This window comes from Pelobates fuscus, chromosome 12 (genome assembly GCF_036172605.1).
Source record: "Pelobates fuscus isolate aPelFus1 chromosome 12, aPelFus1.pri, whole genome shotgun sequence".
Taxonomy (NCBI): domain Eukaryota; kingdom Metazoa; phylum Chordata; class Amphibia; order Anura; family Pelobatidae; genus Pelobates; species Pelobates fuscus.
The window spans coordinates 124,091,211-124,213,106 of NC_086328.1; the positions used below are offsets into that span (position 1 = coordinate 124,091,211).

The following is a 121,896-nucleotide window of genomic DNA, read 5'->3' on the forward strand; positions in this document are numbered from 1 at the left end:
TCGCACACTCTACAGCTGTGTGCATAGAACATTTTAATCATATTTAAGCAATCAAGTGCTTTTTGTCAGGTTTTTTTTTTCTTTGTTTGGAAGAGAGAGGGAGGTAGATTGAGAATTCAGTGTTTACATTTGCTCGGGAGGTAAAACCAGCCCTGGTGGTCACTCCCGGAGATTGACCCCCCCAGCTACTACACTGCATTTCCCATAATTCTCAGACATGGCTAGTGATACCGGAGAAACTGACGGAAGCCAAGCACAGAGAGATGGACACAGGTTTCTTCAGGAAGGAAGAGATTCTTTATTGGATCACCGATCGGGACTCAGAGGGACTAGCGTCTCCAAAATACCACAAGTTCTGAGCCCCGGACAATAGTGCAGGCTCCTTATATAGGCATATAACTCCTCCCATATTAAGCTCCACCCGCACATTCTCTTAACCAATCAACACAAATAAGAATTAACTTTCTGTTTGACCGCATGGCTTGTCCAGCACAATGGAGGAGGGGAATACTATATCCTGTATTCTTGCACATGCTCCGTACACTACTGATCGTATCTTGCCTCGTGCAACCAACTGATCGATACATCAGCATATGCACGTACACATGCCACTCTTGATATTTTACAATTACTTGAGGCATCACATAACCTTAGTTTTGCTTACACCGCAAGTTACCTTGAACCAGACCAGACTTATCTTATGATGTGAATCTTTTAACACTCATCTTCCTGCATTGGTTCTCCTTGATCTAGAGCCTTATACTTATATATCGCCATTATCTGTGCAGCAGCCTTCCTCTCTGCTATACTTCCTATCAGGCTTTGCACAGACCTAACTACTAAGGGTATAAGACACGGTAGGAGTAGACACAACAGTAAAATCAGTAGGACTCCACCTACCACTGCCTTAAGCCCTCCAAACCACTCATACCAGCTACCAAACCAACTACTTGGATTGTACCCTTTCCATACCTGAGTAGGCACATGCGCTAGTTTAACCATATGGCTAGTAAGCTCAGCTATTGCTTGCCCTTCGTCATCTATTTGAAGACAGCAATTGCTTAGGTTAAACTTCCCACATACACCTCCCTCTACTGCCAAAAGGTAATCCAAGGCTAATCTATTCTGGTATACTGCTGTCCTCATCCTGGTATTATGTTTCACTAGGAGATTGAGCGCTTGTGATGTTTCATTAGTGATAATCTCAACCACCGCCTGTAATCTTATAATGCGGTTGAGCATATAAATAGGGGTTCTATAACCAAAGGTACCATCCTCAGCCCACGTGGCTGGCCCATAATAATCTATGATACGCTGGGGAGGCCATTCATTATCTTCCCAGGTGCCTATCTCTAAGGGTCCCCTTTTCTTCCTATGATTCACATCATACACTTTAACACCTAAAGTCTCACCTGTTTCAATCGGTAACAAGAAGAAGGATGGTTTGAGCATACCCAACACACATGCCCCTTCCCAGTCCTGTGGCAACTCCGAATAGGCTTTCTTACCACAGATCCAGTACAAATTTGCTGGGGCTCTCCAGGTAGATGTGATGGATAAATCAAACCACACATCCTTTAAACTGGCATATCTAGCAAACGGGTTAGATGGTTCTGAGACATTTGAAGCCGACCACCAAGTTGTATTCTTTGTATCATCATCATAAGCTTTTTGCCCTAGACAAGTTAATTCTCCTACAGAAGTGTTATACATTATTCCTTTCCTTGCTATGCAAACATAACCTATGATGGAGGTCTTTAATCTCCACTCAGATTTACCTCTAACACTCATATGATAATCGGCTTGTGTAGATATTAGTTGGTCAACTGCCTCAGAACCGGACATTACCTCCTTTGCTTCCCAAGGCCATTGGTCTCCCATGTTAGTACCTCCACACACATAGCAGTTGGTAACATTAAGACTACCGGCAATACTTTCAGCTAGGTCAATGAACAGGTTTTTAGCGTTATGGGGGATCTTATTATCTATACTCATCTCTTCATAAAAGGAATGGTATACTTGATGAGTCTGGGAGGATACCGTATCAGTCTCTATTCCTATAAACAATAATGTCCCAGGATCTAAACCCGTCCCGTATATATGAAACCCAAATAAATTTCCATACTTATCTAGGAACTTGTCGGGGTTATTAATAAGTATATGGACTGGGTTGCATTCCATAGACTTACAATAAGGGCTAGTCGGCAACTTAGTCACTATCATGTCTTTATCTACTGTCTGTCCCCAAGTCGCCCACCCCACACAAGACCAATATGGGCAAAAGTTATAGTCTTTATTTGGGCATCTAGGACTTACATATTTATTTTTACTACTGGGACAAATATATTTATCATTAGACCCATACGTCCTCTCCCATCTAAGATCCCCACATACATTCCACGGTTTTCTACCACTTGATATCGCCTTACATGCATCAAATAGCAGAACACCCGAAGAATATACGGATTCTAACACCGTCTTATTAATTAGGGTCCCCTGAGGATCTCCATTCCTGAGAGTCAACCAAATTGTACGAGGTTGATACTCTGGACTGAAGCACTTAGGTTCTCCTACTCCTAAATGGCACACACTATAGTCTATATTTAGGTATCTACATCTTGATACCTCTCCTTTACATTCGTATTGTGAATGCCAAATTAGGGTTTGGGAAATATGGTTACCTGTTCTCGTAGTCTTAATGCATACCTCACAGCTAGGAGTGTCGGTACCTCTACCTTCCTGAATATAAAAACACATGTAAATAAACACAATCAAAAGCACATCTTTCGCCGTCATCCTCAGTCTTCGTCCGTGCGATGGAACCTCAGCTTCCAGGATGTGAGGGCTGCAGGGAATGGAGTTCTGCTCGTCTTCACAGGTGTCCCTTCGAGACTTTCCTGGCTTATACACTATGTGTTGGTAAGCGGACAGGCTTTATTATGGCCTTCTCACTCACACCTGTAACAATAAAATTTGTAATCCACAATAATTCCTCGTTACTCCGACTGAGTAGTGCGTTTCAACCGGATCTTGCAGGGATTCTCTGGATCTGCTGTAACTTGCCAGGAATCGACTGCTGCTGGCTTAACCCTGGAGTGATGTATCCACGGAGTTACTTCGGCTACTTTTATCGCTGTAGGGGTAGACAAAAGAACAACATAAGGACCTCTCCACTTGGGCCCTAACGGTACATTATTCCACTCTTTAATCCACACTTGGTCTCCTGGATGATAACTATGAACAGGGGGATAAATATTCACAGGTAATCTATCTTGTACCCATTTCTGTACCTCCTCCATAGTCTTACCCAACTCTACAACCTGCTGCCGGGTAATTCCTTCTCCCAACTGACTCAAATCCCCCCTTAAGTTACCAAGTACGGGAGGTGGTCGCCCATACATAATTTCAAAAGGAGAGAGGCCCATCCTTCTGGTAGGGGTACTGCGGATTCGCAATAGAGCTATGGGTAAGAGAACGTTCCACTTAAGTTGGGTTTCCTGACACATTTTAGCCAACTGGTTCTTTATAGTTCTATTCATTCTCTCTACCTTACCAGAACTCTGGGGTCTATATGCAGTATGAAGCCTCCACTTTATACCAAGCATATGAGTCAGTTGTTGTAGGCACTGGTGAACAAAAGCTGGACCATTGTCCGATCCTATAGAACAGGGTAGTCCATATCGGGGTATTATTTCTCGTAGCAGGAATCTTACAACTTCTCCTGCTTTCTCTGTACGAGTAGGACATGCTTCTACCCAGCCTGAATAGGTGCACACAATTACCAGCAGGTAACGATGTCCACCCGATTTAGGCATTACTGTAAAGTCTATTTGTAGATCGGACATGGGGAGTCCCCCCATAAACTGGACTCCTGGTGGCTTTACTGGTCCTTGTCTTGCATTATTCTTAGCACACGTTACACATCTGCGTACAATGGCCTGAGTCAAGTTGGACAATCTTGGTATGTAGAAATGTTTCCTGAGAGATTCTTCAGTACTGTCTCTCCCAGAATGTGTCCCGTTGTGATAATTTTGGACAATTTCTACCGCTAGTGATGCTGGTATGACTATTCTTCCATCTTCTAGCTGATACCACTTGTTCTCCAAATACTTTCCCGGTTCAGTCTTTAACCACTCCTCTTCTTGAGCTGTATAAACTGGAGTCCATTGGGACAGTGGAGTTGGTATAAGAGCAGCTATATGCCCCACATACTCCTGTCTTCCTGATTCAGCAGCACGCTTAGCTGCACTATCTGCCATCCGATTTCCCTTGGTTACATCACCATCTCCTCTCAGATGCGCTCGACAATGTATGATACCGACTTCTTTCGGCTCCCACACTGCTTCCAATAGTTGTAGGATTTCAGCTGCGTATTTGATTTCTTTGCCTTCTGAATTCAGTAGTCCTCTTTCTTTATACAAAGCTCCGTGGGCATGAGTGGTTAAGAACGCATACTTAGAGTCCGTATAGATATTCACTCTTAAACCTTCAGCCAATTGTAACGCTCGTGTTAGTGCTATTAATTCTGCCTTTTGTGCTGATGTTCCTTTCGCCAGTGGCCGAGCTTCTATCACCTTGTCTATTGTTGTTACTGCATATCCTGCATAGCGGATCCCTTCTTTCACATAACTACTGCCGTCGGTATAATATTGAACATCGGGGTTCTGGATGGGAAAATCACGAAGATCTGGTCTACTTGAGAATACTTCATCCATTACTTCCAAACAATCATGTTGACTTTCAGTAGGTTGCGGCAAAAGGGTAGCTGGATTTAAGGTGTTTACAGTCTCTAAATGCACTCTTGGGTTTTCACACAACATTGCTTGATACTTGGTCATACGGCTGTTACTAAACCAATGATTTCCTTTGTAATCCAACAACGTCTGTACTGCATGTGGGACTCGTACATAAAGTTCTTGACCCAGAGTGAGTTTATCGGCTTCAGCTACTAGCAGGGCGGCTGCAGCTACGGCTCTTAGACAAGGTGGAAGTCCGCTGGCCACTGCATCCAGTTGCTTAGACATGTAGGCAACGGGTCTTTGCCATGATCCCAAGTACTGTGTCAATACTCCCACAGCCATTCTTCTTTGCTCGTGTACATATAAGTAGAATGGTCGTGTGTGATCAGGTAGACCTAATGCTGGGGCACTCATCAAAGCCTTCTTCACATCTTCAAATGCCGTTTGCTGTTCTTGGGTCCATAAGAAGGGGTCGTGCTCTGTACCTTTGATGGCTGCGTACAGAGGTTTTGCCAGTATCGCATAGCCGGGAATCCATATCCTACAGAAGCCTGCTGCCCCCAAGAATTCTCGCACTTGTCTTCTATTCTTGGGTATTGGTATTTGGCAGACAGCTTCTTTTCTCTCTGGCCCCATAATTCTTTGACCTTCAGAGATATGGAATCCCAGATACTTGACAGTTGGCAAACACAACTGAGCCTTCTTTCTAGACACCTTGTATCCTGCCTTCCAGAGAATGTGTAGTAGATCGTGCGTTGCTTGCTGACAGATTTCTTTTGTAACTGCTGCTATCAACAAGTCATCTACATATTGTAACAAGACACACTCTCCTGGGATGGACTCGAAATCCAGTAGATCTTGACTTAGGGCTGAACCAAATAGGGTAGGTGAATTTTTAAACCCTTGGGGCAGTCTTGTCCAAGTCATTTGGCGTTTTGAGCCCGTTACAGCGTTCTCCCATTGGAAAGCGAAAATACATTGACTTTCTGTGGCAATTCGGAGGCAAAAGAAGGCATCTTTGAGATCTAAGACTGTGAAGTAAGTAGCCCCGCCCGGAATTAAAGCAAGCAGGTTATATGGATTGGGTACAACTGGATGTATACTAACAACCGCATCATTGACTGCTCTCAAGTCCTGCACAGGTCGATACTCATCTGTACCGGGCTTTTGAACAGGCAGCAATGGGGTGTTCCAGGGGGAAGTACAGAATTTTAGGATACCATACCGTATGAACTTATCCAGATAGGATTGGATGTTCTTCTTAGCCTTCTGTGGGATGTGGTATTGTCTTAGGCTCACTGGATAAACCCCAAGTTTCAGTTCAATTTTTATAGGTGGAATATTGCGGGCCAGTCCTGGTGGGTTGTTCTCTGCCCAAACTCCTGGTATGTTAAACAATGTCTCATCACTCCTAGGGTTTTGGCTAGTCAACACTGTATAAAGTCGCCACTCTTCTTCCTTTGGTACGGATAAAGTCATAATACCTGAAGGTCCATTAAACTTTAAGGATGTTGTTCCATTTGGTAGGAACGTAATCTGCGCTTGTAATTTTGATAGCATATCACGTCCCAGCAATTGGACTGGACATTCAGGCATATAAAGGAATTGGTGTTTTACTACGTGGCCTCCCAATGTACAGAGTCGACTTTTAAGAACCGGTTTTTCAGCACTTCTTCCAGTTGCTCCTATCACAGTAATAGTCCTTCCAGATGGAGGAGCAACTAGATTAGTCACCACTGAATGTTCAGCACCAGTGTCGATCATGAACGCACTCCTTTTTCCCCCTATTGATACATCGACCATAGGCTCCGCTCGACCAAGGGGGATGGAGCCCGGTCGGTATCAATAGTCCTCCATGACCGTGTCAGCCAATCCTACAAAGTCCCTACCTTCTCTATCGCGGGACCTTTGCGCTGCTGGAATATACCTGTCTTCCCTAACACTTCCTCTGTTCCCATTACTCCCTCTATAACCATTACTCCCTCCGGGGCCTCCTCTACCTCTCGCTCTGCCTCTAAAGTTTCCGTAGCCTGCCCTGGGTTGGTCTCTCTCGTACTGCTCTCTTTGCGGACATTCGTTCCTCCAATGCCCTTCTTCCTTGCAATACGCGCACTGATCCCTACTCAAAGGCTCCCTATTCCATCTATTATTGCCTCTATCTGGGCCCCGTTTATCTACGCCTGCGATCGCTACCGCTAGCATATCAGCCTTTTTACGCATCTTCCGCTCTTCCTCTTTCTTACTTTCTGTATCCCTGTTCATATAGACCTTATTTGCTACCTCCATTAGTTGGGTGATTGACATACCTGCAAACCCTTCTAACTTTTGTAGCTTGCGCTTAATATCTCCGTATGCTTGGCTGACAAAGGCGGAGTTAACCATTCGGGAATTGTCTGCGTCTTCCGGATTAAAGGGGGTATACAAGCGGTATGCCTCCAATAATCGGTCATAAAAGACACTGGGCGCTTCATCGCTTTTCTGGATCACCTCAACTGTCTTCGACATGTTAATGGCTTTCTTTCCTCCTGCTTTCATGCCAGCAATTATAGCGTCTCTATAGGCTCTGAGTTGAACCATATCAGCACCATTTACGTTCCAATCGGGATCAGTGTTGGGATAATGTGTTGCGGCCCATGCTGCTGGATTAGCTTGGTTCAAAACACGGGCTCTATCCTCTAGTGCTTTTATGGCTGCTTGATTTATTCTTGTCCTTTCCTCATTGTTAAATAAAGTAATTAGTAACTGCTGGCAATCAGCCCATGTCGGATTATGCGTCTGTACTATTGAGGTGAACAGATCAGTCATAGCTTGTGGTTTCTCAGTATACGAGGAATTATGGGTCTTCCAGTTTAAAAGATCGGTTGTGGTAAATGGGACATATACGAAGACTGGGTCAGCGTGTGCCATTTGACCTGCGGCATCGATATAAGCTGACCCGGGATTCAGACGAAGAGGCATCTGATAGTGCTTTAATTGTTGGGCACCAGTCAACTGTCGGGTTTGGATGGGGCTACGTAGAGAGGCGTCAGTCATGGGTTCCGGTCGGGGAGAGATAGGGTATGGGGATGTGGGAGGTTGGTTTTGGGAAAAGGTCGTAAATAAAACACTTCGGGTCGAGCTAGATGAAGCTTGACCGGAAGTCTGAAGTGGCGCCAAATCAGGATATTCGTTTCTAATGGGGGTGGGTTCTGGTTCCGGAAGGGGAGATTTAGTACGAGGGGGGGTGGATCCTGTACTGGAGGAGGAAGCGGAAGTGGATGGGGGTAATGAGGGGAGGGCTGCAGGACTTCCTGCGTTTGCGTCACTTCTTCTTAACGGAAAGTAAGGGGGCGGCAAAGGGATCTCGGACTCAGGGGGCGTGTCCAAAATGGGCCTAACACCAGTCCTAGTGGACGAACAAGTCCTAGCTACCATGAGGCGACACTGCTCCTCGTGGCATGTCTGGAGCCATTTTGGCGAGTCATTTACGGCCTGTCTCCAACAGTCAATATAAGGAAACTGGCCGTAAAGTTCAGGCCTACCTGATACAGCCACGTGTAAGCGCTGTACCAGAGTTAGATCCAAACTGCCACGTGGCGGCCATGCCGCAACCAAAGTAGGCCACTCCCTAGTGCACAAAGTAACCAAACGTACAGGAGACATTTTAACCCCAAAATCACAAGTTTTGAATCCCTTTTTAAAATTCTTCACCATACAACCTAAGGGATCCGGAATCGTTGACTGCGACGCACCCATACTTAACAATGGAACGTCGTCGACAACGAATACTATACACGCGTACTATTCAACAGTCACACCCGTTTCCTCTGGCAACAGCACCACGTGGTACGGTTACCAAGTGAAACGTACACAATAACAATAAACACTCAGGGAATTCCCGTACACACACAGCTGTTACACCAGTCACTATATAATCAATATTATGCCCTTTGGCGTAACTATACAGTCACCCACGCTATAATTCTCTATATACGAATTACCCGTCTATAACACACCCCAGTAACATCGTCTTTTACAAATAGCGGTTACAGTACGGTTAGCATAGGTCAAAGCACAGGTTAAGGTCACAATACAATTATTAGTGGTTATGGTGTTAAAACATGCAATTGACGACAATGATTAGTACTTATATACAATGTCAGTAAATATACAGGGTTATGGTACCGTGCACTATAATACAGCAACACACTATTAACACTCTCGCTAGACGGCTGAGCTCGCGCTATCTAACAAGATATACACTTTACTAAAACAATCGTTAACACATTTACAATTCCCAACTAAACTATTGGCCAGTACCTTGAATGGACTACCTAAAACTATATACACCCGTTTTGGTTAGCCACACTGCCCAATCACCACATATATAGCGAGCTAGAGAACCGAATTTACACAGGCGCCTCTTAGTCGCACTATCAAAAGTCTAGTGGGTTCCAAATTTACACGCCTTCCCACTTAGCCCAGATAGGATGAGAACTAGCGAACCGAATTTACACAGGCGCCGCTTAGTCTCCCGGTCCCTCCGACCTAGCGAACGTAATATACACCCTAGAACGCTAGTCTAGACAAGACACCGGTGTCCGGCTAGGGCTATTTACACCAGGACCCCGCCTGACTAACCAAATCAAACGGTCTGACTAAAGAGCGTTCGATCGAGCGGTGCTCCTTCGCTCCTTCCCTCCGACAGAGGGGGCAGATACACAGATTCAAAACCCCTTTGGGCCTACCGCACAATCGGTATACCCCTAGTGGGTCCTGCCGTCTAAAACAGCAGTTGTCTTACCTCCTCGTTCCTGAACCTGAGTTCACACTCATCGACGGGGACACCCCAGCACTTCTCACGTAGAGGCCGATGATCTCCTGGACAACAGACCAGTGGCGCCGAGACGAAGGGAGGTCCACGCAGAAGTTCAGGGGTGCAGCCGTAGAGAACGTGGGCAAAGATAGACCGTCTCACGCCTCTGCCTCTCAGCTACCGTTGAACGATGAGCTTCCCGGCCAATGCACCAAATGATACCGGAGAAACTGACGGAAGCCAAGCACAGAGAGATGGACACAGGTTTCTTCAGGAAGGAAGAGATTCTTTATTGGATCACCGATCGGGACTCAGAGGGACTAGCGTCTCCAAAATACCACAAGTTCTGAGCCCCGGACAATAGTGCAGGCTCCTTATATAGGCATATAACTCCTCCCATATTAAGCTCCACCCGCACATTCTCTTAACCAATCAACACAAATAAGAATTAACTTCCTGTTTGACCGCATGGCTTGTCCAGCACAATGGAGGAGGGGAATACTATATCCTGTATTCTTGCACATGCTCCGTACACTACTGATCGTATCTTGCCTCGTGCAACCAACTGATCGATACGTCAGCATATGCACGTACACATGCCACGTGGTAATCTCGGCCTACTAAATTTATTTTTACCGAGATTCCACCACACTAGTATTATGGGGAATGTAGTCCACCGACATGCCGTGATCTAGTCATTACCCAGTGTTTAACAGTTAGGTTGGGTAAGATGGATCACCCATTGCTCTGCTGGTGGAGGTCTTGGGAATTGTAAATACTAGGCCACCAACTGGCTGCCTTTATCAAGGGTACCTGTATCCATGTTCAAATGTGTCTGCTTATAAAGCCCTCTTACAGCTGATGGCCATCAGCATAAGATTGTTACCAGCACAGGAAGTGACATCACCACCTCAAGTGCTGGCACAATATCCTGGTAATAGCATAGCAATATCAAATAAAACTATTTAAATGTACTGGAAACATGTAAGGAGTAAAGAGAGACATGGGACCTAAACAGTAATAGCAGGTGTCAATATTCAAATAACCCACCTCTAAAGGCAATAAGTGTACTCACACTTTATCAAGCGACCAAAACCGCCATCTTGTTTGTTGGCAAAAAGTGGATATACTCCACAGTGATCCTAATTGCCGCCACACGCGACGATAATCTGCGCATGCGCCCTTTAACCCCTTAAGGACCAAACTTCTGGAATAAAAGGGAATTATGACATGTCACACACGTCATGTGTCCTTAAGGGGTTAATGAGCACTGCGCATGCATGCAGTAACCTCCCGTCCGCGCGTGTGCATAACGGCAAACTGCCGCGCATGCGCATAGTAACTTCCTATTTGCGCATGCGCAATACTAAGCAAACGAGCTGCAGTACCTCATCACTCTACAGGACCGCCCACACTTGTATATACTCGACAGTCATCATAGTTGCCACCACGCGCAACGATAATCTGCGCACGCGCCCTTTAATGAGCACTGCGCATGCGTGCAGTAACCTCCCGTTCGCGCATGTGCTAATCTGCACATGCGCCCTTTAATGAGCACTGCGCATGCGTGCAGTAACCTCCCGTTCGCGCACGCGCATAACGGCAAACTGCCGTGCATGCGCAAAGTAACATCCTATTTGCGCATGCGCAATACCAAGCCAACAAACTGCAATACCTCATCACTCTAGAGGACCGCCCACTCTCGTGGACGACAACTAACATGCAGATTGAAGCAATAAATGTAAATAATCCACATTACTCATACTCCATACATATCTGTACTCCACATACCACTACTTAAACCATATATTGCATATACACATACACAAAAAGAGAGGAGATTAGTAAAAGAGAAAAAAATATATATAAATAATCTAAAATCCACCTTATAAATAAAAGAAGATATGTGAGCCTATACTAAAAATAACTCCCACCTGTCTTATAAGACAAAACACAAAAGAAAAAACACCAGAAAGTGATGTGCAAAAAAAGTCTTTTTAATTTAGAATTCCACAAACACCCAATGTGTGATAATTAGATCACTGCAGATGCCAGATAGGCAATAATAATACTTAGCAGATCCCCATGCAATTGTAATAACAATACAATTATTATCCATTGAATATATTACTATAATCATTTACACAGTCATATAGGGATGAAAAAATCTTCCATATTGTATATAAAGCAATACAATCCAATTTGAACCACATATCGAAGAGGCTATTCATCATCAATTTGAAGATATAACCACATATTCAGAAATTACATCATAAATATATAATTCTATGAGTATGGTGACCATCATTAGAGAATCCTTTATCAATCTATACTACAGTAAGATAATCATTGTTGCATCAACTTCATCAATCTGTACATCATATATGCCCATGTCAACCACATAGGATTCACATGGGTAGATAACACCTACCCCACAGAAAAACACTAGTCATGGCAAAAAAGCTCTCATAGTCGTGGGTATCATTATTCCATATTATCCATATAAGTACACACCTGATCCTAAATAATGATCAATACATACATAATCATTAAATACAAAATTGTATATATATATGATGAATCATCATAATCATAGCTCAAGAACATCCGACGTATACGATGATGCATTCCAATTGATTAAGTGTTCTTCGATACTCTAATATCACAAACAGCATGGTCCAACTGGTGACTGCAGTATCAATCTATAAAAAATTAAAATCAAAATATAAAGATACAGACAAAACACAGGCAGAGAAAAACCTCATCAAGATTATAGAAATGGGGATAGATCCTTATCCTCATTCAGACCCTTAGGATATAAGGTCTGCAGCTCGTAAATCCAATATACCTCTCGTTGTTTAAGCCTGACCACTTGCGAAATACCTCCTGTACTGGGCTTAATTACCTCCAAAATCATATACCGCAGTTGAGAAACTGTATGCCCTTTCTCAGCAAAGTGTCTGGCCACCGGATATTGCATCTTATTCGTCCGTATTCCACTCTTATGTTCCCTAATGCTTGTGGTGAACGTGCGCGTGGTTTCACCCACATATGCCAATCCACACGGGCACTTGAGCATATATACCACAAATTGTGACTGGCAATTACAGAATTCCCGAATCGGGTATCTCCTACCCATCCTTGGATGTGAAAAATGGTCTCCCGTAATCACCCCATTGCAGTTAATACAGTGTCCACAGCGGTACATACCGGGTATCGCAGAGAGCCAGGTGTCAGCTGTATCCATCTTCCCTTGTAGATTAACGTTCTTCATCAAATGGTCCCTTAGGCTCTTGTGCCGCTTAAATGAAAACAAAGGTCTCTCATTAAAACAGGGAGAAGTTTAGGATCAGATTGCAAAATCTTCCAATGCTTATTAATGATATGTTTCACCTTGCCAAAATGAGTCGAGTATGTCATCACACATGGAATACATTTATTGGCAACCCTAGTTCTTTTCTGCAAGAGGGTATTCCTAGAGAGTAGTTTCGCCCTATCTCTGCATTCCGTTACCACATCCGTCTCGTATCCTCTAGCAGAGAATGCTTTTACCAATTGTTACACCCCATGCTATACACATATATAACACAGGGCTGGATATTATTACACCCCATGCTATACACACATATAACACAGGGCTGGATATTATTACACCCCATGCTATACACACATATATATATAACACAGGGCTGGATATTATTACACCCCATGCTATACACATATATAACACAGGGCTGGATATTATTACACCCCATGCTATACACATATATAACACAGGGCTGGATATTATTACACCCCATGCTATACACATATATAACACAGGGCTGGATATTATTACACCCCATGCTATACACATATATATAACACAGGGCTGGATATTATTACACCCCATGCTATACACATATATATAACACAGGGCTGGATATTATTACACCCCATGCTATACACATATATAACACAGGGCTGGATATTATTACACCCCATGCTATACACATATATAACACATGGCTGGATATTATTACACCCCATGCTATACACATATATATATAACACAGGGATGGATATTATTACACCCCATGCTATACACATATATATAACACAGGGCTGGATATTATTACACCCCATGCTATACACATATATATATAACACAGGGCTGGATATTATTACACCCCATGCTATACACATATATAACACAGGGCTGGATATTATTACACCCCATGCTATACACATATATATAACACAGGGCTGGATATTATTACACCCCATGCTATACACATATATATAACACAGGGCTGGATATTATTACACCCCATGCTATACACATATATAACACAGGGCTGGATATTATTACACCCCATGCTATACACATATATAACACAGGGCTGGATATTATTACACCCCATGCTATACACACATATAACACAGGGCTGGATATTATTACACCCCATGCTATACACACATATAACACAGGGCTGGATATTATTACACCCCATGCTATACATACATATATAACACAGGGCTGGATATTATTACACCCCATGCTATACATATTGTGATAAAGTGAAGGCAGAGAAGCCATTTAACCCCAGGGGGAGTATATGTAGTTTGTGTTTTGTACAACACAAAGCGTTGTTTAGTTATGGGCCCCTGGGGTGGAGTATTTGGAGAGAAGGGAGGGCCAATGCTCCACTCCACAGTTTAGTGGTTTTCATGGGAGACATAGATCCAGGCCAGGGTTTTTGGACTGTCTCCAACACACTGCCCAGCTGCAGGTAATCGGCTGCAGCAGTGGGAATAAACCACTCCCTGCTAGGCAGGTACAGGGGGATTGCTGTCTTCCTCTCAGGAAGCAGGTAGGAGAGAGGGTGTTCTCTCCAGTAAGAGAATCAAGGAGACCAGGCACTGGGAGTGCTGGCTTGGAGCACTAGGAGTGCTGGCTTGAGGCACTGGGAGTGCTGGCTTGGAGCACTAGGAGTGCGGAAGGAAGCAGTCAATGCTGGCTTGGAGCACTAGGAGTGCTGAGAGCAGACAAAGACACTAGGTTGGTGAAACCAATATTGTTTTGTTATAGTTTAACCCCTGATAGATAGGGAACCTGATATTAGTTAGTGCTCAGACGAGCTAGGTTTTTGTTTAAAGGGATTTATATTTTCATTTACTGCTGTCTCCTGTGTGGATTTACAATAAAGTTGCCTGGATTAAATAAAATCAAAGGACTGTGCATGTTTTTGCCCTAGAGGACCGTGCTATCTACAGACAAGGATCACAATATATATAACACAGGGCTGGATATTATTACACCCCATGCTATACACATATATAACACAGGGCTGGATATTATTACACCCCATGCTATACACATATATAACACAGGGCTGGATATTATTACACCCCATGCTATACACATATATAACACAGGGCTGGATATTATTACACCCCATGCTATACACACATATAACACAGGGCTGGATATTATTACACCCCATGCTATACACACATATAACACATGGCTGGATATTATTACACCCCATGCTATACACACATATAACACATGGCTGGATATTATTACACCCCATGCCATACACACATATAACACAGGGCTGGATATTATTACACCCCATGCTATACACATATATAACACAGGGCTGGATATTATTACACCCCATGCTATACACACATATGACACAGGGCTGGATATTATTACACCCCATGCTATACACACATATAACACAGGGCTGGATATTATTACACCCCATGCTATACACACATATGACACAGGGCTGGATATTATTACACCCCATGCTATACACATATATAACACAGGGCTGGATATTATTACACCCCATGCTATACACACACATATAACACATGGCTGGATATTATTACACCCCATGCTATACACATATATAACACAGGGCTGGATATTATTACACCCCATGCTATACACACACATATAACACATGGCTGGATATTATTACACCCCATGCTATACACATATATAACACATGGCTGGATATTATTACACCCCATGCTATACACATATATATATAACACAGGGCTGGATATTATTACACCCCATGCTATACACATATATATATAACACAGGGCTGGATATTATTACACCCCATGCTATACACACATATATATATATAACACAGGGCTGGATATTATTACACCCCATGCTATACACACATATAACACATGGCTGGATATTATTACACCCCATGCTATACACATATATATATATAACACAGGGCTGGATATTATTACACCCCATGCTATACACATATATATATATATAACACAGGGCTGGATATTATTACACCCCATGCTATACGCATATATATATAACACAGGGCTGGATATTATTACACTCCATGCTATACACACATATAACACATGTCTGGATATTATTACACCCCATGCTATACACACATATAACACAGGGCTGGATATTATTACACCCCATGCTATACACACATATAACACAGGGCTGGATATTATTACACCCCATGCTATACACACATATAACACAGGGCTGGATATTATTACACCCCATGCTATACACACACATATAACACAGGGCTGGATATTATTACACCCCATGCTATACACATATATAACACAGGGCTGCTGCTGTCATGACGTTGGATGTCTCCCTACACATGGACAGCATGTGAGCTCTGGAAGCCCCGCCCCCTGTCTGAATCTGCAGCCAGTCAGAGAGCAGTATTATCGGTGGGCGGAGCTGGAGAAGGCTCGGTCTCGTGTGTCAGCTGCAGGACAGGAAGAATCCGGAGTGTGAGCGCTGCCTGCACAGGGATATCCTCCCACTCCCAGCACTGCCAGCCCGGATACCCAGCACTGCCAGCCAGGATACCCAGCACTGCCCTCCTCCCACTGCCAGCCAGTACAGACCCCCAGCCTGGGTCTGCCCGCTCCCCCCGGGATGGAAGGTTCGGTCCACTCGGTTCTCTGGTTCCGTAAGGGGCTGCGGCTGCACGATAACCCGGCTCTGCAGGCTGCCCTGCGGGGGGCGCGCTCCGTGCGGTGTGTCTACATCCTGGACCCCTGGTTCGCAGCCTCCTCCTCCGGGGGGGTCAACCGCTGGAGGTGAGAGAGGGAGGGAGGGGGGTCATAGGGTAACTGTGCCAGGTAGGGAGGGGGGGGGGGGGGAGTTAGTGAGTAACTGTGCCAGGTGAGGGGGGGTCAGAGAGTAACTGTGCCAGGTGAGGGTGGGGTGGGGGGGGTCACTGAGTAACTGTGCCAGGTGAGGGGGGGTCAGAGAGTAACTGTGCCAGGTGAGGGTGGGGTGGGGGGGGTCACTGAGTAACTGTGCCAGGTGAGGGGGGGTCAGAGAGTAACTGTGCCAGGTGAGGGTGGGGTGGGGGGGTCACTGAGTAACTGTGCCAGGTGAGGGGGGGTCAGAGAGTAACTGTGCCAGGTGAGGGGGGGGGTCACTGAGTAACTGTGCCAGGTGAGGGGGGGGTCAGAGAGTAACTGTGCCAGGTGAGGGGGGGGTCAGAGAGTAACTGTGCTAGGTGAGGGGGGGGTCAGAGAGTAACTGTGCCAGGTGAGGGGGGGGGGTCAGAGAGTAACTGTGCCAGGTGAGGGGGGGGGTCAGAGAGTAACTGTGCCAGGTGAGGGGGGGTCACTGAGTAACTGTGCCAGGTGAGGGGGGGGGGGTGTCAGAGAGTAACTGTGCCAGGTGAGGGGGGGGGTCAGAGAGTAACTGTGCCAGGTGAGGGGGGGGGGGTCAGAGAGTAACTGTGCCAGGTGAGGGGGGGGGGTCAGAGAGTAACTGTGCCAGGTGAGGGGGGGTCAGAGAGTAACTGTGCCAGGTGAGGGGGGGTCAGAGAGTAACTGTGCCAGGTGAGGGGGGGGGTCAGAGAGTAACTTTGCCAGGTGAGGGGGGGGGGGTCAGAGAGTAACTTTGCCAGGTGAGGGGGGGTCAGAGAGTAACTGTGCCAGGTGAGGGGGGGGGGGGTCAGAGAGTAACTGTGCCAGGTGAGGGGGGGTCACTGAGTAACTGTGCCAGGTGAGGGGGGGTCAGAGAGTAACTGTGCCAGGTGAGGGGTGGGGGGTCAGAGAGTAACTGTGCCAGGTGAGGGGTGGGGGGTCAGAGAGTAACTGTGCCAGGTGAGAGGGGGGGGCAGAGAGTAACTGTGCCAGGTGAGAGGGGGGGGGCAGAGAGTAACTGCCAGGTGAGGGGGGTCAGAGAGTAACTGTGCCAGGTTAGGGGGGGGGGGGTCAGAGAGTAACTGTGCCAGGTGAGGGGGTCAGAGAGTAACTGTGCCAGGTGGGGGGGGTCCAGAGAGTAACTGTGCCAGGTGAGGGGGAGAGGGTCAATGAGTAACTGTGCCAGGTGAGGGGGGGTCAGAAATTAACCGTGCCAGTAGAGGGGTGGGGGGGGGGGCAGAGAGTGACTGTGCCAGGTGAAGGGGGGTCAGAGAGTTACTGTGCCATGGGAGGGGGGGGGGGTCAGAGAGTAACTGTGCCATGGGAGGGGGGGGGGTCAGAGAGTAACTGTGCCAGGTAAGGGGGGGGGTCAGAGAGTAACTGTGCCAGGTGAGGGGGGGTCAGAGAGTAACTGTGCCAGGTGAGGGGGGGTCAGAGAGTAACTGTGCCAGGTGAGGGGGGGTCAGAGAGTAACTGTGCCAGGTAAGGGGGGGAGAATCATAGAGTAACTGTGCCAGGTCAGGAGGTAAACAGGTGACATAGACCTGTTAGCTGGAGCAGTTGAGCCAGGTCGGTGGAGATAAGGGCAATTGTACCAGATAAGGGAGGGCTATATAGTCTTCATATGTGCGTGAGAAAGGGGCACATAGGTATCATGAAATAAAAATTGCATATTTGCCAGGTGATGGAAGGGTATATAGTAATCAAAGTAGCAGGGTTAGAAGGGCAAGTCAACGGAGAGGCATATGTGTTGTATAGTAAGATTTAGATAGGCCATATCAGGTGAGTAAGGAAAAAAATTGACAACATACGGTAGTTCTGTTTCAGGATTTATCTACATTTTAACTACAGTTTACTGTAGTGGTTATTGTGCCATGGCACCCCTCCAATATTAGTAACAGTTTTAAAAAGGGTTTTGATTACTTACATTGTGTGGAGGTGGGGGGGGGGGGGGGGAGAAAGGGGGGTTATCCTGGCACCATAACTACTACACCATGTGGTGGTTATGGTGCTTGGGTGTTCTTTGAAATGAGCTATTGGTTGGTCTCTAATATAGCATATATCCTATGTTCTTTTATATTAAACCACGCTGAAATTATCAATTTAAGCATCCCTCTTCATGTATCTGTCAAAAGCATGTGACATATACATACTACTGTCTGTGTGACGTGCAAGGGAGACAGTAAACAAATGGTTAACGATGATATGCTGGGGGGTATTCATGATATGCTGGGGGTATTCTCTGGATACCCGAGTGTCTAGCTGTCTCTAGATTGTATTTTCCATGGTTTACCATCACTGCAGAGAATAATGAATGTCTTTGAATGAATGCATGAGTTGGTCCTCTATAGCATACAGTGATGGATCAGAAATTTGAGCCTTGTGTATGCCAATATTTGGCAGCTATCGGTACAGTCAGGCTGCCGATACCTCCCTTGATTGCAAGCCTTTCTGCTAAATACCTTGTGTCTGTGGGGATCATAAAAAACAAAACAGGCCAAAAAATCCTGTTTTCAAATTTGTGCATATATGTAATACAGTGGCAGAAGTGAAGAGATTGTTTTGTAATATGATATAAAGCCTCTATCTCTTCTTCATCTGGCTGGCTGCTACAGTTAGCCTATGTCCTGTGCTTACACACATTGAGAGTTTGCCTGGGAGGTCGATAGCATGTATATATTCATAGATAGATAGTAGCTCTGTTAATTAATGGGGTTTATTTTTTTGTTTTTTAATTTTGTATTTGGTTGTCAGAATTTTGTCCACGCAGTCGTTTAACATTATGAGTTCATACATTTTCTAAAATGAGAATTAGTAAGAGAATTGTTAATTTTATGTTGCTCAAAAACAAGTTGGTTATACTAATTTTGGCTTGTTTTATACTTTAAAAACACTGCTCTGTCAGATTTTATGAATACAATCAAATAAAACAAAATTTATGGCATGCGAAGTAAATAAAAAATGTTAAAGTATTAAAAAAAAAATTGTAATTTTTTTTTTATTGTAGTTAAATGAAATCGTACCCCGATCTCTGCAGTGACTGTTACAGTGTTTAATGTATTGCAGACCATATTGCAAATTGTTGTATCTTTGATTTCTAGGAGTGTAGCGTCTTCTTGCACAGAACTCACCTTACATAAGCAGTATTAGCCTCAGACTTATTTTTGTTTAGTAAATTCTAGACGTGTCTGCCTCCCTTGCCAAGGCTTTAGGTTCTCCGTATCGACACTCCCTTCTCTGGGTCCTGTTTGGGAAGTTTTATGGAGGAGCTGTTAAGAGCGTAGAAGCATTTAACCCCTTAAGGACACATGACGTGTGACATGTCATGATTCCCTTTTATTCCAGAAGTTTGGTCCTTAACCCCTTAAGGACCAATCATCTGGAATAAAAGGGAATCATGACATGTCATGTGTCCTTAAGGGGTTAAATGGCGTCTTGTTACGTGATAGACTCCCATTTTGTTCTGTTGCTGCTAGTTTTATGTACGTTTCAGCATTGGTCAATTGTAAAGTAAACTGTGAGTCAGTGGTAGATGTGCTGCAGTCCAGCCCCTATTGATACTGAATGCTGTGCACCTCATTTAGTGGCCGCTGACTGTATGCCAAGCTACTTGCTTTTATTTGAGGTGGGCATGCTTGCTGAGATCATAGAAGTGTCCATTTCCAGCTCTCCTGGAGGAGTATGTTTTTAAGCCAATTGACTGCTTATAATGAATGGGGGTGTGTGAGTATAGGGCACTTCTGGCCACGTTCTCTGCACGCTGTAGTGGATAGGGCACTTCTGGCCACGTTCTCTGCACGCTGTAGTGGATAGGGCACTTCTGGCCACGTTTTCTGCACGCTGTAGTGGATAGGGCACTTCTGGCCACGTTCTCTGCACGCTGTAGTGGATAGGGTACTTCTGGCCACGCTTTCTGCACGCTGTAGTGGATAGGGCACTTCTGGCCACGTTTTCTGCACGCTGTAGTGGATAGGGCACTTCTGGCCATGTTTTCTGCACGCTGTAGTGGATAGGGTACTTCTGGCCACGCTTTCTGCACGCTGTAGTGGATAGGGCACTTCTGGCCACGTTTTCTGCACGCTGTAGTGGATAGGGTACTTCTGGCCACGCTTTCTGCACGCTGTAGTGGATAGGGCACTTCTGGCCACGTTTTATGCACGCTGTAGTGGATAGGGCACTTCTGGCCACGTTTTCTGCACGCTGTAGTGGATAGGGTACTTCTGGCCACGTTCTCTGCACGCTGTAGTGGATAGGGCACTTCTGGCCACGTTTTCTGCACGCTGTAGTGGATAGGGTACTTCTGGCCACGTTTTCTGCACGCTGTAGTGGATAGGGTACTTCTGGCCACGCTTTCTGCACTCTGTAGTGGATAGGGTACTTCTGGCCACGTTTTCTGCACGCTGTAGTGGATAGGGTACTTCTGGCCACGCTTTCTGCACGCTGTAGTGGATAGGGCACTTCTGGCCACGCTTTCTGCACGCTGTAGTGGATAGGGTACTTCTGGCCACGTTCTCTGCACGCTATAGTTGATAGGGTACTTCTGGCCACGTTCTCTGCACGCTGTAGTGGATAGGGTACTTCTGGCCACGTTTTATGCACGCTGTAGTGGATAGGGCACTTCTGGCCACGTTTTATGCACGCTGTAGTGGATAGGGTACTTCTGGCCACGTTTTATGCACGCTGTAGTGGATAGGGTACTTCTGGCCACGTTCTCTGCACGCTATAGGGGATAGGGTACTTCTGGCCACGTTCTCTGCACGCTGTAGTGGATAGGGTACTTCTGGCCACGTTTTATGCACGCTGTAGTGGATAGGGCACTTCTGGCCACGTTTTATGCACGCTGTAGTGGATAGGGTACTTCTGGCCACGTTTTATGCACGCTGTAGTGGATAGGGTACTTCTGGCCACGTTTTCTGCACGCTGTAGTGGATAGGGTACTTCTGGCCACGTTTTCTGCATGCTGTAGTGGATAGGGTACTTCTGGCCACGTTTTCTGCACGCTGTAGTGGATAGGGCACTTCTGGCCACGTTTTCTGCACGCTGTAGTGGATAGGGTACTTCTGGCCACATTTTCTGCACGCTGTAGTGGATAGGGTACTTCTGGCCACGTTTTCTGCACGCTGTAGTGGATAGGGTACTTCTGGCCACATTTTCTGCACGCTGTAGTAGATAGGGTACTTCTGGCCACGCTTTCTGCACGCTGTAGTGGATAGGGCACTTCTGGCCACGTTTTATGCACGCTGTAGTGGATAGGGTACTTCTGGCCACGTTTTATGCACGCTGTAGTGGATAGGGTACTTCTGGCCACGTTTTCTGCACGCTGTAGTGGATAGGGTACTTCTGGCCACGTTCTCTGCACGCTGTAGTGGATAGGGTACTTCTGGCCACGTTTTCTGCATGTTGTAGTGGATAGGGTACTTCTGGCCACGTTTTCTGCACGCTGTAGTGGATAGGGCACTTCTGGCCACGTTTTCTGCACGCTGTAGTGGATAGGGTACTTCTGGCCACATTTTCTGCACGCTGTAGTGGATAGGGTACTTCTGGCCACGCTTTCTGCACGCTGTAGTGGATAGGGCACTTCTGGCCACGTTTTCTGCACGCTGTAGTGGATAGGGTACTTCTGGCCACGTTCTCTGCATGCTGTAGTGGATAGGGTACTTCTGGCCACGCTTTCTGCACGCTGTAGTGGATAGGGTACTTCTGGCCACGCTTTCTGCACGCTGTAGTGGATAGGGCACTTCTGGCCACGTTCTCTGCACGCTGTAGTGGATAGGGTACTTCTGGCCACGTTTTCTGCACGCTGTAGTGGATAGGGTACTTCTGGCCACGTTCTCTGCACGCTGTAGTGGATAGGGTACTTCTGGCCACGTTTTCTGCACGCTGTAGTGGATAGGGTACTTCTGGCCACGTTTTCTGCACGCTGTAGTGGATAGGGTACTTCTGGCCACGTTTTCTGCACGCTGTAGTGGATAGGGTACTTCTGGCCACGTTTTCTGCACGCTGACGTGGTTACGATGCTTGGAGGGACCTTTTTAAAGCAGATATGTCACTTTTCAACTGATCAAGAAATGCTATTTTGTAGCTGTAGCCCATATTGTCCAACCTGGACGATGTTGGTTCACTAAGCTTGCTGTTCTAACCCGCAGGAAGTAATCTCAGCCAATCTATGAAGTCCAGGTTGGATAAAATTGACGTTGATATTACATAAGAGTTAATTCCACATTATCGATGCAATCAACACATGGGAGGTGTTTCCGCTCTGGAAAAACCCTCTCTTTTTATTTTTTGCATCAAACCTTTATACAATGATACCAAGAGGACTCTAGGCAGCACAAACACTTTACTGGTTACATTCTTTAGAACATTCCTTTTAATAAAGAAATTACTGCAAACTGAGACCCAGTGACTGAGTTTCTAGATGTGTGGATGTTATTGTAGAAATATGAATTATCAGACTACAAGTCCCATAGTTCTTTACGGGCCAAGTAATTAATGGAAACGTTGGAAGGGCCCAGGCTGAACATTTTGTTTCTGTTCTTATCACAAACACCCGCTGATTAATTTCTTGGTGATAATGCTCCATACTTTGTGCTTTAATCCTGTGTCCCGTGTCTGCAGCTCTCAGTACACAAAGATTTCAGTGTCAAATGCAAAGACACGTGTGAACGTGCACGTTGTTTGCTGCATCGTAGCCAGTTCTAACTTATGTAAGCTGCATAAACCCGAAATTACTTTTTGTGGGTGGGCCCAATCGGAGTTGTTGGCTCCTGTTGCTGTTGGGCACTCCCTATTATTTTATTTTAAATCGTCCACACTTGGAATCCATTGCTTTATGTAATAAGCTCCAACATCATGCAGCCTTGTCTCTAGAAACCAGCGGACTTTGATAGATATAGTTTGTAGCAACTCAATACTAATTGAAATATTGTAACAATGCAGTGGCCCAGCTTCTCCGAGTATTCTCTAATTTATCTTGAGATGTGAAAAAGTTGAAGATTGTTAACTCTTAACTTCCCACTGCCTCATCAAGTCTACAGGTTACCAGATCTACTATGACATATCTTGGACATGCATTGCATCTTAAAGGGACACTATAGTCACTAAAACAACTTTAGCTTAATGAAGCAGTGTATAGATCATGCTGCTGCAGTCTCAGTTCTCAATTCTCTGCCACTTAGGAGTTAAACCACTCTTGTTTAATGTTTATACAGGGGGGGAGGGAATATTTCATTTTCAATCAGCACAGTGTGTTTACTTTTAGAGGTTCTTATCTCCTGCTCTATGAATTATTATTATTATTATTATTATTATGGTATTTATATAGCGCCATCAAATTCCGCAGCACTTTACAATGGGTGGACAAACAGACAAGTTGGACACACAGGAACAGAGGGGTAGAGGGCCCTGCTCAATGAGCTTACATGCTAGAGGGAGTGAGGTAAAATGACACAAAAGGTAAGGATAGTATTAGACTAGTGACAGTTGCAGAAGAGGAATCAGTTGGGAGTTATTAACAGTTTAATTGATACGCTTTTATGAAGAAGTGGGTTTTTAACGATTTTTTGAAGGAGTGGAGACTGGATGAGCATCTAACGGAGGAGGGAAGCGAGTTCCACAGGAACGGTGCAGCCCTCGAGAGCATCAGAGGTGGGAGTACGGACAGAAGATAGAAGTCTTCAGCAGATCGTAAGGGCCTAGACGGGACATACTTGTGTATAAGGGAAGATGGATAGGTGGGAGCAGCATTATGTAGAGATTTGAAAGCAAGAACCAGAATTTTCAATTGAGCCATATATTTTATAGGAAGCCAATGTAGGGACAGACAGTAGGGTGAGGCATGGGAGGTGCGGGCGGACAGGAAGATGAGCCTCGCTTCCGCATTCATTATGGACTGTAACGGCGCAATTTGGGAACACGTAAAACCACTGAGAAGCGGATTGCAGTAGTCAAGGCGATAAAGGACAGTGGAATGGACCAACACCTTAATCGCATCTGGCGTTAAGTAGGGGCGGATAACACACAGGAGGCTCCTGCAGCCGATTCACAATTTTAAATTTATTTTTTTTTTTCTTATAAGATATAAATGATTCTAAGCAGGCTTTAGTTATATTATTCAGGATGTGTCATGTGTGCACTTAGGCTGTTTAGTTTTCATTGTTGTGATCCCCACCCTAGTACAGAAAGGGTTAAAACTATTCTGAAAACTTAACATTCCGCATATGGGCTGTTTCCTGTGGCACACTTTTTAAAGGGCCCTTTTCATCCACATTGTGAATTCTGTTGTGAAAGGCAGCAGGAAAAAATGGATGAGAAATATTTTCCTCTGCCGTGTAGTAAAACCTCACTCTGAATGTTTTCCCAGCTTTTGCTTTTCTAATGTGTCCTGAGTGAAACGGTACACTTTGCTACCAATTCAGCGGTCAGTGAGTGTTCTAATATCACATTGACATTTTTAAACCAGTCCAATTCATTAAAAAAGTCATTGAAATCAAACAAATTCAACAATATTGCTCAGTCTATGTAAATGTACTTAAAGGAACGCTGTAATGTTAGTAAAACAAACCTGTTTTCCTAATACCGTAGTGAGGGAATAATTAAGGTAGCCCCCCCCCCCCCCCCCCCCCTCAGAATGGAGTTAAAAAGTATTTAATTTCCCTTTCTTTCCATCGCCATGCTGGTCTTGTCGCTGCCGGCCCAGCTCTTTTGCCGGCCCATTGCAAAACGCTACACTGCATCAATCAGCATCTCCTTCTAAATGTGCATTGAATTAGTGCATCTCTATGGGGAGCGTTCAGCGTCTCCGTACAATGCGTGGACACACTAAACGTATGTCCTGCAAAGATTGCCAGACCCAACCCAACAAGTTCCTTTAGTGGCTGTCTGAGTGACTGCCACTAGAGGTGTTACTAGGCAGAAATGTAAACACTGCCTTTTCTCTGTAAAGGCAATGTTTACATTGCTGAGCCTTTAGGGACATGCTGTAGACACCAGAGCCACTACATTAAGTGCTAGTGGTTTTAGTGACTATAGTGTATCTTTAAAGGGCCACTTTGTCTCAGTGGAGTGATCTTTGGTTACGTGGCCCTTTACTTTTAACCCAGTAATGTTAAACATTGCAGATTTCTTTAGCACAGACCGCGAGTAGAACTCTTATCGCGTGACAAAAAAGCCACCCATAGGTAGGCATTGATTTAATTGGTTTGCATTCCTTAACGCAAGTGTTCCTTTAAGAATACTCTATGTATAAATAATACTCTTTGTATTTATAATCTTCTGATGGCAGCTTTATTTATACCCACAAAATAAACGGTTAATCATGTAAAACTCTTCCCAGCCTAGAACCTGTAACCCAGGGTTTAATACATATTACAGAAATTATTAAACCACTTAATTTTATTTTTATTATGAAACCGTGGAGATCGACATGCAATGCTAAACATTTTAATAACCGAGTTGAAAGGTTTTCAAAGGTTGCTATTTTGACCTAACTTTATCCCACTATTCACTCACTATAACATTTTATGGATTTATTCACTAAATAGTAAATGATGAAATGAAAACTGAATTGCAAAATTCAGGCTGAAACGGCCGATCTGTGACTACAGCTGAATTGGAATATTTTTCCAAACTGGTTACTTTTATTTTTGAATAGATTCGCAATAATAGAGTATGTATTAAATGTGTGCGTGTTGTGTATGTGTGATATAGGTGGTTACAATAATTGCCGTTTGTGTTTTGATGGGTCACAGCCAACCTTAATTTAACCATGTATCTTTCTTGTGCAGGTTCCTCTTGCAGTCACTGGAAGATCTGGACACCAGCTTAAGGAAACTGAACTCCCGGCTTTTCGTAGTAAGAGGACAACCTGCTGATGTTTTCCCGCGGCTCTTTAAGGTGAGTGTGTAATTGGATCAAGCCGTGCTGTGTAACTTTCCATATGGTGGCCTGACATTCAGATACTGGCTGGTGGTTGTGCTTTGATTACACCGTAAGGAATCCTAAAGCAGGTATGTAATGCAATGTGGATCCTTGCTCCACCTATTGACATATGCAGTTCCGGAGTTAAATATAATTTACAGTACACTTCCAGCATCTCTCTTGCAACCACATAACATAAAAAAAAAAGAAGAGTTGGCTGATCATTCATGTTCTGTGACCTATGTCGTCTCTTCAGCAACACATGAAAAGTGATGCCAGGCAGGTTATAGCATTTATATGCCACAGAGGAGAAATGCGTTGACTATCAGTGCGGTCTCATTTGTTTGTCATCTTCAATTGTTAGATTTACTGCCTGCAGCACATGAATCGACCATGGAACATTAACAAAACTGGCTCCTGTTTCAGGGGTTAAATTGGATGTAGACGCCCCAAACGGTGACATTTGACAGTGAAGTCTGTAATGGGGTAGGATTTTGAATTTTTGTTTTCTTATTTTTTGAGATTTACCAAAACAAATATCGGTCTTAAAACTCTGTTATGTCCAATGCTGAAGTATGGTAAACTGTCTATGATTGCATCAGTGTTCTGCTCTGCAATCGAGATGGCTAGCAAATTGGTTCTTAAAGTGCTACTCCGATCGTCATACCCACTACAATCCGCTGTAATGTAGTACCCTAGCGACATTCCCCAGTAATAAGACAAGCTGTTTTGCACCGGAGTTACACCTCTGCCAACAAAGGGTTAATCTTGGACTTCAGTGTTTTGAAGTGGTCCTGGTGCTTGGGTTAACCCTTTAAGTTGTTGTTGTTTTTTTTAATGTATTTTAAGGTGTCCAGATTTTAAATACATGGCATAATCTTGGCGATCCATTCTTCAGTTTTAAAATAACAAAAAGAAAATCACATTTTTTTTTACATTCTGGATAGTGAAATCCTCTATGTGTTATTTTTTTTTTTTTTTGCCTAAAAATAATGGAAGTAAGACCTTATATTTGCTTCCTTTTTATTTGCTAAAAAATGAAAATACATATTCCTTGACTGTTTTAATGAATATGAAGGCTTCTGTCCACCCTCCCCATTCTCTTATCCTCGTGAAATATTTTTAGTGCGCTTCAGTCTGTAGGGAGCACATTAGCCGGTTCCTGCTGTGCTTATTCTAACCAATATAACTCGAAGGTAAATATAGAAACCGCCAACGCGTGGTGAGAATTCTTCATCTTCGGAGATGTCTTGTCTTCTTTCGTTCAAAAGCGCTGGCAATAAAATTATTTAAGGGCTGAGATAAAATCTTGCCTGTGGACTGGAGACTTTTCTTCTAAGATGTTTCTATCTCTGAGGACACTAATAGGCTTGCCTTGCTGTATCTCATTATTAAGGGCCTAGGCCTTGTGACTGTGGAATTAGCAGGAAATAAACTTGCAGGCAGTATTTATAGGAACTGTATTTATTTTTTTATATTTGGGGGTACATAACTTCACTAAAAATAGAAGGATTAAAGTTCAGTTTACAGAGGAGGAGATAAAAACTTGTAAAGTAAGTTAACATCTGATTGAAAATGAAACAATTTTTTTTTTCCCATGCTGGCGGTGTCAGTCACAGGCAGCGGAGGTGTGGCTGCATAGGCAGAAACAAGTGATTTAAAGGGACATGTAGTTACCAGAATAACTACAGCTTAATGTAGTTGTTCTGGTGTCTGCCTGTCCCTGCAGGCTTTTAAATGTAGCAGTGTTTACATTGCTGCCTAGGAACACCTCTAGTGGCTGTCACTCAGACGACCACTAGAGATGCTTCCTGGGTCAGTGCTGCACAATGTGCAGCACTGATGTTCAGCGTGCACACTTTGCATGGAGATCGCAATGCATCTACATGAGGAGATGCTGATTGGTGCAGAGTGGTGTTTTTCCACGCATGCGCAACAGCCTCCCAATGCTTTTCTATGGAAAAGCATTGGAATGGCTTAGATCATCAAATTTGATGATCTCCGCAAAGGAGGCTGAGTGGGGGGCAAGGCCAGCTGCAAGTAGACCCATGCAGCTCTGGGGGAGGGGGGGGGGGAAATCACCCTCCTAATTGACACGGAGGCGATAATATGGTTTTATTGAAGAGTGGAATTCTGGGAAATGTATTTTGTATATATTTGTCTGTTCCTTTTTCAGAGTCTTGAGATTTATCAAGGCAAATAGACGTATTATTCTGGGGCAAAGTGCTAAATAAGGAGAAATCTGAATGGAATCCAACAGATCGATTTTTTTTTTTTGATTTTTTTTCCCCACTTTGCAGCCCAAATTTACCCTTGCTTTATCGTCATTACTCTCCATCATTCTCTCACATTAAAGGTGTCAAGGTTTCCGAAAAGGAAAAACCGCCACTTGTAAAAATAAATTGAATGAGTATTAGCTGAATGGTATCTTCCGCTTTGTTGTGAATTAGTTAAAATCGTGTGTAAATGTATACAAAGTGTTCCAATAGATCGTCAGTCCCTTCCTTCTCTACATCTTATTGTCCTGTCCTCTTTGTCATGTGTGATTAGAGGTCGTCGCTCCCTCATTGTGGCTGTGTGTGTGTGTGTGTGTGTGTGTGTGAGAGAGAAACGTGACTGTTTTCGTATCACGAGCCAGGGTAATCACTGAGCAAGCTGCTACCTGAAATCGGACCAGGCTTTGTACTGTGTTTACATCTTCCACACGACTTCCCCAGGGAATCGTCTTATCTCCTTGTTTGTGAGGGTGACCTGATCACATGTGACGCTGGAGATTAGAACCGTTCTCACATCACACCGATAACTAGGCCATGTACCTATAGGCAGCACTAAGTAACGTACTAAGCTTATTGTGCTGAGCGTTAAAAGAAAGCCAGCAGTGAGTTAATGCTGCTGTTACGTTTTAGATACTTTGAGGTGGATTTATGTATATGTGTAAAGCATGGCTTGATAAATGTCTGTGGAATATGGTACTTGGGGCCAAAAATTAGGATTTGTCAAGTTTTAATTGGAAACACAATACAGTTGAACATCTTCTTTCTCTCTCACACCTTAAAGAGTTGCTCCCAAGCACCACGACCACTTAAGTGGTTTGAAGTGGTCATGGTGTCTGGAGTCAGTATGTGCGTAAAACGCTGCACCTACCGGAGATTAATTCCTCTGCTGTGTTAGTTGACCAGGATTGAGCTATTTTTGGCACCAGGTCCTATTTTTGTGTTGCTATGGCAACCTGAAATTTCCAAGCCACTATATAAAGAACGAACGAAGAAGCTACCCTTGCTCCCTTGTCATTTCACTGTGCGTGGGCGCTAAGATGAAGAGGGGGGGAAAAAATATTCACCCTGGACACCCGATTTCTTTACCTTGAGGTTTCTTCTTTATAATTTAGGGATTCAATTAATAATTAATCATCAAGTACCTAAGCAGTGAGTCATATAAGTCCAATGTATTATCTATGGGCATCTTCATAGCCTTATTTTGGTATCTAGATTGCTTAGCATGCAAACTATCTGTGAGATATCTATCGATCTATCTCTGTTAATAAGTACACATATTTAGTACCAGGTTGATGCACGTACAGTAAGGGATGAAGCCTTCCATAGAGATTTACTACAACCTTTTATTTATTTTGACAAATACGTGCTGTGAACATGTGGTTCCATGTGATCACAAGGTATCCAGTTCAGATGTGGAAGCTATGTCGGATGTTAGAGCAGATACAGTGTAGTCATTGTCCTGCAGTTGGAACTGATACACAAATTGTTTAACGACCGACGTTCCTCCTAGAAGTATTCATTCTCAAGTTGGCAGAATGTGGCTGTAATGGAATGCCAATAACTGGTAACAATGTTTGTTTACTGTATTGGTTAAGGAGCAAATCAAACACAGGTGTATAACCCCATGAACACCGGTCTGTACTGTGGATATAAAGCATTTATGTATCCTTGAATTTATATGGGTATATGCCATATTCTAAATCTATCATTTACTATGTCTCATTGGAAATATACTTTTGGCCAACTAAGGAACATTTTTCCAATCTGCTCTAATGCTATTTTGGTGACAATGTTCCCACCGTAGCTTCATTGTCCTGCTTTTTTGGACTGGTGTGGTAGCAGGTAGGTCTCCTTCTGCTCCAGGTTTTTAATATATTGTGTGTTTTGAGTTGTCTGTCTGCACACCACTGTTGTGGTGAGAATATTAATGATTTGAAGATGTCTGGCCATTTTTAGACCTGTGTCTTCTCTGTAAACTGGAAATACCTGTAGATATAAATACTTGATGGAAGGCAGTTTCTGAGCCACACAAACCATCTCACCGTGGTTAGATTAATTTATGCATCTTCTCCATTCAAATGTTTGTTCAGCATGTAAACCTCCTGATCATGCCTACGTGGTTTTTATAGGGTTGATATCAGAAGATTCATCGGCAACTTTTATTAACAAGCACTTGTACCTAATTCTGTCCATTGAGTATATGTAGTCTCAGTTTAACCCCTTAAGGACCAAACTTCCGGAATAAAAGGGAATCATGACGTGTCACACACGTCATGTGTCCTTAAGGGGTTAACGGAGTCAGACTCTGCAATGGGGAAACCAGTGGGTTAATGATCAGTCTTTCAAAATTGCAGTTTCTCACATAGATCTTGGAACGGTCACATTAGCCAATTGCATGTATTTTTATTACCTCCCTGGATTTTAATCTTCTCTTTTTCATTTTTCCAGGAGTGGGGCGTGACACGTCTTACCTTTGAATATGACTCCGAACCTTTTGGAAAGGAGAGAGATGCCGCCATCATGAAATTGGCCAAGGAAGCTGGCGTGGAAGTAATTGTGGAGAATTCACACACCTTGTATGATTTGGACAGGTGAGAAAATATTCAAATGTTATCATTGATGTGTTGAGCTGTTTCTGGTGTTGGAACACAAACCTCAAGAAACAATGCAGATTGCAGAAGCAAACAGCACATTTTATACTTAAAGAGACAATATAGACACTGTAACTGCATCATCTCCGTGAATTAGTTATAGTGTCTGGAGTCCCCTGGCGCTGTCCCTCTGTTTAGTGTTGAACTGTTTTTAATGCTAAATGAGAGCCGCCATTAACCCATCCCCTCTGTGCTGTTGGGCTATAAAGGACGTATTGGCCTAAGCAGATGTGGAGTCCTGTGACTGGGAGCGTTCGACTCAGCAACTTTTTCAGATCAAATATTTTGTCCTAAAAATTTTTTTAATTCCCCCATCTATTCTCATGAGGTGAAAACCAAACAAACAGGCTTACTATGCAGTTAGATGTATCTAGAAGACAGTTTGCCCTAGAGTTACCTTTCTGTCATTTGAAATCTTTCTTTCTCTGCACTTTTAAAGTGGATTAACGGGCATCTATAATGAGTAACATGACATAGTCTAATTTTATACTGCAAATAAATCCGTCCTTGTGTTGTGCTGACTAGATCTGTAGCAAACACGTGTCTTTAAACATAATAAAAAATAAACAATTTACTCCATGCCCCCTTCCAGACTGGATGCATTTTAATGAGGCACATATTAGGGTGGGGGTCGAATGAGACACAGCAACACACAGAACAAATACTTTGCCTCGAGAATGTCCCTAACCACAGGTGCAAATTAACAGATCTTGCAGAATCTGGAAGTCAGTTGCCACCAACACAGGGACAAATTAATACCATTGTTAACAAAGGAGGAAGCAAGAAGCTGGGAATTGTAAGGTTTTCCTGTACCAGGCTAAATAGTATGTCTGCTGTATTAATTAATTAATCAAGGGTATTGTTTATCACATTGCCATCCTCACCAAGAATCTCCATATGGATTCATTTTTAAAAAGCGTGCTGAGAAAATTTAAATAACTCGTGTGATTAATTTAGTGATCCTGTTTTAAAAGCGGCTCATTTTTGTTTGTCTGTTGGCCACCTTTAAAGTCCCCCCTATCCCCTCCCCATTCTAGAAACCCCAAAAAGCAAATATAATTTTATTCACAGAGGCAAAAGTAGGGTTTGTCACCCCAAGATCCAAACTGGTGAAGGACAAATATAGTGCTTCAAATAGTGAGGTTTATTTAGTTATACTAACGGCAGAGTTCGAGTCTTGGCTGTGTCTGTGAAGCTTGGTGGGGGTCGGGGGGGATTAGCAATGTCATGAGTGAAAAGTGATGATTCAGTCTCCTAAAAATAGCCATATACTTTTTAGTCCACCACTCAAAAAAGTAGGAGATGCACCTAGACTTTTTTTTAATATATATTTATTTATTTTCAAATCCAGGATTATAGAGCTTAATGGTCACAGCCCTCCGCTTACCTACAAAAGGTTTCAGGCCATCATCAGCCGCATGGACCTGCCACGCAGGCCATGCCCAAGTGTCACACCACAGCAAATGGAAACGTGCAAGGCAGAAATCCATCGCAATCACGATGCAACGTACGGGGTGCCATCTTTGGAGGAACTAGGTGAGATAATGTGGAGAAAGGACTTGTTTTAGTCAACCAATTTATTTGTGTTTCTTTGTTCCGTGAACTGCAGAGCAGGTGATTAGAAACAGCAGGTTTATCCGACTTGTTCAGGGAATCTAAGAGGGTATGGTGACTGGACAATATTAGATTACTCAGTCTGTACAACCAAATATCTTAAGGGGCATTGTGCCTGCAGGAAATTGGGTGACTTGGTCTGTACAGAAAAATATCCCCTTAGATGGGGTGGTGCAGGAGATTGCATATCCATGAGACCCATATGGAGCCAAATGCTACACAGCCTGGGTATTAAGGACCAATGCCACCATTCTGCTCCCTCTATACAGCTCTTTAGTTATTAATTGAGTTGGTCATTCTATTTCAAAATAGGAGCCTTTTTTTGTGACCGCATTGACTCGTTGGATATTAAGAGGTTAAAATAGTTATTGGTTAATGTTTACAACATGTTTCTGAAAGCACGTCTGTAATTTTGTCGATTGTCTGGTGTGCGTTATCCAAAGACGAGACAGGGGGGATATGATAGAAACATTTAAATACATAAAGGGAATCAACACAGTAAAGGAGGAGACTATATTTAAAAGAAGAAAAACTACCACAACAAGAGGACATAGTCTTAAATTAGAGGGACAAAGGTTTAAAAATAATATCAGGAAGTATTACTTTACTGAGAGGGTAGTGGATGCATGGAATAGCCTTCCAGCTGAAGTGGTAGAGGTTAACCAGTGAGGGAGTTTAAGCATGCGTGGGATAGGCATAAGGCTATCCTAACTATAAGATAAGGCCAGGGACTAATGAAAGTATTTAGAAAATTGGGCAGTCTAGATGGGCCGAATGGTTCTTCTGCCAGCACATTCTCTGTTTCTATGGTTGACCAGTTGTCTCTCAGAAGACCCATTGTAATGAATTTCATACTTCTCGTGCCCTATGTTTATTAATCCTGCGTAGACCTTCAGTGTTAACACGTAGTGTATGTTTGTTGTGTCAGGGTTCCAGTATGACAATCAGGGGCTCGCTGTGTGGCCTGGAGGGGAAACGGAGGCTCTGGCACGTCTAGATAGGCACCTGGAGCGGAAGGTAAGAGCCTGAAATTTAACTTGTAAAATGCTGGAAGGTTGGGCTTCACATTTCATTCTATCTCCTGTCACCCGCATCCTGGCATTGTGGGAATCCTGGATTAAGTATAATTGGAATTCTCAGCAACTTATTTTGACCGGTGACCCTTAATGACTCAAATGCACAATTTTAAGGATCTGCAGTGTAACCTGTGCCTGAGGAAACAATATTCAGATTGGCACCCATCCCTCTATTCATCAAAGATATATTTGCAAATCTAATGCTGTTGCATTAAATGTTTAAAGTAAGATGGCGGTGTCCAAACATGCTCGTTTGTTTCCTCTCACACCAGGCTTGGGTGGCAAACTATGAGAAGCCACGAATGAACGCAAACTCCCTGTTGGCAAGTCCTACCGGTCTGAGTCCTTACCTGCGCTTCGGATGCCTGTCCTGCAGACTCTTTTACTACCGGCTGAGGGAGCTGTATCAGAAAGTAAGTTAAATTACATGGAATAGTGGTGGGAACAAATTAAGAAAAATACATCTTTGCGGCTTATTACTGAATTAAAATCAATGAATAAACAAAAGAATATTTAAAAAAGCTAAAGCTGTTACGTTTGTGTGCTCTTTACACTGTGTCACACTAAAACACTGAATGAGATAAAGTGGAGCGCTTGAAACGCATGAACTTGCAGTCTAACTGATATCATAGCGGTTTTATAAAGATGGTGGCGTTAAAAAAAAAAAATTAAAAAAAAAATAAGAAAGTAAAGATTGAAGTAACAGCCAGTCACATTTTACAGAACCCCTCAAAGGGCAGCTGTCACTACCCAGAATTTTCCTTTTTCTTATTTCCTATTTTTAAAAGGAACCTCTCCAGCTATAACCGCTCCCAAGGCAGTAAATGTGTCGTTGGTAATAGTGAGATAGAAGCATTTATTGGGTAATAGCACTTTGACTGATAGAAGGACAATTTTATGTAGATAAGTTCTCCTGCTCTCTCCTGTCTCTACTTTTCAGAGAACAGTGATATGTGGTTTAATTTAAACTAAATGTATATGCTATGTCATGTGAAGTCTGCAAAAATAAATGTAGAAATGTAGAAAACCCAGGGGGTGTAAACAAGCTTAATTTATAAAATGGTTCATTTCTATTGAAACCTGCACTTTTTGTAAAATGAAAAAAGAGACACTCTTCACACACAAAGCATTTCAGCAGCTAAAGTGATTTAAGGGTTCAAAGTGTCCCTTTTAATATACACGTAAACGATAATGGAGCACTGCATTGGAGATATAAATCAGGAGAACTGCCAGAAGTGCGGTTGAGTGCAGCCTATTGAAAGTACACCTGAAAATCCAGAGCTGATTTAGGGCTCTGTGATATGTGAGTTTGCCTGGTAATTTAATTTGACACTGAATACATGAGCTTCCACTCTGTAGTTGATAGTGTTTTTTCCCACTAGTGTCAGTTGTTTCCTCTAAAACATGTGTCTTAACAGGTCAAGAAAAACAGTCCTCCACCACTGTCTCTGTATGGTCAGCTCCTTTGGAGAGAATTCTTTTACACGGCTGCCACCAACAACCCCAAATTTGACCAGATGGAAGGCAATCCAATTTGTGTGCAGATCCCCTGGGACCGGAACCCACAGGCCCTTGCCAAATGGGCCGAAGGAAAAACGGGGTTTCCCTGGATTGATGCCATCATGACGCAGCTGAGGAAGGAAGGCTGGATCCACCACTTGGCTAGGCACGCCGTAGCTTGCTTCTTGACCCGAGGAGATCTGTGGAACAGCTGGGAATGTGGAGTGAAGGTGAGACAAAATCCATTGTACATATAAGGAGACCAAATATGGATGCAGCAGCAGAACATAAATAGCAAACCTGAGTGTGACACCTTAAGCTATCCTTATGTGTATATGCGTAGCCATTATTATTGCCTAATAATTTGGGTTGGTTTCCATGGTGACACCAGGTGGCTAGCAACATCCAATAGTAACATGGATGGATGGATGGATGGAGGGCAGATTTAGAGGGTAGCACAAAGGAAATACCTCATTACTCATTCGTATTAAGATTTTTCCATATTTGTTTTCTGATTCCCATCACCAACCTGAGCCCCGGGTTCTTGTTCTTCCAGGTGTTTGATGAGCTCCTCCTGGATGCTGATTTCAGTGTCAATGCTGGCAGCTGGATGTGGCTCTCGTGTAGCGCCTTCTTTCAGCAGTTCTTCCATTGTTACTGCCCCGTGGGGTTTGGGAAGCGGACAGATCCCAGTGGAGACTACATCAGGTACGGGGCTTTCTTTACTCGCTGCGTACTAAGCATTCATTTATCATTTTTTGCAGTTATTATTATTATTATTATTATTATGTTTCTTTCTAGTACATTTTTCTTTTTTTTCTGTTGATAAACCTTAAATTTGAAGCTTGTTGGCCGTGTCACAAGACCCCGTCTCACAAACTTTACTTGAATAGTTCAACACGGCTTAGAGTTTCTTAGAGCTGCGAAACATTGATAGTGATGAACTTTTCCACATTTATTATTATGATTCTATGAATAGTCCTCTGCAATGCTCTCTGTAGCCGCTGCCATGAGATCTGCCCTATCCTTTTGCCTGTAAAGGGTCTAATTGAAAACTGATTACTATTACAGGCTACGGCTGTTATCGAAAGGAAATCGGATCATCACGAAAAGTTTCTAATTGACTTAACTGGGCTCAGAATATGTTGCATTTTTATTTACATGAAAAAAAATTTTTAATCCATAGGAGGTACCTTCCCGTCTTAAAGAATTTCCCATCTCGCTACATATACGAGCCGTGGAATGCTCCAGAATCTGTGCAGAAAGAAGCCAAGTGCATTGTGGGTGTCGACTACCCCAAACCTATTGTAAACCATGCAGAAGCTAGTAGGTTGAACATTGAACGTATGAAACAGACATATCAGCAACTGTCCCGCTACAGAGGCCTCTGTGAGTATTGAGTATCTGCAACGCTCATCTCTCCTCTGTTGTTTCTAGCTTTTATTGTATCCACTATCACTTTCTTAGTAATATTAAAGGAAAACTGTAATTAAAAAAAATAAAATAAAGTATTGTAGTTAAATATGTTAGTTTTTTTTATATTCGATTACTGGGCTGTTTTTTTTCCCCCCACAAATAATTTGTTATTACTACAAACACTGAATGCATACGACTCATGTGCGTCAGTTGCAGTAATCTGCCAATTAATTCTTCTCCGTCAGATATGGATACACCTAGTGTGTGGTATCCGCATACCTTGCCTGCTGACTCCAGATGTCAAATTGATTTTTTTTTTGTCTGGAGTCCATAATGGCTGGCTGCCTGCCTGCAAGCCACTGATCGACACGGAAACTGAAAAATGTCAACCGTGCCATTTCTCACAAACTGCACTATTTACAGCATCAAGGTTACTGTTGATGGAGTTATTTTTGGTGATTAAAATTGTCCATTTAAAGGGGATACTCTGGGCACATACACAGCTGAAATTCTTCTTCTAGTATTTGGGGCTCAATAACGTGCCATATATTTTGCAAAAAAAAGTTTTGCAGCTTTTTGGAACTTTAAAGAACCAGTCCACACTCCAAGAACTTCCACTTCAGTATCCCATTCTAAATCTAGTTTATAAACCTGCCGCTTTCCTTGCGTAATTGGCACTTTTATCATTAAAGTCAAAAGCCAAGCTGCTTGCAATACTAGTAGAGGACAGGCAGATACAGAGTATATCTATATCTGTCTATAGTCCATTTTTCTAAGTTCCTTGTCCTGTCCTATTGTCCACTCCCTCCCTCATATGAATGATAATAACCAGCTTTTCAGTTTACAATCATTGCTATTTATATGATATTGTCTATTAGGTTTGTACAATGCACAATTTTGTATAATTCATTATAAAAAAACAAAAAAAAAGTAGTGCTCTGTGTTTTGGTGGGGTCCTTAGCCCAAAATGCAAAATGTATTGCTTGGCAGTGGGTTTATGTCTTCATAAAATGTGCGTATAGTTAAATCATGCTTAGTTGCTTAGTCAGTAAATGCGCATTCCTTCATGAGTACTCCAAATATTTATATTTTTCACTGTGATCCATGTGTTTTAAATGAACTGTAAACTAAATCTTTAACCAAAGATCACTCCTATTATTAAAAACTATTATGGCATGTTTGAGAATTGTGCTGCTCTCACTTGCTCAGTTTTTCTCCTCCTGTTTCTTTCCTCTTTTTATCATTCGCTACAGAGGTACTGTAATGGGTCCACTCTTTGTTCTTCTCCTTTTTGTCCTTACCTAGGTATCCTGGCTTCTGTCCCATCATGTACCGAGGATATTAGCAACCCCATTCCAGAGGATGCCTCCAGCCACAAGAATGTTTCAGATCCAGGTTAGATTTGTTGCATGGACTCAGTCTTACAGAAAACCTACCATTCCTTCTCTCCCTCATAGCGCCAATCCCTGCTCATCCATCCCTCCTTCATGGCTGAAACCATGAAGATTGACAATCTCAGGCAATCCAAAGCTTTCCTGTTGGAAAGCATGAACTCAACAACACAGTATGTCCTCACTGTCCGATTTTACACAGCAGTAATAAGCTGATAGTACATGGCTAAGCCCCCGCCATCCTATTCAGCTAGTTGCCACCTTCCTTGTTGGACTAAACTGACATTGCAAGAGTGTACCTTCTGCATTATCAATGTGTCCAATGGGTTTGCTTTGAGGGTACTAGAGGGAACCCTATTTGTTGGCAAACCACTCCCAGATGGTTTGACATAGAACCAAGGGATACATCCAAATACTCTTGACAGCATAATTGCTATATATACTAGGTGCGCTAGACTGTATGTTCTCTACAGTGCAGATCCAGGGTCACTTGCATAATCAGTGGAACAGTGTGCACCAAATCTGACGTGCTGTCTGTTTTTTTGTTGGGGGGGGAGTTTGCATTCATCATTCCTACTAACAAAAACTTCACTGCACTTTTTCATTGTGCAGTCACTAACTATCAGCCTGCTTAATGCATCGATTGTCATGTCATCCCAGGTAGAACAGGGCAGGGTGCAAGTCTGCTGGCGTTTTACAAATGCCACATAGACCAGTCTTCTAATAATAGTGTTTTGTTAATTAGTAAACATAATCTTCCCTCTCTGTTTATATTTACCCATTGTACAGTGCTACGGAATTTGTTGGCGCTATATAAATAATATAATAATAATAATATAATCCCTGCTTAGTACTTCCGTGAACTAACTGCAGGTTTGAGGTTGAACTTCTCTATCCAAAAAAACAAATAAATTATTCAGCCCTCTTGAGATCTGCAGTATTGAAAATAATCCGTCTCGGCTTCCGTTCCTTTGGTGGCGGTGGAATTAGTTAGTTTTTAATACAGGCATTAAAAAGGAATGGGGTTATGTGTAATAATGTTTTAATCTTGAACAATAAGCATGATTCCTATTGTTATATATTGTATTTGTTCCTGTATGGTGGGCAAAAGATGGCTAAATGGGTTTTATACAAATAGATACTTGGACCAATTGGCAAAGCATCTCATGTAATCGGTGCTTTCTTATAATGGATGGGGAGACACGTAGATCTGGTGTGTAGCAATGGTGCGTTGTCGCATTTTTTTGCCTTTTATTCGATTTGTGCTGGTGAACTTGTTTTTGTATACCTGGATTTTATACGTGCAAAGAAAAGGTGTCAATATCTCAGTTTGTGACCGTTCACACATGGCAGACAGCACCAGATTAACAGGATGGGGTCGTCGTTCAATAAAGTGATCTAAATGGCTCACTGTTATTATTTCTCCTATTTTTATAGACATAATACTCGAACACTATATTTAAATGGTGAAACGCAGGATGCATACATTGGCCACATTCACTGTTTAATAAATAAACCCCTGATCACCACATCCAAATAACCATTTATTATGTCTTTCTTTCGCTGCGTAGTGAGACTAGATCATCCCTGCTGTGCACATGGTTCATGTGGCTTATACAGCACCATAACCACTGCCTGACCTTTTTGCTTTTTTGCACCTGGCTAGCTCATGAATTCTTGGGACCCTCTTCTAGCTGTTAATCAGCTGCTGGTTAGGTTATACTGCCCTCTACTGTCCGATGTTGTAACTTTTTTTTTGTTGTTTGTTTTTTTAAATTCATATTTTGCTGGCTGTATGTCTAAATAATAATAATTAATAATAACAAAGTATTTAACCAGGAAAGGTACATTCAGATTACTCTGGTTTTCAAGTACGTCCTGGGGATGTTACCTTAGCCCAACACCCAGGGGTTGTTACTATCACCCAATTTAATGGTACTTACTTTATCTACCTTAGAATGCTGGAGAAGCTTCAATATCCAAAAATATCCAATTCTTATGTTATATAATGTACTTTTTTTTTTTTTTTTTTTTTTTTTTTTTACGTATTCCTTTTTATAGACCATAATATTTCAAGCATTTTTTTTTCCTCATATATAAATGAGTGCATAAGGAGAAAGTTACGTAATAGATTACTGTGTCCTATCGCCGTTAATCTAAGCTAATTTCTCAATTCTCGGTTTTGTTGATAACCCTGGCATAAGACATCTTTTAGAGTTCAAATCTTTTTCCCAAACTTTTTAATCCTGTTGTAAGTCTTCCTGATCCTCCCTTATTTCTCTCCTAACCACAGCCCCTAAACTCCCTCTGTGTACGCCTGACTCCCCCAAAAGGAAATGCGAAGAATTAGAGGAGGAACCGAGTAAGAAACGTAGAGTACAGAGTGAGCTGCAGTCTGTGAGAGAAGCGCTTACGAATTCTGAGTGATTATTCGGAGTCTTCCAATTCCCCTCAGGTCAGGAGCAGAATAATAGAGAAAGTCTTCCTCTGCTACATCACAGCGACTTCTAAAAAAAAAATCACTGCAGTGTTAACAGGAGCAATACTGATTAGAAGAATACTTTTTTTTTTTTTTTTTCTTTAGAGGGACACTTCAGAAAGTTGGCAAATCTGCAAAACGCCACTATTTTATTTATGCCCTCACAAACAAAATTTTTTTTTTTTTATTATTATTATTATTTATTTATTTGTATTTATATAAACTGGGTGGTAAATTCAACCTGGAATGTCCCTTTAAGAAGTAATAGAATACGTGTCTGAGAAACTGTCTCCAGATTAATTTTACTGTCTGCTTTTATTAGATCTATTATTATTATTTTATTATTTATATAGCGCCATCAGATTCCATAGCGCTGTTCAATGGGGTTCATGATATATGTGTAGGAATGGGCAGGGGTTTTACCTTTCAGTGAGCAAAATGACATCCCCAATTGCCCACTGTGGATACCGAAAATTCACATTTCACATTTTGCCAACAAAAATAAATATTGATTGATATTGTTTTTTTCTTACCCCTAGCTAACCTACATCCAATCATCTGTTTGATTCACTCTGTTAGTCTAAATAGCAACATTGCTTTTGCACATTCTTGCCAGCTGGTGGCAGCATTGCTCTCTTGGAAGGGATCTTCAGAACCACGCTGTTTTTTTTTTCCGTGTTTTCCGTTTTCCAGTGTTTGTGTGTATTGTGTTAACGCTGGGCTGGCACGTTTTTGCTTTTAGTATAATTTATTTACCAAATATCTCATTTTATCTAGTATTTTTATTTTTTAATAATACAGTGTATTCATTTTAAAGTTATAGTTGGGCATCTACAGGAACAATTTTTTTTGAGCTCCCAGGAAGAAAGACCATAAGATAACATAATTCCATATTTGCCTTCGCAATAACTTTATTAATAAAATACAACTTGGGAGAGGGGTGGGACAGTTGAATTGTCATTATGCCATAAAGCTGTCGTGTGTGTGTGTGTGTGTTTTGTTTTTGTTGGATGTACTTTTCTATCCTTATGCCCCCTGTATCTTGATGATTATAGTCCCTCCCTTCACCACTTGCCTTTATTTTTATTTATTCAGTTTTTTTCCCCTTTGCCTGATCTCCGTATCTGCGTGCAGTAGTGCAGCCATTTTCTTCTCCTCTGTCCATGATGTTTGCTGTCTGCCCTTCTGTTTGATTGATTGTACTGAATGATTGCGTGTGAATTTAACTGAAACAGAACCTTGCTTTAAGCTCTGCCTATTGTCGAATTGTCATCTTGCTTGCTATACATAATGAAACTTAGTCCCTGATATATAGATATCTTTAGATATATCTCTTACAGTGCTCAATAAAAAAGTAGAAATTCAGACACGGGGCTATGTAGAAGGAGATAAGGTTTATTTTTGGTGACAGAGCTGCTGTTTTGTTTTCTTGTGTTGTGCACCTTGTATATCTTCTTCTTTTTTTTTTCTTTACTGACAGATGCAGTACACAGTATCTCACAGAAGTTTAAAGAATTTACGTGGACTGCGCCGTGCGCAGCAAAAGACGGCTTCAGTGGCATCTGACGTATATCCTAATAATGAGATTACTGGGGGCAAGCCGGAATTGGGTGAAGATCTACAAATAACATCCAGGCTACTTTAGCCTATTGTTTACTAAATATGTAAAAAGGAATTATTATTTTTATAATTTAAAATTTCTCTATGTAATTACCAAGTGTGCACTGTTTTTAGTTATAGAGCGAGCCCCCTCCCTCCCACCACCAAGAAAAACTGCACTTTTTTTTTTTCTTTTTTTTTTTTATAGGAAGGAGTGATTGATTTTGTGGCACTATATTGTAAACAAGAGGCGGTTGGGACATTATTAAAAAAAAAATGTCTCTCCAGTTCCGAACATAGAACTTAAAGGCACACTCCATGCATTTTTAGTTTTATGGCATACAGTCCATGGGGTACATAATTGTACTGGGTAATGTTCAGTTAAAATAGCTTGCTCCTGGTGTCAGGAATCTGCTTGAATTTTTGAAAATGTAGAATCCCAAAATGCTAGCTACATATTAGCATTTTTGACTGTGTAGGGTTAAAATACACCATGCGGTAAATATACATTGACTGGCTAAACTAGGTATATGTAGTACAGCGTGCATTGCAGGTTCTATTGCAGCCAGTGCCATAAGCCCTAGAAATGTCTCCCTCTCCCGTCTTGTACCCTTTGAGCACAGCAGACCTGTATACAATAGAAGGTGGGTTGTTTAATTTACTGCCCCTCTCAGCTATTCAAACCAAATAAAGCCAACCTCTTGAAGGTAGGCATCAGCCAGCCTGCGGTACCCCCTTAAATGAGCTAACCATTAACCTTGAGAGCAGGATGCACTGAGGTCTGAGTATTTCTCTTTTTATAAAACATAGCACTTTAGATGAGATACAGTCCGAATGATAAACCTCAAATCTTTATTGCAGCTTTAATTGTGAAGGCCATTTAAGCAGTGCATCACAATCCTGTAACCCATTTTCAATCTTGAATTTCCCTTATTTGAGCTTCAAATACAACCACTGACGAACTATCAATTTCCGTTCAGATCCTGTCATTTCTGGCGTTTCAGTAATTTGGTTCCAAACACTTTGCAAGGGAGAGGAATAAAGTAGCTATGGTAGCATTCCTCATACTGAAGGATGTCCGAGCCATTTTAGAAATGTTTTTATTCCATATCTATTTAACTTAATTGAGGGGAGAGGGATACATTTTGAACTATTTCAATATTTTGAGAGACTTAACCTACCACTGCAGTGACCAGATAAGTGACTACACAGACCGTAATGGATCGTACATTTATAGGAACACTCCAAACACCTAAAGTACTTTGTTTCTGGAGTCTGTCATATTTGTGACCGTTTATAAAAGTGCCGATTTTCAATAGAAAGTAGGGGTTAGAAACAAGGTTTGCTTCAGCTTCCATTAGATCCACTCAGTGAGCCATATTACAGCTGGCTGAGAAGCATTACAAAGTTAACACGAGCTCTCACGGCTCAGGCACAGATGCTTCTCAATGAGAAACCTTTGATGGCGGTATTCCCTAGTGCAGACTGAACGTCTGTGCTGGGGGAAAAGGGTGAAGGCTTGCAAAGGCTGTCTTTATATATACCACCCACCAATGGAAAAAATGCTTAAATAAATGTACTCCAATGAAAACATGTATGCATCTAAGAATTATTTATTTATTTGGAGTGGAGTGTTCCTTTAATGTCAAAATTAAAGAGAACATTTTATATTAAAAGCAGTGACATATACACCACTACAGCCTGCTGTACCCTTACAGCCTCACAGGTTAACGGCCAAACAGTTTGCAAATGGCTCGACCACTTTCCCGGGGTCTATAGGGTGCCGGTTGCCACCTGTGGACTTGGAAGCTCCTGCATCGCTGGGCTAGCTCAATGCAGAACGCTTCCAGCTGCATAAGAATAGGTGACGGCACTCGGCAAACACCAGGTAAGTTGTCAAACTATTTAACTACTATACTTATACGGAGAGGGCTGTAGTGGCTATGGTGTTTGGGGCCAGTAACCAGATGGAAACATAGGGGAAATAACCAAATAGCTGCGGTATGAATCAAATTGTTGTTTTGTTGTTTTGTCACAGGTTTTTTTTGTTTGTTTTTTGTCAGTTAAAAGTATCTGCTCGTGAGCTGGACATTCATTTAAACCGTATTTCAACCATTCGTGTTTAGAGAGGAAGAAATGCTCACTCTACATGGGGCCATTAGAGTTTATGATTTAAAAAAATAAAAAATAAAAAAATTAACAGCCTTCCTGTTTTTTTTAGGACTTTTGCCTATTGGTAAGCCATATTAATGTTCATTAAAATGTGAATTTTAGTTATTCAACCCCTTAAGGACCAAACTTCTGAAATAAAAGGGAATCATGACATGTCACAAGTGTCATGTGTCCTTAAGGGGTTAAAAACAGAGTTGAAGAAAATCAGATTTGCAAAAAAAAAAAAACAGAGTTGAAGGACTTGGGTCAAAACAGCAGTGTTTAAACAATTCTCCCAATTTTTGATATTTTAGTTATTTTTGCTTAAAACTTGCAGTTCAATATTTCAAATTCTCCAGAATTCACTGTTTATCGAATTCAGTGGTAGCAGACTTGCTTGCAAATGAATAGCTCAAGTTTAAATATGGGTTCATTTTTCTTCCGTGTCTCTTACAATTATTAGCCTGTTAAAATGAATGTTATTTGAGGCATTGGCTGCATAATATATAGCCTTACCCATAACAATCAGGTAGAACATTTTACAGTAATATTTTAAAGGTCACTAATCCCTTGCTGTAGGATTGCCTATTGCATGTTTATAGCAAGAAAGAACAACGTGTATACCTGGAACTTTGTAAATCCTACATAACAATAAATGTAAATAACTGCACTGTTTGTACTATAAATGTATTATAAATACCTGATTGCAGCCTTTGGAGTCTCGTTGTCTTTATTCTTGGTGAATATGTTGCTTTTATAATACCTGTAATGATTTAATGGAGGTTTCGAAGAACTTGTACTCTCTCTGTTTTTATTTCGAGGGTTTGTTTGTCTTTTTAAACTTTAATACTTTGTATTTTCTATTTGACAATCGTTCTAAATACAAGTAGCAATAAGAACATGCATCTTAATGTCTCACATCATGAGCAACAAGGAGAAGCATTCATACGGAATGTATAATCAGATATAGTATCAGCAGTTATGTAAGACTATCACCCCAACAACACCCCAACCCCCAACAAGAGAAAATGAGAACGACTTTCACTTCAGCAATTGATGGAAAGGATTTTAAAGTGATGTCAAACATGGATTGTGACACCACTGGAGTAATTTATCTAATTACATGTCCATGTCTTAAGCAATATGTCGGGAGGACAAAAAGGAAACTTAAAACACGAATTTCAGAACATATCCGGAATGTGAAAAAAGGTTTATTCACACATAATCTATCCAGACACTTCAAAGAAGCTCATGGTGGAAATCCAGCAGGTTTAAGTTTTATGGCTATCGAGAAGGTAGAGACCAATTGGAGGGGAGGTGATCTGGAAAAAAGTTTAGACCAAAAAGAAGCTAAATGGATCTTTACTCTGAACTCCCTAGTACCCAACGGTCTTAATATTGACTTCGAGCTTAATGCTTTTTTATAAAAAAATGTATAAAAAATTTTAAAAACTTTTTTTTTTTTTTTTTTTTGGTATATTTGCTATTTTAATATATCCTGTTTTTAGCTCTAACTCTAGTCTTGGTAGATATGTTCCAATTTTAGAGGGTTTTGATAACACTTTATTCTCCCTTTAGCATGTATGGCTCTCTTCCCATGGAGAGTGTCCCATAATAATCCATTAAGTGTCTATTATCTATTCTATTTCATCTTATTTTTCTATTTCTATCTCTATATTTATTTTTATTTATTTTTATTCTTATTCTTATTTCTATTTTTATTTTGAATGACCTTATATGTGCCGAGTATATTCTTTAAGTTAAGGGTGCCGGTTGGTCATTCAGTTATTACATTGTTGCTAATGTGATGGTCTCAGTCTAATGAGTTTAATAGCTCTAATCAGCACCTCCTAAGTGTGTGTATTTCTTAACCAGCCAATTTTCTCCCGATATTTGTCCTTTTAATATGGTCTTTGTAATATGGTCTTTCTAATATGGTCTTTCTAATATGGTCTTTCTAATATGGTCTTTTTAATATGGTCTGTCTAAATTAATATTATCATAATATGTATGTTATATTCCATTTATTAAGTTTGATGTTCCCCAAAAGGTATGCTTAATTATTATTATTATAATATGAATGTTATTTTCATTCTGTTTAATTAGAGAAGAAGTGAAGATAAGTATTAAGTTTCCATCTAGGTCCTTTTGATGTTATTCTCCTGAGCCACAGGGATGTGTTACATTGCACTATTATATTTATATGTGATTTACACTTAGTGATAAAATGACATATATCGCATCCCTGCACTGTTTATGGCTTATTATAAGCTGATCATGAATTTTTGATTTCTATTCTTATTTATTTATGCCTAATACTTTTTATTTTTATTTTATTTTGTTATATCTAAATTTAAATTTCTTTATTTCTTTATTTCATCTATGTATGTTTTTTTCCGCATTTGATTGAAATGTCTTATTTGCAAATTGCTATTTCTTTATTTCATCTATGTATGTTTTTTTCCGCATTTGATTGAAATGTCTGATTTGCAAATTGCCAATTACTGACTTGTAGGTTTGTAGATATATATACTGGTATTAAGCAAGGTACTGATATGCCTCTGATGAAATTGGGCAATACCCTTTGAAACGCGTAAGGCTACAATCCACATTGGAAAGGTTTGAGAACTAAGGCCTGTTTGGAGAAAGCATCTGTTGGCTATCTACTGTTTCTGCCTAACATCACCGAGATGGCTCACCTATCGATGTGAGGTCGGAGGTGGACTAACCAAGACTGCGGACGCCGTCCTCACCGGTTGCTGCAACACCCACTTGGTAGAAGACGAATATCATCCACAGCCATCCAGTATCATCAGTCAGGTTATTTAGCCAATTTTGCTTTCTTCTTTTTTGGAGCAGTTCTATAATATTTTATTCACCTATATTTAGATGATTTACCTTTTTTAATTAAATAAAATAACACTCTATTTTTCACCTACAAGTTTTTATCTTTTATTGGCATTACACGGATTATACACGGATCCTGTCACGACTTTAACACAATATATTTTTTATCTTTGATTGCTACAGCCACAATTATCACTTTCAGGCTGTCAGCCCAGATTTTTTTCGGTGAGAGACTAAGCATTTTGGCTGTTAGTCAGCAATACTAATTAGCCCTTATTTTATTTCCATTTCCATTTTTATGTTTTGGTTTATTTACTGACATTTTGGATCTATTTTTTTTTTTTTGAATTATCACTAATTTTCTACTTTTGCACTCGATCTTTCTTGTATTGAAAGTATATAAATTCATAAATACCCCAGTTGATCTTGCTATTTCATCCAGCAGATCAAAGGTGGTTTATGATACACACTCTAAAAGACTGGTATATATTATTCATCCAATTTGGGACTTATATATTTATACTTGGACTATTTGCTGCTATGAAACATAATGCTGTGATTTTATACTGAGTATAACTTTGTCTGCCTGAGTACACACATTTGCATTTTAAGAATTTCCTCATTTTTAGAAATTAGAATTTTATTGTGTAACTATAAGGCATTCTCTTCTTTTTATTGTAAAAGCTCCTGGATAAATTGTATCTTTTCTATGTAAGACTATCAACTGGACAAATATCGTATCAATCTATACTGTCATCAGATAACATGTAAATCTGAACCCTGTATGCCATAGTATCCCGATTAGGTTCTTCGATAAGTCCTAGCAGCTCTTCCCCGGGTAAGGAGCGAAAAACCGCAAGTTCCCAACTACAAAGAAAGAAGAGGGGGGGTGTAGTAATTTGTATTTCTAGTAATGAATAGCTTTTTTGTGATATCTGTAAAATTTTCGGAGTAATGACTGGTATATACTTCATTACTGATTATTTTTTTTTTTACCAACAGCTAATAGTGTATCTTATTTAAGCAGAACATAAAATTGAGGATGTTTAGTTAACAGAGGTAAGGCGCTACTCGACGAAGCCGGTTCTGACCCTGATTAGGTGTTTTCCCCAATGATCATAGAGTTGTAACTAATGTAGCGAAACACAATTTAAAAAAAAAAAAAAGTGTGTAGTTTTTGGCTGATCTTTTCACATGGTACTCCAGCACTGTCAAGTGAGTATAATGTATTATGGATATTTTTTGTGTTGCTTGTTCTGGTGTACAAGTGTTTGTGTGTTTTCACCAGTTTATTATTTTTGGGTCACATCTACCATAAAGAAGGGGGGTACATTCAATGACAAATGGCACTAAACTTTTACATATAATTATAGTCTTTCGAAGAAGACTTATGAACATGTCGAAAGTGTCGGACACCCAAAAGGATTTTTTTTAAACCACCGAAAACCCTTTTCTAACAGGTAAACATTACCCCAAATAGATGCAGAACAAATACCTGCCCAAGTTCATGTTTTGCAAGCACCAATTTGAACATGTTTAAAGAAACCTCCATGCATGTCAGTGTGGATTTGTTACCAAACAGGTTAATGATACACCTGTCACCATTGCATTATAAAAAAGGTCAAACAGGCAGGTCACATCTTTTCGAGATGGATCCATTGTGTTTGGGTTAATCTAACCATCTCATTGTTGGCAATTTACTGAACAGAATATTGGGATGATTGGCTGCAATGCTCAGCACTATCACTAGGTGTCAGTATACCTTTCTCACATATCTGGTAATGACTGTTGTAAGTCAAAATATGTTGGTTTTTTTGCTTGTGCCTGACACTAAGTTGCAAAATGTATTTGCAAATTTGGATCTGTTGTGTATAATGCAATCATAGTTAATTATATAGAAATTAATAGGTCCCCATTGTTGACCTCTAAAGTGAAAGTGGCTTTGGCACCTTCTGGGTCTCTGCATATTTTGCAAAGACCCCCAATGGTGAGTTTGCCTCTTGCAAGTGCGATGGCCGCAGAGTGCAGGAAAAGCTGAGTTTTACTCGCCTGGATCTGTGCCTCGCGGCCGACGCAGTCTTCTTCCCTCAGATCCTCTTCAACTGCTGAAGCTGTATCTGTCAGGAACCAAGGGCAGTGCTGTACAACACTGATGTCATTGAAGGATCCCCTCACTAGTGACAGCAGTAGCTCTGCCTTTTTATGAAGCTTAGGAAAATATGCATAAGCCAAAGTAGTCCCTACATTGTCTTATATGTTTTAACTGTTTGGAATTTCACAGGATTTGTTTTCACAGAAATTCCAACACAGAAGGTTAACCACTAAAGTGTGAATTCCCAGTGATTTTCAAATTTTAGCTCAAAACAGCCAAACTGGAAGGATTGCTGACTTAGAGAATCTTTCCAATTCGGCTCTTTTCCCTTAAATTTAAAATTCACTTGTAATTCTCACTTTAGTTAAAGGAACACTATAGTCACCTAAATGACTTTAGCTAAATAAAGCAGTTTTAGTGTATAGATCATTCCCCTGCAATTTCACTGCTCAATTCTCTGTCATTTAGGAGTTAAATCACTTTGTTTCTGTTTATGCAGCCCTAGCCACACCTCCCCTGGCTATGATTGACAGAGCCTGCATGAAAAAAAACTGGTTTCACTTTCAAACAGATGTAATTTACCTTAAATAATTGTATCTCAATCTCTAAATTAAACTAAATTAACCTTTTTGTGATGCCATCACATCCAAAACGTATTACTAGATGAAAAATTGATCGGATATAAATGCTGAATTGTTATCTACAATCTCATAGCTTGCCCTCAAGATAGTTTAATTTCAGACTCAAATGAGTGTCAGCTCTCTGTCCCGTCATCGACTCCCATCACACAGGCCAATCTGTGACTGATCCTGTTGTCCTTTAGGCCTGTTTTGTTTTTTTGTATATTTATTTTAATTCCCCTGTATTATAACTTGCAGATATGGAACATTACATACCTACACACAGCTATTTAAAATGTCGCCATGAAAATTGTGAGTAGAATATATTGTGTTCTAGTGTTTTGCTATTGATTAATGTTGTTAAAGAGTACATAACAGATCCATTCACAAAATAATTCTGCTGTTCTTAACCTTTACACAATATAATTTTTATAATAGCACCTCCATTTACCTGCAGCTTGGCTACCTGTTCAAGTCAGTCAGATTTCTATATGACGTGGGTGATTAGGATATTTACAAACCGCAGAATTGCCACTGAATAGCTTTAGTTAAAGGGACATTATGGTCACTCAGACCACTTCACCTCAATGCAGGGATCCTGTCATTTTAACCTTGCAATGTAACACTGCAGTTTTATAGAGACCACAATTATTAATATTATTTTATTATTTATATAGCGCCATGAGATTCCGTAGCGCTGTACAATGGGTGGACTAACAGACATGTAATTGTAACCAGACAACTGGACGTATAGGAACAGAGAGGTGGAGAGCCCTGCTCAATGAGCTTACAATGTTTACATTGCAGGCTTAAATCCACTTCAATGGTTCTATTCCTAAAACCACTATAGGCACTTTCTCCCCCAGAACAGAGTAACACTCAGTCTAAGAATCAGATGCGGCTGATATCAGCATTTGATTGGAGGAGCGTGGTATTTGGCTACGCGTGCTGAGTTACAATCCGCTCCATCTCTATAAGAAATAGTGGATTGGAGGAGATCGTGGGCGGTTACATTGGATGTAGCTGGAGGCTGTGGCAGATGAGGCACAGTGCAGGAAACGAGGTGAGTAATCATTAGTTAACTTAATTTTGTTAAGAGAGGGGGGGGGGGTGGATGGACAGACATGAACCTATATTACTGAAATCACTAATATTTTCTGAACTATAGGTTCCCTTTAAGGTTCTCAAATCCCCCTAATACAGATAGAAAATTGGATTTAAAACTCTAAAAAAAACACCCAAATCACCCCTTTAACCCTTTAAAGATACTTGTTACATGTTCACATTCGCCAATGAGGTAAATTTGAAGATAACTTGGATCCATTCAGTTTAATTGTCTTTTCATCTAGAGAAATCTACAGTGAATCACAGAGGTGGTTTTACAACCAAATGCAATACAGTTTAGCCAAATGAAATCAGCCAAAATTGAATCTTTTTCTTTAGCAAATAGATGTGAATAATGTCCAGGTACTCCCTAATTCCGGCATCCATTAGATAGAAGGTACGAAAGTCGCTGTGAGCTGTAATTAGTCTATATAAACATGTTAAGTTAGTTGGGGTTTGTCCTCTGGAGTTAGAATGTCATTACCGCGACTTTGAGGTACACTGCGCTGTAACAATGCACGCCATTCTAAACAGACCCTAACGCTGCGCTGTAACAATGCTCGCCATTCTAAACGGACCCTAACGCTGCGCTGTAACAATGCTCGCCATTCTAAACAGACCCTAACGCTGCGCTGTAACAATGCTCGCCATTCTAAACAGACCCTAACGCTGCGCTGTAACAATGCTCGCCATTCTAAACAGACCCTAACGCTGCGCTGTAACAATGCTCGCCATTCTAAGCAGACACTAACGCTGCGCTGTAACAATGCTCGCCATTCTAAACAGACCCTAACGCTGCGCTGTAACAATGCTCGCCATTCTAAACAGACACTAACGCTGCGCTGTAACAATGCTCGCCATTCTAAACAGACCCTAACGCTGCGCTGTAACAATGCACGCCATTCTAAACAGACCCTAACGCTGCGCTGTAACAATGCTCACCATTCTAAGCAGACACTAACGCTGCGCTGTAACAATGCTCGCCATTCTAAACAGACCCTAACGCTGCGCTGTAACAATGCTCGCCATTCTAAACAGACCCTAACGCTGCGCTGTAACAATCCTCGCCATTCTAAGCAGACACTAACGCTGCGCTGTAACAATGCTCGCCACTCTAAACAGACCCTAACGCTGCGCTGTAACAATGCTCGCCATTCTAAACGGACCCTAACGCTGCGCTGTAACAATGCTCGCCATTCTAAACGGACCCTAACGCTGCGCTGTAACAATGCTCGCCATTCTGAGCAGACCCTAACGCTGCGCTCTAACACTGCTGCCATTCTAAACAGACCCTAACGCTGCGCTGTAACAATGCACGCCATTCTAAACAGACCCTAACGCTGCGCTGTAACAATGCTCGCCATTCTGAGCAGACTCTAACTGCGCTGTAACAATGCTCGCCATTCTAAACAGACCCTAACGCTGCGCTGTAACAATGCACGCCATTCTAAACCGACCCTAACGCTGCGCTGTAACAATGCTCGCCATTCTAAGCAGACACTAACGCTGCGCTGTAACAATGCTCGCCATTCTAAACAGACCCTAACGCTGCGCTGTAACAATGCTCGCCATTCTAAACAGACCCTAACGCTGCGCTGTAACCATGCTCGCCATTCTAAACGGACCCTAACGCTGCGCTGTAACAATGCTCGCCATTCTAAACAGACCCTAATGCTGCGCTGTAACAATGCTCGCCATTCTGAGCAGACCCTAACGCTGCGCTGAAACAATGCACGCCATTCTAAACAGACCCTAACGCTGCGCTGTAACAATGCTCGCCATTCTAAACAGACCCTAACGCTGCGCTGTAACAATGCTGCCATTCTAAACAGACCCTAACGCTATGCTGTAACAATGCTCGCCATTCTAAACAGACCCTAACGCTGCGCTGTAACAATGCTCGCCATTCTAAACAGACCCTAACGCTGCGCTGTAACAATGCTCGCCATTCTAAACAGACCCTAACGCTGCGCTGTAACAATGCTCGCCATTCTAAACAGACCCTAACGCTGCGCTGTAACAATGCTCGCCATTCTAAACAGACCCTAACGCTGCGCTGTAACAATGCTGCCATTCTAAACAGACCCTAACGCTATGCTGTAACAATGCTCGCCATTCTAAACAGACACTAACGCTGCGCTGTAACAATGCTCGCCATTCTAAACAGACCCTAACGCTGCGCTGTAACAATGCTCGCCATTCTAAACAGACCCTAACGCTGCGCTGTAACAATGCTGCCATTCTAAACAGACCCTAACGCTATGCTGTAACAATGCTCGCCATTCTAAACAGACACTAACGCTGCGCTGTAACAATGCTCGCCATTCTAAACAGACCCTAACGCTGCGCTGTAACAATGCTCGCCATTCTAAACAGACACTAACGCTGCGCTGTAACAATGCTCGCCATTCTAAACAGACCCTAACGCTGCGCTGTAACAATGCTCGCCATTCTAAACAGACTCTAACGCTGCGCTGTAACAATGCTCGCCATTCTAAACAGACCCTAACGCTGCGCTGGAACAATGCTCGCCATTCTAAACAGACCCTAACGCTGCGCTGTAACAATGCACGCCATTCTAAACAGACCCTAACGCTGCGCTGTAACAATGCTCGCCATTCTGAGCAGACTCTAACTGCGCTGTAACAATGCTCGCCATTCTAAACAGACCCTAACGCTGTGCTGTAACAATGCACGCCATTCTAAACAGACCCTAACGCTGCGCTGTAACAATGCTCGCCATTCTAAGCAGACACTAACGCTGCGCTGTAACAATGCTCGCCATTCTAAACAGACCCTAACGCTGCGCTGTAACAATGCTCGCCATTCTAAACAGACCCTAACGCTGCGCTGTAACAATGCTCGCCATTCTAAACAGACCCTAACGCTGCGCTGTAACAATGCTCGCCATTCTAAACAGACCCTAACGCTGCGCTGTAACAATGCTCGCCATTCTGAGCAGACCCTAACGCTGCGCTGTAACAATGCACGCCATTCTAAACAGACCCTAACGCTGCGCTGTAACAATGCTCGCCATTCTAAACAGACCCTAACGCTGCGCTGTAACAATGCTCGCCATTCTAAATAGACCCTAACGCTGCTCTGTAACAATGCTCGCCATTCTAAACAGACCCTAACGCTGCGCTGTAACAATGCGCACCATTCTAAACAGACTCTAACGCTGCGCTGTAACAATGCTCGCCATTCTAAACAGACCCTAACGCTGCGCTGTAACAATGCGCGCCATTCTAAACAGACTCTAACGCTGCGCTGTAAAAATGCTCGCCATTCTAAACAGACCCTAACGCTGCGCTGGAACAATGCTCGCCATTCTAAACAGACCCTAACGCTGCGCTGTAACAATGCTCGCCATTCTAAACAGACCCTAACGCTGCGCTGTAACAATGCTCGCCATTCTAAACAGACCCTAACGCTGCGCTATAAAAATGCTTGCTGTGGCTAAACTATATTGCATTTGGTTGTAAAACCACCTCTGTGATTTCTGTAGATGAAAAAACAATTAAACTGAATGGATCCAAGTTATTTTCAAATTTACCTCATTGGCGAATAATTTTTGACAGCGCTATTTTATCAGGGAAAGAAAAATGAGAAGTCTGTTAAGCTTCAGAAATTGATGCTAATGATTTGCGTTACCAGACTCGCAGCCTTCATATCCGGTTCTGTTTTACCCTTTGCAGCAGAGCTGTGTAATTTATTCACTAGCAGGATGGAGGTTATGGGTAGATATAATTGTGTATGATTTATTAACTTGTTACCTTTTATCCGTCCTTGTATGATTCTCTATGTATCTCAATTATGTTCTCTGATTAGCCTTGTTCCAGGGCCGTACCCATTAAAATGTATGCACAGGATTCCTGAATATTAACAATTTCACTGCAATATTTTACATTTTTATTTTTGAATCTTCTTGTTGAAATGTAATTCTTTAAAAAGTCATGTGGAGAAGATAAACATAAACAACCATATTCTGTCTTTCTTGTCTGTTTTTAAACAAGGCTATTAAAATCTCATGAGTGGAGGGAGGGGGATCTTACCCCCTTCATCCTTCCACTTGGTTTTCTTAGACTGATTTGTCCCCCTGAGTAAGGTGACTTACTAATAACAATTCATGCAACTGAAATGTAATTTACACCAAGAACAATGTGTGTGTTTTATTTACGCAGACTAAACATATCTATGGTAATTTAAAGACACATTACTGCGAATATTGTTGCTTCGTTATTTACGGACACGGCAAGAATACTGAGCTCCTAGAAAAGAAGACAAACATACCATGTCGGCTATCTTTCTATTTCTTTTATTCAATTTGTATATATATATCCACCGTCTTCCTTCCGGCGTGGCGTGGTCCAATCCCAATGTTTCTCATAGAGGAGCAATGCTTGCATGAGTGCTTTCCTACAGGGGCTTCTGCGTCCTGTGAGGGTTTTACTCCTTTAGGGCTGCGAAAGCACCCAGTGGCGGTCATTGTAACAACCACTAGAGGTATGTTTTGCCGTTGAAGGTTTAAAATGAAAGGACCACTGCATGCGGGTCACTTCATTGAGATGAAGTGGCCTAGATTACTTTAGCGGCCCTTTAAAATTCTCAACGATTCGGTTGTCGAATATTCCTGACAGAATGAGTTAAAGGACCACTTCACATCCATAAATCACTTCATCTTGTTTTACTGATGAAATCAGCATTTTTATTATTAAGAGAGAAGTTTCCTCCTTACTTATTTTAGCTCATTTGACTGGTAAGTGGAAGTGCCCTCACACACCTGTTCTCAGACCTCAGATCAAACCATCGTCCTTTCTGAAAGGTTACTTGCACACTAACCTCCAGGTATTTAAATGTACATCGGTGTGATGGACCCTCCGTCAAATGTTCGAATGTGCCAAGTCCCAATAGGCACAAATAGTACATTTTAAAGGTAATACATCCCAGGGGCCATAGGCAAAAGGTAAAAGGCTAGCAAGTAGTCTTCTCCAAAACCCAGTGGCGAAGTGGGTTTTGTCACAATCGGGATTTGGGGTTTCACCTTGATGTGGCAGGTGAGCTTACACTAGAATGGCCATTGGAGTGACACTAAAAACCTCCAGTTCTTTAAATGTCCATAGGGTTTCTGGATGATGTTTTTTTATTGTATGTAGTGGGGCTGATGTGTACTAGAGTCAGTGCTGCCACCCGGCCCGACTTTAGGCGCCCTGTGCGAAAAATATTCACAGCGCCCCTCCATGGTCACATGCCCTCGTCCATCTTGTAAAAAGTGCTAAGCCTCCATTACATAGGTGTTACGTATTAATGTGATTTCTGGGCATATCATGCATATCCACGCATATTAATACATTTGTAAATATTATAGGTGTAATAACACAATAATAATAATAATAATACACCCATATTAATATCCATGTATATACTGTATAAATATTACTCTCAGAAATCAAGTTAAATTGTACTTATTGTGGTACACACAATATCGGGTCTAGAAGAATTCCTCCCAAGTGAATAGATTTGGGAAAAACAAACCTATGTGAATGAACACACTAGCATTCGGAGTAAAAACTTATTTCTAACAAGAGTGTCCTGTCTCCCTGAAGTTGCCATGCCATAATGTTGTGTGTGGAATAGGGATGCAGTGTGTGTAGGGAAAACAGTGTGGTGTGGGATAGGGATGTAGTGTGTGTGTGTGTGTGTATAGGGGATGTAGTGTGTAGGTTATGTAGTGTGTGTGTAGGTTATGTAATGTGTGTGTATAGGGGATGTAATGTGTATGTGTTTAGGGAATGTAGTGTGTATGGGTGTAAGTTACGTAGTGTGTATGTTCTTTTTGTAGTGTTTGTGAGTTATCTAGTGTGTGTGTGTAGAGAACATAGTGTGTTTATAGGGGGTGGTGTGTGTGAGTAGATTATGTAGTGTGTGTATAGGGGATGTTATGTGTGAGTAGATTATGTAGTGTGTGTGTTATGGAGTGTGTGTGGGTAACAAAGTAAGGGTGGGATAGTGATGATTTGTGGGTAGGAGGGGTGACATAAGGCTTTAAATGAGGAGGTGGGAGAGCAATTTCAGGTTTTGTTTTCTTAAATTAATTAATGTTGATTCCCCCCTTCTGCTTCCCTCTCTCTTGCATACCTTTTGGGCAGGGATGGGGGAATACTGATGACCTGGTGGTCCAGCGGTCTCTGCCAGCTCTTGAAGTTCTGCACCTTGCAGAACCGGTGCCCTTGTTGGCATGGCGTCCTGTGCGGCTGCACAGCTCGCACACCCCTAAGGCCGGCCCTGGCTGCCGCCCAGGAGTAGTGTGAGTTTGAGAGCAGGGCTTTTGTATTTCACAGCCGTGTAACAATGCTGCCGCCCACCCCATGAGTACACTATTAAGGGTTAATAAGTGTGTAGGGGTTTAGAAAAATACCCCTCTCTGTCTCATTAGAGATTTTACTGTGTAGCTGAAAGCGGCAAGGTGAATTGTTTCTGTAGACTCAAGACATTTTGCCTTGACTTGGCAGGTGAGCTTACGGCCCTTGGAGTTATACTAAGAACCTTCAGTTATTGAACTGTTCATATGGATTTCGGATAGTGCGCAACTAACTGTTTGGTTTTGTTTAAAAAAAATAAATAAATAAACTACGACTTAACCCTTTCACCGCCATTTGGAACATTTTTATATATTGGTTATAAAGGTAATTTTTCCTGTAAAATGTATTTTATGATCCTGTTTACATTCATCCAACAGGAACTTTTTCCTGCGTGTACGTAAGATAACTCCTTCATCGATTGTGTAATTGATAAACTGTCTAACATTTCTCTCTCTCTCTCTCTCTCTCTCTCTCTCTTAAAATAAAAAAAAAAAAGTCAAAATCTTGCATATTGCATTATGGAAAATGTCAATATGTTCTTGTTCCATCCATTGTATATTGTATCTGCTCAGACAATGTTGAGTATATTGATACAGCGAGGTTCTCCAGTGTGTGCTCTCGATGCTGTCTGTTTGTACTATGTAGATGAGGATTAGTGTGTCTCTGTAATGATCCATCCAATCCTCCCTCCCCACCTGCCTGTACTTGGTCCTTCCTTTCTGCTACCTGTCAGCATCCCCCATATCTCCTCCTCCTACACAACCTCCCCTCTCCTCTCCCCCCCCCCCCCCCCCCTTCCCTGGCCAGAGCTGTGTATCTCAGAGACAGAATGGCGGAGAGAGAAAAATCATCTACCACTCCAGCAAGCTCCTCACCCTTCATGGGGATGCATCTGGCCTCTCCTCCGCATTTCAGGTATATTCTGCCACCCCTCTCACCCAATCCTACCTCCCCCACGCCCATCTCACCCTGAGAAGGAGAGGGGCTGTATATTCCCCCATCTCCTTGACATTCTGTTCCCGCATTCCCTTTTTCATACTGCTCGCCTGTTGTGTTCTGTATTTTTATATACATTGTATCTGCAGTTGGGGTGGTATGTTTGGGAACTGTTGAGTTGACGTGGTTTTTTTTAATTTATTTATTTATTTGTATTATTATTATTAATGTGTGTGTTTGTATTTTCCTTACACACGTTCACATCTGGATGTTGCGGCGTTACCTCTGCAGCTGGATGCCTAATAGTTGCCATCCTCCTGGGTGTGGTGTTGATGTAAACGGTACATCTGGGAAGGCTGTAAGATGTCATTTTGATTTTGTCCAGCCAGGGGTTAATGGATTTAGGCATCCAATGCTTCCCCAATCAATAAATCAATAGGAATTATTGCTCAGACAGCAATGGGTTAATCGATATGTGATCAGTCAATTATATACTGCCGTCTCCTGGATGCAAATACTAGATAAACAGGTGGGAGTATATATATATATATGTATGTATGTATCCCTGTGTGTGTACGTCTGTGTGTATATATATATATATAATATATGTGTGTATCTGTATTCCTGTGTGTCTGTCTGTGTGGGTATCTGTATACGTGTGTGTGTGTGTGTCTGTCTGTCTGTCTATGTGGTCTTTGGGTTAATAGTAACCAGACGTCTGCTTGTTGTTTGTTGGAAGGATAGCCAGGTTTTGGCATTTTTGTTGGCATTAAATCTTGCAAGAGACTGCCCTCACAGTGGTTTGAGTTTCACTATATATTATGTTGCCTGCATGTTGTTATGGAGACAAATTGAAATTCAGATTGTTACCTGAGCGTATTGGGAGCTGCAGATCACTCTCACTGGAGAGTCCCTGGATTTAGATTTTTGAAAAGGATTTTAAGAAATATTCAGCTCACCGTTGGTTGAGTATATTGGGAGTTGTAGTCCACAGCAGCTGGAACATAGCAGATTGCCTGTTTTTTTATGTAAAATATACAAGGCTATTCACTAAAGTAGGCTGGCTTTGGTCCATTTATTGGCCTCTGGCAAACTGCTGCACACCTGGTGTACATCTCTATTTAATTATTCATGGGCTGGATGTGAATGATGAGAATTGCAGTTCAAACAAATGGGCTAAGCAGAGTTTGCGCTGGGTTCACTGAGGTCATGCCATAGTAACTATTACAGGGCCCTCTATAGCGATGATATCCTGGATGTCAGGGGTGTTAAAATTTGTTCTTGGAAGCTAGATTTCTGCCAGAGTCTTAAAATACCTCTCATAAACAACATGTAATCAAGCAATTAACGGTCTGCATGGCTGAGCATTGTGCTGACTATTCGTCTGAAAATCTGGTACGTCTGCAGCCCTCAAGGAATGGAGGTAATATTTTTTCTACCCACCAGCTATTACTTGCAAGACAACTGGCAAATGATCGTTCTTGCAAAGAGCTGATGCCCAGGCAAGACTGGCCAGATCATGGATGGCTAACATTATTTGGAGTTGTAGTCTTTAGTGACAAAGTGTCTAGGGTTAATTATATATGTATCACGGGGCTCATGCCCATATTTATAGGCCACAGATTTTTGGTGAACAACCGGTATCCGACAACCGCTGGTTCGCTGGTCAGTTTCCCGTGGGCACAGCTGTCTAGCGCATTGGCTTCAAGTCGCGCTACCGCAGGCATCGGATGGAAGATCCCATATGAGCTCCTGGTAGACGGAGAGCCCGCGGCTCGCAACTGTCATAGCGGCTTCTGTTGATCGCTTCAATGCTGGATGAGTGCGTTTTGTCTCTTAGAAGTTACTGCAGCCTGAGTGAGCAAGGCAAATAGAGCAATTAAACGAGTCTATGATAATGACCAGCAGTCCTAACAACGCAGGCAGACCCTCGTTAGTAAATGGTTTTCATACAGGGGTAAAGTGAACTTAATTCAGAAGAAACAAGTGATTAAATATGGAAACTGGACCAGGTTCCATATTAAATCACTTGTTTCTTCTGAATTAGTGCAAAAAAAAAATATATATATATAATAGTGAACAAAAGTGAATGGGGATTATTTATAATGAGCTATTCTCGAGCAAAGTTCTAATTGGACAAAACTAGACATGTGCACAAATTCTTTTCAACTGTACGAACAAATGGAATGCCTTTTAATCTGCGCCCAAACAAATCCATCCAGGATTTTCCGGCGGAGTCTAGTTAAATCAAGAAGACTCCACAGGTAAATCCAGGAAGGATCGATTTCGTTTGGCTTAAAAAGAAATTTAATTGGTCCGTACCAGTAAACAGAATTTGTGCAAAAGTACAGAGCAAAAATTCCACTCGTTTTGTTTGTGATTGCTCAACTTGTAAAACGTTTGTTCCAGAATCCCGTTGGGTGTTTACATTCCATTTTCTGTTTTGGGTTGTATGTAACCTTATTTTGTTTTTATTATTTTCTTGCTCATCATCCTGTCTTTCTATTTCTGGATAAACGGTTTCTCATACAGGTCTTCAATGACCTAACCTGGCTGACAATGAAGGGGTTTAATAGTTCAGTGACAGTTGAGGGCATGTCCGCTTCATCAGGGGTTCCCAAATCAGACCCCCAAGTTGCCTGTAGGCCTTGATGGATCAATACACCTGTAAAGATACCGTGTGTTGCTGTTTTTGTTTTTGTAACCCACTGATTCTTCTTTTGCATTTACTTTGCATTCTGTGAGCTCACTTGCCTTGGCATGTCGGTATACTTATTTGAATTAATTTGTGTACTGCTTCCAAAATAGAAATCAAAGAAAATTAACACCGTGATATTGCACCTCAAAGAACATTCCAGACCAATATATCCTAGCACCGTACGCGGCTTAACCCTTTCACCACCAAGCATCTTATTCAGCATTCGGCACATTTCAAATAAGGGTTGGATATCTAGCACATAACAATAATTCTATGTACGGGTGCTGTTTATATTTCTGTTTTTCAGAAATACTGAGAATGTTCTGTTTTAGAAGTCACTCCGTGTTCTTTTTACTTGTAACATTTTCAGATAAAACCATCGGGAAAAAAACTGGAAAATTAGCATAGAGGCAGAGAAACCTTTTTTGTTGCATATAACCAGATGGGTGTTTGAAAGGACCTCGCTGGTAGTTTTTAGGAATGCTGCTTCCCAAAAATTGCCTCCTTAATGCAAAAACCAGGCATCCGCAGTGTACAACATGGTAATTTAATTCCAGAATAGCTGGAGTGCTCGATGGTAACCCCTATCCTTTACGTAGGCAGAGTGTAATGGTGGTAACGTTCAACAGCCATTTGGCTGAAGACTGTGATATTTATCAAAACCTTTTGGCCTCTTACTCGGCAGAATATGTACTGTATCTAAGCCATAGCTTCCATGAATATAGCATTGCTTAATGCATTAAGACAGGCTTCTGTGTGCCCATGTCTTGTATTTGCAGCACTATTATTGGTCTTAGTATTTGGTTATCTGTCTCTGGCCTCCCGTCAGACTTGCCATCTAATTTCACAGACTGGCACTGGGAGATCAGATGACTTGCCTCCTGCCACAGGATTCAACCCCCACTCTCTGCTTCACACTGTGCGTTATAGTCCGCATTCGCACCAATTGAGCAACACTTTATTCTCTGAAGCAATTTTCTTCTGTTCTGTACAGCTTGGCCTGCTAATGATCCCCTGAGAGTTGGTTTCTGAGCCTGGAAGTTTAAATCTCTCTTCATCCACATTGCACATTTTTTATCTTTTTTACTTTAGTTCCTCCGTTCTCTCTCTTTCTCTCTCTCTCCCGTGGCACAGTTATTTATCCTGCAATTTTTGAGTTAGACATTTTTATCATATCTTTTTCTTGTCTATATTCTGTGTCCTGGGAATCTGCTTTCTGTTCAGTGACTGGACTTCCCCTCCCAGGATCTACGCGATGCAGAATTAGGTTAATTGTGTCTGTCCCTCTAATGACCCCCAATATCTAATGTTCTATACACGTCTAGATTGGAAAATGTCCAGAGAGGTAAAATAGGATCCCTGAATGTCCTGCACGTCATCCACTGTAACCCTTTCATTTTCAGACAGGGTTATCCACTATGTGAATGGTGTGGAATTTACAAGAACTTAAAAACATTTAGTCAGCAAAAGCCAAAATGAAAGTATAACTGACTATTTTCTAATTTGGCTATTGCAGCCTAAAATATTAAAGCCACCTTGGATTCCTGACCATTCCAATAGTGGCCAGGAATTATGGAGGAGACAAATGGCCTTTGAGGTTGTCTCTCTTCTCTTTCCTATAGCACAGGAAGAAGAGATATGTTTGACATTTGTATAGCTTGTCTTGGTGGTGAGGTTTCTAGAGATAACACCAATCTTTGACAACAACATATGTAACCTACTTGGAGGAGACCTCATCCAAGGTGATCATGAGGGCACTGGAGAGAAGAGGTTTGCACCAAATGTTGGGGATAGCTCACTCATACAGTCCAATAACCAAGGAAATCTCGCTGGGATGAGCCTTATAATCAAATTTGACTTATTCTGAGTCTGAGAAACAAATTCGTTGCCAATAAAGAACACAAGGACAGTCTTTAATATTACATTTCATTTTATTAATTTTTTTTAACACATTTACTAATAAGCACTGAAAGGGTTTCACATTTCTGGCTAACGACTTAAAATTTGAGGTGAGTCAGATGAAAATTGGGTGTACTTGAAATTTACCAAGGTAATTTATTTGCTGAGCAGATTTTAGCTTCACTGGGTTGTCCCAGTAGCTCAGCTCAGGAAGAGGTTCATCACACCCAAATTAGATGTAGGGTATTTCTGAATTATTGGCTGGGGGATTGCCAATGCAAATAAGCGTTGCCCGTCCACAAGGTTTTCGATGACAAGGGAACCTGCAGTGTTTAGGAGCTGGGATTGTTGTCTTCCTGAGGTAGTGGCTTTGAACACGTTTTGTAGTCATCGAGGTCCAAATCTGTATCTAGTGAGTATGCCCCTGTAGGCTATTACTCCTTAATGGTGGTATCTTCCTGGAAACCACCGTGATAAAAATGTGAAAATATTTAATTTTCTTGCTATTCGTGAAAAATGAATGGTGGGAAGTCCTACTGGACCTCATACAATGTCACAGCTTTTCTGGTGTGGTGTGTTTATTCCAAAGTCGCTGAATTTATCATAGCTTGGGGGTATCACGGTTCTCACCGTGCCATACAGACGGCCAGGTGTGGCCACCCCGGAAGTTCCCAACAGGGGATTTGAACCTGGGTCCATTGCTGTCCTGGGCCTGCTATCTGCCTTTCAGCTACAGCAGTTCATATTCTCTGAAGTAGTCCCAGCCCTGTTCTACCTGGCTATGTCTGCAGCACTGGGGGCTGGACTTCTTCTTTGGTCATTGCCTGTGCTTCACCTCAGACAAATCAGTCATCAGCTGGGTATATAAGCACTGCCTCGCCCTGGGAACTTTATCAAGTCTTTGATCCTGTTGTGTGTGTTCAGTTCCTGTGTTCTAGTCTCTTGAACTTATTCCATATTGACCCCAGCTTCTGACTTAATTTATCCTGACCTCTGGCATCCCTTGACTTCGGCTACACTTCGTTAATCCTGATCTCTGGCATCCTTTGACTTTGGCTAAATTTCATTTATCCTGACCTCTGGCATCCCTTGACTTTGGCTACATTTCGTTTATCCTGACCTCTGGCATCCCTTGACTTTGGCTACATTTCGTTTATCCTGACCTCTGGCATTCCTTGACTTTGGCTACAATTCATTAATCTTGACCTCTGGCATCCTTTGACTGGACTATCCTGCTGTTTGTGTCCTTGTCGGTACTGCTTTGGAACACCTTTCCTGCATTTAGAATAACGCCCTGTAGGATATGAAGCATCGCTTGGAATACTGGACTGAGTCACAGATAGACAATGCTTCTCAGTGACCGTTATTTTGCTTCGGAGATGATGTAACTGGTTATTGATCACCAGTGACTTTATCCACTTACACAGAATTAGCCATTCTCCTTCGAAGCGGTTTTCAGGAAACTGAAATTGCTTTTGTGGGAAAAGCCCATGTAAAGGAACATTCCCCTCTAGAGGTGTTTAAACAATGTTACTCATTTCCAAAAACATTTCTGTTTAACACTGCGGCTTTCAGAGATATGTTTAAAGGGGAATGTAGTTGAATGCAGTTTATTACTTTGGATGTTTATACTGACACTCTGTGTTGGTTTTCTTATTGAAAAAAAAAATGCACATGGTCTGTTTGTTAAAATAACATATACAAATAATGAAAAATACAGGGTGCGCAATAATAACCACCAACACGCAGTGAGATATACGTACTACAGAAAAATCCTGATGGTACATATGGTATTCCCTGATCAATCTGCAAAACAGAAAAGCTACATAGCATGATACTTTTTTTACATTCAGAAATAAACTAAACAATAGGTCACTCACACTTTGCAGAGCCACATATAGCAGCAGGCTCTGGCTGTATTGGCTTGTCAATAAATCAGGCTGCTTTGATACGTGCTTTATACTTGTATAAGTATAGTGAAGAGACTTGAAGTATATTAAAATCAATTTACTTAAAAAAATGCAAAATACAGATAATAGCAGCGACACAAAAGTGCATTAAAGTCCAAAATAAAAAGCACAACACGTTTCAAGCTTACGGTCTTTCTCAAGGTGCAAGATGACAAGATTGGCAAGCCAATACAGCCAGAGCCTGGTATATGTGGCTCTGGGACAATAATTATTTACAATAATATGTCTTTAGCACTAGGAGGGAATAAATGTAACCGTTGTTTAGTTTGTCCTATGTAGGGAAATGTTTGTTTATCCCAAAGATATTTGTTTTGTTTCTGTTCTAATTTTGTTTGTTTTTTTTGTAAAATTGTTTTGTAAACAATTATAATCACCGGAAAAAGAAATCTGGTCCCGTTGACCTCACTGGGCATGCACCGCTTCCCTTCCACCTCTTTAGGAATTGGGGCCAGTAGACCAGACTCCTACAGTAACCTGAAGTCTGATGACGGGCAAGTCTACACTAACATTGCTATAAAAACAACCACTTCTGTTTACATCCATAACCAGAAGTTAATTCACCCAACCGATGCCAGTCACATTCTCCCAAACGCCCACCCTCTCACATACCCCTACCCAAACACTTATCCAATCAAATATATTCACCTGTTAAATCGTCCGCCTTTTCACATACCCACAGCCATCCTCCAAGTCCCATTAACTCATCCAGTCCAACTCGGTTACATGCTCCCACAGACCCAGTTACCTACCCCATGCCAATCCACACAGTCACATACCAAGTCACTATTTTTTTGGGGGAGGTGAAGTCCACAACATCTCCTGTGTCAATATTTAGATTTTAAAACAGGGATTTGGGGATTTCTATTGTACTTATACACAGTAAGCATGCTGGGTACTACCACACTGCTCCCTGGGCTGTAACCCTACCCTCCATCATTGTAGATATAAAGACCCCATGTTGTATTAAGTAATGTAATGACGCATGACATTTTAAATGTGGTTTTGATGATAATTTTCCAGTAGTAATTAACCAAAATCTGCATATGTATTATTGCAACAGATATACCATAATTCTAGTTTAACCTTTATCAAATTACATTTCTAGGAATATACTAAAGGGATACTGTAGGCACCGTAACTGCATTGAAGTGGTTATAGTATCTGGATAATGCCAGGGTAGTCTGAGCAGTATAACCATTTAAACTATATGAAATGGTTCTAGTGTGTACAGTAGTGTCCTTTTGGGCAGACTAGATGGGCCGAATGGTTCTTATCTGCCGTCACATTCCATGTTTCTATGTTTCCTTTACGTCTCTGGGTTTTATATTACAGAAACACTTTAATGCACATCTTGATATCTGACTGATTCATTATTCTACAGAAATTGGTACTTAATTGAAATATATATTTTTTGCTGACCTTGTCTATAATGCAGAGATTGGCCTCATTGCCCTAGACCAGTGTGGCACTTGGGTATTTGAAAAGCAGAGCGTACAGGACAGGAGCATTTTAAAATCAATTGAAAGGTAATACAATAGAAGCTATGGATTTTTTTTTTTTCTGGTCAGCCTGGGGACCATTTCAAACCACAGGAGAGGTTGCAATACCCTTCAGCACTGTGTCAAGCAAAAACATAAATTGTTGGCATTACAGAAATATGTGTACTAATAGATGCTAGTGACTGTGCTGTTAATGTCCGTATTAACTGTATAGGAAAGGAGTGTGTACGAACCATTCTGGTAATCCAACAGTTAACACGGGGGTTGTATTTTTCGAGATGTACACAAACGCAGGTTAACGATCAGCATAGTAATGGACTCTCGCTGCAGAGAGAAAAGTGTGAGTCAGTCTATTCAAAATGAACATGACATCATTTCTCTCTCATTCATGATTTGAAGCTATTGCTGGATCTTTGCTTCTAACCTCGCAGCAACAAAGGCTTGTGAGTAGGTTTCCATGAAATTCAGCCAGCCTTAAAGGGACACTATAGTCACCAGAACAACTACAGCTTCTTGTATTTGTTCTGGTGAGTAGAATCATTCCCTTCAGGCTTTTTGCAGAGAAAATGAAGTGTTTACATTACAGCCTAGTGATAGCACACCTCCTTGGCTGACATAATCAGAATTGAAACTCTCATCCAATCAGGGCCGGACTGGGGATACAAAGCAGCCCTGGAAAAAAAATCTATGCCAGCCCCATAAGTCATTGCGCCATATATTGTCGCATGTAATATGTAAGGCCACCCCAGATGATTGAGTAATATATATATATATTGCTTTTTCTAATATAAAATATTGGTCCTTTCAAAGTAAAACATTTAATTATACAGTAAGCATACTCACATGCAGACACAGACAATCTCACTGACACACACAAGCTCATTGATACACAGCCTCATAGACGAACATTTCACTAATATACATAAGCTCATTGACATAAAAATACAAGCTCACTCACTAGCAGGCACACACACACATGCAAGCAAGCTCACTCACTAGCAGGCGCACACACACACAGCTTAATGTAGTGGTTCTGGTGTCTATAGCCTGTCCCTGCAGGCTTTTGAATGTAAACACACTGTCTTTTCAGATAAAAGACACTTTGTGAAGACTGGCGTTGGCCCATATGGCAGAGCATATGGGCAGGCAGGGCATTGTGATGTCACATGGTGGGCAGGACATAGAAAAGGCAGTATTTACATTGCTTCCTAGTGACACCTCTAGTGACAGACACTCAGACGTTCACTAGAGGCGCTTCCTGTGTCAGTGCGGATTGGCTGAGATCATCAAGCTTGATGATCTCAGTCATAGAGGCAGAGACCAGCACGACGTTGGGGGGGGGGGGGGAATGGTGAGTAAAACACAATTTTTAAAAAGACACACCCAGACACCACGACTGACACACACACACACCCCATGACAGACATACACACACCATGACAGACACACCATGACACAGACAGACACACACACACACCCCATGACAGACATACACACACCATGACAGACACACCATGACACAGACAGACACACACACACACGACACACACACCATGATACAGACACACCGTGACACAGACACACACACACAACACAGACACACACACCATGACACAGACACACACACAAACACACACCATGACACAACAGACACACACACAGCATGACACAGACACACACACAGCATGGAAACAGAACAATGAGTAAGTGCTAGATTACACAAGTTAGCAGCAACCCTATAAGGGAATCCCTCAAGAACCCTTAGGATAAAACACAAGACAGTAAAAAATACAAGAAAGGGCTGCGCTTAGATAAAACTTTAAATAGTACAAAAAGTCCGGATAAAATCAATGAATAAAAAGAAAGTCTTATCTGACAATGTCCTTTGAAATCGTATTGTATAATGATGCTTGGTCTGGAACAGCAGTCTTGCTTGCTATCTTCCTTATAGGACGTCTCATATACAAGGGATAAGAACAAATACAGAGCCACAATAGTGTAGTATGTTTGGAAATTGAGGAATTTAAAATGTAAAACTTGATTGCAAACTCACATTTGAAAGCGCTAAAACCAGCTCTAGTATAGAGGGCGTACAGCGGTTTGGATCCCCGCTTGTAGGATATGATGACTTTTCTTCACGTCCTTCCTCCTTCCGTAATACGAGAGGCACTCAAATAAAAAAGGACAACCAATAGTGTTCTCTGCATAGAAATTCAAATAAAATATATGATAAAAGTGGATACTCACAAGACAGGAGCAGATCAACTGCTCCTGATAGTTCGCGTTGGTGGTTTAGTCCCCACCTGGGATACCTTGGAGTCCAATGGGTAAAAAGGAATGGTGCCAGGTAGCAATAATAAATATATGTGTATAAAAAGATAAATGGTACAATAAAAAGTTACCAAATGTACTTTAATATTAAAATTTACACAATATAAAAACCATAAACGCGTTTCGCCAATCTGCGTTATCAATATGGGTAAAAGCAAGGTATCCCAGGTGGGGACTAAACCACCAACGCGAACTATCAGGAGCAGTTGATCTGCTCCTGTCTTGTGAGTATCCACTTTTATCATATATTTTATTTGAAGTTCTATGCAGAGAACACTATTGGTTGTCCTTTTTTAGCCCTCGCGCGCTAGAAAGAGACCGGGGCTGGAATATGACGTCATATTCCGACCCCGGTCTCATTAAGCTGCGGGGGAGCAGAGACAGAACAGCCTGCTCCCCCAGCTGCCGCCAGAAGAGCTTCCCCTGCGGCCGCCATTCAAGTTCTCCCTGCGGCCGCAGGTCACCAAAATGTCTCCCCGGCCCCAGGTGCCGACGGCCCACCGGGAAATTTCCCGGTATCCCGGTGGGCCAGTCCGGCCCTGCTCCCAATCCAATGCTTTTTTATATGTGAAAGCATTGTGATTGGCTCAGATCAACACTTCTGATGATGTCAGCTAAGCAGGCAAATCAGGAGAGGAACCAGCAGCAGCAACAGACAGAAATAAAGGTATATTTAGGGGGGTAATTGGGGTTAGATGGTGTTTTTAACACTATAGGGTCAGGAATACATGTCTGTGTTCCTGATCCTATAATGTTCCTTTAAATTATATAGTAGCCATTTGTGAATAGCTGTATTAGCAAACCGATTAAATTAGTTGGCTGATTTTAACAGCAAAACAAACCGCCCTTTTGCAAACATTAGGCATACCTCCAATGTGTCCCTATTTAGGAATGGTAGTCCCTATTATGGGCCCACATCCATTTCTCCCTCTTTTCTATCCTAATGTTCCTCTTTTCCAGGAGTTCCATATTGTTAGTATGTCTGAATAAAACTCAGTAATGTCTTTAAACTACAATAAAAGTGTTTAGAAATCAGTCTGTGGAAATAAGAGATATTGTTCTAAATTCTATTTTGTTGCATACATTATTAGTCAGTCACCTACAATTTCATAGAACAGCCCATCATTTAAATTTTATGGGTATCCCTGAAAGCAAACTATAAATGGAAGCTATGTCCAATCAATTTACCCCCTCATTTCATACTCACACAGGCACATACACATGGATACAGACACACAATCTGACATACATTGACATGTTATAATGTTTACATTTGCAGCCACCCACCTGTTAGCTTACCTTTTGTGTCCAGGAGCGTGGCTTGCTTGGGATCCTGATGCTGGCTGAGGATGATGGAAGTGAGCATGATCCTGATGCGGCTGTGGTGATGCCATCGCCTCCAGCCTTCTCCCTCTCTCCCTCATGCACGGCCCTCTGTGAAGCTGGGAGGAAGTGACAGGCTGTTACTTCCTCCCATCCAGCAGATACCACAGGGCTCTTAAAGGGCCGTGGCACCCAACCAGACCCCTGTTCAGGAATAATACTCACCAGGTGGCCACAAATTATATACAATGTCTGGGAAATCACACACGATCTGAAATATATTGTGATTAGTGCGTGTCAGGGAGTCGCACTTAAAGTGCGGGAGTCTCCCGGAACCGCTGGGAGACTTGGGATGTCTACTAACCTGAAACCCCCCTCACCCTTGAATTATATACTAGCCCTAAAGTCCCCCAAATTGTATTCTTGTGTCATTTTATTTCTAACTTTTCTATTTCAGGGACATTGGCTCCCCTGAGATCTATATGGAATAGCAGGAACCCATTAAGCTCAATGCAGTGCCAGTTAAGCTAGAACTCAGAAGAGAATAAAGTGGATCTCGGAGGATTTTTATCAGTCCAACTGAAATGAATGAAAGTATCTGGAATTGATAAAACCAAATGTAGCTCTTTTTTAACAGATCCCAGTATTATTTTCTGAGTTTCTAAGACATTTCTAGATTGTGAAAAAGCAATTATTAACTAAAGTGAGAATTGTTAGGATTAGGAATTTAAAGTCCGTTCTAAGTAAATTTCACATTTTCGGTCACATTAGCCAAACTCATTTTCAGCGATATTTTGAGTTTGACTTTTTTGGTCTCAGATTTGAAATGCACTTTGAATTAATTTGTAGATTTGTGACAATTCATGACGAGGAAAATAACCCTGTGGAGAATTAAACTATTGTTTCCCTGGTGCCCGGCTGTATATTTTATAGATGTCATAATTACAGGTTGTTTTTAGAACTTATTAATAGATTTATGCCTTCAGTTTCAAACGATTTGTGATTTGTCAGAATTCTGGGTAATCAGCGAATCATCCGAATTCTACAAGTCCGATACGCCATATGGACATACCCCAAAACAAACAAAGCGGGCAATGGACGACCCTTTCTGGGTTTTTTTGTGCTTCGAAGTTCCAACATTGGTCCCTAAAATTGGGTAGGGAATGTAGAACAAGCTGGGGAGGGGGACAAATAATCAGTTTAGATTGCCATGACAGACCAGAGGTCTGTGCAGTCATGTGGGCTGTATCTCTTGTCCGATCAGGAGGTGGAGACAAAGGCGATTGATTGCTGGCTACATTACAGCCACTGAGTGTTGATTTTATTCACATATCAAGTGACCAACAGAGGGAGGGGAGGGAGGGAGAGAAGCAGCAAAAAAACAGCAGCAAAAAAAAAAATCTATATATTTCCAAGCGGGAATTTTTCAGACACTCTAACTTACACTATAGAGGGAGACGGACCAGCAGTGATAGTGTGTTTAACCATTGCGGTGCCTGGGAGTTAGCCTGTGTTAACGTGGTGTGAGGATGGTGAGGTGTACCTAGCCACTGCCAGAGCCGCTTACAGCCGACTGCGATTCACAGATTCACAAAGTTTCGCAATTTCATCGCGTTTTTATTTTATTTTGTGGCTCGGCACAAGTCTACTTAATAAACTCCTTACTTCATCCATGCATTGTTCAAAAAGCAACTCTATAGCTGTGTATTTGGCTATTCACCCCCCCCCCCCCCCACCCCCCTAAAAAAAAGTCTGTTGGCAGATGGGATTTGTGACTTTGCCCCTATGTGCCTGCCTGGTGTTGGCACTGAGTGATATCCCCCTGGCACATTCACTGGCCAGTCAACCTTACATAAACTCTCCATCGAATGGATGTTCTTCTAAAACGGAAACTATAACAATGTTACCAGGTCCCTACACACACGAATAACTCATGTAGGTAGTTATAATTTTATTATTCTTTGTTATTGCGTTTTCAGAAAATATGCCATAAACTGAGATTATATTGTTGCTTCATGTTTAGCCATTCTACATATTGGCATCTGGTGTCACTTGGGAAAAGAGAGGCCGGCGGTTTCCGAGGAGTTAAATCTTTTGGCGAAGTGTTTGATGCTATTGTACTCTCCATCCGACATATGCTGTATGTGTCTGGTGGTAAATAAAAAGGGGATCTCAAAGAATAACAAGCCAGATGCATCCAGCTTATTAAAGTATATATTTTTAATTATTTGATAGCTGCCTTGCTGACGATATTTCTCCTGACCATTAACCCTTTGAATCTGCGTTTCTTGTGTTGACACTGAAAAACGTGAATTGTTTTAATAAATCCATGCATTTTCTGATTAATTAATCCTTTGTGAACGGTAAATGCAGTCATAGGCTATGTTATGTCCCCCTCTTTCAGTTTTATCATACTATATCCAAAGATGGAGAGCAAAAAAAAACGGGGCGCAAGAGTATATTGAGAACGGACAGGAGCTCAATTAGCCTGCCCTTCGGTGGATCCCCGCTCAGATCTCAAGCTGGTTTTAGCTCATCTTGTGCCATTACAGAGAGAACATCTCTGAAGTATATCAGACTGGTCCCACCCATACTGGCAGTCTAGATACGAAATGCCAGGAAGTTCCCTCTGCACGAGAGACACAGCAACCCCAGCAACGATCGGCATAGCTGATATCTTTCTAGGCACCGTGAGCAAGGGGTCCACGTCTGGATTACCCTTTAAACTTATGGAGTGCAAAAAAACGGGGCGCAAGAATATACTGAGGGAACTTGTTGGCATTTCGGATCTGGACTGCCCGTATGGATGGGATATGCTTCAGATATGTTCTCTCTGTAATGGCACAAGATGAGCTAAAACCAACTTGAGATCTGAGCGAGGACCCACCGAAGGGCAGGCTATTTCAGCTGCTCACACTTTGCAGAGCTACTCAGAGCTCTGCCGTATAGCGCCTAGACGGTACAATCCCCGTCTCAGGATATCAAGTGATGGTGTGGTACGGTGTCCAATCCTCCACAGTAATATATGGAAAAAATAGAAAATAGGATCCAATAGTATAGTATGTCTATCAAACAATATGTAAATAAAGGAAAAGTATCCTACTTACAGATTTCAGAGCAAATATCTTGCTCTTGTATATACAGCATATGGTGGTATAATCCCCACCAGAGGATATAGGTCAGGATTCAGGTATATCAGGAACAGCAAATAAAGTAGTAAAAAAAACTATAGCTTTATTTGAAATAAAAAGTGTATATATAATAAAACAAGTGGATATAAAATCTCTTACTTAACGCGTTTCGCCCAGTCTGGGGCTTCTTCAGAAGTATTAATGCAAGATATTTGCTCTGAAATCTGTAAGTAGGATACTTTCCCTTTATTTACATATTGTTTGATAGACATACTATACTATTGGATCCTATTTTCTATTTTTTTCCATATATTACTGTGGAGGATTGGACACCGTACCACACCATCACTTGATATCCTGAGACGGGGATTGTACCGTCTAGGCGCTATACGGCAGAGCTCTGAGTAGCTCTGCAAAGTGTGAGTGAGTTGGTAAGTTTTTACCAACTCTTATTTTGTCTGACATATTGCACTATTATTGTTCTGTACTTTTTCTATTGAAGGTTCCATACATTCCTAATTATAGGATCATTTGTATGTATATATTTTAATTATTATTTGCACTGTTTGGGCGCGGTTTATCACCTTTATCTTGTTTGTTTTACTATTGTGAGTAGGTATTGGGAATTCCTGCTCGGTTCACTGCTGCCCACCTTACTTTATTTAGTGAGCGCCTATTCCCTCTTTTTCTTGTTATTTCAGCTGCTGTCTGTTCTCAGGACACTCTTGCACCCTGTTTTTTGCTCTATATCCAAAGATGGCCAACTCTAACAGGGTTATTTCATAAAGTGACATTACAAAGTGACATTCAAATTTAAGGCCAGAGTAGCCGAATTGGAAGCATAGCTGTTGGAATTTTTCCATTTTTGACTATTTGTCCTTAAATTTGAAATTCCGTTTGAAATAATCCCTTTAGTGAATAATCCTGTTAGATCCAGTGCTTGTGAGTTGTGTGTTCACCTACTGTGGCCCCTGTTCAAAGTAATTATAAAAATAAAAAGTCTGCCGTTATTCTTGTCATTTAATTTGGCAATCCTTTCATTTAAAGAAAGGTGGGTCTCAATCCTTAAATATCTCAACTCCCCCTGACCACTGGAATGTCTTTCATTAAAAACACCTTATCCAAGATCTCTTTGGTGATCAATAGAATGCATTTAATATACATAAAATGGGGCTATTTACTAAAAGGGGAATTGTGAAACTTTGACATCGAAATAGCTAATCAAGAAAACTTAACACTATTTATTAAATTCAGTTATTTAAAAAAAAAAAACATTTCCAGTTCCCATGGCAATACTCCATGTGCTATAATTCCTGGTCTAGTGAATGAAAGCTATTTCTCTTTTGGTTTTAATTTTTGTGATGGTAGTATAGTTGCATTGGGTCTATCTGCAATCCTAGAGGATCACACAGGAACGGATTGAATAAGGTTGGAAGGTTTACTGGTATAGAATGAGCGTTATTGAACAGTATAAATCAAATGACGTTACCATGACAGTAACTTAATGGGAGTTGCATTTAACAGCAGCTAGAATGTTAGTCTTGGTCTATCTTACTGGACTGGTTATCAATTAATTCATTATAACGGTTAAATACAATTTAGATTTAACCCTTTCATGGATGAGAAAGGTGAGATGGGAGAAGGTTAGCTCTATCCAATTATTGACCTGCTCCCCCCACCCTACACCATTCCCCCTTCCTGTCCAGGAGTCAGACAGATCTTGGCCGCTCCCTGGAACTGAAACGCCGGCCGGATTCCTGCCTCTGTCAGACACTTGCTGCCATGTATTTTTAATGAGCAGGCATTCTCTGCGGAGACTGGGAGAGAGCGAGAGCGAGAGTGTTATTCTTTGGAGGAAGGCAGGGGTAAGGCGGAAGCCGATGGGCAGAGGCGATGGAGTCCAGCGAGGATGAGGGGAGCTGGATGGAAAATCAGTGGGAGAAATGGTAGGACGTGGGAAGGACGGAGAGAATGGTCGGAATATGTGTCTGTGTGTGTGTGTGTGTGGTTGGGGGTGTACAATGGGAAATGCTATGTAAACAAAAGTATATTAATCATTTTTGCACACTCATAGCACCTCTATAGTCTTCAATATGTTCGGCTGATGCTAGCAAACCTCAGCACGAATATACAGCACCCCAAAAAAGGTCCCTCTAAAGCCTATTGTACAGCGCTCCATAATGTATTGACGCTTTACACATAGTATTGATAATAACACAGGGACTGATAGAATGTGTTTAATGTATATTAACCTGATTTCCGAATACCTAGGGTCCAATAACAAAATATCACATTAACCCTTAACTAGCTCCGGTCTTATAGTCTCCGCATTGCTGTAGGACAGGAGGCAGATTGCTGATTAGCACTGTGTGTGCCAAGGCCTTGCTGTATAATTTGGCATGGAGTCCCCAAGCCCGGGCTGTGTTTGGGCACAGTGACTTGCACAATAGGCATTAGGATAAGCCTCCTCCTCCATTGTAAGAGGCATTGCCTGTTAGAGGGCGAAGGATTTAATTCATCCTTACAAGGGCTGAATTTCTTCTACCGTGAGGGGAGTGATGCATTTAACCCCACTGGCAATGAATGGGTTAATGGTGGGGCATTTGCTATCATGAAACTGGGGCTGTGATTATAAAGAGGTGCTAAAAGTAGAGCAGTCACCATGGAAACCAATGGAATGTTCCACTTTAACAACCACTTGTACTCCAGAATTGTTTGATTATATACTATATTACTTCACTTTTAGAATTTTCCTTTTAAGCTTACTCACTGACTCAACAGTCTTGAACTGGAATCGGATTTGAACAAATTAAGGCCTAAGTAGGCAAAGCAGGTTTAGAGAGGTTTTGGACTATTTTATTGTAATTTTTGAAATTGCTTTAATTAGTTGTTTTATAAGATTTTTTCTCTCATTGGTTAGCATAAAAGCTGTAAGTGTTCTACTTTATGTACAATGAATTGCTTTAAAGTATCAGAGTAATATTAAAACTTTACTCCAAGTACCATGATCACTTTAATGATATGAAGTGGTGATGGTGCCTAGAGTCTGTATGTGCAGTGGTTTTCTTTGAAATGCTATGCTCACGGAGTTTAATCTCTTGCCTTCGGAAGTGTAACCCCAAAGTAATAGGGGCATCATCAGCCAGCCGGGGACAAGAGTTCCATGCTGGTTAAAGTAAATTCTGTGCATATTGCATTATTTAAGAGGCCAGCTGATGATCCCAATGGCCATTTATTGGCTGATACCAACTTCTGACTTCTGCATGTTGTTACTGGAACCCAGGTAAGAGGGCAAACTGTTGGCAAAAGCTGAAGTGTGTTGGTTAGGATGCTTTAAAGGGACACTATAGTCACCCAGACCACTTCAGCTCAATGAAGTGGTCTGGGTGCCAGGTCCCTCAGGTTTTAACCCTTCACATGTAAACATAGCAGTTTCAGAGAAACATTGCAGGGTTAATCCAGCCTCTTGTGGCTGTCTTCCTGACAGCCGCTAGAGGCGCTTCTGCGACGCTGGATGTGAAATTCGCATCCAGCGTGCAGAATGTCCATAGGAAAGCATTGAGAAAGCAGACCGGCCCCCGAGTCTTGGAAGGACGTTTTCGGCTGGGAGTGTGCCGTTTTGGCGATGTTTATGGCCGGCAGTGTTGGAGCTGTATTTAGGCACGTCCTGCCATTTTGGCTGCCAGGCCCCGCCCCCCATGAACGATGTATTTTAATGTGTATTGACCTGCTTTCTATAGACATAGGGCCTTAGGTAAAATATAATTTAATCCTTGACTCGCAATGTGTAACAGAATATCCTCAAATATAAGTAGGAGCAGTAACAAGCAATATGGAAGACAAGAGGACAAAGGGACAGAATATTGTGTAGTATTTGAGTTACTGGTAAATATAAATAAGAGAAAAAACACTTAAAAATTTCTGGAGCTTATGATTAGCGCCTGGACGGTACAATCCCCACCAATGGATATGCTGATGGCCCTTGTCCTTTGCTGTGAGATGGTCCAAGGCCAGTGGATAAGTTATGGCAATCAGCGTTTAGGAGTGTTCTCTTCCAGTATGCAATATTGTGGCAGTGAAATCACTCCAGTATATGGAATGGAAAAACATAATGTAGTGCTCTCTGTATTTGATAAAATATAAAAAAGATAAAAAGAGGTATACTCACAAAAAGTGATCAAAACAGGTTGTGCTCAAGCAAGCGGATTATTTAAAGAACAGAAATCAAGGAGAAGACACACAGCCAACTGAGGAAGCCCATTTAAGGGCAAAACACGTTTTGGACATTTATTGGATTATTTAGTCATCTAGAGACATTTGTATCTGGTATTTATATTTATTTTACTTGCATATTTTTTTTAAACATTGCATTTTTAGTGTATATTTATTGTGGATCACCAATAAAAGCAAATTGTTTTTGGGAAACTTTGCTGTGGCATCCTATATACACATACCTAATACTGGGAATACTAAATAATCATCATCACTTCGAAAAGCAAAAAGAACCAGGTTTCCAGCAAAGTCACCACAAGAAAGGATTGGACATCCTTAAAGTGTCCACAAGCGCTTACCATCCGAGTCATATGTGGTTTATGACTTCTGACTTGTGAGTGACACTATATACGTCTCTATAGATTACTTCTGTTACAACGATATTGCGCTATTTGTGCTTTGTATTTATATTATTACAGATATATACCGAACGCTTATGCAAGAAGTTCCACCTTATGTATGTATGTTTTTTTCTGTATCTTGTAGAGGTGGTTTAGGGGATACCACTTAAGGTGTTTGAGCTTCACTTAAATCTTGTAGACTCCATATTGTGCACCTATTTATTGATTTTATTCCCTTTACTATCTTGTTTCACAAACGATAAAAGATACGAAGTGAGCATACAGCTAGGACGTGGAGATCATCATTCTGAGAAATATTCTGTTTCAACCACACGACTGGTAAAGTGCAAAAGTGTCATTCAGTATATACTGAGAGTGGAATTACAAACCATTAGTATTCGTGCATTATATTTATAATGCACAGAAAAATATTTCGCCTCACCTCCTTCCACAGGGCCAGATTTACATGTCAGGCGGCTGTAGGCACAGAATTCTAATGCACCCTCCAATGCAGGAATCCTAACCTTTATTTTATTTACTGTTCATTATTCTCTTATCATATGTCTCCAACCATGGCTTAGTTTCATAAATCTCACGATGTTCACTCTCTTACTAAATTCTTAGCTCACCTGTTACTTGCGCTTGTCTGTAATACTTTCATGTAGGCTGACATGTTTTTTTTTTTTAATTTTTTTTTATTTTACTGTTACTTAGCCTGTATTCTCCTTGACTCTTTGATAATTTCTACCATTGTGATCGAACTTTTAGTTATATATATATATATATATATATATATATATATATATATATATACGTGGTTATCTCGCCTGTGAACATCTTTTTATTTTATAAACAGTGCAGCATTCTTGACCGGTCAAGTCACATTTTCATACCTTACGCTGTCGTGTAAAAATCGTGTCTTGAAATGTCATTACAAGCCTTTATGTTTACCTCTGCAATGCAAAAATAAAGAATATATATATAAAAAAAATTCTAAATTTGAGATGGGTAATAGTTGTGGTATAAGGGGTGTGTAGCAATATTGGGTTTAAGGTTAAAGAGGGGTTAAATATAGTATTGGGGTTCATAGGGTGTTTAGTTTTGTCTTCCGAGTACAAAAGTACCCAATATGTACTTTATGGTGTTTTGGAGTGTTACAGGGTTAAAGATAGGGTTTGCAAAATAAATTATTTGGACATTCTGCACTGGATTGTTAGGCAGGTCCCTCTAATTGTAATTATTAAAATCACATGATTATGTAAAAGAATTACATAAATATACACAGAGAATTGAATTTTATAATTTTTTTATTCAGCTTGAGACATCCAAGATATGCAATACTAAATTCTTTCCCTTTATTGAATACCCTTTATTTACCTAAAGCACCGATGACAGCCACTGGAGGCAGACTTAGCACTGCAATGTTAACATTGCAGTTTCTCTGGAACTTAAATGCAATATTGCAATGAGCTGAAGAGGTCTGGGTGCCTATAGTGTCCCTTTAATATCCAATGAAATTCCACATATATAATTTTTATGATATATATATATATATATATATATATAAACTCCAAGTAAGAAAGGCTGCTCTCCGGTCTTTAAAATGAAAATTAAAATATTTATTGAAAAAGTTAAACATAACGACCAACGTTTCGGTCCCCGTTCGGGACCTTCCTCAGGGTCAAATATAACAGTATATTTTACCCTGAGGAAGGTCCCGAACGGGGGCTGAAACGTTGGTCGTTATTTTTAACTTTTTCAATAAATATTTAAATTTTCATTTTAAATACCGGAGAGCAGCCTTTCTTACTTGGAGTTTGTATCTTTTGGATCTCTGGTAGTACGCCCGGCATTGGAGTACCAAAAGTGTGAGTTCAGAGGACTTGTGTATTTTTATATATATATATATATATATATATATATATATATATATATATATAGTGAGAGAAAATGTGGAATGGTTATTGAGGGAAGATATATTAGATCTGTTTTCAGTGGTGTATGATTATCCTGGTTTTGTGCTGCCCTGGGTGGGCGGGCGAGGGAGCACTTTTCACTGAGCTGTCTGCTCAGCTCCCTCGCGCGCCGCCCGCATAGTGAGGCTGGGAGCTGGAATATGATGTCACTCTGCGGGTGGTGTGCAAGGGAGCTGAGCAGAGAGCTCAGGGGAAAGTGCTCCCTCGCCCGCCCGCGCAGCAGCCTGCCTGGCTTGTCAGTTAGCCGCAAGGCTAACAAGGCATTTGCCCTGGGCATTTGGGGGTGGCTTTTTTGGCCGCCCCCTGGAAAATGCCGCCCAAGGCAAATGCCTTGTTTGTCTCGCGACTAAAACGTCCCTGCCTGTTTTACTAAATAGCAACCTGAGGTTTTTCAATAAAATGTCCCAGGGAGAAATGTTAGGTTTGCTAGATACATTGTTGAAAGTTTGCAAACTATGGTAAGGGTTCCTGGGGGCTAGCATTTGGAGAGCAGGGTGGGCCAGTGGTCCAATAGCACTAGCTCCTAAGTAACAGCCAGACCAGAACTTGTATTTAACTTAAGAGTTCCACAGATGTGACTAATTTAAACTCACCTGTATCTGGTCAATTAGCTGGCTAGCTTCTAAAAGAAGTGTTAAGCCTGCTGCAGAGTGAGGGAGAAAAGGCCAACCAGATATAACCAGATTAAAGACAGTGAAATTGTGTTTATCGCAAGTATATTTTGTTATTGTAAGTGGGAAAGCCACCCAATCACAGATAGTGATTTCTGTGTTTAGTAAGTGCACAAACAAGAGCAAGGAATTGTGTTTTGTTTATTTTTATTTAAAGCACCAGTTTATTTTTCTGTGTGTGTGTCTGTATGACTGCCTGTCTGTAACTGTGTGTGTGTGTGACTGTCTACCAGTAACCGTGTGTGTTTGACTACCTGCTGTGACCTGTCTGCCTGTGACTGTGTGACAGTCTGCTTGTGATTGTGTGTGACTACCTGTAACTGACTGTGTGTGTGTGTGACTGTCTGCCTATAACTGTGTGTGTGACTATGTGTGTGTGACTGTGTGCTGTTGCCTGTAACTTTGTGTGTGGCTGTCTGCCTGTGATGCCTGTAACTGTGTGGGTGTGTGTGTGTGTGTGGGTGGGTGTGACTGTCTGCCTGTGACCGTGTGTGTGTGTGTGACTGTATAGGTGACTGTCTGCCTGTAACTGTGTGCGTGACTGTCTGGGTACAACTGTGCGTGACGTGACTGCTTGTAACTGACTATACGTGTGACTGTATGCCTGTAACTCTATGTGTGGGGTGCAGGGATTTGTAGGAGAGGGGCAGGACAGGGGTTTTGTAGAAGAAACTGACAGGGGGTTTACAAAGTTTACACATTTGTGCAATACAAAAAAAAAAACCTACTGTTCCCATTTTGCAAAGATGTTTTGTTAGAATTAAATGTTTGTCTTGTCTCTTCAGATTCTGTTGGTGCTTTATACATAATCGTAATTGTAATTGCTATGACCCCTCTTACCTGACCACCTGACCCTATGTGTGGGCCGGTGTTTTAATGCTGCATTCTAATAACATGACGTCTTCTGTGCATTCTAATAACATGACGTCTTCTGTGCGTTCTAATGACATGACGTCTTCTGTGCGTTCTAATGACATGACGTCCACTGTTTGTTCTATTTACATGACGTCTTCTGTGCGTTCTAATAACATGACGTCTTCTGTGCATTCTAATAACATGACGTCTTCTGTGCGTTCTAATAACATGACGTCTTCTGTGCATTCTAATAACATGACGTCTTCTGTGCGTTCTAATAACATGACGTCTTCTGTGCATTCTAATAACATGACGTTTTCTGTGCGTTCTAATAACATGACGTCTTCTGTGCGTTCTAATGACATGACGTCTTCTGTGCGTTCTAATGACATGACGTCTCCTGTGCGTTCTAATGACATGACGTCCACTGTTTGTTCTATTTACATGACGTCTTCTGTGCGTTCTAATTACATGACATCTCCTGTGCTTCATGTCATTAGAATGTTTTCTAACAGCCTACTTCGTACCCCTACTTTTGTGTCACTATAACCCACTCCCTCTAGAACAGGGGTCCTCAAACTCCGGCCCCCCAGATGTTGCTGAACTACAACTCCCATGATTCTCTGGCTATCTATGTAATTCAAAGAATCATGGGAGTTGTAGTTAAGCAACATCTGGGGGGGCCGGAGTTTGAGGATCCCTGCTCTAGAATGTAAGCTCATTGAGCAGGGCCCTCCACCTCTCTGTTCCTGTACGTCCAGTTGTCTGGTTACAATTACATGTCTGTTAGTCCACCCATTGTACAGCGCTACGGAATCAGATGGCGCTATATAAATAATAATAAATAATAATAATAATGACGTCTTCTGTGCGTTCTAATGGCATGACGTCTTCCGTGCTCTGCAACTTGTGGAAAAGTATTACTGAATTAAATGTGTGTATAAGGACTAGCAGGGGTTAACGGAGTATGGGATTTAAATATATGTATGATCGCCCCGTGCAATTGATGATCAAGCAAAGCAGATTTTGTGGATGACATTTCCCAGTAATCTACCTGATTCTTAAAGGCTCCCTTGGCCTGATGGTAAATGTACATCACTAATATCCTGTGTGCCAAGGTAAGCCTTCACTAAGTAGTCTTGAATGAGAGGAGTCAGCCAAAAATAATAAATGGCTCCAGTACCACTACCACAAGATGCATTTTAAATTGCTATAACATCACCTTCTCTCCTACTAGAAGTGCATTGGAACTGGGAACTTCATATCTCAAACTGGCTACAATTCCAGTTATTTTGTTGCAAGTTGCAACTTAAGATGTTTCCAATTAGACTTACAGGGACACTAAGCTAAACAACTTTAGCTCAAAGGATCAGAAACACAAACATATTTCTGACCCTGTAGTGTTAAAACCACCATCTAGCCCTCCTGGCCGGGCCCCCTCTTGCCTTCCTAAATATAGTATAATCTTACTTGTATTCAAGTCTGCAGCTGCCGTCTCTGACCTGCCTGCTGTCTGCTGACATCATCAGAAGTGGTGGTCTGAGCCAATCACAATGCTTCCCCATAGGATTGGCTGAGGCTGCCAAGGAGGCAGATCAGGGGCAGAGCCAGCACAAGTCAAACACAGCCCTGGCCAATCAGCATCTCCTCATAGAGATGAATTGAATAAATGCATCTCTATGAGGAAAGTTCAGTGTCTGCATGCAGAGGATGGATACACTGAATGACAGTGATGCACAGTGTGCAGCACTGCCACAGGAAGCACCTCTAGCAGCCATCTGAGGAGTGGCCAGTGGAGTTATCACTAGGCTTTAATGTAAACACTGTCTTTTTTCTGAAAAGACAGTGTTTACTGCAAAACGGCCTGAAGGGAATGATTATACTCAAAAGAACAAATACAATAAGCTGTGATTGTTTTGGTGACTATAGTGTCCCATTAATGACGTTTTGTTGAATATATCATGCCTCTGCCATTTAGGAGTTAAATCACTTTGTTCCTGTTTATGCAGCCCTAGCCACACTTCCCCTGGCTGTGACTCACACCGCCTACAAGAAAGAAAATTTTTAAATTTTCAATCATATGTTAACTTAATTTAAAAGGTTTTAACTCCTCCTCTGTAAATTGAACGGCGGCTCCTGCAGGGTCTAGATGTGCAATAAATTTAAAAAGTTTAAACATTAGATCTCCAATTACAGGAAGTGTTTAGGAAGGCTCAGCAATTCACATGCAGGGAGGTGTGGCTAGGGCTGTATAAAGTGATTTAACTCCTAAATCATAGAGACTGCAGGATCATTATCTATATACCATAACTGTTTTCTAAGATAAACAGTGCCCGCAGCACATGAAGTCCTCCAAGCATCCAGGGACAACTTCAGAAATGACTCCCACACATTATTTTATGTTTGACATTTGCAATTTACTTTATGCTTGATATATCTGTTTGTTGACTACTATGCCATTATAAGCGTGCCCTCAGCAAGACCTCAGCCCACCATAACTTAAACCCGAAATGCGAACCCCGTTATCTCTCCTGCCCACCTTACTTCCACACCCGACAGGTCGACAGTCACATAACTGCAGGCCACCCAGTGACTACTAATGCAGGTCATTTAGACGGACCCTCACCTTTTCTGCTGAGATAGTTACTTGTAATGCCTTACACTAGCTATGGTACAACGGCCTGTCCTCTCATTATCTAACACGACACACACTAATTTACCTGTCTACTCGACTGTTAATATCATAATACTCAACTGTATTATCTATATGCACTGCAAAAATAAAGAATTTAAAAATAAAAATAAACTACAGGAGGACTGCATCCAGACCACTTCATTCGGATGAATCCGTTAAATCTACAGACTCCAAGTACCATGACCTCTTATTATCGGTGAAGTGGTCGTGGTGCTTGGAGTAACCCTTCAGTCTGGACAGTTTCCTCAAAAATCCATGTCCAATAAAATCGATATAATTTATATAAAACAAAAGAATACAGATGACATTTTTTCCTACAATCTTTTTTTAATATCTTCTAGGTTTAGATTATTAAACTAAAGTAGTGAGTGTGGGGCATTAATTTGAAAAGGGTGACTTGATGCCCCAGCTGTCAGTATAAGGAAGGTGACCCATCGCTGACATAGGACTATGACGGACATAATAAATAACTGTGGACAAAGTAAAAATCAAGATTTACAACTTTTACAAGGAGAATCAAAATGTCTAAACCGAACCTACTGAGGGTTTCTGAGCATATATGTTGCCTGCATTTCAGAAAGCAAATAATATACATTTTATGTAGTATGCAGCATACCCAGACTGCAATGCAAAATATTCAAATCAGTACAGAAGGCGGTGTGATACTTTCCTTCCTTAAGACTATAGAGACATGTTCTTATAATTTGAGTGGGCAGATAAGAAAGTACGTCCCTCATAAAGAAAGAAAATTAAATGCATCTTTCAAAACTGTGTTATCTACGTATGTATATTTGTGAGGAGTATATATATTTATAGTGTATGTGCATATATATATATATATATATATAAAATATATAAAAAAAAATATTTTTATGTTTTTATATTTACATCATTCTCCTTTAACCAATTTTCTGGTTCCGGAGATGTGACAGATTACATTATGCACAGCTGAAGCCTTGCTATGTTAGTGCCTGCCTGTCAGCATTCTGTAAGTGACAGGAGACTGACCTAATTATCAGAAGAAAGGGGATGAGGACTGAGCAAACAAAACACACAAACCCTCCGCGTCTCTGGAAACTCTGAGATTACGAAGAACGCAAGCATTAAAATGCTAAGCTCACACAGGCAATCAAATTATATTATCATTTTATAATGAGCTGGTACGGGTACAAAAACCACGCAGCCACACAGTGCTAGAAACAAGGTCCTTGAGAGCAATAGATCAATCAGTGCCCAAGAGAGGGGCTTCACACCGCAGGCCTTAGTCATGTATGAAAAAATAAATAATAATTTGAATCTATGTGTTCAACCTATGAAAATGTTTAACCTCGGTTGTTGCACTGTTTAGGCTCCAATTACCTAGTCGATGATATTGCTAAAGTGCGCATATAACCAATGCTGAAGATTGTTCTCTTTTATTGCATACTTTGATTTTTAGCCCTGTTTAGGCTTTACAGTTTTGATATTTTACCATGCTAAACCACACACGCAATGCACATCAAATGCTGTAGAATTGTCAGACGCACTTTTGACACGAGTACCATGTCCTACGGTGCCTCGTTTCCAAGTTTGCATACCTAAACTAAGCCTTACTATGATATGCGTTGCCATGTTTTCAATCTGAGCATGTTTCGTATTACTATTTGTCCTCCATACTTGCTGGCAAACGCATAACTTGTATTACGCCATGATTGATAAATCAATAAAAACTATTTAAAACAAAAAACACACAACTTTATTAAACAGAGCACAAAAAAATGGTCTACAGGTCTGCTAGGAGTCACATTAACCCCCTATTTTTTTGTGAGAAATTTTAGGCCCAAATGAACAAGTGGAACAATTAAGACAATATTTCGATTGCCTTTGTTATTGTGGTTGAAAACCTACAGTACCCTTTTAGGAAATATCTCTATGCAGGTGCAGTGCAATTAATATAGTTATAAACACAAACTGGGCCACGTGCATGCTGGGACATGTCCAAAGTGCATGAGGTGGTAATATAGATGCAAATGAAGGGTGCACTTTGAAAAAATACAATATGAATCCACAGAACCATTGTAAAAATCAAATGAAAGTGTCCTTTGACATGGAGATTGTACAGTGGTGATATTAGAGTAATAGTCTTGTTACTGCGTGTTTGATGTGTGTGAGTGCCATTTACTGGCGTGTGTGTGGTTTTGTAGAATTCCTGTAAGTGGGTATGCGTGTGAATTTGAGCTAGGAAGAGTGCTGTCATTAGAATGCTGTTGTGATCAAGGCACAATTAGGGTCAGGATGTACTTTACTGAGACTACCCTCCTCTCATAAACACTATTAAACTCGAAAGGTACTCCTACATAAACACGGAGACACAGAAACATTAACACGGAGACACACTTTAAGGGAAAACTACGGGCACCATAACCACTTCATTGAAACCGTGACTAGGACCGGGCTGTTCTGAGAGGCTCTAGGTGACATCAATGGAAAAAAAACTATGGAGCTCTGTTATACACTCAGACACATTACTGGGAGTATTATTGCTGTGGAGCTCTATTATATACTCAGACACATTACTGGGAGTATTATTGCTGTGGAGCTCCGTTATACACTCAGACACATTATTGGGAGTGTTATTGCTGTGGGGCTCTGTTATACACTCAGACACATTACTGGGAGTATTATTGCTGTGGAGCTCCGTTATACACTCAGACACATTACTGGGAGTATTATTGCTGTGGAGCTGTGTTATACACTCAGACACATTACTGGGAGTATTATTGCTGTGGAGCTGTGTTATACACTCAGACACATTACTGGGAGTATTATTGCTGTGGAGCTCTGTTACACACTCAGACACATTATTGGGAGTATTATTGCTGTGGAGCTGTGTTATACACTCAGACACATTACTGGGAGTATTATTGCTGTGGAGCTGTGTTATACACTCAGACACATTACTGGGAGTATTATTGCTGTGGAGCTCTGTTATACACTCAGACACATTACTGGGAGTATTATCGCTGTTGAGCTCTGTTATACACTCAGACACATTACTGGGAGTATTATTACTGTGGAGCTCTGTTATGCACTCAGACACATTACTGGGAGTATTACTGCTGTGGGGCTCTGTTATACACTCAGACACATTACTGGGAGTATTATTGCTGTGGAGCTCTGTTATACACTCAGACACATTACTGGGAGTATTATTGCTGTGGAGCTCTGTTATACACTCAGACACATTACTGGGAGTATTATTGCTGTGGAGCTCTGTTGTACACTCAGACACATTACTGGGAGTATTATTGCTGTGGAGCTCTGTTATACACTCAGACACATTACTGGGAGTATTATTGCTGTGGAGCTCTGTTATACACTCAGACACATTACTGGGAGTATTATCGCTGTTGAGCTCTGTTATACACTCAGACACATTACTGGGAGTATTATTACTGTGGAGCTCTGTTATGCACTCAGACACATTACTGGGAGTATTACTGCTGTGGGGCTCTGTTATACACTCAGACACATTACTGGGAGTATTATTGCTGTGGAGCTCTGTTATACACTCAGACACATTACTGGGAGTATTATTGCTGTTGAGCTCTGTTATGCACTCAGACACATTACTGGGAGTATTATTGCTAGGGAGCTCTGTTATACACTCAGACACATTACTGGGAGTATTATTGCTGTTGAGCTCTGTTATACACTCAGACACATTACTGGGAGTATTATTGCTGTTGAGCTCTGTTATGCACTCAGACACATTACTGGGAGTATTATTGCTGTGGAGCTCTGTTATACACTCAGACACATTACTGGGAGTATTATTGCTGTTGAGCTCTGTTATACACTCAGACACATTACTGGGAGTATTATTGCTGTTGAGCTCTGTTATGCACTCAGACACATTACTGGGAGTATTATTGCTGTGGAGCTCTGTTATACACTCAGACACATTACTGGGAGTATTATTGCTGTTGAGCTCTGTTATGCACTCAGACACATTACTGGGAGTATTATTGCTGTGGAGCTCTGTTATGCACTCAGACACATTACTGGGAGTATTATTGCTGTGGAGCTCTGTTATGCACTCAGGCACATTACTGGGAGTATTATTGCTGTGGAGCTCTGTTATACACTCAGACACATTACTGGGAGTATTATTGCTGTTGAGCTCTGTTATACACTCAGACACATTACTGGGAGTATTATTGCTGTTGAGCTCTGTTATGCACTCAGACACATTACTGGGAGTATTATTGCTGTGGAGCTCTGTTATACACTCAGACACATTACTGGGAGTATTATTGCTGTTGAGCTCTGTTATGCACTCAGACACATTACTGGGAGTATTATTGCTGTGGAGCTCTGTTATGCACTCAGACACATTACTGGGAGTATTATTGCTGTGGAGCTCTGTTATGCACTCAGGCACATTACTGGGAGTATTACTGCTGTGGGGCTCTGTTATACACTCAGACACATTACTGGGAGTATTACTGCTGTGGGGCTCTGTTATACACTCAGACACATTACTGGGAGTATTACTGCTGTGGGGCTCTGTTATACACTCAGGCACAATACTGGGAGTATTATTGCTGTGGAGCTCTGTTATACACTCAGGCACAATACTGGGAGTATTATTGCTGTGGAGCTCTGTTATACACTCAGACACATTACTGGGAGTATTATTGCTGTGGAGCTCTGTTATACACTCAGACACATTACTGGGAGTATTATTGCTGCGGAGCTCTGTTATACACTCAGACACATTACTGGGAGTATTATTGCTATGGAGCTCTGTTATACACTCAGACACATTACTGGGAGTATTATTGCTGCGGAGCTCTGTTATACACTCAGACACATTACTGGGAGTATTATTGCTGTGGAGCTCTGTTATACACTCAGACACATTACTGGGAGTATTATTGCTATGGAGCTCTGTTATACACTCAGACACATTACTGGGAGTATTATTGCTGCGGAGCTCTGTTATACACTCAGACACATTACTGGGAGTATTATTGCTGTTGAGCTCTGTTATACACTCAGACACATTACTGGGAGTATTATTGCTGTGGAGCTCTGTTATACACTCAGACACATTACTGGGAGTATTATTGCTGTGGAGCTCTGTTATACACTCAGACACATTACTGGGAGTATTATTGCTGTGGAGCTCTGTTATACACTCAGACACATTACTGGGAGGATTATTGCTGTGGAGCTCTGTTATGCACTCAGACACATTACTGGGAGTATTATTGCTGTTGAGCTCTGTTATACACTCAGACACATTACTGGGAGTATTATTGCTGTGGAGCTCTGTTATGCACTCAGACACATTACTGGGAGTATTATTGCTGTTGAGCTCTGTTATACACTCAGACACATTACTGGGAGTATTATTGCTGTGGAGCTCTGTTATACACTCAGACACATTACTGGGAGTATTATTGCTATGGAGCTCTGTTATACACTCAGACACATTACTGGGAGTATTATTGCTGCGGAGCTCTGTTATACACTCAGACACATTACTGGGAGTATTATTGCTGCGGAGCTCTGTTATACACTCAGACACATTACTGGGAGTATTATTGCTGCGGAGCTCTGTTATACACTCAGACACATTACTGGGAGTATTATTGCTATGGAGCTCTGTTATACACTCAGACACATTACTGGGAGTATTATTGCTATGGAGCTCTGTTATACACTCAGACACATTACTGGGAGTATTATTGCTGCGGAGCTCTGTTATACACTCAGACACATTACTGGGAGTATTATTGCTGTTGAGCTCTGTTATACACTCAGACACATTACTGGGAGTATTATTGCTGTGGAGCTCTGTTATACACTCAGACACATTACTGGGAGTATTATTGCTGTGGAGCTCTGTTATACACTCAGACACATTACTGGGAGTATTATTGCTGTGGAGCTCTGTTATACACTCAGACACATTACTGGGAGTATTATTGCTGTGGAGCTCTGTTATGCACTCAGACACATTACTAGGAGTATTATTGCTGTGAATCTCTGTTATACACTCAGACACATTACTGGGAATATTATTGCTATGGAGCTCTGTTATACACTCAGACACATTACTGGGAGTATTATTGCTGCGGAGCTCTGTTATACACTCAGACACATTACTGGGAGTATTATTGCTGTGGAGCTCTGTTATACACTCAGATACATTACTGGGAGTATTATTGCTGTGGAGCTCTGTTATACACTCAGACACATTACTGGGAGTATTATTGCTATGGAGCTCTGTTATACACTCAGACACATTACTGGGAGTATTATTGCTGCGGAGCTCTGTTATACACTCAGACACATTACTGGGAGTATTATTGCTGCGGAGCTCTGTTATACACTCAGACACATTACTGGGAGTATTATTGCTGTGGAGCTCTGTTATACACTCAGATACATTACTGGGAGTATTATTGCTGTGGAGCTCTGTTATACACTCAGACACATTACTGGGAGTATTATTGCTGTGGAGCTCTGTTATGCACTCAGACACATTACTGGGAGTATTATTGCTGTGGAGCTCTGTTATACACTCAGACACATTACTGGGAATATTAGTACTGTGGGGCTCTGTTATACACTCAGATACATTACTGGGAGTATTATTGCTATGGAGCTCTGTTATACACTCAGATACATTACTGGGAGTATTATTGCTGCGGAGCTCTGTTATACACTCAGATACATTACTGGGAGTATTATTGCCGTGGAGCTCTGTTATACACTCAGACACATTACTGGGAGTATTATTGCTGTGGAGCTCTGTTATACACTCAGACACATTACTGGGAGTATTATTGCTGTGGAGCTCTGTTATGCACTCAGACACATTACTGGGAGTATTATTGCTGTGGAGCTGTTATACACTCAGACACATTACTAGGAGTATTATTGCTGTGAAGCTCTGTTATACACTCAGACACATTACTGGGAGTATTATTGCTGTGGAGCTCTGTTATACACTCAGACACATTACTGGGAGTATTACTGCTGTGGAGCTCTGTTATACACTCAGACACATTACTGGGAGTATTATTGCTGTGTGGCTCTGTTATACACTCAGACACATTACTGGGAGTATTATTGCTGTGGAGCTCTGTTATAGACTCAGACACATTACTGGGAGTATTATTGTTGTGGAGCTCTGTTATACACTCAGACACATTACTGGGAGTATTATTGCTGTGGAGCTCTGTTATACACTCAGACACATTACTGGGAGTATTATTGCTGTGGAGCTCTGTTATACACTCAGACACATTACTGGGAGTATTATTGCTGTGGAGCTCTGTTATACACTCAGACACATTACTGGGAGTATTATTGCTGTGGAGCTCTGTTATGCACTCAGACACATTACTGGGAGTATTATTGCTGTGGAGCTCTGTTATACACTCAGACACATTACTAGGAGTATTATTGCTGTGAAGCTCTGTTATACACTCAGACACATTACTGGGAGTATTATTGCTGCAGAGCTCTGTTATACACTCAGACACATTACTGGGAGTATTATTGCTGCGGAGCTCTGTTATACACTCAGACACATTACTGGGAGTATTATTGCTGTGGAGCTCTGTTATACACTCAGACACATTACTGGGAGTATTATTGCTGTGGAGCTCTGTTATACACTCAGACACATTACTGGGAGTATTATTGCTATGGAGCTCTGTTATACACTCAGACACATTACTGGGAGTATTATTGCTGTGGAGCTCTGTTATACACTCAGACACATTACTGGGAGTATTATTGCTGTGGAGCTCTTATACACTCAGACACATTACTGGGAGTATTATTGCTGTGGAGCTCTGTTATACACTCAGACACATTACTGGGAGTATTATTGCTATGGAGCTCTGTTATACACTCAGACACATTACTGGGAGTATTATTGCTGCGGAGCTCTGTTATACACTCAGACACATTACTGGGAGTATTATTGCTATGGAGCTCTGTTATACACTCAGACACATTACTAGGAGTATTATTGCTGTGGAGCTCTGTTATACACTCAGACACATTACTGGGAGTATTATTGCTATGGAGCTCTGTTATACACTCAGACACATTACTGGGAGTATTATTGCTATGGAGCTCTGTTATACACTCAGACACATTACTGGGAGTATTATTGCTGCGGAGCTCTGTTATACACTCAGATACATTACTGGGAGTATTATTGCTGCGGAGCTCTGTTATACACTCAGATACATTACTGGGAGTATTATTGCCGTGGAGCTCTGTTATACACTCAGACACATTACTGGGAGTATTATTGCTGTGGAGCTCTGTTATACACTCAGACACATTACTGGGAGTATTATTGCTGTGGAGCTCTGTTATGCACTCAGACACATTACTGGGAGTATTATTGCTGTGGAGCTGTTATACACTCAGACACATTACTAGGAGTATTATTGCTGTGAAGCTCTGTTATACACTCAGACACATTACTGGGAGTATTATTGATGTGGAGCTCTGTTATACACTCAGACACATTACTGGGAGTATTATTGCTGTGGCGCTCTGTTATGCACTCAGACACATTACTGGGAGTATTATTGCTGTGGAGCTCTGTTATACACTCAGACACATTACTGGGAGTATTATTGCTGTGGAGCTCTGTTATAGACTCAGACACATTACTGGGAGTATTATTGTTGTGGAGCTCTGTTATACACTCAGACACATTACTGGGAGTATTATTGCTGTGGAGCTCTGTTATACACTCAGACACATTACTGGGAGTATTATTGCTGTGGAGCTCTGTTATACACTCAGACACATTACTGGGAGTATTATTGCTGTGGAGCTCTGTTATACACTCAGACACATTACTGGGAGTATTATTGCTGTGGAGCTCTGTTATGCACTCAGACACATTACTGGGAGTATTATTGCTGTGGAGCTCTGTTATACACTCAGACACATTACTAGGAGTATTATTGCTGTGAAGCTCTGTTATACACTCAGACACATTACTGGGAGTATTATTGCTGTGGAGCTCTGTTATACACTCAGACACATTACTGGGAGTATTATTACTGTGTAGCTCTGTTATACACTCAGACACATTACTGGGAGTATTATTGCTGTGGAGCTCTGTTATACACTCAGACACATTACTGGGAGTATTATTGCTGTGGAGCTCTGTTATACACTCAGACACATTACTGGGAGTATTATTGCTGTGGAGCTCTGTTATACACTCAGACACATTACTGGGAGTATTATTGTGGAGCTCTAATACAGCAACAATATAGAGCTTCTTTAAAAAAAAAAGGAACATTAGGGCAGAAAAGAGGAATGGATAAAATAATAGTCACCTTTACCGTCTTTGCTGCTAATCCACAGCCAAGCGGCAGCAACAAAGAGCCCCTAGAATGTCAACAAGAGTCTCCACCAAATCCACCAATCAGGAGGTGATCAGTCAAGGAATAATGTGGTGGCACCCACACTGCAGCTGCTATCAGCCCATCGAGAGGCCAAATTACTTGTGAATTAGTGTTGTGTTGCCAAGATCTGTCTCTTTTTTTCTCTTTTTTTGTGTTGCCAAGATCTGTCTCTATTTTTCTCTTTTAGAGAGTAGGATGGGTGGGGAGCAACGGGCACTACAGACAAATATTGGAGTATTCGTTACTCTAAGTCGGAAGTATACCTCTCTATCTTGTATACATTATATTGATAATGCATTAAAATATTTTTTTTAAATTAATTTACAGAAACATAATTCTTTAAAGAGGAACTGCCACTTTTCTAAATGTTACACAACCCGTTATCTTTCTAAAGAGTTGTTTGTTTTTGTTTTTAAGGAATAAAAAGGTTTTAGTTTGATATTGTAAGCTGTTGTGGCTCAGCCAGAGTGTGTAATGCAGATTTCTTTAACCACATCAGTTAATTGCACCGTGGTATCATTCTCTGTTTGTATATGATGCCCCAGTGCTTGTCTGTTTGTTTGTAATTAAGTCCTGGACCTTTAAATAGCGAGCTGAATTCCGAATCTTTATTTTTATCCATTGATTCTTCAGGGCAACTCTGTCTATTGCAATAAAACATACTGAGCTGAACATCTTGACATTTACTGCTGAGATGAGATGTCTCTTGCTGAATTCGAGCTTGTGTCAATCCGTGTTATTGCTCTATCTTAAGGGCGGTATTTATAAAGAACAATTTGAAAAGTGGAGCAGTCACTGAATCGTTCCTGCTCGTTTCTCCAACGCCCAGGCGGTTTCCCCAGAATTTGTAGAGTGAAAAGAAGAGTTATTTGTTAAAGTGATCATTTTTAGTAATGCAAAGGCCACAATTCCCAAGTTTGAAAAACTCTCAAGATCAGCAGCAATGCTTCCAGTTTAGACATGTTATTTTAAAATATTAGACTTTGAATTCCCAAGAAAATAGTGAATATCCTGATGCAAAAATAAAATGTAAAAAAATGAACAATATTTAGACATTAAAAGAAAATTCTTGCATATTTATTCATTAGTAGAAATCTATTAAAAAACATTAGGCAGAATGTTCCATACTGCAAATTCTTTTATTTTTGAAAATCTTTTTAGCACCCTTCGTTTTTACTTTAATTTTTTTCAGTTACCGTTGGTTAGTACTTGCCACCCATAGTGTTTGCATGTGTTATTTATATGCCTTTGGTTAGAGCTAGACCATCAGCTTTGGATTGATGGGAACTGCTCAATGTTTTTATACCTTTCAGCCCTCACCACGCTGGTCTTCTCCATGAAGCTCAGCCTCCTTGGCTGAAATCACGGAGACTGATAATCTCAGCCAATCCAATGCATTCCCATAGGAAAGCACTAGGAGGCTAGTGTGCATGCACAACAAAACACTGAGACCATCTGACTGAAATAGTGTAGTTTTACTGTACTATTTTCCGTTAGCGCAAACTGTGATCTAACTATTGCTGCATCCTCTCCCCTTATTGGCCTTCAGAAATGTCACGGGATTGGGGGAGCCAGCAGCAAGTACCAAGTACCAATGTGTGCTGCATTATAATGCCAAACTGTTGATGGTTTTACCTTTAGGCTCACACATGACATCACGCTGGAAGAATTTGAAGATGAGGATTTATCCGAAATCACTGAAATCACAGATGAATGTGGAATTAGTTTTCACTGTAACGAGAGCAGACACTGCAAGGTAAGTGACTTTAGAGAACCAGATCTGTGTGTGTGGATATATATATATATATAATGTGTTATGTTATGTTGCTGCTTAATCTGAGTTTATGTGCTGGGTCCTCATTTTGCTTGTGTGCTGCTCTGTGTATATTGTACAGTCTTTTTCCTCATTTCTTGAGTGCTGGAGAATATTGTGGAAGTGTATAAATGCTAATGACCATCAAACTTCATTACTGGATATTATTTACAAATTCACAAAAAATCTCTGAGTTTAAATGGACACTATAATCACCAGAACCACTACGGCCTAATATAGCGGTTCTGGGTCATATAGCCTGTTCATGCAGGGTCAGCAGTTTAAATGCTGCCTTTTCTATGACCACCTTTGGTGGCGGTTTTTCAGACAGCCACTAGAGGGACTTCCTGGGTTCAGTCCTGCAAAGATTGCAGGATGGCATTCAGCGTCTCCACGCTCTTCACAGAGATGCTGAACGCTTCCCATAAAGATGCACTGACTCAATCCATCTCTATGAGGAGATGCAAAGTGGTGTAGTGCGGTGATTTGCTGCGCATGCGCACAAGTCCCAGTGAAGCATTGGATTGGCCGAGATCAGCAAGATTGATGAGCTCAGCCAGGGAGGCGGGGCAACCGCTGAGAGTTGGGTGCGGCAAGGGCTAAAAGGTAAGTAAATCTATCTTTGTTGAACATGGGAACGGGTGGTTGTTCATCTAAATAGCAAACGTTATAGCGTTAGGAATACGTCAGAAATTAAAATTTTGGGGGGAATGTTGTCCATGAAAAATGAAATGGGAAACGTTGGATTTCCAAACATTAAATTGAGGCTAAATCATTGTGATGAACATTTGGAGATTTTTGCTCACTGAGTTTTGCAGGTAAAATAGCAGAAAGATAAAAAATTTGTCTGCTGGCTGCACAAATCAGATGGGGGTTAAAATTATAAGTAAAAGGAAACCAGGTGAGTCTAATCCAGTATTAACCAGAAGGCCCTGGGGGAATGGCTCAAATCAATGGTGACAAAAAAAGGTTAATAGTGTTTAATTCACCCATTAGATACTTTATATATTACGTAATAAATATAAACGGTGTATTAACTGCAAGTACAACATTTGCCGATCTATACTTATGAGTTTAACTGATTCATATTTCCGTTACTGAAATGAAAGATAAATAATTAATCTCACTGTTCTGTGTTAATTTTTTCTTTAAATCTCTTTATGGACGAGGAGCAATTTTTCTATCAGTTGCCATGGTAACATAGTGATGTATGCTAGTGACTGGATTGAAGTGGCTCATGTTCTGCATATTGATATAGAGTTCTCCATTAATCACTACAAGCAGTGTACTTTAGCATTGCAGAATGTGAAGTGGAGGAGGATTCATCATTACAGATCGCTGGTAGTACAGGGTTCTAGTCTTTCAATTTAGAAACATAGAATGTGACGGCAGATCAGAACCATTCGGCCCATCTAGTCTACCCAGTTTTCTAAATACTTTCATTAGTCCCTGGCCTTATCTTATAGTTAGGATAGCCTTATGCCTATCCCACGCATGCTTAAACTCCCTCACTGTATTAACCTCTACCACTTCAGCTGGAAGGCTATTCCATGCATCCACTACCCTCTCAGTAAAGTAATACTTCCGGATATTATTTTGAAACCTTTGCCCCTAATTTAAGACTATGTCCTCTTGTTGTGGTAGTTTTTCTTCTTTTGAATATAGTCTCCTCCTTTACTGTGATGATTCCCTTTATGTATTTAAATGTTTCTATCATATCCCCCCTGTCTCGTCTTTCCTCCAAGCTATACATGTTACAGGACGTGTTACAATATTGCTAACTGAGCACAATGTATCACTTGCTCCTGAAAAAGAAGGTTTTATATTCCAGGACACCCTATCTGACGAGTGCCTTTAAAATTCCATTTTGTTCCAGAAATGCTCTGGAATTACTACACGGAGTATCTAATTAATTTATTGTCACTCTGTGCTTTGTGGAGACTTTTTGGGGAATCTAGCAAAGAAAAAAAAAAATGGACGATCGGATTAGGGTCCCAATGGATCCAGCACTACTAAGAGAAATGATAGAATCAGAGATTAGTTCTGTGTGCGCAATGCTAATTCTGGCAAGCATGCTGCTGGGTTTCTTTTTAATAAAAATGAATCATAGATTTTAATGGTATATAAAAGCCAACTGGCACTCTGTACAACAACATAATTTGCCTTTAGGGATGCAAGTCAGTTTGCTGCGTAGTTTTTCCTGCCGTAGAACTTTGATGTTTTGTTTAGGAATTTAAGGTGAAAACTTACTTAATTGCACTACATTTATAAGGTCATATAGCTCCAAATATCCATAAAATCTTTATGCGCGGAATGTATCTGCGCACAAAGCAAGCCTCTGTTTGTTGCCATATCTTGCTGTGACGCTTGCCCCTTGTACTACTGCGTGCATTACAGAGAAAGTCTGTGGACATGTGCTAGATTTGGGCTGCTAAGTCACAAGGTGTCAGAGCCATTTAATGCCCAATTTTGGAATCGTTTTTTTTGTAAATATCTTTTTATTTGTTTTGAATTTAATTTCGATGCATAAGTCATAAGCATAGACAATGTAGGACGACGGGTAGGTCCCCAAATCTGGTAACTGAAGATGTGCTTGCCTCTTAACATGGGAGCGATGAGTCTGTATCTCAATTATTAGAACAGCATAGACAATTAGCAGTAAGTATCGGGATACCCGATGTTCCCTTAATCCTTTCAATCACCCAACATGCCGGCTCTGTCACCTGTTGCCAGTTGGAAAAGTGCAATGAAAGCACATTTAAAAGCTCTCGCGCTGCACTTATAATTTAAATTCAGGGAAATTGAGCCCATGAATGTGTGCTGCAGCAATGCTCACTGTATATGCATATGGTAGTTTGCCATTCTAGCGCGCATGCACCATTGGATGCCGCACCCACTTTGTTTACGGGCTTGTTGTTAGTATCACTGATTGCATCATGCATACACCCACCAGTCAAAGCCAGAATGATACAATTACAATGTAAAGGGTTGAAATTGTATCCTTGTAATGTGACTCCATCTGTAATACTAAAACGTGTCTTCAGTGGCTTTTTTTTTTAAAGGGGAGCTGTTTCTAATTATTCTTATCATTACTGATGTTTATAATGCCAGGGACCTCTCCTCTCCGGCCGGGTAATTTTGGCAGAGTAGGCACCTGCAATGTGGGGAGAGCAGGTGCCCATTCTCCTTTAGTAAGTATGGCAAACTCGTGGCTCGTTGGGCCGCAAAAATCTTAATTGTGGGCAGCATGCGGACCGCGGTTCTGCGAGTTTGACAAGCTTGATGTAAAGTGAATGAGGAGGTAACAGAATGTGATGTCAAACAGCTGGAAGGGTGTGCTCTACGGTTAGAAGGAACTAGGGTGGGTAGATGCATAGCAGGAACCAGTTTATATAGCTGGTTTGTGGAATAAGGCCTGAGAGTTGCAGTAAGACATACCTCCCAACATTTCAAATGGACAAAGATGGACACTTTAATTTTAGGGTTGTGGCTGGGGGGTGGGGCTGTTCTTATAAATTCTAGGTGACTTACGAATAACAATTTAGAAAGCTTAAAAGTAATTTAGAACAAGAACAATGTATCTTATTTACACAGACTGATTTCTAAAACATTTATTGTAGTTTAAAGACACATTACTGGAAGTATTATTGCTGTGGAGCTCTGTTATACACTCAGACACATTACTGTGAGTATTATTGCTGCGGAGCTCTGTTATACATTCAGACACATTACTGGGAGTATTATTGCTGTGGAGCTTTGTTATATACTCAGACACATTACTGGGAGTATTATTGCTGTGGAGCTCTGTTATACACTCAGACACAATACTGGGAGTATTATTGCTGCGGAGCTCTGTTATACACTCAGACACATTACTGGGAGTATTATTGCTGTGGAGCTCTGTTATACACTCAGACACATTACTGGGAGTATTATTGCTGTGGAGCTCCGTTATACACTCAGACACATTACTTGGAGTATTATTGCCGTGGAGCTCTGTTATAGACTCACACATTACTGGGAGTATTATTGCTGTGGAGCTATGTTATATACTCAGACACATTACTGGGAGTATTATTGCTGTGGAGCTCTGTTATACACTCAGACACATTACTGGGAGTATTATTGCTGTGGGGCTCTGTTATACACACACATTACTGGGAGTATTTTTGATGCGGAACTCTGTTATACACTCAGACACATTACTGGGAGTATTATTGCTGTGGAGCTCTGTTATACACTCAGACACATTACTGGGAGTATTATTGCTGTGGGGCTCTGTTATACACTCACACATTACTGGGAGTATTATTGCTGCGGAGCTCTGTTATACACTCAGACACATTACTGGGAGTATTATTGCTGTGAAGCTCTGTTATACACTCAGACACATTACTGGGAGTATTATTGCTGTGGGGCTCTGTTATACACTCACACATTACTGGGAGTATTATTGCTGCGGAGCTCTGTTATACACTCAGCCACATTACTGGGAGTATTATTGCTGCGGAGCTCTGTTATACACTCAGCCACATTACTGGGAGTATTATTGCTGCGGAGCTCTGTTATAGACTCACACATTACTGGGAGCATTATTGCTGTGGGGCTCTGTTATATACTCAGACACATTACTGGGAGCATTATTGCTGTGGGGCTCTGTTATACACTCAGACACATTACTGGGAGTATTATTGCTGTGGAGCTCTGTTAGACACTCAGCCACATTTCTGGGAGTATTATTGCTTTGGGGCTCTATTATACACTCAGGCATATTACTGGGAGTATTAGTACTGTGGAGCTCTGTTATACACTCAGGCCCATTACTGGGAGTATTATTGCTGTGGAGCTCTGTTATACACTCAGGCACATTACTGGGAGTATTATTGCTGTGGAGCTCTGTTATACACTCAGACACAATACTGGGAGTTTTAGTACTGTGGAGTTCTGTAATACACTCACACACTAACAATATGGAGAGGAGGGTTAGAAAAGAGGGTTACTAGGATACTAGGAGAGAAGAGGGACAGAGGGATTTAAGGCCCAAAAGAGGTACTGTTGTGAGGTATGGAGAGGTGGAAATGAAGTGGCTCAGTTTGTTAGCTGGTTTGTGGAATAAGGTCTAATGATCAGGAATGGAGATAGACACTGGTATTTGAAGGAATTTACTGCTCACAGGGGCAAGGTATGGGGGGAAGAGATAGAGCAAGAGTAAAATGGACGATTTTTAGCCAATCCAATGCTTTCCCATTGGGAAAGCATTGGATTAGCTAAAATTGGCACGACGGCAGGACCAAATGCCGTTTTGGCCAATCAGGACCTCATAGAGATGCATTGAATCAATGCATATGAGGAAAATTCAAAGTCCCCATGGAGAGCGTGGGGATGCTGAACGGCAGGGCTGCTTACTGTGCAGCCTGGAGCCAGGAAGCCCCTCAAGTGGCAATCTGAGTAGTGGCCACTTGGAGGTGTCCCTAGGGGCAATTCTCTGAAAACTTGGTGTTTACATGAAAATACCTGAAGGTAGCTATTATACTCACCAGAACAACTACATTAAGCTGTAGTTGTTCTGGGGACTATAGTGTCCCTTTAAATATTTGCCAGCCAGATTCTATCAGCCAAAATGTTAATAACTCTATGTACCTGGAATAGTGGGTAAATATATTCATTGAAACTTACAATGAACAACTGCATGTACAGAAAATTACAGTGCTAAACTACAAGTATACATGGTAACATGTTGATTGGGTAAGTGGTTATAGTGCCCCTTAAACGTAAGGTCTACATTTAGTATAGGTCACTATATTTGTTGCATAGGGGGTATAGTACTATCCCCTCAGTGTTTAGCTTTGTAACTGCACATACTATTATGGCTGTAATAATGCCATTCTCTAATAAATGCTGCAGTGTTACAACGATTCGTTGTGTCATTTTGCCAGTGCCAATTTAATATTGAATAATGATACTTTATATTAGGACATCTGAGTCAGAGTTGCCTGTTGTTTAAATAATCTCATTGGGTAGGCAGACGGTTATCTGGATATGGCCTGGATTGGTATATGGACTAGGTCGCTGGACATGGTGGAGAGGCCATATTGCTGAAGATAGGACCAATGACCCCCAGCATTCAGTGATTTCCAGAGACTCTGTGTCAGACTAGGACTATTGCCAGGTGTGCCTACAGGATCCACAGAGTGGATGGGCTTAATGATAGTATAGCCAACAGAAATGTGGGTTCCAAAGCTTGAGTAATCAGCTGATACTTTGATTTCCATGCGGATTACAGAACTTGAACCCACGTTTCTGTTAGTGACACTTTTATAATTCTCCCATACAGGGATATTCACTAACAGTAAATGTAACATTTAAGGCGAATAGCTGAACCAGAAACATTTTCTAATTTAGCTATGCTTCCAGTTCAATTACTTTGGCCTGAAAGGAACACTATAATGTTAGGAATAGAAACATGTATTCCCAACACTCTAGTGCTCGAGCGGCTGTTTAGGCGACCGCCCCCCTTTCAGTAAAATAAAAAGGAATTTAAACGTACCTTTTCTCCCTCGCCTCCATGGTTGAGATACTAAAATGATCTCAGCTAATCCTGTTGGAAAGCATTGGAAGGTTATTGTGCATGCGCAGAAAAACAAAGCTCCTCTTAGGGGAACGTTCAGCGCCTACATGCAGAATGTGCGACACTGGACTAGGAAGCACCTTTAGTAGCCATCTGAGTGACTGCCACTAGAGGTGTCCATAGGCAGCAATGTAAACACTGCCTTTTCTCAAATAGTCAGTGTTTACATTGAAAAGCCTGCAGGGTCAGGCTATAGACACCAGAACCACTACATTAAGATGTAGTGGTTCTAATGACTATAGTGTCCCTTTAAGTATAAATTTACGGTAAATTGAAAGTGACTTTCAGCCAAATGTAAAACATTTTTTTTCAGTCTGGGTACTGGACCTAAAATTGCAATTCACTTTAAATTCACAATGCACTTCAGTGAATAACTGCACAAGCAGTGAATTGTAACGAATTGAAAACCGAATGGCAAAATTCATGCAAAAAGCTGAAACATTTATAGTTCAGGTCACAGCTCAGCTATTTTAACCGAAATCTTTAACTCCACTACAATTCCCTGACAAATTAATAGATTATTTAGTAAATCACTCGCGTTTACTGCATATTAAAGCAGTAAATTACTCTAAAGATATAAAATACTCGTTGGCTTTTTTTTTTGTATTTCCATATTTTTTATATGCTACTAAACAAGTGCCACGCCAGCGGCAGATGTTTAATTTACTGCCTTCTCAAACAGACCAATGTTTGGATACATAAAACCACTGAAATAAAAAAATATAAAATAAAAATGTCTGCCGTTCTATTGTTTACAACAAAGCTGCAAGATAAGATTTCAATGGGTTTTCTTAGCAGTATTTAAAGGAATGAAATAAAAAATTCTAGAATTTCCTATTGAATAGAATGTGCACGCAGACTCTGTGTATGTTCATGTATTCTGTTTGTCACTGTGAATTTTCTGTGTGCGCACAGCCAGCCTCTGTTCAGGGCACACAGTCCCAGCAGGGACCTGAGGTCATGTTTTGTGTGACGTTCCCCTCCCTCTGTTTTTTGTTCCATTATTCCCACACTCCCTGTTTCTTCCTACACGTTGCTGTTTCCCCTTTGCTCTTAATTACTATTCTGTGTGTGTACCCGTCCCGTGATGGCTGTCCCGCTCAGCCTTTTCTGGGACATCGTGGCCTTCTTTCTCGAACAGTTCCACTTGTTACATATTTTGGGTTGTTTCTACGCAGACATTGTCCGTTTAGATCCCTATGCACGGTCGCACGCGGTCTGCCATTAGTTTGTATAATGTCACTTGCCTCCGTAGAGACATAACTTTTGCCATTGTGTTCCCCTCCCAGCAGCGATGACACTCACCCCCCCCACCTCAGCAGATGATGTCACTCTAACTCTCCCTCCCTCTTGTCCCATGACTCTGTCTCCTGATCCCCCAGAGCTGTCTGCGTGTCGAGCCAGGACCAGCCCCAGGAGGGGTGGGGGCTGCCAGCCGGATCCAGGCAGAGATGCTCCAGTTGGATCTAATTGATGCTGTACAGATTCACGAAGAAGAGACAGTGCCTTCCGCTGACCCCCGGCCTCTTCTTCCTTCATCCATGGATACCTACAGGCCCAAGAGACCCACGACCCTCAACCTCTTCCCCCAGGCCCCTCGAACACAGGTAATGACAGAAGTTCGCAAAAATGTATAGGTACTGCAAATATGCCAGAACATCAGCTGATACAATCAGGTCACACATGGCACCAGTGCTTTGTGTTTGTAGGACAAAAAGTGCCAGTACTCTTCAATAGGTACCAGTGCTCTTCAGTAGGTACCAGTGCTCTTCAATAGGTACCAGACTCATCAATAGGTACCAGACTCATCAATAGGTACCAGTACTCTTCAATACTATAGAAAAAGTAATCTTGTCTTCTGTGTGGTCTATTGCAGAGGTGGAGGGAAGGTAAATCCAGGTATTGCAGAACTACAAGACCACTGACATTTGCCAGGGTCAGTCAAAGGATCATAGACATAGTTCTATAACAGTTGTACAATAAAACCACATTCAACTTCTCCGTTACATCACATAAGAGATAAGGTGAATGATGTTTTATTGTACATTTGTAAGGTTAATAGGTTAGTAGGCCCTCCTATTTTTACTTATATCCCTATTTCAATGCCACTTTTCCCCTAGGCCTAGGTTTCCACCAAAGCTTTGTATTGTAGTTCTATAACCGTTGGAGATTTAACTTTTTGGCCACCCCTGGGCCCTGACCCATTTTGATCTTAAACATGGTGTTCAAATGCCATACTCCTTGAGTATCCCCAAAAAAACTTCCTACATCTAAATCTGTTATTTAACTTTTTACATAGTAGACTTATGCTCCTAGTATTTTACTCTTGTTGAAACTGGTATTCCTCCATGTTGGACCATATTTCATGCTTCTATCTGTATTTTTCTATCATATTCTATTTCTGTAATCATCTCATCTAGGCATGAATAATAACCGGGCCACAACTATAATAAGATTACTCATTTTAATGCACTTAAATAATAAACAAAACGTGTTCATTCACATCCCTCCTCCATTCCCAAGATGAGATGTTAAATACTTATTACATTTTCTTAGCCGTAGAAAGGTATAAATAAAAAGCAACATACAGAAATTGATACATACACGTGGGAGACACATGCTTCCATACATACAGCACATGAACATGTAAGCTATATACAAATATCAGTAATTACACATACAGGCGTACATTTTATATATGTTACATGGAAACATAGATTGCAACAGCAAAGAGGAACCTGTCTAGGCTACTCTATATGAAATATCAGATTTATTCTGCCATTTTGTTTATGGTGGCTTCGTGCATTTTTAAATGAGCTAGTCTTTACTCCTTCCGCTGGAAGACTATTCCGGGTATCCACTACCCTTTTACTATTTCCTCAATAATTCCGCTATGTTCTATTAATACTTGGCACAAAAAAATCTTCCCCAAAGTAGATGTGGTGTTTAATTTTACTGCACGCCAAACGCAGCGCTCGGTGAAACGCAGGGCAGTCCTTGCATCGTCTGCCGCTATGGAGCTAAAACTCCCATTATGTCCAGCCAGACTCCTGTCCCTGAGCAATGCACTATAAAATGTGCCTGTGTGGATACTTACATATAGCAAATACAAATAGCCTGGATAAAACCTTAATATTATGAGCAAACCGGTGTGACAGCTGTCTGAATTGGTACATGGAAACACCAGGCCCTCTCTGAAGCCTGTCTGCATGTGTGGGTGAATCTGGTGCCTATTTGCATGCATGGGGGGTTGCGTACACACATACAGAAACTAACTCTCTCTCTCTCTCTCTCTCTCTCTCTCATATTGCTGGGGCATCATACCTCTTCTATACACTGATTTATTCTCCGTACTATATTAAACTAATAGTTGCCGTCTAAAGTAACTGCATTTTTTGGTTAATAACCTTCCATTAGCTTTGAATGACTTGTGTGAAGTCAATCAGTATGCGGCCCCTTCCAATCCCCTGTTATTGTGATTAAATACACAACACGGGCTCACAGGCCAGAGGAGGTGGGGGCATTGCTGACGCGTCTGTCAGGAGCCACAGAATATCAGAATATCCCTGACAGATGCTCTGTACTCACACATTAATCTCAGCTAATAGGAGAAATGTAATCCTGTCAGTGGCTGCTAATGGGATAAGGGCAAATGGTTTATCCACTCTGTGTCTTTCAATAACCTCCAGGCAACTCCTACCCCTGTCACTCCTATCCACAACTTCTCTGAAGTCTATAACTTGTATTCACTCTCTCCTTAAAGTCTGTCAGTTTCATCCATGCTTTTCCTGAAACCTTTCATTCAATCCTTAGTTCGTGCTCTCTAGTCTGTTCTAGGTAATTATTCTTCACAATCCACCCTCTCCAAGACTTGGGTATGTCTGCTAACTGCCCTATCTCATCCCAGGAATGCACTTTCATATACCCGGCCTCTCTGTGTACTCCCTCTCTCCACACTGTCTCTCTCAGTGTACTTCCTCTCTTCACCCTGTCTCTCTGTGTACTCCCTCTCTCCACACTGTCTCTCTCAGTGTTCTCCCTCTCTCCACCCTGTCTCTCTGTGTACTCCTTCTCTCCACCCTGTCTCTCTGTGTACTCCCTCTCTCCACCCTGTCTCTCTGTGTACTCCTTCTCTCTACTCTGTCTCTCTCTGTGTACTCCCTCTCTCCACTCTGTCTCTCTCAGTGTACCACCTCTCCCCACACCGTGTCTCCCAGGGAATATCGTCTCCCCAAACTACCTCTCCCAGGGTAACCCTCTCTCTGTACTACTGCCTCTCCCCACTCTGCCTCTGTCATCAGTGGTGTATCCTGGTTTTGTGCTGCCCTAGGCAGGACAAAACTCAGGCGCCCCCCCTCCCTCCGCGCCACCCCCACCCAACCTTTCCCCCCGCCCCGCATTCTAAATACACACACACACATTCACTGACAGATACGCATACACTAGCTAACAGAAACACACACTCGCTAACAGAAACACACACACACTAACAGACACACTCACACTCAGTAACAGACAAACACTCACTAACAGACACACACTAACAGACACACACTCACTAGCAGACACAAACTAGCAGACACACACACTCACTAACATACACACACACTCACAGGCAAACACACACTAACAGACACACACACACACTAACAGCCACACACAGTCAGACACACACACACACTAACAGACACACACACACTAACAGACACACACACTAACAGACACAGACAGAAACACTAACAGACACACACTAACAGACACAAACACTAACAGACACACACACTGACACACACACTAACAGACACAAACACTAACAGACACACTAACAGACACACACACACACTAACAGACACACACACACACTAACAGACACACACACTAACAGACACAGACACACACTAACAGACACAGACACACACTCACCCACCCACATTAACACTTTTTTTTAAATTTATTTTGAACACATTTTTTTTAACACATTTTTTAAAATTTATTTTTAACACATTTTTTAAAATTTATTTTTCACCCCCCCCCCAGCCTCCTTACCTTTGGGAATGCTGGGGAGGGGGGTGTCTCTTCCTCCCTGGTGGTCCAGTGGCTGCTGGGCGATCGGGCGGCACTGCCTGGCGGACGGGCGGACGGACGGCGAGGGAGCACTTCCCCTGAGCTGTCTGCTCAGCTCCCTCGCGCGCCTCAGAGTGAGGCTGGGAGCCGGAATATGACGTCATATTCCGGCTCCGCCTCCCAGCCTCACTCTGCGGCTGGCGAGGGAGCTGAGCAGACAGCTCAGGGGAAGTGCTCCCTCGCCGGCCGGCCGCCCGCCCACCAGGCAGTGCCGCCCGATCGCCCAGCAGCCCGCCGGCATGTCTGTTAGCCGCAAGGCTAACAAGACATTTGCCTTGGGCATTTGGGGGGCGGCTTTTTTTGCCGCCCCCTGGAAAATGCCGCCCAAGGCAAATGCCTTGTTTGCCTCGCGGCTAATACGCCCCTGTCTGTCATTGTATTCCCTCTCCCACACTACCTATCCCAGAGTATGCCCTCTCCCTCACTACCTATCCCAGGGTACACCCTCTTGCTATACTACTCCCTCTCCCCACACTACCTGTCCCAGGGTACTCTGTCTTCCTATACTACCTCTTACAGCGTACACGCCATCTCCCAACACTATCTCTCACATCGTACACACCCATCTCCCCACACTACCTCTCACAGTGTACACACCATCTCCCCACACTACCTCTGGCAGCGTACACACCATCTCCCACACTACCTCTCACAGCATACACACCATTTCTCCACACTACCTCTCACAGCGTACACACCATCTCCCCACACTACCTCTCACAGTGTACACACCATCTCCCCACACTATCTCTCACAGCGTACACACCATCTCCCCACACTATCTCTCACAGCGTACACACCATCTCCCCACACTATCTCTCACAGAGTACACACCATCTCCCCACACTATCTCTCACAGCGTACACACCATCTCCCCACACTATCTCTCACAGCGTACACACCATCTCCCCACACTATCTCTCACAGCGTACACACCATCTCCCCACACTATCTCTCACAGCGTACACACCATCTCCCCACACTATCTCTCACAGCGTACACACCATCTCCCCACACTATCTCTCACAGCGTACACACCATCTCCCCACACTATCTCTCACAGCGTACACACCATCTCCCCACACTATCTCTCACAGCGTACACACCATCTCCCCACACTATCTCTCACAGCGTATACACCATCTCCCCACACTACCTCTCACAGCTTACACACCCTCTGCCCACACTACCACTCTCAGGGTACACCTCACACTACCTCTCCCAGTGTACACACACACTCCATGTCACCTCTCCCAGTGTATACCCTTTACCTACCTACACTATGTCACTGATCCACCACTCCCAGACCAGACCCAGCTGTGCCCTGTTTCTGTCACTTGAAGGCCATACTGCATCCCTACCCAGTCACATCAAGGCCACAATCCGTCACTTGATTTTGTTACATAAGAGCTACATTTGTTTGCCTCTATTTATCCTCTTCTCACTTTCATTCTATATTTGTTGCTCTGCTTTCTTCCCCACCAGTTCTGTCTCCTTCACTCTTTCACCTCTCTTTAAATCCCCCATTCCATGCACGAAGCGGTGGTTACCATGGTTACAGCAGCTGGAGAATGGTCCGCTCTGGGCTTGGGTGAATCATCAGGGATCCCTTAGTCTAACACCATCTCTCAGTCTCCCAGCCCTTTCCACCTAAAGCAAACACAGATCAAAGGGTTATGCCATTAATGTTTGTGAAGGCTGCACACAGACGCTTCTCGAATTCTGCATGACTGGAGGGTCGATAATGTAGCTCTGTAATAAAAAGCACCGTCTGATGCTGGAAATTATTGCCAACAATGTGAGATTTAAATAACAGTTTGATCGCTTTCCTTTTGGTACCACGCTGCACTATATGTCTGCGCTATGCAGATACACTGACTGGGCTTTAATCTTAGTCATGTTTTTTTTATATTTTTCTTTCTCCTTCAGGACACTCTAAATAATAATTCCCTGGGGAAGAAATACAGCTGGCAGGATCGCGTTTCTCGCTCCTCCTCTCCCTTGAAAACTGGTGAGCATGTCCTAATCCCCACACTTCCAGGCCTTATTCTAGAGCATATGAAACCCTGTGCCACAATAGCGGGCACACCCACGCCGCACAGATGGACCCCAGTCTAGATACACCATAGAGTACTGGGCCGATAATCTGCATTATGATACATAGTGGCTACTAAGAAGGGTCATCTAACCTCAAAGTATCTATCTTATCCAAGACGCAGTCCTGAGCAGCCCCTTATAAACAGTGATGGTGGTGTCCATGCCAGGCATCTCAAACTATGACCCCAGATGCTGCCAAGCTACAACACCCAGAAGTCTCAGGCCATCTATTGCAATCAAAGTATTCTGGGAGTTGTAGATCATCGACATCTGGTCAACCAGAGTTTGAGATCCCTGGGTATTCAGCTAGCACGTTGAAAACTGGCACTCAAAATTCACTAGTCCTGGGAGATGGCACCGAATGTCCAACAAAAACTGCAGCGTGCGTCTCTCCAAATATAGTGTAATATAAAGTAAATACAGACGTAGGGGTTTAGGACCTTAAAGACCAGATACCTTTTCTTGAACTGAGTAAATCTAAAACATCCAGCAAGCTGTAGAAAATTGTCGGTCACACTAAGTTTAGCTGATAGAATTCCTCTGAGATTCCCTATCACATGAACAGAAACTGCATGGGGCTGAATGGGAGGCAGTGAGAGTGGTTTTAGGAGGACATTTATGGTTTGGGTATCGGTAACAGGTAAAGTGGGTTTGGAGTGATATTAAGATGACTTTGGGTTATGGATACATTTCCCATGTTCTATAATCGGCAACCTTAATAAAAGAAATGAGGGCTATTTAAATAATTAAGAATGGATGAATGAACAAACATATAGAGATTTGTTTGATGAAAATTAAAAGCCAGCTGCACCCTTATAGTTGTCATGGCTCTATTGCTCGATGCTGTTGCTTGTGTACCTCTGGGGGTGAAGTTACCAACCAGGTAGTTGGTTATGGGCCAATGTTTCCAGAATGGAGGCACACATTATCTTATGTGTCTGAAATATGCCAAGTTTAATGCCTGAAACCCCAGATAGCTGACCATCTTCCCCTGCCAAGCCATTATTATATAAAAAAATTGAGCTATCTCGTGGCTTAGTAGGAAATCATGATATAAATGATTGTGACATCAACTCCAGGCTGGCTCAATGGCATAATAACAGGACAAGATGCTAGATAGAAACATAGAAACATAGAATGTGACGGCAGATAAGAACCATTCGGCCCATCTAGTCTGCCCAATTCTCTAAATATTTTCATTAGTCCCTGGTCTTATAGTTAGGATAGCCTTATGCCTATCCCAAGCATGCTTAAACTCCTTTACTGTGTTAACCAAAATGGAGGTATATACAGATTTGTTCTTGTGAAATCATAATGGGTCTTGACAGGGTATTCAGCTCTCTGGAATTTATGATGCAGGACCACCTACATGGGGGAATCTGGATACGCTGACAGCTGTTTTTGCTATTTAGGGAAAGTTCACATGGTGTTAGTGTCACGGCTCTCACCGTGACATCCAAACGGCCAGACGTGGTCGTTTCAGAAGTGCCCAACAGGGGATTTGAACTTGAGGCCTTAAACATCCCAAGCCTTCATTCCTGCCTCTAAGCCGCTATTCAGTTGTTGTTTTTTAAATGTGAATCTGGCATTTATTAGTTAATGGTGAGTTGATTGGTTTGGGTAACTTTCTATGTACATGTCCATAAATCCCTGCTATGTCCATCTGTCCACAGGAGATACCACACCATCCAATGAGCACGTGTGTCTGAGTGATGAGGGGAACCCACCAGCTGTTACCCAGGACCGAGGGACCTCTACAGATACTCCTTGTCGACATAACAACACTACACAAAGCACCAATGACCCCTCTAATCGCACAAACACAAGATCTCGCCTGGACCCTCACCGAGATCGAATCCGCTACCAGACTGATGTTAGGCTTGAACCCACAGAGGAGATCTTCCTGACACCAGTCCAGAGATGTTCAGATCCTCAAGAACAAGATAAACCCTTTCTGTCACAGACTGGACCCTGCCGTATGTCTGTCAGTTCAGATGCAGATGTTAACATCCGCCCGCACAATGGTGGCCGACAGCAGTTATCTATCAGTGAGGAGGAAGAGGAAGGAGATGATGGGGTGGGATACCTTGGCTGCTCTGGCAGAGTGGGTGGTCACCGTGCCCTTCAGAGGTCATCAGTTAGTTCCGACACCAGTGGCTTATCTTATGACTCTGTAAAGTACACCCTGGTGGTAGATGAGAACGTGCAGTTACAACTGGTCAGCCTGCGGCAGTGTTACGCAGGATATAGCGATGACAGTGACAGCGGTACTGTATACGACAACTGTGTTTCCTCGCCCTATGAGTCAGCCATTGGGGAAGAGTATGAAGAAGAGGAAGAGGAGCAGGTGGGAGCTGCCGGGAGGGAAGGGAACAGAGTTCGGAGGTCTATGTGCCTCTCGGAGAGCTCCTCTCCAGAGGGCGATGTCTCCTATTCCAAAAAATTCCTCAACGTCTTCATGAATGGGCGTTCACGCTGTACGAGTGAGTGTATCAAAGGTTAAACAATAACTGGGGTATGGCGAGATGCGTGTTGGTGTGCTTTACTGTTTCTGTTGCTGTTTGTGTGAAGAATTTGAAGTTTACGACCTCTCATATTGTGTTTAACCCCTTAAGACCGCAGGACGTACTATGCCGTCCTTATTTTGGTGGCTCTAAAAGCCGCAGGACGGCATAGTACGTCCTGCGATCTTATGTACTTACCTGGTCGCCGGCGATCCCACGCCGGCGATCGCGGTATGGGGGACTTACCTGGGAGCCCAGGGAGTCCCCCTGCGTCCTCTTCAGCCGCCCAGGGCCATGTGATCGCAAGGTCCTTGCGAGGACCCCGCGATCACATGGACGGCATAGCCGTCCAAGGCATTGCCAGCAGGGGGAGTGCCTGTAATGACAAAAAAAATAAAAGTGCCTGTCTGAAAAAAAAATAACAAATGTTAAAACAGTGTAAAAATAAATTATATATACTTAGATCATATATATATTTATTATATATATGATCTAAGTATATATATACACACATATACACACATACACATAAATATGCATACACTGTCTACGTGTATTTTAATATTAATATATACATAATTATATATATATATTAATATCAAAATACACGTACAATGATATTGATTAAATATATATATATAATTTTCATTATATATATATTTATATATAATAAAAAATAAATAAATATATAAATACGTTAAAAAAATAAATAAAAAAATAATAAAAAAAATAGATAAAAAATATATAAACATGCGTAATTTCGTTCTAACTGTATTTTAAAATTAATATATATATATTGATATCAAAATACATGTAGAACGAAATAATATATATATCTATATACATAAGTATATACGTATATATCACTATGAATATACCTATATATAAATAAAAATAATTAAAAAAAATTATATACATATATATACACACATATATATATACACACATATATATATAATAATTCTACGCATATATTTATGTAATAATTTTACATAATTAGGTCATTTTATTAATTACAATTTGCAGGACCTGCCTGCCAACCCAGGCCAAAAGTTCAGGGAATTACATTGTCTAGCACTATATTTAACTCTGTAACTTTCCAAGACACCATGAAACCTGTACATGGGGGGTACTGTTTTACTCGGAAGACTTGGCTGAACACAAATATTAGTGTTTCAAAACAGTAAAATATATTATATTACAACGACGATATCGTCAGTGACAGTGACATTTTTTGCATTTTTCACACACAAATGGCACTTACACTGACGATATAATTGTTGTGATACATTTTACTGTTTTGAAACACTAATATTTGTGTTCAGCGAAGTCTCCTGAGTATAACAGTACCCCTCATGTACAGGTTTTATGGTGTTTTCAAAAGTTACAGAGTCAAATATAAGGTTTGCGTTTCAGTTTTTTCACATTAAAATTCGCCAGGTTGCCTTTGAGACCGTATGGTAGCCCAGGAATGAAAATTATCCCCATGATGGCATACCATTTGCAATAGTAGACAACCCAGGGTATTGCAAATAGGGTATGTTCAGTTTTTTTAGTAGCCACTTAGTCACAAACACTGGCCAAAATTTGCGTTCAAATTAGTTTTTTGCATTTTCAAATATTAACACTAACTTTGGCCAGTGTTTGTGACCAAGTGGCTACTAAAAAAGACTGGACATACTCAATTTGCAATACCTTAGGTTGTCTACTTTTGCAAATGGTATGCCATCATGGGGGTAATTCTTATTTCTGGGCTACCATATGGTCTCAAAGGCAACGTAACCAATCTGGCGAATTTCAATGTAAAAAAACTGAAATATGTAACACGCTATATTTGACCCTGTAACTTCCCAAAACACCATAAAACCTGTACATAGGGGGTACTGTTTTACACGCGAGACATCGCTGAATACAAATATGTGTATTGTATTGCAGTAAAAGCAAACAGTATTATGACATTCACAGTTAGAATGTCACGTAGAACTAACAAAATTTACAAAATTCGTATTTTCTCCAATTTTTTAAATATTTTTTCATATTAAATTATGTTCCATACCTAAATATTTGATGTTAAACGAAAGCCCCGTTTCCCCTGAATAAAATGATATTTAATAATGGGGGGTGCATTTAATATGAAAGAGGTGAATTATGGTTGGACAGACATATAGCGCAAATACCAGGTTTTGTTTACGTTTTTTTGGATCACAACTTGTACATTTGGCTGCGGTCTTAAGGGGTTAAAGTGCATGTCCTTTATTTTGTTGTTGTTTTTACTTTGTTTGCACTGGTAAAGAAAGTGAATTTAGAGGGGTATGCTTTGTAATACACCAGTACCCCAAGACGTTTACTTGCGGCATTGCATTATTGTTTTTTTTAGTTATTTATACCATAGCAGCTCTATTTTGCCAACTGAATGGCTGTTTGCTTGGGTGCTTTATATATAACGGGTCTTCTAGTTTGGGAAACCCTCAGTCTCTAATCTTCTTAGCTGCAGATTCCTTTGGATTGTTTTCATGTCTTATAAATGGTGAAGAGCGAGAACAGACACATCGAGCAGTTTTCAGGTACGTTGTCCAGCACGGAACCTTTTATCTCATTATTACCATACCACCCATAGGTCATAACACTCAACAAGTTACATTGATTTTACCTTTCTATTTATTGTCAAACAAGATTTTGTTTGTTTTTGGTTTTTCTAAACCATCCTACCCACTTAAAGTTTTAATGTATGAAGCCATGCTATCTAGTAAAAACAACAGTGGGTATGTCGAAAGTTTAATTTTATGAGCATAGTTCTAAAAGTGAAGCCGTCACCATGGAAACCAATTAAATGTCCCTTGCTCATTGTTCCACTTTTAGAACATTGCAACCGATGTACTCTTTTTACAGAGCCCTCAATGTATCCCTGGGATTACTGAATCAAATTATAATTCACTCATCGGGTAATAAGATCTGAGCAGCAAGTCACATGTAAAATATGTTCCAGTATAAAAGTCTGCTTTCTGAAGTCACTGGTTCAGTGAAAGAATAGTCCAAATATTTCATGTATTTACCTAACAGCCCCTGACCCATCTGACCTTTCGGCATTCTGTTATTTAAAGGCCATCTCCTATAGAACAAAGTGACTTGTGTATGCATTTATTGTTGCATTGACGGAGCATGTATTTTGTTTTCTATTGTAGCAGTAAGCCCACTTCAACTTTAAAGCCAGGTTTATTTGGCAACTGTATAATGTTTCCATACTTTACTTAATAATGGTTTTCTGACAAAGGTCAATATCTCTCAAATTTACTATTGATTTTGCTTTGCTTTTAATTACTCTCTTACTTCCCATCTCATTGACCTGAAGGTTCACTACCCTCCAATTATTTTGTTATTATTCAACTACAGGTTCATGCCTCGTCACCCCGGGGAACTGGAGCTGGAGGCTGAGGATCCCTTGCTGGTGGAGGTGCAGGCAGAAGACCATTGGTATGAGGCTTATAACATGCGGACAGGCGAGCATGGTATATTTCCAGCTTATTACGCAGTACAAGTGACCAAGGACAAGGATCACTCGACAGGTAAAAACAAAATGCCAGTTGATCTGACTATGATTCACAAATTATGGAGCATATCAATATACCCCCAATCCCTCGTGGACACTGGAGATCCTATGCACCTCATCTCACTTAGACCATTGAAGGTACAATCCACAGAATCTGGACTGCAGGCACCTTCTAAACCCAATGATGGGGATTTTTACCCCACCAGATCTTTGAGAGTTAGATTTTCCATGGTGAATGTTCCTCCTTAGACTGCCCTAGTATTATGGTAAATGCAGTTTCCAAACAAATGAGGTGCCAGACTTAGCCATCACTGCCCTACATTAATGTGGATAGGCCCTCAACCCTAAGTACTTTCTAAGCCTGGCAGCAATATTAAAAATGGCTCCACTAGGCATTGTGCAGTGCTCTTAGGAATGCAGCACTATTACAGGGTGGGTATCTTAAATGATATTTAATATTGTGTTGTGATGCCAGTTCTTAACAGTTACTCCTGACTACTATACACCGTTCTTTGAAAATAGCCGAAACATTGAGATAATTCGAACACTGAAATAAATTGCATCGGAATGGTCTGTGTTCTAATTTCTAATTTGAAATACCAAAGGGAGAGAAAAGTACACAGGAATAGGAGTCTAATGAGTGATCGTGTTATGAACAAAAAACTCTTGCTAGTTTTGATAATCTCTTAAAATGGAGAAAAAAAAGGTTTTATTTAATTGAACATAAATTATTTATTTAATTAAAAATTTAATCAAATAATGTAAGTGATTCATTACCCTATGCTGCTATTGTTCTATGTAGAATTTTATGGGGAAAAAAAAAAAGAGAGATCCCTGTTCTGTGTCGGTTTTTAGATGCATGCACCCAGGAATGTCTACAGAATTCTAGGTGTCAACATGATTAAGGCCCATTGGGTTGAGATCCTCAGTTTGTGACCATTGCCTGTAGCAACTGGTGTTCCAGAGACTCTGATTCTTTCACCTAGAGACTGTTTAGTATAGTATAATTTAGATACTGTATCATATTCTCATGGAAGGTCAATTTATATGTCCACTCTCCCAAGTGGGTGGCCTTTTCACTGTTACCATTGCTGATATGCAACTCTAGCTTTCTGTTACCTTTTTTCCCAGAAAGTCAAACTTCTGACTGGGTTGACCAGTTCTGGGTGAAGTTCCTTGGCTCTGTGCAAGTTCCATACCACAAAGGAACGGAAGTTCTGTGCACCGCCATGCAAAAGGTGACAACCTCTAAAAAAAATCTGTATGTTTCAACCTAATTGATGATTTGGGCAACGCATTTCACGTGTTCCTCCTGCCTTCATCTTACCCGGTGATATATAAAACCTCTTAAGTATCTGATTAATTCCATCCAAGTGTGATGTATCAGTAATACCTACTGCCTTATCATTTTGGTGACCGTTCGGATGAATCTAGTAATGAAAATCTTACATTCCTGTTAAAGTCTTTGTGTTTAGTATAAAGAGTTCCATGTAAATTTTAGAATATTTAATTTATCTTAATTCAGGTTCTCAAACTCTAATAACAAAACAATGATTTATGATAGTTGATCCCACAGTCCTTTTATTTAGAGTTATCATTTTTGTTTCAAGAGCTCGACAATGAAAACCAAGGTTGCTGGAAATATTACACATCTAGAAACATTAGTTTGGGAGTACCCATAAGAATAAAAAGCAATATGTTTTTGTGTTACTGAAATGTTTTGAAATTAGTTTGACCTGTAAACTTTGCATTTCAGATTGCTATGTCTCGTCGCCTTACAGTGCTGTCAAACCCACCATCTAGCTGTGTCCTTGAGATCAGCCTCCGGGGGGTAAAAATTGCAGTTCGAGGAGATGACCCTCAGGACCACAGTCAGGTAAGTGGGGCTTAAATTAACAACTCTGTGGAACTGCTAACCATCACCCCAGTATTAAAGAAACACTATAGTCACACAAAACAACTTTAGTTTAATGAAGCAGTTTTGGTGTATAGATCCTTACTGCTCAATTCGCTGCCATTTAGGAGTAAAATAACTTTGTTAGTCTTCTTGACGTTGTAGGAGCCTCCTGCGTGTAATTTACAGAGCAGGAGATAAAAAATTCTAAAGCAAGTTAACATCTGATTGAAAATGAAACTTTTTTTCATGCAGGCAGGTGTGGGGCATGGCTAGGGCTGCATAAACAGAAAGTAAATAAATGCCTAAATGGCAGTGAATTGAACAGTGAGATTGCATGCGCATGATCTATACACCCAAACTGCTTCATTACGTTAAAGTTGTCTTGGTGACTATAGCGTCCCTTTAATATTTTTCTAGCCACAACAGCCTTGTTGCATCCCAGTATCATGCCAATATTCACCACATCCCAATGTCACACTGGCTTGTACTTTTTTTTGCCTACTTTTGTAACGGCAATGATGATCCATCTAGGTTTGCATATTGACTGATGTGTTTTCATAACACCGGTCTCTGTGCTTCTCTACATCTTTCGCTAATAACCCTTTCTTACCAGCAGGTGAACACGTGCAGTCACTTCTTCCAGTTAAATAACATCTCATTCTGTGGCTATCACCCTAAGAACAGCAAGTGAGTGTAATGGAGATTTATTGGGTTCCCCTGTTAATGTTTTTTTTTTCTATTTCTCATGATTATTTTATTTTTCCCCCCCTAGATATTTTGGCTTTATAACTAAACATCCCTCCGATCATCGCTTCGCTTGTCATGTATTTGTCTCTGAGGAATCAACCAAACCCCTGGCAGAGTCTGTCGGGTAAGAATTTTGGCATGGGTGGTATAAGGGTCCGCAGCATTAATGGGTTAGATACCACACTCTAGTTTTATTGGATGTGGGATGTTGATCGGAGAAGAAGGAAATAATTTTATATTTTTAATGTTATACTATATTGGTGTATTTTAAAATAAAAAAAGAAGGCCTTTATTAGCGAATTTCCACATTGCATTTCATTATTTAAAGTATTGTCTTCTTGGAGAATTCAGAACCAGACAGTTTATAGATTATGTCATAACAATGGCTTCCTGATATTTAAATGAAAATCATATATGTTTTTTTTAGCAGCAAGTGGAAAGCTGTTTTCTATACAATAATATTATTGTACAGCACTGCGGAATTTATTTTTGTCGCTACAGTAATCTCTAGTTCCTTGGTACAGGCCTATATTAAATGAGGTGGAAAGCAACCCTACATTGCCCCCTAGCTGCATTTCTAAAACTGCAGTATCAGTAAGCATCCTCAAAAGGGGCTAATTCACTAAATACCCAATTGGCTTAAATTGGAAACAAAACTGTACAACTGAAGGTTAATGAAGCTAAACTATGGTTATATTTTGTTTTCCAAATCAGCTATTACAATGCAAATCAAAGTTTTGTTTTTAGAATATTTGTGCATTTATATGTTATTTATTTATAAAAAATATTAACCCTGGTCAACACGGCATAAAATCTCAGCCGAAATTGTGGTGTGTTTGTTATGGCTAAAAATGTCTCCCTTCCTTACAGGATTTCCCAGCATATCCAAGAAATCCATTTCAATGAGTAACAAAAAATAAAAAAGGATTAATGGGTCTGTTGCTTTGTTTTCTCATGTTAAGAGAAGTCCAATATTAAAAGGACACAATAGGCATCAAAACAACTTTAGCTTAATGAAGCGTTTTGGTGTATAGATCAGACCCCTGCAGTCTCACTGCTCAATCCTCTGCCATTTAGGAATTAAAGGGAAACTCTAGTGCCAGGAAAACAAACTTCTCACTTACCTAAGTCCAGCGCTGATGTCCCTCGGTCCGCCTTCGCTCCTCCCCCACCAACGTCAGCCGTCAGGGGAGACCTAATGTACATGCGTGTTAACGGCCATGCTAGCATTAGGATTTCCCATAGGGTATTCGGGTGACACTGGAAGTGCGCATGCATAGCATGAGGACGTCCAGCACCAGTTAGGCGACCAAAATGCGCCTAACAGCACTGAAGTCCCTAAAGGTGGAGTTAACTCTCAAAGGTAATTATTGCATTTTCACACAATCACACAAAGTAGTCTCCTGCAGGGTCTAGCAAGCTATTAATTCTAAAATTAAAGGACCGCTATAGGCACCAAGACCACTTTAGCTGAATGAAGTGGTCTGGGTGCCTGGACCCCCTAGGTTTAACCCTGCAGCTGAAAACATAGCAGTTTCAGAGAAATTACTATGTTTCACTGAGGGTTAATCCAGCCTCTAGTGGCTGTCTCACTGACAGCCACTAGAGGCCGCTTCCGCCATTTACACGGAGTAAATCGCACTTATTTGACGCTGGACGTCCTCATGGAGTCCAGTGTCAAAAAAATCCCCACAGGAAAGCATTGAGTAATGCTTTCCTATGGTTGGGTTTGAATACGCGCGCCTCTGGCTGTGCATGCGCATTCGGCTCCACCCAGAAGCTGATGTCGATAGAGGAGAGGTCACCAGTGCCGAGGGAGCCCAGCGCTGGATTAAGGTAAGCAAATAAATGGTTAACCCTTTAATCGCCGCGGAACAGGGCCCTAGTCATCTAAACAGTGACTAGGGCTCTATAGCGTTGGGAATACATATTTGTATTTCTATCGCTATAGTGTTTCTTTAATAATGTGCAAAAAAGGAATTTTAAACATTAGATCTCTCTTTACAGGAAGTGTTTAGGAAGGCTGTGTAAGTCAAATGCAGGAAGATGTGACTAGGGCTGCACAAACACTATGATTTAAGTTTTTTTTAAACGGTAGAGAATTGAGCAGTGAGACTGCAGGGGCACGATCTAGACCAGGCTTCCCCAAACTCCGGCCCTCCAGATGAAATAGGCTGAGAATCATGGGAGTTGTAGTTCAGCAACATCTGGAAGACCGGAGTTTGGGGAAGCCTGATTCTAGACACTCTATACACTAAAATTGCTTAATTAAGCTAAAGTTGTTTTGGTGCCTATAGTGTCCCTTTAAGGCCTTATATATACCCATGTTTAAAGATATGACCATCCTTTCATCCTTAGTTCCCATTCTCTGGTTGGAAAGGTTTCACTGTGGTCTAGATGGAGCTGGTATTGCCTAAGTGTTTTCATACCTAATGAATGAGCTTTAACACTTTTTTTTGTTCTTTCTTCATATTTTTAGGAGAGCCTTCCAACAGTTTTACAAAGAATTTGTGGAGTACACATGCCCCACCGAGGATATATATTTGGAGTAGCTGCAATTTATTACACGGAAATCTGTTCTGTGCATGGACAAAACTGCTTGTGTCTGGGCAGCGGAGGACACAGAGCTGCCTGAGTGGTGGGATGGTGAGGGACAAGAGGCACCCCTCCCTGCTGTGCCTCCACCCTGTTGGATTCTGGTGAACTGGGTGTAAAATCAAGTTGAACGTGAAGGCTGGGCCCAACCAAGACATTTCCCAATAACCTTCTCCCCACTTTACTCTGCCCCTAACCCTGCCATGCATTTTCGAGCAAGGGGACTCCAAGGAAGGACTGTGCTCTGATCTCCTGAGCATTACTACCAGCTTGTGTATGGAAACTGCAAGAAAATGCTACGGTCAGGAAAGAAAGCCTAGGGATGTTAGAGTTAGAAAGTGGAGAACAAGCTCTGTGATATCACACAGTTGCCTGTGAGTGAAAGTTTGGTTTTATTTAAATACAGAAAGGATAAAGAATGTGTGCGCATGTTGCTTGGTACCAGCTGTGGGGATGCATCAATGATTGACAGATGGAAGGTGAAGGTTAGTTGCTGCTCAAACTGCTGTGGCCATTGGTAGTGTGTTAATGGCCTTCTAGACTCACTGAAATACTGTATGAATGAGTGGATTGAACGACTCTGTACATAGTGCTTGAGCTGGTGCGCAGTTCTATTGACTTACAAAGTGACACTATATATAAACACAGATATGTGCGTGGCTGGGTTTGCTAGTTGGTTATCCTAATAAGGTAAAGATGGTTGTCTGGGTGTCTTGATGAGTCAGTATTGGTTATAGAGGTGTGTTTCCAAAGGTTGGGGGCAGAAGGCAGCTCAACGTTTCTCAATAAAACAGACTGAGAATGGCTCTGTTATCATTCCTCAAACAGGATTGGTTGAGATCGTGTCATATGTATATGTAACAACAACAACAAAAACACACAAACAAAAAAGTAAAAAACACAGCAGTGGTACCTGCCACATTGTCTCCAATAGGCTGAAGTTGAACTAAGGTTTACAAGGGAATGGTAACAGCACCTTGGTGAAGTCCTCAAATCCAAGTCGATATGAAACGAGAGGAGACAGAGAAGAAAAAAAAAAAGGGAATATAGTGTAGTAGGTTGAATGTAATGTGAGGGGGAAAAATGAATTGCACT

At 41.5% G+C, this 121,896-nt stretch overlaps 2 protein-coding genes across 6 annotated transcripts; both read left to right on the forward strand.

The window, feature by feature from the left end:
• The first annotated feature begins 16,269 nt into the window (after positions 1-16,269).
• Positions 16,270-42,807, forward strand: CRY2 (cryptochrome circadian regulator 2). Of its 2 annotated transcripts, XM_063438436.1 has the most exons (12): positions 16,270-16,647; positions 26,499-26,607; positions 31,356-31,498; positions 32,910-33,094; positions 34,101-34,189; positions 34,521-34,661; positions 35,667-35,978; positions 36,305-36,456; positions 36,935-37,137; positions 38,470-38,559; positions 40,849-41,010; positions 42,515-42,601. In XM_063438436.1, exons 1-11 carry the CDS (start codon positions 16,484-16,486, stop codon positions 40,980-40,982), a joined length of 1,722 nt encoding a protein of 573 aa, XP_063294506.1. In that variant the 5' UTR covers positions 16,270-16,483; the 3' UTR covers positions 40,983-41,010; positions 42,515-42,601. The 2 variants fall into 2 exon arrangements, with proteins under 2 accessions (XP_063294506.1, XP_063294507.1); XM_063438437.1 differs by lacking the exon at positions 40,849-41,010 and having other exon boundaries at positions 42,515-42,807.
• Positions 42,808-58,607: 15,800 nt separating this feature from the next.
• On the forward strand, positions 58,608-121,605 carry MAPK8IP1 (mitogen-activated protein kinase 8 interacting protein 1). 4 transcript variants are annotated; one of them, XM_063438553.1, is made up of 12 exons: positions 58,608-58,724; positions 95,491-95,605; positions 103,673-103,897; positions 109,344-109,425; positions 111,185-111,994; positions 114,504-114,579; positions 115,406-115,578; positions 116,694-116,800; positions 117,319-117,438; positions 118,073-118,146; positions 118,232-118,330; positions 120,686-121,605. In XM_063438553.1, exons 1-12 carry the CDS (start codon positions 58,639-58,641, stop codon positions 120,756-120,758), a joined length of 2,040 nt encoding a protein of 679 aa, XP_063294623.1. In that variant the 5' UTR covers positions 58,608-58,638; the 3' UTR covers positions 120,759-121,605. The 4 variants fall into 4 exon arrangements, with proteins under 4 accessions (XP_063294623.1, XP_063294624.1, XP_063294625.1 ...); XM_063438554.1 differs by having other exon boundaries at positions 118,076-118,146; XM_063438555.1 differs by having other exon boundaries at positions 114,510-114,579.
• Positions 121,606-121,896: the final 291 nt, after the last annotated feature.

Excerpts from the sequence above, each read along its gene's own strand:
- MAPK8IP1 (XM_063438553.1), top strand. The coding sequence starts at position 58,639 with ATGGCGGAGAGAGAAAAATCATCTACCACTCCAGCAAGCTCCTCACCC. Across the intron at positions 116,801-117,318 it reads TGTGCACCGCCATGCAAAAG|ATTGCTATGTCTCGTCGCCT; the intron begins GTGACAACCTCT and ends TTTGCATTTCAG. Across the intron at positions 118,331-120,685 it reads CCCCTGGCAGAGTCTGTCGG|GAGAGCCTTCCAACAGTTTT; the intron begins GTAAGAATTTTG and ends TCATATTTTTAG.
- CRY2 (XM_063438436.1), top strand. The coding sequence starts at position 16,484 with ATGGAAGGTTCGGTCCACTCGGTTCTCTGGTTCCGTAAGGGGCTGCGG. Across the intron at positions 26,608-31,355 it reads TTTTCCCGCGGCTCTTTAAG|GAGTGGGGCGTGACACGTCT; the intron begins GTGAGTGTGTAA and ends TCATTTTTCCAG. Across the intron at positions 35,979-36,304 it reads GCTGGGAATGTGGAGTGAAG|GTGTTTGATGAGCTCCTCCT; the intron begins GTGAGACAAAAT and ends TTGTTCTTCCAG.